This window comes from Prinia subflava (genome assembly GCF_021018805.1).
Source record: "Prinia subflava isolate CZ2003 ecotype Zambia chromosome W unlocalized genomic scaffold, Cam_Psub_1.2 scaffold_22_NEW, whole genome shotgun sequence".
Lineage (NCBI taxonomy): Eukaryota > Metazoa > Chordata > Aves > Passeriformes > Cisticolidae > Prinia > Prinia subflava.
The window spans coordinates 1,214,252-1,358,430 of NW_026960606.1; the positions used below are offsets into that span (position 1 = coordinate 1,214,252).

The 144,179-nt window shown below is 44.2% G+C and overlaps 1 protein-coding gene across 13 annotated transcripts; it reads right to left on the reverse strand.

Annotated features, from left to right (window-relative positions):
* Nucleotides 1-16,021: 16,021 nt before the first annotated feature.
* Nucleotides 16,022-117,566, reverse strand: LOC134564864 (Golgi phosphoprotein 3-like). Of its 13 annotated transcripts, none has more exons than XR_010083679.1 (7): nucleotides 114,683-117,565; nucleotides 74,483-74,701; nucleotides 68,749-68,880; nucleotides 67,918-68,173; nucleotides 31,831-31,945; nucleotides 21,146-21,219; nucleotides 16,519-16,658 (listed from the first exon to the last, which is right to left on the reverse strand). XR_010083679.1 is itself a non-coding variant. In XM_063424125.1 (7 exons), exons 1-7 carry the CDS (start codon nucleotides 114,893-114,895, stop codon nucleotides 16,655-16,657), a joined length of 804 nt encoding a protein of 267 aa, XP_063280195.1. In that variant the 5' UTR covers nucleotides 114,896-117,549; the 3' UTR covers nucleotides 16,521-16,654. The 13 variants fall into 13 exon arrangements, 10 of the variants coding, with proteins under 10 accessions (XP_063280187.1, XP_063280189.1, XP_063280193.1 ...); XR_010083678.1 differs by lacking the exon at nucleotides 21,146-21,219 and adding an exon at nucleotides 19,997-20,043 and having other exon boundaries at nucleotides 16,521-16,658; XM_063424125.1 differs by lacking the exon at nucleotides 67,918-68,173 and adding an exon at nucleotides 19,997-20,043 and having other exon boundaries at nucleotides 16,521-16,658; nucleotides 114,683-117,549.
* Between the last annotated feature and the right edge of the window lie 26,613 nt (nucleotides 117,567-144,179).

Here is a 144,179-nt window from a genome sequence, read left to right on the forward strand (position 1 = left end):
TCAAAAGAGACTCAAGTTCAGTCTATGGCTAACATTATGCAAGAAAAGTCCAGCTTAAAAGCCACTCTTCTTTCATCTCTGCCCATCTGGAGTTCTTTTCATTTTCTTTAATCATCAGGCTGTTTTCTCTTTCTCTTCTGAACCCACTAGCCATGAGAAGCAATGTCTGGGAAAAAGTTTCTTTCTGCCAAGAAAGGGTTAACAGTTCCTGGCTCCCGGCAGGGTCCCGGACTCGGCACCTCTTTACACAGCCGGGAACTTCTCCTCTCCCCTCCCCCCGCTCTTTCCTCTTTCTTCGCTGCTGGCTGCTGCCAATGTTTGAAACTCTGAAGCAGCAGTCTCTCTCTTTGGGGGGGGGGGGGGGAGGGGGAAGGGGGGCACCTTCACAGTTTTCCACCCCTCCATCCTGGATGGGGCCAGCTCAGCTCCAGTCTCGTTCACTCTCTTCCCCCCCTCCCCGAACTGGGCAGGGGAGGAGATGTTTCCTTGCTGAAACTGGAGCCCAAAAGAGGCAGACCCTCTAGGTGTCCTTGCTTTTAACCCCTTGTGTTCTCAGAGGCGTGTCCAAACCTCCCAGTGGCTACTCCAAGTGCCAGCATAAAACCTGACCACTGATTGGTTTGCCCACAACTTCCTGGAAAATTCACCTCCTTCTCAACCACGACAGTATTCAACATTTTTGTAAATAAAAGGCTCTGTAATAACCTGTGATCTTTGCAGTGTGCATTAGGGAGCTATCCCACACTCTGCCCGCTACCCTGTTAGAGGGTTTTTTGTTCGTCACAGTTGGATATTGATATTAGATCTATATTCATATTTTAATAAATCAATATGTTCACCGCATTTTTTCTGAGAGTCTGAGAGTCTGATAAGTCTGGATTTAAAAAGGAATGACTCTCCACCTGCTAGGTCCACCCAGTTTTTCAGTACTAATCCTAAAGGGCTGTCTCTGGGAATATTACTATTACAATCATAGGAGAATACACACCCCATTGTCTAAACACTTATGAGTAAGATAGTCTGCAGAGATCAAAAGAACTGGAGAGGGAAAGCAAGAAAGCAAACAAGAACAAGTAAAAAATGGGATTAGAACTCACAACCTTTGGAGTTAACCCACTGCACTACCCCTGGCCGCAGGCCAACACTTACCACTGCAATGCTAAAGCCCTCTTTTTCAGAGACCATCCCCTCCTACTCTAGCGGACCAGACAGAGAGCAAAAGCAGCTTTGCCTGGACCCCCTAGGGTCCTTCCACACTAAACAAAACTACAGGAGATCTATTAACACCTAACTCAGATGCTAAAACAAAATACCACCTTTATTTAGTTTCTCATGTGCCTCTGTGCTAGATCCAAGGATTCTTTGGCTCTGGTACCTTCTGGACCACAGCTGCGGCCCCCCTCAGAGTGCTGGCAGGAGTGGGAGGGCAGGAGTTGGATGTTCCTCTGATCCAGGGGGTTTTCCAGATACCTTGCTGTCCCATATATGGTGCCAGAACTGATGCCTATAGAGGCTAGATAGAGTTAAAGAAATAAAGTGTGTATTTATTGAAAGGCCATCAAAGGATACACCTTGCCCTGTTGTGGCTACATCCAAGATGGATCCAAGATGGATCCAAGATGGACACAAGATGGACAACTGGTCATGAGTTTTCACACTTTTATAAATTTTGATCCATTTACACATTGAGGTAAATTGTCCAATTACAGCTTCAGGTTATGAAGTCCCATCCTCTCAGATTGCTTTCCTCAATTCGCCATTGTTTATACTTTTTAGGCCCTGAAGCTGCAACGGTGTCTGTTATGAATGAATTCCCAGTGGGTATGAGTGCTCTAAAAGCTGCCCGTGTTCGCTGCTGTGGCCCTGAGATGTGGCAGGGCTGTGTCTCTAGAACACCAGCCACCGGGCAGCCACAGCCACACCATGCGGCCCTGACAGGCGCAGCCACTGCTGATGAGAACCACGGCCGGGCTCTGAAAAGAGTAAATGGGGAGCACTGGAACCCCCCAGCGTTTCCCAGGGATGGGAAAACCCCAGTTGGGAGGGGTTGTGCCATCCCTGTCCTGGGACTCATAGCAAGACAGCCGCTCCATCCCCCCAGAGGAAAATTCGGAGCATCCATTAGCATATTAAAAGAGTTTCTGAGTACTCAAAATGCAACCCCCTCCTCCCATCAATTCGTGCCATTACCCAGCCTTTTAGAAAAATGGGGTTTTTCTTTTTTGCAGAGAACCCCATACCTGGGGTGATGCTGCTGTTCCTAGGGAGCCGCTGACCCCCCTCCCGGCTAGGCGAGATGTAGCCCCGACACCCCAGCAAGTGTGAGGATGAGGGGAAGCTGCCCTGTGGCATTCTCCTACCTCATTAAAATGTGAAAAGGAGAGGCTACTGTCTACATGGCCCTGTCATTGTTTCGCTGTAACTACCTTTTTCAGCAGGGATACCCTCTGCTGCGACCAGGACAAATGCATATGCATTTGTATGATTGTGCTCTGGCCGAGGAAGGAGTGGATGCACCCCCTGGCCTGGTTTGAAGATTCGCCATGATCTATTAAACGTCTGAATGGAATGGGAGCGGACCAGCTCTCTCAGGGTTATTTTTCCCTGAGATTCTCCTTGGGGTTGCTTTTCCCCAAGGTAATAAGGGTTCCCCCAAGGTTGCTGTTCCCTGGGAGTTTTCTCTGGGTTGCTGTTCCCCGAGGTAATAAGGTTTTCAGTCTTCTCTTTGCCGTAAGTGTTTCACACCAGAGGTAGAGACGACAAGCTGAGTCCGCCAGTGCATATTTCCAAGGTTGTTTATTCTTCATTATCTCAGTTCTTTTTCAGCTCTGCCAGGCCTCCCTGGCAGGGTACCTTATCTTAGTTCTTTCTCAGCTCTGCGAGGCATCCCCAGCAGAGCAGGACACGCAGCGGACTGGGGGTGGATCAGAGGGTCCCAGACCTTATGTATAGTACCCCTGACCCAACCACCGTCCACAACGTACTTTTTATTTACAAAATTGTACCAATACCTACTACCTATGCTAACATGTCATTTCTACTCTAAACCAATCTCTAAAATCCAACTCAGCAAAAGATGGGGGACGAGAACAAGAACAAGGAGCACAGGGGCCACTCCCCAATTCCTCCATCTTGTCTCTTCAACCCCATATACTAAAAATCCTAGATTCTACATTTACATTCTATGATAAACTAAATACTACTTATTTTGAATTCTCCCAGCTTGTGATTCTTCATACAATGTGGGCATTCACTCCCATGGCCAGGGATCAGAGGCAGTGTCCTCCTGGGCTCTGTGTGAGGCTGGCTGACCCCCTTAGTACAAATCCCAGACCCCCTGTCCGGTCTCCAAACCCCCCAGGGTGGCCAGAGGGATGTTCTAGACTCTGACATCTCCCCCTCCTCTTTGCAGTAAAAGTGCTTCTCTGACAACTCTGTTCTTGGTCCGCCGTATGCATTGAAGCAAACACGGCACATACATCAGAAGAATCACTAGCTTCAACAGGTAATACACACATGTGGCAGTGTGTTAATTTAATCGGTTAGGCTTTGTATACTTTTGTACTCATTGGGTTCTCTGTACCCCACCCCTCGATTGTTCCTTTGTTTAACTCACATGACTCCTGCACCTGTCATGCGACACACGGTTAGCTGCCTGTCATTTCTCCCACCTTTACAGTGTCCCTCCTATTTTTCCCTGATTGGTCCAAGTGATGTTCTATTACACCCATATCCCCTGGCAACCTACCCCGGTTGGCTGGCAGTGGCTGGCCACCCCCTTTGTCCCCCCTCCGAATCCTTCGGACAAAAACCCCCCGCACCCCTCTCCCCCCGAACAGTTTCGGGCTGAGGAGGTGTTTGCAATAAACCCTCTGTTTGTCTGGAATTGTTTCCTCCTTTCTTTCCACTGCCTGTCGAATCTCCATCGCTCGCATAAGCCTCTGCCAGGCAAAGAACCCACGGGGTCAGTACTGCCTGCGTTGCTCGCAGACTGACCCCCCTACAACACCTGTCGCTGTGTCTGGGCCAGCGGCGACAGAGCCCGTTGGCTCTCTGTGAGCACACCGACACACACATATTCTCAAAAGTTCCCTCTACCACAATAAAAGGTTAAACACATTGAACACTCCATTCATTCAAGGCTCAGTTCTCATAAGTTGGTTCACAGCCTTTTTCCAATTGTCTTATGTTCTCATGATATCTCTTCAAACTTATCTACTCGTGTCTCAGCATCAGCAATGAATAATCAATTGCTGTTCTGTCTTTGTCTCACACTGTCAATATCAGTTAACAAATCATTCAGTGCAAGAGAAGTGGCATGGGCATACTTGTTCTGACAACAGCCCCTTTGATCCAATAGTATTAAAATCATCCCTGATACTGTCTGCATTGCCATCACAACTTGGATCATATTGTTCAAGAGATCTTTCCTCTCTTGCTTTTTTATCAATGTCATGCTGGGTGTTAACAAAGAACATCTCTTGTTTCTGCATGGACCATCCTTGACATCTCCAGGGATCACAGACTGAATCCTGTCTTCACAAATGAAAAAGATTCCTTTTGGGAATTACATTGAAACCTGGCTTGATAGTTTATCTAACATCTCAGTGTAGTTACACCAAGATGATGCACTTTTACAAATCATATGATTTGGAGTGACATCTATGATATTATCTTTTTTGTGTCACTCCAGAAAAGACCAAATTTTTTGCAAAAAATTCTTTTTTGCTGAACCAAAAAAATTTTTCATTCCCGAGGTTCTCAAAGAACCACAGAAAAGAATTTCATTTGAACATCCCATTTGTCCACTAGGTTGAAATTGAACTGTGAAATGAATTGCTGGAGGGATGTCCTCTGGGATCGACTACTTACTCAATCACCTGCCTACTAACAAACTCATAAAACATATTGAAAAGAATTTCCCTGATCTTGAGTATGTCAAATGAAAGATGCTCAACTCTAATACATTGGCCAGAGTTTCCCAACCATTCTCCCTTGACTGAATCATGGGCAAAACCACCCCACTGCCTAAGGCAAGTGGTGAGAACACAAGGCACAAGTATAACACTTGACTGAACTGCTTGTTCAAAGGCCTCACTCTCTGTGGGAATCTCTGAAATGCAACACCACTCAAGTCCCAAGAGAAATCTCAAGTCCCAAAATCTTTTGCATTCTGAACGAAGAAATGTCTGCAGTCTTGACAGCCACGACTGTGTGCCTGCTTTTCCATTTCTGGACCAACGCCTGATGCCGTTGACTTTGGCAGAGGTTCTCGTGCCTTGCTGATGCTCATTTTCAGCTCCTGTGAAGACACAAGCACAATCCCTGCCCCAAACCTTCAATTTAAATGATTTTCCAATCCATCCTGTCTCTGGGTTTCTGCTCAAGACTAAAGGATTCTCTTCACATTTCTCTTCCAGTTCCACTTGATGCTCGGTGAAGTGGACTCTACAAAAGAACTTGTCAAAATTTTAAAACGTACTAATTTTTCCTCAACATTCAGGATTCTGCTTAAATTTGCACTCAACATTCCTCCCCTCTCCTTTTGCATCACGAAGGTTATTTCAATTTTTTGGAGATATAAAACATAACATGAGTACTATAAAGCATGACAAAAGACTTCTATAAAAAAAATGCTCAACACAAAGGAAAAATTCGGCATACCAATGAAAATGAAAAGTGATTATCAAATCATTTTTGCCATCACCTCAGAGACTGCAAACTGCTGAAACACTTTCCTTTAGTGAAGATCCTGATACCCTTTCCTGGGCAAGGACATCAGGTTTCACCTCAAAGTTGATTCAGCTCTTATATTAATAGGTTCAAATTGCCAAGTCAAAATGACTTGCATATTATTTTTTGGAGCAGAAACCTCTGGGCTTTGCTAGCAAACAGCATCTGTCCAAGTTAAAATCAGAGTCTGGCCAGAACTCAAACTTCAAGTTGGAGTGATGCTCTTTAGTATATTCTTTAAATAAATCCTCTAATAACAATAAACATAAAATGCCCAAAATACAACAAACTGTCATAACATTTTTACACAAAAGAAATACTTAAAACTTAAGATGAAAAATTGATCAGATCACTCAGGAACTCATTTTTTCTGGAACTTTTCTTGAAAACAGTTGAGTACCAATTGGAACAATCACAGGATCAACAGCCGATGGAAAAATCATCAGTGATGCTTCAGGTATCTCTCTCCAAGACCTTCTGAAAAACACTTAAAGATTTAACAAACTGAAGTGCAGTGTCTCTACTCACACAAGAGGTACTAAAACAAGCCCAAAATCTCATTTCAAGCGAAATGCCTAACACAGTTAAAAAATCAAATGAAACTTCAAAAGGACATGCTAAAACATTGCATAAAACATACAAGATTGACTACAAAAGAAACAAACTATATACTTAAAATGAAACTTAAGAAAAAATTCTGACTTGCACTTAACAATACAACTACATTTTTCAACAACAGCATTTACGAAATACTTAAATGGCTGTAAAACAAATAGAAAATTTCAAAATTACAAATGCCTTTTGAAAAACCCTATAAATAAATGACAAAGCATAAAAACTTAACTGTAATATCAACTTACAAGTACTATGAATTTTTATATATATTTTCATACTATATAATCAATATATCAATACTTAAGATGCTAAATTGTATTTCAAAACTCTCATACACTTGTTAATTTAAAATGAAACACAAAAGACTGAAACAATTCACAACCAACAATAAAGTCAGGGATCTAACAAATTGTATCTTCTCCTCAAATCTTATTTATCAGTGTTCCATCATCATCATTTAAATTGAAACTGTTTTATTTCTGGAGAGAAGTAACTAAACTTTGCAAATTAAACAAACATACCTTTTATAAATTGTAAATCACTTTTTAAAACAACCAACACTTAAATTCAACATAAATAAATCTTGATAAAAAATCTACAACTTGCAGTAACCTTATAAAATCCATATATAATAAATCAATAAAATATAAATTAATTACTAATTAAACTTCATGAAACTTAAACTTAACTTAAACTCATCAGGGCCCAAACTTGAAATAAACTTTAGAATTATATATTTAACAATATGTAACTCAAACTCAAACCAAACCACACAAAAATCAATCTCAACAACAGTAAAATGTGGAAACATAACTCAAATTTACACACAATGAATAACTCTGGCTAAAAGCTCATTTCCATTTCATTTTCTATTTTACCTTCTTTATGATAGGATGTCCCTTTCTCACATTGTGTTTCCCACACAATGATGGATTGCTCCACAACAAAGGACAAATGATTGTATTTTCTTCTTCTGGTCTTTTCTTACAATGTTCACATGCTGTTCTGTTGAATCACTTGTTGAAGTGCTGTGAGAATTCCTTCATCCCGGGCTTGGAGGATCCTTTCAAGCTGGTTTCTTCAGATGCCTGCCTGCACTGATGTGCCGTGCTGAAGTGTGTCCACTTCGCTGCATGCCTCTGCCATCTCTGCCTTCACCATCTGTGCCTTCACTATCTGTGCCTTCACCATCTTTGCCTTCACCATCTCTGCCAGAGACGGTTGACCAGGCATTGCACTGATGATGCATCTGCATTCTGCGTTGGCATTCCCAAATGCCAGGAATTGAAGCAGGTGTAGCTTTGCTATTTCACTGTTCACTTGCCTGTTCATTGCACTTTTGGGACAACCAGGGAATGACATGAAAGACTCTGAAGGTCCTTGCTGGATTATTATATATGTATATATATATATTATATATGTTAAAATGTTTTCAGGTGTTTCAATCAATGGAATTGGCAAAATTGTTTTTTGTGCTGTATTTCTGATGTCTGCCTGCACCTGTTGTGGCAAGTCCCTGGCTTGAATTTTGGCTCTGTCATGTGGTATGTCCCCTGCCACCTGCAACATGGTGAGGGTTGCATTCACTCCTTGCTATCTGTTCCTCAGTTCATCAAGGGCTTTCCTCCATTTAGCATTCCTTCAAAAACTGTTTGAAGTACAGAGATTTCAAACCATTTTCTCGCATCACTTTCTTCCAGTCTCTGAACACATCGTGATCCAATTGCCCCTATCTTGGGTTTGCATCCTGTAGATCATGAGTCATTGGTAACACAATACTTTCCATGCTTCACTATATCAAAGCTCTTTTCCTTCAATGTTTTCTTTTTGATTTCTTTGCAGTCTGTTATAATTCTTTCATCCTGTGAATTTGCAGGAATGTGATTCAGTTGCTGTTACCATGATGCTCTTTCTTCCATTTTGGAGCTTGCTGACATTTCTGGTTTTTCTCCCTCTCCTGGATGAGGAGTGGATATTGTAAATCATTTTCCCCCTCCTGTATGAGGACTGGGGAATTACTTTCTCTGTGCTGCACATAATACCTATGTGGCACGGTGAAGGGAAATCACGGCTGAAATTGCCGTTGACCCAGCAGGTAGCCTTGATATAAATGTGTAGGAATTATTTGCAGAGGATTCAGAAAGGGTGTGGCTACCTTATGCTGGAAGGGGTAATTGAGGGAAATGCATTGCTAAATTCGGATAAAATTCCAGAGCACAGTCTTTCAACTGAAGAAATAATTGCTTTTTTTTTTTTAAAAAAAATCTTTTGAAAATAAAGATGATTGTGATTGAGTGGCAAAAGAAGTTTGGGCTGCAGTCCAAAAATCATGTGGAGTTTGAACTGACTTGCTGTTACCAAGGGTGAATATTTGTTGCTGTTTCTGAGCTAGCATATTTTGAACTTTGTTGTCTTCAGGAGCTGATGAAAGCATTTTTCGTTGTTTTTGTTGTTGAAGCTGTGCAGTCTGCCTGGAAATCCATTGCAATGCTGCTGTTCCGCCATGCGTGGCGGTGATGCTGAACCGGCTGGGTTCAGTTTTAGCTTGTCCGGCTGGCCAGGCCGTTCTGACTGAGCTGAGGGATTTGGGGTTGATAAAAAACATTAAGGGGTCCCTGGCACGGCCAACTCCGTGCCAATGTTGTGATACAACGGGCATGTTTTTGAAAACTTCTTTGCCCTGATTACTGCAGCTTTTGGGTGTTGCTGCGTGTTTCTTATAAATCTTAAATGCCATGCGTTGCCATCATGCAACATCATCTTCCCCCTCTCCTTTCTGAGGATGGGGGATTACAATCCTTGTGATGCATGCTTTAAAAAGCTGCACTTTCACAATTTTGTCACTCGCTTAGTGCCGGCTGGGTGCTGTGAGCATATTTGCTGTTTAGCTTTAATTATTTCAATGCCTTGGCATTGCTGCATAATTGCTTTTAATTTCGGTTGTGCACCGAGGTTGCTGCGGGAGCTTCCCGCTGCCTGAGCACTGCTGAGATGAGAGGGAATGGGCGGAACGCTGCTTGCGTTTGCTGGGAGGAGGTGGGGAGGGGGGCGGTGCCCAGAGGGAAATCCCACCCTGGCCCCGCCTCACCCCTGTTTGCACTGCCATGGGGGCTTGGAACGAAACGCCTCCGGCGTGGCCATGCCCCTCCTCCGCCTTCTCTGACGTGGCAAAGCCCGAAAAGACGCACTCTCTCTGCTCTCTCCCGGGGTCCGCCTCGACCTGATCTGCGCTGGTGCTCCTTACAAATCCCGCCGGCGCCTGTGTTTTCTGCATCCCCGCCGCTTGTGCTGGACTGGTGCCCCCGGTCCCTGCCTCGCTTTCCACGGTCCACGACATCAGCGTGTGCCCTGCCCACGCCACAAACAAGTGCGGTGTCTGCAGGCAGGGCATCTCCCAAGTGCCGTGCATGGCTTGGATTGGCACGGGTGATCTGCTCCGCGTTCCCGCGCTTCCACATTCCAGCACTCCCGCACTCGGTGACAGCTACCTGTGATCCCTCCACTCTTTTCCCCTTAGTCTCTCCCTGTGCCGCTGTGGGGGGGAGGTGGGGGGGGCGCAGTGCTTTGTCCCTCCGTGTTCGATGTTTGGAGGGAGGGAGCTGTGGGGACATGGAGGCAGGGTCTGTGTTGGACTCCCCGCCCCTCCTTCCCAGGGAACGCGTATCATGGCGGGGGGGGGGACAAGCCTCCTTTTGCTCGCGCGGTGCCATGGCCCGTTTCCGTCCCTCCACGCGCGCTGCCGCGGCACTGCCCCGTCAGCTATTCAAATCCAAGGGTGTCTCCGACCAGGCAGGAAAGAGTTCTTTCTCTCAGTTCATATGTTAATGTACAGTTTCTATAAATCCTTATGGCTGATGAATGGTCGAGATATGGATGATGATCGGAGAGGGTGTAGTCTGGAACCGTTTATGGTTCTGCTGCCTTATCTTGATGGGTCTCCTCCCGGTGCTCGAGGAGGCTGCCGGTTTCCCGTAAACCTTTTGTCTATTTCTGAATGTGAGTTTCTGGGGTGGTGCCTGCCTTGTCATAACTTTGGTTTAACAAAATGTTACAAGGTGTCCTGAAACTTACATTTTCATACAACACACACATATATACAGTTTTATAGTTTTCAATAATATTTCATTAACTATAAGAGCATGAATTAATCATTTCACATTTTTCACATATAATATAATGTGAAATAATTCGGGTTTGTGATTGATGGTGTAAAATCATTCGCGTTTTAGAGGGAATACTGTAACAGTCACTCAGGCTTGGAAATAAAGAAAAATGTCCAGGAATTGTAAACGCCCTTGCCCTAAACTCAGGCAAGGGCCACAATTTGCAACAGAAAGAAGAGTGACTTAGAGAAGAGATAAGCCACTCTGGAGATTAACTTGACAACGAGGCTATGGATCAAGCCTCCATCATTCAGGGTGTGCATCCCAATACGAGATTCCCAGAAATTGAATCAAGTATTCATCTCTACTTGGAAATGGGCAGTGAGGAAAGGACTACATGAATATGGAAAATAAACTGGAAAGACAAAGGAAGTATGGGGCAATGCCCTGTCTAGCCAAAGAAACTGTACATAAACTGGCCCCGCAGAGACTGAAATTGTGAACAGGGGAGCTCCAGTGCGATAGAGGCCAAAGCTACTGTTCACCAAATGCCAACCCCAGTCTCGACACTGATTTTTGTTCGTGGCTTTTTCTAAATTCTATTTTGTAGTTTATTAATAAAATTATTTATTAATTTAATTGGCTATGCATTTGTAACAAAACTATATGAATACAGCATAACTTCCCAACATAACACATGGGATATTCATTTTAATATCTGTGAAAAGCCAATCACATAATATGTATTTATAAAACCTGTCTTATGAACCTATACAAAAGTGTTTCTTTTTGTTTATCCTGTGTAGTGAGAAGCCTGTTAAAGTCTTATGTCTATTTTCTTGTGTCTATTCAATACATAATTCATGTTGTAATAGGCCTGATCGGTCATTATTAAGATCTTGTGAGTGAGAGTGGGTTTTGGGGTGCTGGTCACCTCAATAAAGCTGCTGCCTACTGCCAGAAAACCGGGCAAAGGCAGGGAATTGTTTAAATTCCCCCTTCTCCATTCATAACATGGCTGAAATACCCTTTGGCAACTTGTAAATATGGAAAAGGGAGTGTCCCCAACTCAGGGGAAATCAGACAGGAAACCAAAACTTAACTCTTAAAACTGTTATAAATGCCAATCCACTTTGCCAATTAAATATAATTTGGTTTATTAAAAAATAAAATTACGGAATTTTGATAAAACCAACAAGCGGAATTACGGTGATGATAACCCGGGATCGTCAGAGGGTGAACAGAAAGCAGCCTCTATTGCACTGCAATCCCCCGGAGCTCACAAATTGGCACCGTCTGGGTTCATCTTTCCCCAAAGAGCCTATTCAGAAGACAGGGCGAGAGAATAAGACAAAGAACTTTGGGTGCCGCAGGCGAAATAAAGTGTATTTAAGGGGGACCCCAGGAGGAGTTCCCCTTTTGTGAACAAGGGAGGGACTCAGTGCGCTAGAGGCTGTGTCCATAAGGTTCACCCAGTGCCGATCCCGGGTTATCGGCACTGCACTTTTGATTGCTGGTTTGACCAAAATTTTTGATCTGTAATTCTTTAATTAATAAAAATTATTTTATTAATTAAAATTGGCTCATATTTATTGTTATGAACAAATTTCCCAGTCGGGAGGGGCTGGGCTATCCCTGTCCTAGCCCCATAGCTAGACAGTCGCTCCATCCCCCCAGAGGAAAACACAGAGCACCCATTAGCATATTAAAAGAGCTCTGAGCTGTCAGAATGCAACCCCACCCTCCTCCCAATTTGTGCCGTCACCCAGCCTTTTAGAAATTTTTTTTTTTTCCTTTTTGCAGAGAACCCCATAGCTGGGGTGAGGCTGCTGTCCCTCTAAAGCTGCTGACCCCCTCCCGGTTAGAGGTAACCCCCACACCCTAGCAAGAGGAGGGAAGCTGCCCTGAAGGAAAGCCACCCGGGGGAAGGAAAACCGCCCAGGCGGCATTCTCCTACCTCATTAAAATGTGAAAAGAAGCAGCTCCTGTCTTGATTGCCCTGTCATTGTTCTCTGTAACTACCTTTTTTTCAGCAGGGATACCCTCTGCCGCCACCAGGACAAATGCATATGCATTTGTATATGCAAATAAAACAGACCCTGTGATACCTGGGAGGGTTTTTTAGAGAAACTGCACCCCAAGACGAGAAGCTAGATGCATCAGAGGAGAATTAGATAGTGCCCTGGCCGAGCAAGATGTGGACGCACCCCCTGGCCTGGTTTGAAGATTCACCATAACCTGTGAGGAGTCTGAATGGAATGGGAACCAGCTAGCTGAAGTGACTGAGTTAGACAACGGGAAACTCTCAAGGTTTTTCCCTGAATGTAAAGAGCTGACTCTGCACTCCAGTGACAGACCCCTCACCACTCTGCCTTCTGATGGTTGACCAGAGAGAATTCCTAGCTGTTCCTATGGGAAAAAGGACTCATTATCTACTGTTTGCAGTGGAGTGATGAACTGGGACAGCACCTGCTCCTTCGGATGGCTGCAGCAGAGTGGAAAACTCCGATCGGACTCTGCAATCCTGCCGACGACTTTAATAATGAGCTGATCACTTTAATAAAGAGCTGAATATTAATAAAGGCATATGCCCTGTTCTTTTCATTTATAACAGTTTACTACCCCAGGTGTGCCAGCCTCTGCCATTCCAGCTGCTGCTCTGAGGTTCCTGCTACAGCCTGTTTTGCCACCTGAAGGGGCACTGGGATTGGCTGCCCCTGTGAAATTGTGAAGGAAGCCCTTTTTATTCCTCCCGCCTGGTGTGCCTGCCATTACCCTCATGAAGAAGTGTCTGAGCTCACACCACAGCCCCCCCTGCAGCCGGGGGGAATCATCGCACCTGCCTTGCCCACCTGGGAGCCACCAGCATCCCTGTCTGGTGTGACCGTAACTACACTAAAGGGGAAGATGCTTGACAGCTAAGAAAAGGCTGTTACTGGGTGTCTTGGTTTGAAAGACAAGTGTCTGCTAAGGAAGGTGAGAACCTTCCTTGGAATGGAGAATATGACCCCCTTTCCTCCAAATTATAATAATGTTGAAATTAGGGGCTTTCAGGCAAAGATTTGGGAAAAGGAATAACAGTTCTTTACTGATGTGCTGCAGTGTGTCCCAGCAGGCAGGGACTATGGGGTTACAGTGTAGTGAAAAAAACAGCTGTGGCAAAGAAGCGGCTGGGCTGGGCAGGGGCAGCTGGACTCCTGAACTGGGAGAGGCCCCCTCAGAGGGGGAGTGCTGGAGGTCCTGGGCTTTCCCCTGAGGCACCCAAGTAGATGGTGAGAGTCCTTTCCAGTGAGGTAGGGTGTTAAGGCAACATGAACCCAGCAGGAACATGATAGAATGAACATGAGGACAGAAAAGGGACTATGAAAGATACTTTTAGTCTGAATAATGTTTCAAGTAGCTTAGATTTTCAAAGCCATTTTAGAAGTTTTGTGCACTCAACTTGCTCCCAAACACTTCATTATTTTCCCCAAATTTTCTGCCTAATTAATTTTCTCTTCTTTTAAACAGTAACAGAAAATGAGAAAACAGACCACAGGAGAGAGAGACAATGAAAGCAAAGAAGCAAAGAGTTAACATATACTATCAGTCACAGAAAGTATTCTGTAAGTTTTCAAATATAAGAGTAACACAGCAACTTTCATTTTCCTCCACTTAAAGCAATCACATTTTGAAAATGTTTAAAAGAAAATGTCCAAAGTTCATGCCCAAGCTCCTCAAAGTTTTAAACACAGCATCTTACACCTAGGAGAACACTGTTTATCTTTTTATTTGTAAACCAAAGTTTGAAACACCTTACATTATACTTTAATTTTTTATAAAGAAACATAATTCAAGAATTGAAAGAGCAGTGTGCCACTAAATCTTAAGGACTATATTTTTAAATCTTTGTTTTTAAAAAGATTTTATAGGTATGAAGAATTTAAGTCGTATTTTCAAGTCACCTACTTAAGCATTTAAATTATTTAAAATTAAGTGCAAAATTGGAAGTCTAGTCACAGATGAGGCTGTAGTGTTCTGCTCAAGATAAAAGAGGCCTACCTATGGCAGACACAACTGAACACTCACGAGTTAACTCAGTCTGACCCAGCCATGAATCCTGCAGATCTGCGTGTCACTGCTGATTAGGTCAGTTTGATCTACTTAATATAAACTCTCTCTTTCTAAGAAGAATATTAACTAAAGCTTTCAGTTAAGCAATAGAACCTTTTTAATTAGCAACAACAACAAAAAAATTACATGTTTGCTCTATTTCAGGCACTTTTAAGATCATAATTTATTTGCTGTAGGTAAAAAGCTAGTATACAGACTGTGATCTCTTAAATTTCAACTCTAAAGTTATATACCATCTAGTATTCTTACTCTGAATATTAACCAAAAAAAGTTTCTTGACACCTGTAAGCCCCTCCAGAAATCTTCATTGTTATGAGGAAAAAAATGCATAGATTGATGTTTTATTTGTTCAATGTATATTTGCACTGTGAAACAAATGGGAGATAAGCAGTGGCAAAAAGGCAATAGTTTTTTAAAAGACAGTAATTTTTTTTACAATACTGTGCTAATCAGCATAATTTTATATAAAAAATTGAAATATAGCACAGCATCCCATTACAGAAATTTTAATAATCTGAACTGAAGTCATTACTTGCTAACCATTTAAATGCAACACCTACTAGAACTGACTTTTTGTTTCTGAAGTATAAAATAGATTGAGAAGTTTGAGACAAATATTAATTTGTGTACCAACAAACATAAAAACTGCAGTCAAGAACTGTACTAGTTACAAGTCTCTTCCATAGAGGAGGGGAAAAGAAGGAAAAAAAAAAAGTACAAATGATGATATGATGATAAAAAGTGGTCTCTTTCTAGACAGTAATTCTCAAAGACAATGTATAGACTTAGAATACCTGGATAGCAAACTCCATAGACACAGGAAACAATCAGCTTTCACATACATGCTCTTCATAGGAGGCCCTTTTTTCCATCAAATGGCTGATGGCAAATTAGGGGCACCAGGAATAAAACTTGCAAAATACTAAGATGGGGCAGTTGTTAATTTACAATTTGAACTATATATACAATATAATGGAATGCATGCCATCCCAAAATGGATTTATGGAAAAACTGGACCTTTCAACTCTAGCCTTATGACTCAGATATCATTGTAATGTAAACATAAGTATGCAAGAGACTTTCATGAAAAGTAAAATTTATGGGGCATTTTACAGGAACTATTGAAAAAGCTGCTTTATGGCATTTTTGCTGTTAATTTTGTTAGATATAATTGAAACCACATCTGTATATAAAATGTCCTGACAGATACTTCAACATGAAGCTTTGGTGATTTTAAAAGGCCCTTCTTCAGTCTGTTAGGAGTTGTACTGCAGAAGCATTGATGCATGCATACATCTGTGTCAGCTGAGACTAGTGATCCAACTGCATGCACATTTCCTTCTTGAGGTATTTTCCATGTTAAACCACTTCAATAACAGTAAGATGAAAAATAGACTAAAGAAAGTATTTCAGATAATTCAAAACTGAATAGGAATTAGAATGCCAATATGGCAGTAAAAACCTTTTCTGTTGTTTTTAAAAGGGAAGGTATCTTGTACCAGCAGAATCCTGTATACAGATAGAGGAGAGAATTCGCCACATAATTTCTATTAAGCAAGAGTTGATTCATCATGTGAGAAGGTACAAATAACAGAAAACACGAATAGTCAGTAAAAGAGAAACAACTGGTTTACATGAAAGAAGAGAGAACACTTTGGTCTGAATGCAGTTATTTTGTGAAAGCTGCTACAACAGCCCATAGAACCTCATTCATGTTGGCTTTCATACATTCAACCTCAGGGTCTAAATCCAGAAGCTGCCGCACTCTCTTTGTGGCTAAATCATACTGTTCATCCAGAAGGGGGGCAAAAGCATTCTCCAAAACATCTGAGGCATGGGCTAAATAAACAAGTGCCAGCAAGCGCTTCTCCATGCGGTGAGGGTCGTTCACCCATTTGTCAAGAACTGCTTCTTGAACCTTCTTAATGAGGCGCTGTTTGACATTGTTGTTGGTGAGAGGGTGTGTAGTCATGTCAAAAAGAAGGAAGTTTTGTTTTTCTGTGGTCAGTACACCTTTTTCCACTAGATTTTTTGCTAACCGTTCACGGACATTTCTCAATTGGTAATGCAACTTCAATGGGTTCCATGTTTCACCTAAAATAAAAAAAGAAAAAAGCCAAGACTCAGGCAAAGTTTAAGTTGTATTATGACAAATAACCACTCTTGTACTGAAGGGAAATAAAAAAATCCCATAAACCCCAAAAACAAACCACCAAACAAAACACCACACACAGCTATGAAGAAAGAGTTACAAACAAAAGTAAGCATCTTCTCCAATCTTGTCCATTTGTCTACTTCCTGGCTTTTACCAATTCAGAAGCTGGAAGAAGCATCATTGCCATTCTTTCTGCCACAGAGATAAGCAATGCCTATGGTATATGTCCTACTCACTTCTCTATTTCTTCATGTTTACATTTTTTTCTCCCTTCTTGCCCCCAACAGATGAAACAGTAACATGCACTGTGTGAGTATAGATGTGTGCATTACACACAGGCACATGTTGGGCATAGGCTTTGATGTTTCAATACGAATTTTCTCTAATGTTTTTTTGTAAAGGCAGGAGAACTGGGCACTTCAATGTGTGTGCTTAGAGGAGGGAATTTTAAAAGCACAAAATCAGCATCAACAACCTACTGAGAAAGTGAAGGTTGCCAGATGAAAAATTGTTTGCACCTGGTGGGTTAATACAATGCTTATTCTTCAAAACCCACAGGCCCATGGAACCGCACAATGTTTATTCTGTAGAAAGAAAAACTGGAAAGCAACCAGCCCAGTTGTGCCAACTTTTACCAGTTCACCAGGTGGTCAGGTATGATTTTGGGGTCACTGAGCACCAGGGACCACCAAAGAGACCCCCAGAACAGAAGAATGCAGGCATAAAGGAGAGGGAACATGTTAATGATTTTAGGGAAATGGTTATCATATGTGTGTTTATTCCAGGAAAATCAATGAATATGTATGTAAAATATAGTATATAAACAGGAGCTTTTTCTGTACTCAGCATGCACAATTTTTAGAGGAGATATCCCCTTGTGCATCCAGCCGAATAAAGAATGCCTGCTTCTTAATGTTACATTGGTGTTAAGGAGGTTTTTTTTACTGATTTTTGGTAACAGTTTTGGCTATCCCAGATAGGACCTACTCCTGAATTTCAACTGATCCGAGGGATTGCAGGACCTCCAGCCGGCACCGAGGGATTCTTGGGGAGAACAAGCAATCCCTGAACCAAAGGAAATCAGGGCAAGACTCCTGGTAAGATAAAGGTATTCTTTACTTTAAAGGTGTTAACCTGCCCATAAGGTGAAGCAAATGCTTCACATGGTTAAGTTTAAAGGTACCTAAGGTGGGAACAGGGAAGGTCCCTTCTAGGATTTGCTAAATAGTAATTGGTTTGGAATACCACATGGTTTAAATGGGGAATGGATTGTCAAGTGAAGAGGGGGCATTATGGAAAAATCCCCCCCTGGGATGCATATTAAACATTGGGGAAAATTGTGAAAGGACCTGTCTTGGTTTGAAAGACAGGTGTCTGCCAAGGAAGGCAGGAGCCTCCCTTGGAATGAAAAATATGACCCCCTTCACTCTAAATTATTATAATTTTGAAATGAAGGGGCTATAAGGCAAAGATATGAGAAAAGAAATAACAGTTCTTTACTAGTATGTATAAGAATGCAAACAAACAACAATGGCAGCAACAACAAACAGAAACCCAGTAAGAACCTTCTCTTGGCTGCCAAGCACTTTCCCCTTTGGTGTAGTTTTGGTCACAGCTGGCAGGGGTGCTGGTGATTCCCCAGCCAGTCGAAGGGATGTGATGATTCTCCCATGGCTGCAAGGGGGGCTGTGGCTTGAGTTCGGCTGTCTGTCTCACCTGGACAATGGTGAGTGTGCTAGCAGAAGGGATGGGAAAGGGGCTTCCTTTACAAACTCACAGGGGAAGCAAATCCTGGTGCCCCCTCTGGATAGCAAAAGGAGCTGTAGCAGGAAACTTAAGAAGTAGCAAGCTGGAACGGCGAGGATGAGCAAAATCCCAGAGTGATAGATGAGATGTATCAGAAACTCTGCATCCGTAGCTGGAACCATGGAGCTTCCAGGCAGGCAGGGGGTAAAAAGCTACAGTGTAGAAAAAAACCTGGAGCAGTGGCAGAGAAATGGCAGGGGCTGGGCAGTGGCAGCCTGGCTCCTGAACATTGCAGGGAGAGGTTCCCCGGCATTTCTCAATGGGGCTGGCTGGTCTCTGGGTCCAGGCTGTGAGGAGGGGGGCAGCCCCCAGCAGGAAATGAGAGTGTTCCAGGGTGCTGGTGCGGCATGCACTGGTTCTGGGCTTCCCAGCAACAGAGCAGCAGAGAAGTAAGCCGGCAAGCCCAGTCACAGTGCGGAAGCAAAAAAACCAAAAAGAAACAGGCAAAACCCACAGAAGCAGCAGTATCCTTGGTCAGAGATACCAGCCGCATGGCCAGTTGAACAGCCTGCCCGGAAGGAATAATAAACCATACCCAAGACAGGACCACTCACTCAGAAACAATTGGTTGAGTATTGTGATAGTTGGTAACTGAAGTATACTTTGACATTTTGTATTGTAATAATTGGTGGCTGAAGTACACTTTGGCAATTTGTAAAGAAGAGGGACACTGGAAAAGGTCAGGGGATATCAGACAGGAAACCAAAACCTTGCTCTTCAAACCATCAAGCTCATGACCTTAAGCAAAGATGAAGAATTTCCCTGAAGGGGACCAAGGGAATCATCCTCAGCGGAGCTTCTAGTTACATTATTGCTGGGGAATGAAAATGTAAATTTTTTAATTGATACAGGAGCAGCTTATTTGGTACTGAATATGTGCAGATGAAAATTTAGCTTGGAACTGGTAAGTGTTGTGGGTGTGACATAGAGGAAAAAGAACAGGCCTTTTAAGCAACCATTGCTATTTAAATTAAGAAAATGGTGGGGGACACCAATTCTTGTATAAGTTTGAATGTTTAATCCCCTTGTTGGGGAGAGATTTATTGGGAAAATTGAATCCTCAAATAACTTTCCAGGATGGGAAAATACCAATTCAAATACCCAAATGAAAAGCCTTTTAGGCAAAGATTTTTATGTTACAGGAATTAAATGAGGAGGAAGAAATCCCAGAGGTGGTAGAGAATGCTGTAACCCCACCGGCATGGGCAACTGGGTTGCCTGGATGATCAAATATGGCCAAACCAGTGAGGCTTACTCTCAAACCTGAAGCCAGACTGGTAACACAAAAACAATATCCTATTAAGTGGGAGGCAAGGAAAAAGTTAGAGATTATAGAAAAATTTTTAGAATATGGGTTATGGAAAGAGTGTGAATCAGAATATAATACATCAATATTACAAGTTAAAAAGCAAAAAAGTAAAATGGGGAATATTGATTTGGTACAAGATGTAAGGGCCATTAAAAATAGTACCTGATATTCATCCAGTAGCAGCTAATCTGTACACACTCTTGACAGCACTGAAAGGAAAATACAAATAGTTCACAGTGCTCAATTTTAAGGATGCCTTTTTCTATACCTCTTGACCCAGATAGCTAGAAATTGTTTGCTTTTGAGTGGGAGAATCAAACACTGGATGGAAGATGGAACTAACATGGACTGTGGTACTTCAGGGCTTCAAAAGACCCCCATTATATTTGGCAATCAGTTGGCAAAAGAAATTGGATGTCGTTATGGTTTTCGGACGGCATGAAATAACGACATTGACTCTCATTATGTTGCAGAAATGAGAGCAACCTTTATTCTTTTACATTTTCTTTTTATATAGTACTTCGGTACAATTCATATGATTGGTCCTTAGAGCCTACACCCTTCTGTAAACACCTTTTCCAGTAAACATGTTGGAAAAATACCACCTGCTGATGGTTTTCACTTCCCAAGGATTGTTTTGGTCTTCTTTGAGATTTTCCCAGGCCAGAATGAGAAAGCTGCTCACCTGTCTTTTACACAGACCCTAGCAGTGCCTGAAGCCTAAATTCAGACCATTGTCATCACTAATAGCCGGAAAAATCTGGACAGAACTTTACTACAGTGTGTAGATGATATTCTGACAGCAATCAAGACTGAAAGGAAGTGCCTTGATGCTACTATAAGCCTGTTAAATTTCTTGGGATAATCTGGATACAGGGTGTCAAAACAAATGGCAAAAATAGGCAAAGAAGCAGTAATATATTTTGATTTTGAAATCTTGCAGGGAAAAAGAAGCTTGGGAAGCGGATGAAATGAAGCCATTTGCCACACTCTGGAGCCAAGGACTACAAGTCTTCTTAGGTATGGCCAGATGGTGTTGGTTATGGATTTTCAGTTATGGGGTACTGGTGAAACCCTTGTATGATCCTCCACTGAAAAATACTTGGTATGGACTCCTGATAGTCAGAGGGCCTTTAAAGCCCTAAAAAAAGCCTTAGTGGCAACCCCTGCACTGGGACTCCCAGACTGAACCAAACCATTTGAGTTATTTGTGCATGAAAGGATGCACCTGGCACTAGGGGTACTGGCACAGCATTTGAGGTCATGGAAGCAGCCTGGAAAATGTGAGTAAAGGATGTCCTGGATACTTACTTGAGAGTAGTGGTAGCTGCAGAGCTTTGAATCCAGGAAGCACAAAAGCTGAAATGAGCCCCACATGGTAACAGCTGATTTGGAACAAAAAGGAAGACATTGGCTATCACCAGCAGGATGCTGAAATACCAAGTTGCCCTACTGGAGCAATACAATGTTGAGCTTAAGGTAACCGCTACTTTGAACCCAGCCATGTTTCTTCAGGCTTCAGAAGCAGCCCAGAGACCTTTGTACCATGACTACTTGGTAACCATTGAACAAGTGTGTTCTGGCAGACCACATCTCAAGAGCGATCCCATCCATGACCTGAACTGGACCTGTACACTGCTGGGAGCATCATGGTCCAAAATAGAGCCAGCCTTGGAAAATATTCCTCTTGCCTGAATGGCATAACATTCTGTCTTGGGGTGGTTTCCTGTTCCCTGACCATCTGCTCTATGCTCCAAAATGGTTGCTGTAGCTTTAAGGTGGATCCAGGCCAAGAGGGAGCCTTGGGGCTCTTAGGCTCTGACACCACATAGAGTAAATGGATTACCCTCATCACACAGTATGCCCATATTAGAAACCTGAACTGCCCTGGGATTTTGGAAATGATTACAAATTGGCCTGAAAGTGAAAACTTTGGTCTCATGGATGAAGAGGAGCAGGAACAGGTGACAAGTGCTGTGGAAGCATCACTATACAACCAACTGCCACAAGAAGAAACACACTGCGCTCTTTTCACTGATGGTTCCTGTAGCATCATAGGGATGAACCAAAAGGGGAAAGCAGCTGTATGGAGCCCCACATTGTTGTAGTTTAAATTTTGGGGGGCTCCCGGGGAGGGTCCCCCGGGAGACCCCCGGGGTCCTTGGGTCGTGGGTGTTCCCATCCTGGCAGGCAAAAAGACTTCAGACGCTGGTGGGGTGCTGATGAGGTGAGGGTTTATTCAGAGTCCCACTCCAGGCAGGGAGCATGGTCCTGCGGGAGTGGGGGAAGGGAAGGGGAGAGGGAGAAGGGAGGGGAAGGGGAAGGGGAGCGTCCGGAGGCCTCCAGGGGAAGAGGGGCAAAGAGGGCAAACCCCCTTACGTTAGCATTCTTATCACAGAGGTTCAAAAGGGGCGCGGTAACATTCTCCAGCCAATGAGGTTACAGATAACTTGATACTGCAGGGAGTGTACAGACTTGGGATAAACCATACATTTTCCAGGGGTGAGCTAGAACAAACCATTTCCATAAAATGCAATCCCACACCACATGACAGGTTGCAGAAGCTACTGAAGGAAAAGGTGGATTGAGCCAACTTGCTGAACTCAAAGCAGTCCAGTTGGCCCTGGGCATTGCTGAAAGAGAGAAGTGGCCAAAGCATTACCTCTACACTGATTCATGGGTGGTAGCCAATGCTCTGTGGGGGTGACTGGAAAGGTGAAAAAAGGCCAATTGGCAGCAGAGGGGAAAACCAATCTGGGCTGCTGAAGAGTGGAAAGACATCACTGCCTGGGTAGATAGGCTACCTGTGAAGGTCCATCATATGGATGCCCATGTCCCCAAGAGTCAGGCTAATGAGGAGCACCGAAACAATGAACAGGTAGATCAGGCTGAAAAAACAGAGGTGTCAGATAGATTTGGATTGGCAACACAAGGAAGAGTTGTTATGATGTCTCAGGCCATCAGGGCGCAGATGCCACCTATAAGTGGGCATGAGACCGAGGGATTGATTTGACCATGGACAGTATTTCTCAGGTTATCCATGACTGCGAGATGTGCACTGCAATCAAGCAGGCCAAATGGGTGAAACCCCTATGGTATAGTGGGCTGTGGTCCAAATATAAGTATGAGGAGGCCCGGCAGATTGGATACATCATACTGCCTCAAACCCACCAATGCAAGTGTTACATGCTCACAATGGTAGAAACCACCACTGGATGGTTGGAGACCTACCCTGTGCTTCAGGCTACTGCCCAGAACATTATCTTGGGCCTTGAAGAGCAAGTCCTTTGGAGGTATGGTACCCATGAGAGAATTAAGTCAGACAAGGGGACTCATTTCAAGAGTAGCCTTATCAACACCTGGGCTAGGGAACATGGCATTGAGTAGGTGCACCATATTCCTTATCATGCACCATCTGCTGGGAAAGTTGAGTGGTGCAATGGACTGCTAAAAACCACCTTGAAGGCACTGGGCAGGGGGACTTGCAGAAACTGGGAGATACGTTTAGCAAAGGTCACCTGGTTGGTTAACACTGGAGGTTCCACTAACTGAGCAGGCCCTTCCCAATCCAAACCCCTGCATACAGTAGATGGAGACAAGGTTCCAGTGGTACATGTCAGAGGTTTGTTAGGGAAGAATGTTTGGATTACTTTTGCCTCGAGTAAAGACAAACCCATACATTGGGTTGTCTTTTCTCAGGGACCTGGTTGCACTTCGTGGGTAATGCATAGGAATGGGGAAATGTGTCCCTCAGGGGGATTTGATTTTGGATGAGATCAGCTTGTAATGTTGGAATACCTATGTATCACTGCTTGCTGAATGTCACTGCCACTATCTGTATATAGTTATATGGATATATGTATAGATGTGTGTGTTTAGAGTTGAAGTGTATTAATTTGGGCATTTAGGAGATGATATGGAATAAGGGGTGGAATGTCTTGGGGTGGTCTGCTCTATGCCCAGAAATGGTTGCTATAGCTTTAAGGTGGGTCCAAGGGAGGGGGAAGAACCCTTGGGGGTCTTAGGTGGGCTTTTTTCAAAGCCTTACTCTCAGGCATCTGTGGTGCCATGTGGACTCCTTCCTCCTTTTCTTTTTGCTTAGTTAGCTTGATTTTTGTTAGCTTAGGCAAGAAGGTTTTTCCTTTTCCCTGGCCTTGGAGACTGTGACAATCCTTTGGCTTTTTTTTTTTTTTCCTTGAACTATACGGTTTGGTTTAGTCCGAGATCAGAGAGAACAGTCAACAGGAGATGAATCAGCCGGGGCCTGGTGGGACAGCGAGGGGCTGCACTGGCCAGCCCCCAGAGCTCAGAACAGCCAAACCAACAAGAGAAAGGACACCAAATCCACCAGCTTCATCTGCTGTGAAGAGGGGACCCACATCAGAGATTCACCAAGTTCTCATCTGTTTTGCCCAAGCTGCTGTGTGAACCCTTTGGGGTTTTTTTCCTTCCCTGAGACTGAAGCCTGAGCCATTTTTTTTCGCCTCACCATGTGGCCAGCCATTGTGGGTTTTTTTTCTTTCCTTGGCATTTTGGGTTTTTTTGTTTTGGTGTATGGGGGTGTAAGTTGTGACAATTCAATATCTAGCATTTATTAATTTTTTTTTTTCCTGTGCCATGTGGGCACTCTGTCAATAAATGCTTGGTGTCGGAGTCTAGAACATCCCTCTGGCCACCCTGGAGGGTTTCGAGGGCTGACAGGGGCATCTGGGATCTGTACTAAGGGGGTCAGCCAGCCTCACACAGAGCCCAGGAGGACACTGCCTCTGATCCCTGTCCATGGGAGTGAATGCCCACATTGTATGAAGAATCACAAGCTGAGAGAAATCAAAATAAGTGGTAGCTCGTTTATCACAGAGTGTAAATGTAGAATCTAGGATTTTTAGTATATGGGTTTGAAGAGGCAAGATGGAGGAATTGGGGAGTGGTCCTGTCCTCCTTGTTCTTGTTCTTTTCCCCCATTTTCTGCTGAGTTGTATTACAAGGATTGGTTTAGAGTAGAAATGACATGTTAGCATAGGTAGTAAGTATTGGCAAAATTCTGTAAATGAAAAGTACATTGCGGATGGTGGTTGGATCAGGGGAATGGTACAAAGGGTCCAGGACCCTCTGATCCGCCCCAGTCCGCCACGTGTCCTGCTCTGCTGGAGATGCCTTGCAGAGCTGAGAAAGAACTGAGAGATAATGAAGAATAAACAACCTTGGAAACATGCACTGGTGGACTCAGCTTGTCGTCTCTGGCTCCGGCGTGGAACCCTTAGGGCTAGAGAAGACGAAAAACCTTATTACCTCGGGGAACAGCAACCCCGAGGAGAATCTCAGGGAACAGCAACCCTGAGAGCTTGATTTTTTCACTTTCATCCACTAATATTCTTTTTTTTTTTAATTGGTACAAAGGAATTGTTGGAATCCTGTTCTTTAGAGGAAACACTTATTTTCAGTGTTTTTTTCCTAAATTTGTCTTTAAACCAAGACACATTCCTGTTCTCACACTTTCAAAGAATGTTCCAACTCAAACTATGGCCAGGATAAAACACTGTTATGACTAAAGCCCACCATCTTGCAACCCTAGAAACAGCAGTCCAAAAGAGACCCTCTGACCTCACTTGGAATGCAGCAGGCTCCAACCAGCAACCTTCCTCTGAGTGGGACACCTCTCAGAGCCAGCAAACCCTCAGGTTTGCTATACTCAGAGGATCACCTAAACACAATGTACCCTGGGCCAATATCCTCACTTTTCGACGTCAGATCCGTCATCCATTGGGAGATGCAAAAAGATCCGAAGTGAGTATTTCACTGACCTCTGAGGGGAATTTTTCACAGATACCTTCCTTGCACTGACTGTTTCTGCCTGGGTGCATGCCCCTGCGCATATGCTATAGCAAATCTGAGAGAAATACTGCTTTCTTAGATGTTTAAGTATCTCAGATATCCAAGTAAGTTAGGCCTGTCAGAAAGGTTAAGTTATAGTTATAAACTTACTTAAATGCTGCCAAGTGTTCTTTTGCTAAGTTGTTAAACATAACTTATAAGCTAAGTGTTGTGAAGTGTTCTTCTGCTGAGTTGCTAAGTATAACATTGAAGTTATAAGTTAGGTTAACTGCTGTTAAGCATTATTCCTCTGTTAGATTGTTACGGTTGTTGGGGGTTAGATTTGCTTCTTTTTCACTTACAGAATTTTTTCCCATAAGTGGCTGGGAAACCTTAACAACAGTGCTTCAGCAAAACAAAGGTAGTGGTCAAAGGAGATGGCAGCACAAGGCTACACCTATTGTTTTGGGTCTCCGGGAGCTTCCTTCAGAGAGGGGAGATAACGCGAGCTTTGGGAAAGGCAAAAGACAGAGCTGGGGGGGCAGGGACTCACTTGCTCTCAGCATCGAGGAGGACTGTCAAGCTGCCACTCGCTGCAAGAAGAGTTCACGGCCGTCACTGTCTCGTCCTGGGAAATCTACCGTCATCTGCTCCTGTATCCAGGAATCCTGAGCTCACTTTCTCCAGCCCTGCCCCCACCGCTGCTGCTTCTTTGGAGCTTTGAGGCTTTCCTGCTACTCTGTAGCCCTGCACTGCCCTGCTCTGCCAGGACACCCCAGCAGCTCCAGCTACCAGCGCAGAGCATCTGATCTCATCCACCAGCCCGGGACTTTCCACCCTTCCAGCTCGGCCTCTTGGAGTCCCGCAGGGGCACCAAGATCAAACTGCCCCAGGCTTTTGTGAAAGAAAGCCCTCGAGGTTCCTGGTTCTGTTTATTATTAATGCTGTAGTTGTTGTTTGTTTGTTGTTTTGTCATATATACTAGTAAAGAACTGTTATTCCTATCCCCATACCTCTGCCTGAAAGCCCCTTTAATTTTCTAAATTAGAATAATTTAGAGGAAGGGGATTTGAATTCTCCATCTCTAGGGAGGTCCTTCCCCCTTCCTAGCAGATACCTGTCTTTCAAACCAAGACAACGGTTAAGCTCTAAATCAAGTTATAAGTTAAGTTCGGTATAAGTTAAGTGTTTTTCCTATGTTAAATTGTTAGGCTTAAGGTATAAGTTAAGTTAAAGTACTGCTAAGTTTGAGTGTTGTTAAACTTTTAGGCTGTGTTCCTTTTTATCCTTGCCCGCATTGTCTTTTGACACACACTCCCCCCCACGTTAGCGTAGGAAAACATATAACCACACAAAGGCGATCATATGCGGTTCTTTATTCAAGCCCACGAGGGCATACACTGTCCAAATCTTGTGCCCCAGAATACAGAGTCGATTTGTGATTTTTATAGTTTCAAATTATACATATGTTAACTAACCTCCACCCCTAGATACTGGTTATCCTATTCCTTAGTTACTATCTTAGATCATACCTATGCTCTACCCTGTGTTATACTTGATTTGGTTAAAACAATGCTTCTCAATTATCTCCTGGGCTGGAGTCATACTTAAACAATGGTATGCAGCTAGTTGCAGAAGCTGACGTTTGTTCCAAGCTATCTGTAAAGTTCAGATTGTGCGTCTTCTACCTTCCCCCAACTACCCGCAGTTAGCTTAAACAGAAATTATTATTTTAACTCTCCACCATCACACACACACACACATCCATACACAGCCCCCTAGATTTTTCTCAGTTCATTTCTGGTTTGATTGCCTGGATTTTGTTTGGTTTTGTTGTTGCTTGTTTTCACTTGTTGTGCCTTAGCTGTCCTGTAAGTAATAGAGTGAATCTTGCCAACAAACTTGTCATGCTTTGTTGCTTAATATTAAATCTGACTTGCTCATACTCTTGCCAGTGATTTTTTAAGCGATCACAAACTCTTGTCCATAACACCTACACTGCACTCTGGGTAGAAGGAATCAAGCACTGGGTTCATCACACATGGATATAGGGATCACATATCATTCTGAACTGGTGGATAATCCTTTATGCATGAAAATATGAAGGAAACAAGATTAACACTGGGAAGTTTTCTATTTTATTTCTCATGGGGGGAATTGGTATTACTTGTTTTTTGATTAGAGTTTCATAACAGCTTGATTACCAATACCAACCTCTGCAGAAAATACAGTTCCATGGGGTGTCTTATTCAGCAATCTTACAAAAATATGGGAACACATGTGGGAAGGAAATAGCACCCATGCCAATTGGACAGGGATAGAAAGAGAATATTCCTTAAAATGGACACATAAGAACAATATTTTTGAGAATTGTAATATCTCAAATCCAGATCTGAAAATAATTTCAGGAACTATTTATTGGCTGACACACTGCACTAATACACCTTTGGGGATGTCAAATACCAGAAGTATGAAATAGACCTCAAACAGGACAGTGGGAATATATACAGTCAGTTCAGTGGTGTCTAGACTGGGAAGGGAGTCCAGGACTCCCAGAGGACCCCTTGCAGAGAGGTATAAAATATCCTGATTTAATAAGGTCAAGGCAAAAGGATCCAAGGACAAAGGAAAAGTGGAATTGCATTTAAATATACACTTGTACTAGTAGGAATCCTGGGGTACAGCAGCTCATGACTGTGGCCCAGGCTCTATGGTTGTGTTTGTAGAAATTATTCTACCTTTCTTAATGAAACCTGGTCTCACCTAACAAACAGTGAGACTTGGAGAGATATAGACTGTCAGCAGGACACAGTAAAATAATTAGGATCCACAGTATAGGTAGGAAGCAATGGAATGTAGACCACACATTTGCCCTTGAGAGAATCAAGAGTTCAATGGACACTGGGAGTATTAACGTTATGTCCCTTGTGGGAGGAGTCACCCTTGGGAACCTGACTATAAAGGAAAGTTAAACGTGATGAAACTTGGAAACATCCCAGTGTGGGAACTATAGTGGGATGGATTTTAGGATCCATCTTTAGTCCTCAAATATCTGCCTTTAAGAACAGATGAGCCATACAAATTTTGACTCTATAAATGGAAACTTAAGTGAATGCAACTGATTTGGGGTTGTAGCAGGACCTTCCCTTACCTCAGGAGGGCTTATCTGTTCTGCCTATCAGCTGGTGGGATAGCTCAGGGCATCTTCCCCCTCACATAAATTTCCTAATTGGTGAGATAATGCAAGACGGACATCTGTCTGCTAGTGAGTTATTTCTGGTGCCATGGAGGTGGCATTCTCAGTTGACAATAAACATCTTGCCTTGAGAGCGAGATTGAAGGAAGATAAGCTTGAATTTCTGACTGACAGACACGTCACTTTACAAACTATAAAAGCTACACAAAACTTTGACAAAGCAGATGTCTTCTGCACATTCCCTGGAAAAGTGTGGGGCTTTTCCCGGAAGTTGGAACATCTATGTTGAGGCTACTTTTCCGGAGGTTGAGTGAAAGGACTCTGTGTACCTCATCATTAATTGGTGGTAAGTTACATTGACTCCTAATCTTTACTATTTCTTTGCTAGCTATAATATAGGTACCCTTATGTTGTGCACTGTTTTATGTAATCTATTAGTAGTTCTTTGTTTTTAACCTGTATAGTAAGTAACTCTGTTTAAGGCCTTTTGTCTGTTAAACTCCTGTCTATTCAATAAATAACTCATTTTTAATACACCTGATCAGCCATTCTTGAGAACTTGTAAGCCAGAGTGATTTAGGTGCAGGGCACCTGAGTAAAGCTGCTGCCAAAAATCTGAACCAAAGGCAGGGCTGGTCTAAAGGCTCTCGCTCAATCTATAACAGCAGTTTACTGAAATAAAGGAACAATTGCAAGATTGGCTTTAGACCTATTGCTGTTACATGAACATGGAATATGTGGTTATGCAAATTTAAACAATATTTCTTGCGTGTACATTCTAAATGTGACTGCTAAATTGGATGATCAGATAGAGAGGATAAAATTGGTTGCTGCATCTTGCAGAGAATTGAGGGCAGGATTAGAAAGTAAATGATTGAATAAAATATTTAAAGACTCAGATTTTCTCTGACTGGTTGGTTGACCTCATTCTTGCAAAGTATAATTGTGATCACAGTAATAATTGTGATTAGGATACTTGCTTTAAGCTGCATAAAAACCATGATTGCTGATGCAACTCGAGGAACTTATGTGTTGGAGTCCAGGGAATCCCTCTGGTCGCCCTGGAGGGTCAGGGACCCGGTCGAGGGGGTCTGAGACCTGGACAGGGGGGTTTGGAATGTGTACAGGGGGGTCTGGGATCTGTACAGGGGGGTTTTAAGCCTGGCAGAGAGCCCAGGGAGATGCAGGCTTTGACTTCAGTCCATGGGAGAAACTACCTACCCTGCAGGAGGAGTTACAAGTCACCGAAGTGTGAAATAGATAGTAATCAGTTTATCACTGGGGGTGCATGTATTTTGGGTGTGTGGACTTGAGAGGACAAGATGGAGGATTCAGTGTGTGGTCCTGTCCTTCTTATTCTTCTGGTCTGACATTTCTGCTGTGAAGGTGGCACGTTTGGATAGGGTCAAAGTAGATATGACCTGTCTAGCATAGGTGTTGGGTATTGGTGATTAATTGCAAATAATAGAAACGTAATATGTAGTATAAGAGGTCAAGACCCTCCCAGAGGAGGGGAGAGCGTCGTTGCCCCTGCTGCTGCACGGAGCTCAGCAGGGCACGAGAAGAGCTTGTGAGATAAGAATAAACAGAGAGCGAGACCTTGAACACGAGAAATCTGAAGACTCCATGTGTTTCTTTGCACCCGGCTCAGGACTCATCAAAGGGCAGAGACAATTTATCACTCTAATCTTGGGGGGTTAAACCTGAGAATATACTAATTGCCTGATCTTATAAAATTGTACAAATCTAATTCCAGGTGCGTTTTTTTGCCATATTGTGTACCTGAAGGCTTTCAAGTAAAGGTTTGCTTTTATCTTATCGTTTCAACATTGTTTGGGAAGGTTTTGTTCTATTTCCAGGCAACACCGCAAGGCACCATTTTAGGCCCAGTTGTCTTTGACATCTTCATAAACGACTTAAATGTAGGACTTGAAGCTATATTGAGTAAGTTTGCTGATGACACTAAATTGGCAGGAGCTGTTGACTCCTTCAAAAGCAGAGAGACCCTGCAGAGAGACCTTGACAAATTAGAGGTCTGGGCAATCACCAACTTTATGAAGTTTAACAAGGGCAAGTGTCAGATTATGCAACTGTAATGGGGCAACTCTGGATATATGGACAGACTGGGGAACGAGAGGCTAGAGAGCAGCTCTGAGGAAAGGGACCTGGGGGTCCTGGTTGATGGCAAGTTGAATATGAGAACAGTGGGCCCTGGAGCCATAAGGATCAACCATATCCTGGGGTGCATGAGGCAAAGCATTGAGAGCTGCTTGAGGGAGGTGATTTTCCCACTCTACTCTGCACTGGTGCAGCCTCACCTCAAGTCCTGTGTGCAGTTTTGAGCATGAGCACCACAATATAAGAAGGACTAGTGATAGGCCCTGAGGAAACAGCTGGAGCAGTGTCAGGGGAGGTTTAGATTGGATATTAGGAAAAGGTTCTTTACCCAGAGGGCCATTGGGCACTGGAACAGGCTTCTCAAGGAAGTGGTCATGGCCCCAACCCTGACAGAGTTCAAGAAGTGCTTGCACAATATTCTCAGGCACGTAGTGTGACTCTTGGGGATGTCCTGTACATGGTTAGGAGTTGGACTCAATGATCCTTGTAGGTCACTTCTAACTCAGGCTATTCTATGATTCTGTGATACTCCAAACTTCCACTATCCTTCATTTCCAATTACAGAGAAAGGTCATTATATCTCCAGGGTGCAGTGCTGATTTACTTCAGTCAGCAGAAGACACCTCTTCCACAGAGTAGAGATGTCCTCTGACACCTCGATCTAGATCCTTTCTGTACCAAGTTAAGTCAAAAGCAAGTAACTTATATTTGATTAAAGGCTAAAATTAGCAAGAGACTACTCTAGAGGAAAGAGTGATTAACTTTTTTGCATGTTATCTCCATGAAAATCTAACAGTATAATCTCTAGTGATGCCAGATAATTAGCTTTATTCAGGAGGGATAAAGCAAATACATTATGTTCAAGGCTTACCACTAAGCAGTTCAATCCAATTTTGTACTGTTTCAGGAGGTTGGGTCTCTTTTATGTGTTTCAGAGCTTCATCAAGCAGAACATCCCCTGTAGGAGCATCTGACTTGCAAATTACCTAGGACAGAATAAAATGCAGTCAGTATTTTTACTTAATTCATATACCATATAAACATCCAACAATAAAAATTTGAAAAATCTACCTGTTTTCAGAACCAAGGAAAATTTTAAGGAATGAGGAATGTCCTCATATAATATGCAAGTTAAAAAAACATCTAGTTGTTAGAAAAAACTATTTAGGATTTTAATTACAAAGCTCTGTTATGTCTTAAGTTATCTATAACCTCTATTAACCTTAACTGACCAGAACTATAGTATTAATAACCTGTTCAATACCTAATTTTTTAAGGAAGATAATCAACTAACCTGGTCAGGTCCTTCACTTTCTCCCCAAAACAAAGTATACTACTGTGCTAAATTGCTCTCTGATAACAGTCCATTTTACTGCTTCAAGTCAATTTATTCAGAATAGTGCAGATAGACAATTAGGCCATGTGAAATTGAGAAATTGATTAGAAAGTGAAAAGGCAGGAAAAATGCATTTCTTCTTCCATATGTTGATGGATAAAATAGGTTCAAGACAACATCTATCAGTTTTACAACTCTGAGAAACATTTTAACCAGCAACACTAAGTTCCATTCACTATCAGTTAAAATACACATAGTAGGCAAAATATGTGTGTACCAATAAATCCCTTAATATGCAGCCATAAATGAAACATCACTTAGGTTTGTTATTAAATAACTTCTAAAATTATTTCCCCCCCAAGAGAGCACAGTAGAGAGAAAAAAAAATCACTTACAGTAGCATAATAAAATGTAAGAATGTGAGTAACTGCTTGTTTACCAGTATAAGCAGTTGTATAAACCATGTACAAATACCTGTGGTGGTTTTGACCAGAAAGTGAGTTTTCAAGTTTTCAGGAAGTTTCAGAAAAGAACCAATTAAGAACAGATATGTCTCTGTGTGTTATGAACGAATTCCCAGTGGGTATGAGTGCTCTAAAAGCTGCCTGTGTTAGCTGCTGTGGCCCTGGGATGTGGCAGGGCTGTGTCTCTAGAACACCAGCCGCCAGGCAGCCACAGCCACGCCGTGCGGCCCTGACAGGCACAGCCACTGCTGACGAGAACCACGGCCGGGCTCTGAACAGAGTAAATGGAGGGGGGAGCACTGGAACCCCCCAGCGTTTCCCAGGGACGGGAAAACCCCAGTCGGGAGGGGTTGTGCCATCCCTGTCCTGGGCCCCATAGCGAGACAGCCGAGACAGCCGCTCCATCCCCCCAGAGGAAAATTCGGAGCATCCATTAGCATATTAAAAGAGTTTCTGAGTACTCAAAATGCAACCCCCTCATCCCATCAATTCGTGCCATTACCCAGCCTTTTAGAAAAATGGGGTTTTTCTTTTTTGCAGAGAACCCCATACCTGGGGTGATGCTGCTGTTCCTAGGGAGCCGCTGACCCCCCTCCCGGCTAGGCTAGAGGTACCTCCACACCCCAGCAAGTTTGAGGATGAGGGGAAGCTGCCCTGTGGCATTCTCCTACCTCATTAAAATGTGAAAAGGAGCAGCTCCTGTCTTGATAGCCCTGTCATTGTTTCGCTGTAACTACCTTTTTCAGCAGGGATGTCCTCTGCTGGGACCAGGACAAATGCATATGCATTTGTATATGCAAATAAAACCGACCCTGTGAATCCTGGGAGGATTTTTTGAGAGGAACTGCACCCCAAGACAAGAAGCTAGATGCATCAGAGGAGAATTAGATAGTGCCCTGGCCGAGCAAGACGTGGACGCACCCCCTGGCCTGGTTTGAAGATTCACCATAACCTATGAGGAGTCTGAATAGAATGGGAGCCGGCCAATTCAAGTGACCGAGACAGAGAACAGGAAACTCTCAAGATTTTTTCCCTGAGGGTAAAGAGCTGAGCCTGCACTCCAGTGGCAGACCCCTCACCGCTCTGCCTTCTGATGGTTGACCAGAGAGAGCTTCTAGCTGTTCCTATGGGAACAAGGTCTCAGCATCTACTGTTTGCAGTGGAGTGATGAACTGGGACAGTACCTGCTCCTTTGGATGGCTGCAGCAGAGTGAAAAACTCCTGCAGGACCCTACTATCCAGATGATGACTTTAATAAATAGCTGATCACTTTAATAAAGAGCTGAATATTAATAAAAGCATATGCCCTGTTCTTTTCATGTGGACCTACAGAGTTAAATATCGGGAGATCCTGAGAACCTCCCTTTTTTTCTTGCTGCCAGTTGAACAGGTAACATCGAGCCTGGCTGTTCGAATGGCCCAGGCCGCCCGGCCCTGCCACTCCCTCCCCCCTGGGGATGTTGCCTATCCCCTGGAGCTAGCCGAGCCGGGAGCCACTGCCAGTGCCAGCAAGGGAGCCCGGCCAGCTGGCCCCTTTCCCTCAGGAGCTGCCCCAAGCCCAGGCTGCGCCCACCCCATGAGACCGAGGGGTGGGCAGGAGGCATTTATAAGTATTTATGATTCCTGACTGCCCAGCCGCTCGGGGCTCTGCTCGGCCTTGAAATCTGACACCATAAGGCGCAGCCGAGGGAGAGAGGACCTGAGCAAGATGAAGCTTTCAGAACTCCAACCCTTTCCCTGAGAGAGAGAGGAAGGACAGAGTGATTTAACACGTTGAGACAGCATGATACAGAGTCAGCAAAAGAACTGATAAAGATTATTGGAAGAAGGGAATGAGGAAGTGGACATTTCTGACTAGACTTCTCTGGATGTAAACCATGAAAACTGGACTAACATATCCCTTCAAATCATGGGAAGATATGCATTTAGGGACATGTTCAAATTTGTGTGTGGATTTTGAACAATTTTTTTGTGTGATGGACTAAGTGATACTGATCTTATGAGATGTTTGAACAGAGATAGAGATAAGTCCTTTGTGCTAGTGAAGAAATGAGAAGATATCTCTGTTCTCTGAAATGAAGAATCCTTTGTTCCTTTGAGTTGTGCATCTTTAAAAGGTGACACCCTAATATGCAAAAGTCTAGACCCATGACCCATAGCAGCTTGGGAAACTGCTAATGGGAGGGGTCATGGAAGCAGTGTTTTTTACTGGGCGGCTGTTTTTGTGGCAGTTAAAACCCACAAGAAAACTATTTTAAGTTGTCAGTGGGATCCATGGGACATCAAGAGAGACTCCTCGAGTGATGAAAGATTATGTTTAAATGGTGAAACTGACTGAAAATCATAGTTTTGTCTCTCTATGTTGGTTGTGGGAAAGTGAACAGTTTGTGGGGAAGGGAGAAGGGTTTTGAAGGATTCCATTTTCTTTTTTTTTTTTTAATTTATTTTTTTCCTTCCTTCATTCTTTAGTGTATGTATATAAACTACCTTTGTAACTTTTAAAATTTAGGCTTGTGCTTTTTATTTTCTCCTAGTCATATCCCACAAAAGAACAAACACTGAAACCATCACATAATTGGTGCGTTGGCTGGGAAAACAGGTAAAAATTGGCGAACGTGAAACTGCTACAATACCCTTTTTTCTAGTTAGAAAAACAAGAATGCCAAACTAAAACATACAGATTTAACTAGCAACCCAAGTCACAGAATCACAGAATGGGTAAGGTTGGAAAGGACCACAGTGGGTTCATCTCATTCAACATCCCTGCTCAAGCAGGGTCATCCCAGAGCATATGGCACAGGACTGTGTCCAGATGATTCCTGAACATCTCCAGTGATGGAGACTCCATACCCTCTCTGGTCTCTGTTCCAGTCCTCAGTCACCCACACAGGAAAGAAGTTCCTCCTCATATTCAGGTCAATCAGTTTCTGCCCACTGCCTCTTGTCCTATTGGTTGCCACCACTGAGAAGAGCCTGGCTGCATCATCTGACACCCGCCCTTCAGATAATGATAGACATTGATAAGGTCACGTCTCAGTTGTCTCTTCTTGAGGGTGAACAGGCCCAATTGTCTAAGTCCTTCCTCTTAAGAGAGATGTTTCAGTCCCTGTCAGAGTCTAGAACATCCCTCTGGCCACTCTGGAGGGTTTGGAGGGCTGACAGGGGGGTCTGGGATGTGTACTAAGGGGGTCAGCCAGTGTCACACAGAGCCCAGGAGGACACTGCCTCTGATCCCTGTCCATGGGAGTGAATGCCCCCATTGTATGAAGAATCACAAGCCAAGAGAATTCAAAATAAGTAGTAGCTAGTTTATCATAGAATGTAAATGTAGAATCTAGGATTTTTAGTATATGGGTTTGAAGAGGCAAGATGGAGGAAATGGGGAGTGGTCCTGTCCTCCTTGTTCTTGTTCTTTTCCCCCATTTTCTGCTGAGTTGTATTACAAGGATTGGTTTAGAGTAGAAACGACATGTTAGCATAGGTAGTAGGTATTGGCAAAATTTTGTAAATAAAAAGTACGTTTTGGATGGTGGTTGGGTCAAGGAGACCGTACATAAGGTGCAGGGCTCTCTGATCCACCCCCAGTCCGCTGCGTGTCCTGCTCTGCTGGGGACGCCTTGCAGAGCTGAGAAAGAACTAAGATAAGGTACCCATCCAGGGAGGCCTGGCAGAGCTGAGAAAGAACTGAGAGATAATGAAAGAATAAACAACCTTGGAAACATGCACTAGCAAACTCAGCTTGTCTTCTTTGGCTCCGGCGTGAGACCTTTTGGGCAAGAGAAGCTTGAAAGCCTCGTTACCTTGGGGAACAGCAACCCCGAGGAGAATCTCAGGGAACAGCAACCCTGAGAAGTCCCCTCATAATCTTTCTCACCGTCTGCTGAACCTGCTCCAGGAAGTCCATCTCTTTGTTGCACTGAGGAGCCCAGAACTGGACACAGCACTCCAGATGTCTTTCACAAGGGCTAAGTAGAGGGGCAGGATCACCTCTCTCAGCCTGCTGACAATGCTCTTCCTAATGCACTCCAGGATACTATTGTCCTTCTTGGCCACAAGGGCACATTCCTGGCTCATGGACAGCTTGTTGTCCACCAGGACTCCCAGGTCCTTCTCTTCAGCTCTGCTTTCCAGCAGGTCACCTCCAGCCTGTACTGGTGCATGGAGTTATTCTTCTCCAGGTGCAGGACCCTGGACTTGCCTTTGCTGAATTTCAGATGGTTCCTCTCTGCCCATCTCTCCAACCTGTCAAGGTCCTTCTGAAGGGCAGAACAGCTCCCTGGAGTATTGGCCACTCCTCACAGCTTTGTGTCATCAGCAAACTTGCTGAGGAGGCATCTGCCCCTTTGTCCAAGTCATTGGTGGAAAAATTAAACAATACTGGGTCCAGTATAGAACCTTGGGGGACACCACTAGTGACAGGCCTCCAACTAGACCCTGTGCCACTGATCACAACCCTCTGGAATCTGTTATTCAGACACTTCTCAATCCACCTCACTGTCCACTCATCCAGTCCACACTTCCTGAGTTTGCCTATGAGTATGTTGTGAGAGACAGTGGTGAAAGCTTTGCTGAAGTCCAGGTAGACAATATGCACTGCTCTCCCATCATCTATCCAGGTAATTGTTTCATCATAGAAGGCAATCAGGCTGTTGAAGTATGATTTATCTTTAGTGAATCCATGCTGACTACTCCTGATTACTTTCTTGTTGTCCATGTGTGTTGTTATGGTTTTCAGATGGCACAGGAATAACAACATGACTCTCCATGATGGTAAAGATGAGACCAAACTTTATTCTTCTAAATTCTACTTTTATAGAGTAGTTTGGTACAAAGAACATGATTGGTTATTCAGCATCTACACACTTTAGTAAACATTTCTTTCCAGTAAACATGTTGGAAAAACACCACCTGTGGATGGTTTCTCACTTCCCAAGGTTTGTTTGAATTCCTCCTTTAGATTTCTCAGGCTAACATGAGAAAGTTGCTGGCTTGCCTTTCACACAGACACTGGCAAAGCCTGAAGCCTAAATTCAGACCAAATGTCAGGCCCACACATGTGGATATGTGGATAGCGATGGCCTCTGAATGGAGGTGCTCCATCAGCTTTCTAGAGATTGAGGTGAGGCTGACTGGCCAGCAGTTCTCTGGGTCCTCCTTCTTGACCTTTTTGAAGGCCGAGGTGACATTTGCTTTCTTCCAGTCTTCAGGCACCTTTCCTGATCTCCACAGCATTTCAAAGATGATTGAGAGTGGCTTAGCAATGATGTCTGATACCTCTCTCAGTACTCATGGGTGCATCCTGTCAGGGCCCATGGACTTGTGGATGTCAGGTTTGCCTAGGTATTCTCTAACCCAATCCTCCTTGACCAAGGGAAAGTCTTTCCAACATTCTTTAACCATGGTCTTCTGGGTCAGAGATCCCTGAGAGTTGATCTTGTCAGTGAAGACCAATGTAAAGAAGGCATTCAGTAACTCTGCCTTCTCTGAGTCCTCTGTTACTAGGGTCTCCCTCCATTTAGGAATGGCCTCACATTATCCTTCATTTTCCTTTTGTTATTGAAAAAGCCCTTCTGGTTGTCCTTGACATCCTTGGTAAGATTTAATTCCAGATGGGCCTTGGCCTTTCTTGTCTCATTTGTACCTTCTCTGACAACCTTTCCATATGCATTCCAAACGGCCTGACCCTGTTTCCACCTCCTGTGTACTTCCTGCTTATGCTTGAGTTCTTTATTCCTCCATGAAAGTCTCTTGCCCCCTTTGCCCAATTCCTTGCTCATTGGGATGTACTGTTCTTGAGCCTGGAGGAAGTGATTCTTGAATATCAACCAATTCTCTTGGACCCCTCTTCCCTGCAGGGCCTGTTCCCATGGGATTCTTCCAAGAAGATCCCTGAAGAGGCTCAAGGTAGCTCTCAAGAAGTCCAGGGTTGTAATCTTAATTACTGCTCTGCTTCCTCTTCTCCTGATACTGAACTCCACAATCTCATGGTCACTAGAGCCAAGGCTGCCCCCAACCTTCACATCTCCAATAAGGCCTTCCCTGTTTGTTAGTTTAAGGTCAAGCAGCACACCATTCCTTGTGGGATCCTCTACTACCTGTGACAGGAAGTTGTCATCAATGCTTTCCAGGAACCTCCTGGACTGTTTGTGCTTTGCTGTGTTGCTTCTCCAGCAGATGTCAGGGTAGTTCAAGTCCCCCACAAGAACCAGGGCCTGAAACTGTGAGGCTGCTTCTAGTTGCCTGTAGAAGGCCTCATCCACTTCCTCCTCCTGCTCAGGCAGCCTGTAGCACACACCCACAACAGTGTCACCCTTACTAGTCTGCCCTTTTATCCTAACCCATAAGCTCTCGACCTGCTTGTCATCCACCCCAAGACAGACCTCCATACATTCCAAGCGTAGCTTCACAAAGAGGGCAACTTCACCACCGCACCTTCCTGATGTGTCTCTCCTGAACAGCATGTAGCCCTTCATGACAACATTCCAGTTGTGAGCTATCCCACCATGTCTCTGTAATCGCAATGAGTTCAAAGCCCTGTGACTGCACACAGATCTCTAGTTCCTCCTGCTTGTTCCTCATCCTGTGTGCATTGGTGTACAGGCACCTTATAGAGGTATTTGAGTGTGTTAATATCCCAGTGGGGGTGCAAAGGGATGCTCCATAGTCCAGTCTTGTGGTTATGTCTTTGGCTGCTTGTGCTTGAATGTGGTATTCCCTCCTAAACCTCCTTTTTCTACTTGGGTGGTCGCTAAAGTTCTCCTCTTCCCACACCTTATCTCTATTGAGCCTGCCCCTGTCCCCAGCCCCTTAAAATCTAGTTTAAAGCTCTCTGAGGGAGCCCTTCTAACTCCTGAGCTAAGATCCTTTTTCCCCTTTGAGACAGGTGGACCCTGTTTGTTGCCAGCAGGCCTGGTCCTCAATAAACTGACCCACGATCAAAACCCCCAAAATTCTGCAGGTAACAGCAGTCCTGAAGCCAGGTATTCATCTGCAAGATCTTCCTGCTTCTTGCCCCATCATTTCGTGCAACTGGCAGGACAGAAGAGAACACAATTTGTGCTCCAGATCCCTTGACCAGTTGTCAAAAGGTCCTGAGGTCCCTCTTGATTCTCCACAGCCTTCTTGTTGAGACTTCATTGGTACTCACCTGGAAAACCAGGAACAGGTATTAGTCAGTGGGCCTTACCAGGCTGGGAAGTTTCTTGGTGACATCCTGTATTGGTTTGGCATGGCCTGGTTTTTGGCAGCCACAAAGATGGCTCCTGTGGGAAGCTGCTGGAAGCTTCCCACCATGTCCAGCAGACCCAATGGATGATAACTCTGAAGATGGACGTGCTGCTAGCCAAAACTGGGCCAATGAGAGAGGTTGGTAACGCCTCTGTGATAACATATTTAAGAAAATCAAAACAAAGTCAAAGCGTTTTTGCTCCTAGTCAGAGAAGAAGAGAAGGTGAGAACATGTGAGGGAAAACAACATGGCAACACCAAGGTCAGTGGAGAAGGAGGGGGAGGAGGTGCTCCAGGTGCCAGAGCCAAGATCCCTCTGCAGGCTGTGGTGAAGACCACGGTGATGCAGGCTGTCCCCCGGCAGCTCATGGGTCCACAGGGGAGGCAGAGATCCACCCGCAGCCTGTGGGGGAGGTGCCCATGTCGGAGCGAGTGGATGCCTGGAGGAGGCTGTGATCCAGTGGGAGACCTGGTGGAGAGAGGGGGCCCCTGCTTCCAGGCTGGAGCAGCCTGTTCTTGGAGGACTGCACCCAGTGGAAAGAGCGATCCATGCTGTGGCAGTTTTGGGAGGACTGTCTGCCCGTGGAGGAAGTTCAAGTTGCAGCAGCTGAGGTATGGCTGCTGCTCATGAGATTGGAACCATGCTGGAGAAGTTCATGGAGATCTGTCTTCCATGGGAGGAACCCCACGGAGTAGCAGGGGAAGGACTCCTTTCCCTTAGAAGTGGAAGAAAATCTCAGTGATGCACTGACCAAGCCCCCATGCCTTGTCTCCCTGTGCTGTTGATGGGAAAGAGGGAGGGGCTGGGGGAAAAAGGTGTTTTAAGGGCTTATTTTACTTCTAATTATGCTCCTCTGATTCTGTTAGTAAGAAAATTCACTTTACAATTTAGGTTGAGACTGCTTTGGCCTTGAAATATTTCTCCCAGTCCTTATCTCACTCATGAAGTGTTCATTAGTTTTTTTTCCCTCCTCTGCCCAGCTGTGGCAGGGAAGGGTGAACAAGCAACTCTCCTGGGTGCCTGGTGTTGGACCATTGTCAAACCATGACACATTCCTTACCAGGCCCCAGGGAGGCAGCGTACTTCCCTATGGGTTGGATGTGGTTGGCATATCAGGCCCTTCCTTCCAGCCCTGCTTTATGTAACCCCTCCAACTCTGATGAACCTTCATCCACTTCCTCATATCTCTGGTCCGCAGATTCCAGGGCCTCATACCTATTGTATAAGGGCACCTGGGAAGGTGAGGTAGATTGGATTTGCCTGCCACCCTGAGCAGAAACCTGTTTCCATTCCCCTCCCTCTTTAAGGTATCCTCCTTCTGCCTGGTGGTGAGAAGGTAGGGGATGCATTGCTTCTTGAAAAGAGGATGGTGGGTCCATTTGTGTAAGGTATTGTGGATGCTGAAAACGAGAGATCAGGCAGCAACAGCAGAGTCTGTGAGAAATCAAATCACAACTTTCTCACACTGGCCTGAGAAATTGTGAGGAGGAATCATAAGTCCTTGAAGGTGAAAAACAGTCTCCACAGGTGTTGTTTATGGTCCTTGCAGGTGTTGTTTGCCCAAGTTGCTGTTTACTCACAAGTGTGTTTGAGGGGTGTTTTTCTGAGCATCCAATCATGTTTCATTTGCTCGGAACTGTCTATAAAAAGGACAATTTAAAATTAAGATCGCTCTCTTTTGTCTTTGAGACTGGAGACTCTGTGTCGTTGTTTTCAGCCATCCCGAATCATACAACAACAAGGTATGGTAGAGTGCAGCTCCATCAGTCAATCTCCTCCTCAGAGTCCCTAATACTTCCTAGCTTTTCTACTTCATCTCTCAGTTCTACCACTAGGCTGAGCAGATCATTGTCGTGACATAATCTAGTCTGGACCAAGTCAATATGTTTGAATAAAAATAAAACAACAACAACAAAATTCTATCTTTCTTTAGGAAAAGAAGAATTACTACTGTTTCAAAACGATTTATGAAAATAATGATTTTATCTGACAATTTAAAGTTTTACAAGGTGTCATGGTTGTAGCTGGCATGCAGCTGCCAGATAAATATGCCCATATTCAGACCCCCAAAACTCGACCAGCCTAGAAGTAAAACAAGGCCCCGGATAAGGCGAGGATAGGTTGGATTCAAACCCAAGCAGGGACCTCAGCCAACCCCATTCGATCCTAAGTGCAAATATATCACTGGTCAAGGATCTGGGCAGTGTTAAGACCCAGACCAATCAGCTGTCTAAACCCGGGAAATTCAAAGCCCCTATAAAAGGAAGTTCTGAACAACAAAACAGGCTGTTTGTCTCATGATTGTTGGTGAGTTCATGTCGTTTGTCTGTCTCTGACCAAGGACCTCAGGTAACAAAAAGGTCGCACTTTATAAGTATCTGGTAAAAAGATAACAGGCAATTGACAGAAAAATTAACATATCAAAACTGTTCCACATATACAAGGGAAGCTGCAAGTGAAAGATCTTAGTTTTGGTAAAGCTTCACAATAGTCAGAAAGGTGTCCTGGAAAAGCATTAAGTGTCCTATTGAAATGCATCTCCTGTTCTGTTCTGTAGTTCTAATAATCCTTACTACGAAAAATAGAGGAGTACAATACATTTTCAGGATGACACTGAAATGAGTTGCAATGTCAAGACAGCTTAAATACTGACAATTCCAAACTGGAGATGTCATGGTTTGACACTGGCAAAACATCAGGCACCCACTAAAGCCACTCTCTCACCCTCCCCTACCACAGCTGGGCAGAGGAAAGAAAAAATTAATGAATGCTTCATGAGTGAGATAAGGACCAGGAGAAAACACTCCAAGGGCAAAACAGGCTCGGCTTAGAGGTACAAAGCGAATTTATTACTAAGACAATAAGAGGAGGATAATGAGAAGCAAAATAAGCCCTCAAAAACATCTCCTCTTCCCCCAACCCCTCCCTCCTTCCCACCGACAGCTCAGAGAGACAAGGCATGGGAGTTTTGGTCAGTTCGTCACCTGAGATCTTTTTCCACTTCTAAGTGAAAGGAGTCCTTCCCCTGCTACTCAGTGGGGTCTCTCCCACGGAAGACAGATCTCCATGAACTTCTCCAGCATGGTTCCAATCTCAAGAGCAGCAGTCCTCCCAAAACTGCTGCAACATGAGTTCCTCCCATGAGCAAACAGTTGTACCAAAACTACCGTGGCGTGGGTCACTCTTCCACTGGGTGCAGTCCTCCAAGAACAGGCTGCTCCAGCCTGGAAGCAGGGGCCCCCTCTCTCCACCAGGTCTCCCACTGGATCACAGCCTCCTCCAGACATCTACCTGATGTGATGTGGGCACCTCCCCCACAAACTGTGAGTGGATCTCTGCATTCCCCATGGACCTCCATGAACTGCAGGGGGACAGTTGCTTCACCATGGTCATCACCACTGCCTGCAGAGGAATCTTGTCTCCAGTGCCTGGAGCACCTCCTCCCCCTCCTTCTTCACTGACCTTGGTGTTGCCATGTTGTTTTCCCTCATATGTTCTCACCTGCTCCTCTTCTCTGACTCTAAGCAAAAACCGTGTGACTTTCTTTTGATTTCATTCTTAAATAAGTCATTACAGAGGTGTTACCATCATCTCTAATTGGCCCAGGCTTGGCCAGCAGCATGTCCATCTTTCGAGCCATCTGGGATTGGCTATACCAGACATGGTGGAAGCTTCCAGCAGCTTTTCACAGAAGCCACCTCCATGGTCCCCCCGCTACCACAAACCAGGCTGTGCAAAACCAACATAGATGTGTACAAAGTCAATTAAATGAAATGAGAAAGAAACACAAATAGTATAGTCAGTATGAGAAAACAGATGACAAATATAAAAGATGTAATAAATGACTATATAGTTCAGAATGATAAAAAAAAAATCTAGTAATTCTAGCAGTAGGCTACAATTCCAATGAATCAACAATAGCCAAGTCTTTCAACAAAATAAGAATTTCATTCAAAGCTGTATTAACCGGAAATTGCTGGAGAGATCTTTGTGAATACCTAACATGTCACAGCTGGAATACTATGTTCAATTTAGATGGTGTCTATAAAGCACAGAAACTAAGATTTAAATAAAAATCAGCAAGAATGAACCAGTCCTCAATGCCAGGCTAAAAATAACAATGTTTAGATCTAAAAAGAAGCATGTAAGATTGTCATGGTTTCATCCCAGCTGGCAACCAAGCCCCTCGCAGCTACTCACTCACTCCCCCACCAGCAGGATTGGGAAGAGAACTGGAAGGATGAAAATCAGAAAACTCGTGGGTTGCGATAAAGACAGTTTATTAGGTGAAGCAAAAGCCATGCACACAAACAAAGCAAAACAAGGAATCCATTCACTGCTTCCCATAGGCAGGCAGGTGTTAAGCCATCTCCAGGAGAGCAAGGCCCCATCACGCATAACGGTTACTCAGGAAGACAAATGCCATCATTCCAAATGTCTCTCCCTTACTCCTTCTCTCTTTATATACTGATCACAATGTCATATGGTCTGGAATATCCCTTTGGTCAGTTTGGGTCACCTGTCTCAACTGTCTCTTCTCCCAATCTCCCATGCACCCCCAACTTCCTTGCCAGCATGGCAGTACAAAAAGCATAAAAGGTCTTGACTCTGTGTAAGCCCTGCTCAGCAATAACTAAAATATCTCTATATTATCAACCCTGTGTTCAGCACAAATCAAAAACACAGCCCCATACCAGCTACTGGGAAGAAAATGAACTCTACCCCAACCAAAATCAACACAAAGATATTTTTACAAAGAGGGTATGAAACAGTAGTTGAGTTTGTCTACATTGGGAAAAATAAAATATACCAGTTTTTTCTGGATATACAGAAGATGCAGAATGTATTGTCAAAATCTTCAGCAGGCAAATTAAACATTCAGGGAGGTTGTTGAATTGCATTCAGCGGAGAATTTTAAGACTAAACATCTGCCAGGGAGGAACCAGAGAAACATGATTTTCTGTTACTGCATCAAGATTAAATGGTTCCTTGAGATACTGGTCTGATCTCCACTTTTTGAAGCTGGACATCACTCTAGTCATAAATATCAGATATTTATTTTCAAGAACATAGCAATGTTTTAATTCAGGCAGTTCCTTTTTAAAACTAAACACACAACAATGCATATTTATCTTTCTGAATAACAAGCTTGCACCAACCTTTATTAACCTTATATAATGATATTACATATCTTCCAGGTTTGTATCAAGACTGAATTTTTTGAAGTTTGTCTAATTATACAAGAGCATACTTTGAGCTTTTAAGCTACTAGACCATGGTTATTAATAGCCACCCTTCAATAAATAGCCTAAAACCACCCAACATATTTATCTTTACTTCTTTTTAAAAATTACTTTCCATCAGTATTTTTATTTCTTTGATGTGATTCCTATGATTTGTTACACTGGATCACTCCAGTTTACTGCAGTTGGTAACCTACTACTCACCATCTCACTTTAATAGGTAAGACGTGAAGTAATTTTTTTGACCTACTTTATAAAAACAAGCAAACAAACACACAAACATAAGCCTCACTGAAGAGATGGATCCCAAATGTAAAAGCATTTTTTAAAGTAAATTAAAAAAAACCCCACACCTTTAGGAAACAGCTTTTCTTGCTTATTTGGGGTTAACATATGTTTTTCTACCACTGTGAAGATTAGGAAGCTCCTTTGAATATAATCCACCATGACCGTATGAGCCTAAACATACAAGCATTTAGAGGAAAGACCTGTAAGGAGTATAGATTCTCCCATTCAACTCAGGGGTCTATAAGCTCTTGGGAAGCCACAATACAGTGATTTTGTTTCTAAATTTACTGTTCTCTGCAGCCAGGCATACAGCACTATTTCTTCTCACATCTCTGCTACATTGCATATTCACTGCACAGATTCTTCTAATTACCCTTATGTCCTAGGTACAGGGATAACGGGCAGAGTTTTAGCCCAGTTTATTCCATACCACCCACTTCATTGGATGAGTAGCAGTTTTTGGCAAGGAACCAGAACTTTTTTCTTGCCCCAGTTGTGGAAGGTAGTGGTTTTGCCCCCTTTAAAAAAAATGGGCAGATGTGGAGGGGTCCTCTTTCTTTTATCAGGCTCACTCAGGAGATGGAGTTGCCCTGCAAGACCCTAGCTGCCACCTGACATTGAAGCCACCAGGGAGAACCCTGCTGGGTGATGTGGAGTGAGCAGCTCAGCAGCATAACTCCTTTTGGACGAAATAGCTTTCCAGGTTTTGCTTTGCCCTGTTGGAACCCTGGGCACCGAGAATTTTAGACTTTCTGTGCTGACAGACACTGACCCCCAAGGAAACACTACATTTGACCTGAGGCCTTGGAAAAGGCTTCCAAATTTGACTGATAGCACTGGGATTATGGGTGTGTAGTTTGAATAGAAGTGTGTAATTTCACATGGTGGAAAACTTAGAGTTTAAGGGTTTAGAATATAGTTATATATATAAAGCAAGATGGAGGTTTTAGGGTGTAGACTGGTCCCTCTTTTTCTCCTTCTTCGTGGGTCTGGGTGGTATTATGTAATTGGATAGAAAAATCCGCATTGTGGACCGCGGGTGTTTGGTTATTGGGTTAAAAGTAAAAAAAATTTAGGTGTCATTTCATAATTGGACAATTTGTTGTTAAAAGGCCTTGTAGAGAGATAGAGGGCCATTTTTCACTTTTTTAGCTAGAGTTCACAGCTTGTGAGACTGTACTATAGATAAGAATTAATAAACATCTGAGTCCCAGTATAAAACACTGTCTCTTGAGAATTTAATCCCAACTCTAACAGAAAAGAAGATTAAAAAGCAACATTGCCCCTGTTTGCCATTATTTCTGGATAGGGGAGGGCATTAAATCGTGGAAACTCATTTGCCACATTGTTTCCTTTGTTCTCTTGAGCTGCTGGTTCAGTGCAGGAGCCCCCCACCATCTTGCCATTGTTCCCAGGGGGCCACGTGGTGCAGAGTGTCCATCTTGTCTTTTTCTGGGGAAACTACATCGAGCCAGCAGCTTGGGAACAGCCACCATCTTGGTTTTGTCCTAGTGGGCCAGGTAACATCTTTCAGTGGTGAATACCCTTTTTTGTGGGTAAACCAATCTTTTGTACAACTGGTGTGTTCATTACAATTTCTTCAGTAAATTGTGACTCCAATTTATAATCTCTCCTAGCTTTTTTCCTCCACTATTGAAAGGGGGTGGTTTGAGTGGGCTTAATTTTCCCACTGAGTTTTAAAAACAGCACACCCTACTCTCAAACAAAAGTATTTTGGTTCACACGTTCACTGTTTCCCTTCCCCTTCTTTTCTCAACACATGCTGATAGACAACAGAGGAAACACATTCACCTCTCTCCTGTGCTCAAGAATCTGCTCTTTCTTGAAGGAAGATGTACTGACAGATGCTTCTTGCTTAACTCAAGAGTCTTAACAGCACAAGAACTGTTAGCAGAGCTGCCACCTTGGAATTCCAGAGGCCAGACTTCAGCCTGTTTAGGACACTGGTTGACAGAGTCCCTTGAGAGATGGTCATAAAGAGCAAAGGAGTCCAGGAAGGCTGAACATTCTTCAAGAAGAAAATCTCAAAGGCACGGGAACAGGCTGTCCCCATGTGCCAAAAAGATGAGCTGGCAGGGAAGAGGAATGGCCTGTCTGAACAGACAGATTTGGGTGGAACTCAGAAAAAATGAGAGTTTATGACCTTTGGAAGAAGGGGCAGGCAGCTCAGGAGGACTACAGGGATGTCATGAGGTTGTGCAGGGAAAAAATTAGAAGTGCCAAAGCCCAACTAGAACTTAATCTGGCTACTGCCATAAAAGACAATAGAAATGTTTCTGTAAATACACTGTCAACAAAAGAAGGGCTAAGGAAAATTTCCTTTATTGGATGAGGGAGAAACATAGCAAAAAAGGATAAGGCTGAGGTACTTAATGTCTTTTTTGTCTCAGTCTTCAATAGTAAGACCAGTTGGTCTGCAGGTACCCAGCCCCCTAAGGTGGAAGACAGGGATGTAAAGCAGAATGAAAACCCCATAATCCAAGGGGAAATGATTACAGACTGAGAGTTGGGGCCCGAGGGTCCCTGGTTTTGCCTCACGACCTTCGCCAAGGCCCCCTGTCAAGGAAGGGACTGTGTGCAAGGGGCTCGGGCCTAAGCCACAGTGTGTGTGCACCAAGCATTGAACTGCAGGTGTGTCCACCTGACTGGAGCTGGTTCCCATGGGAACTTGTACGGAGACAATGGACGGCTGGACAGCCTGTGCTTACCAGCGACCAGGCCCAGACCTGCTTGTCCCAAACCTGCTTGTCCCAGACCTGCCTGACCTGAATGGCTGCACCTGATTCCCAGAGCAACGGGGCTCCTCACAATGACTCTTGGGTGCTCCCCCCATGTTGGCCGGGTGCCCCCCGCTTCTGAAATTACTATAAAAGCTTCCCCCTGCGACTCACACTTTGAGATCTCCCCACGGACAGAAGACGGATCCATTGGCCAGATGCCACACCACGAGGACGCCTCTGCCGTTGGTAGCTATATCCCCCTGCCCCCCTTTCCTCGCTCTGTATCCTATTTTTCCTTTCTCATTCCCTCTATCGCAAGTGTAATTGGCACTCAATAAGGGTGCGTTTGTTGTGTGATTAAACTATTGTCCCCTCGAGTACTTTTTGCACTCTGAGATCACACGAACCTATCACGATTCCTGCTTGGATTGTGACACAGACCTGCTACGGCACTTGGACGCACACAAGTCTATGGGGTCAGATGGATCCACTCAAGGGTACTCAGGGAGCTGACAGTGGTTCACCAAGACACTTTCAATCATTACCACCAGTCCTGGCCAACCAGGAGGTCTCAGTTGACTGAAAGTTAGCAAATGTGATAACCATCTAGAAGAAAGGCTGGAAGAAGGATCTGGGGAACTACAGGCCTGACAGCCTGAACTCAGTGCCAGCAAAGGTTGCAGAGCAGATCATCTTGAGTGCCATCATGCAGCACATATAGGACAATCAAGGGATCAGGCCCAGCCATCATGGGGTTAGGAAAAGCAGGTCGTGCTTCAATAACTTGATGTCCTTCCATGACAAGGTGACTGTTAGAAGGAATGGAGCTTAATGCTGCCTGTATCCCCTCTTGTGGACCCTTGCCCACATGTTCCTTTGAGGATCCTCTGGTTAGTAAGGTAACAAAAAATAAATTTACTCTTTGTGTTTCAGTCATGAGTTTGTGGTTATTCTGTCTGTTTTGACTCAAACATTTGGCATAGTCAGCAGGATCCAGGAACCATGTCATGGTGAGAAAAAAAGTTGGAGACTGGGGAGGCTGTGATGGTGATTCCCCACATTCCAGGATGTTCCAGCACTGAATGCTTGGACCCTCTGGCTGCTTTCCTAGCTACAATGGCTCTGCCCAAAAGCATGGCCTGAAATAGATGATAGTTCCCCCCCCAGACAATTGAGACAGCTGTACCACTTATTTGCAACACCCCTGACAATACAGTATGGTCCTATACTCTGACTTCTCCCCTTATTTAACATCCTCTTTTAATCATATTCTTGTCTTCTTCTATTTCAGGTATGTTTGATGATTTCCTGTGCCTTATGTAGAGGGATAGCATTGGAACTGTTATTGGTATTACAAACCTGTGGGCCTGACATTGGTCTGAATTTAGGCTTCAGGCTCTGCTACTGTCTGTGTGAAAGGCAGGCGAGCAACTTTCTCATGTTAGCCTGAGAAATCTAAAGGAGGAATTCAAACAAACCTTGGGAAGTGAGAAACCATCCGCAGGTGGTGTTTTTCCAACGTGTTTACTGGAAAGAAATGTTTACTAAAGGGTGTAGACGCTGAATAACCAATCATGTTCTTTGTACCGAACTACTCTATAAAAGTAGAATGTAGAAGAATAAAGTTTGCTCTCATCTTTACCATCATGGAGAGTCATGTTGTTATTTCTGTGCCGTCCGAAAACCATAGCAACATCTGGTGACCTGACGTTTCGAAGAAGTTCAGCACAGCCAGGACTGATTCATGCAGCAAAGCTTGAAAATTCTACCTGCCTCCTCAGAGAGGTAAGCGAAATATCTCCACGTTTTTTCTAAAGAAGCTGGTCCTGCTGACCATGGAAAAAGATCAATCCTGCCAAAAGACAGCAGGTCGGACGGCACCCAGCACAGCTGGACTTTAATTTCTAGAAAAGACAGCCGGGCAGAGGTTCCAGAAAACCTGGGGAACCCCTCTCCTGAGAGAGGACAGCTTGTGCCTTTCCTGACAAGAGCAGCTGGAATTCTTCGCTGCCGACAGCTTGCCCAGCACTCCCCCGACCTCTTTCGGTTCTGTCTGGCCGAGAACAAAGCGAGCGTCTGTAAGCCTCTCCCGGCCGGCAGAGACGGCGCTTCCTTGGCTTTTCCTTCTCCTTTCTTCATACCACGGATGGCTGGCAGTGGTTCCTGCGCTATCATCCACTGCGACTAGTCTGTACCGTGACTTTAAAAGATGCTAGCCCGTCCAAGATACAGCTGGTCAGATTCCGACCCAGAGTGTGACACAACGATCCTTTCCTCGTCGGCGTGGCCCAGCATCTGGCCTGCGGACGGGACCGGGATCGAAAACCTTTGATCCCTCTGTATCCTTCTGTGTGTTCAGGGCGAAAAGTTCACTTTATGAGTGTTTTATGCTTTTAACGTTACCTGTGCTTGTTTTTATGATTGCCTGTGTGAGTTTAGGGCTTGTCTTTCTTTGTGTCTCTGTGTTTTAACTTTGTTCCTTTCCTTCCGTGGGGGTGGGGGTGCGGTGAGACAGAGGCATGGCAGCACGGATGCGATCTCCCTGCCTTCTCTCTCTCTCGCTCGGTTTTTCTCCCGCCCTGCTCCAGGGCGCTGCAGCGGCTGCAAAATCTCTCTCTCGTTTTTCCGTACTCGGTTCCCCCCCCCCCCCCTTCCCCCCAGGGCGGTGAGGGGGGCCACCGGCTCTCCGCTTGAGACAGGCGGCGGCAGGGCGGCGGCGGGCTGAGCTCCGCCGAGCACCGCTCCGTTGTCCCCTCTCCGTTTCCCCTCCATTTCCTTCCCGCGTGAATTTGCACAGCAAGTCGTCATAGGAACCGAGGAGCGGTCTCCTCGCTCCTTTTCCCCCTTCCCCCCGCCATGAGCGGCGGGGTTCGCTCCCCCACTCCTTCCCTGCGGGCCAAGCGGCTGGCTGCGAATAGGGCACGAGGAACTTGCCGTTCCTCTAGACAGCGGATAATGCTGTGGGAGTTGCTTCGCTTGAATTTTTTTTTTTTACATAGAAATGGGGGCCACGTTTGTTTGGATTTCCCCCAGCTCTGCGGAGCGGCCCTGGGGCCATTGAGCCCCTAAAGCCCCACTCAGGGCAGGGCCAAATAGCTTTGTCGCCTTTGAGGTGAGCAGAAGCTTTTTCCTTTACAGAAAAATGGGGGCCACGTTTGTTTGGATTTCCCCCAGCTCCGCGGGGCGGCCCTGGGGCCCTTGAGCCCCCAAAGCCCCACTGAGGGAGGGCCAAATAGCTTCGTCGCCTTTGAGGTGAGCAGAAGCTTTTCCTTTTAGAGGGACAGTTGAATTTTGTTTGGGTTTTTCCCTCCCCCCCTCCCTCAAAACATTTCTTCTCAAGGCGTCTCTGTGAACAGATGCCTGTTCATAATAGAAGAAAAATGACAAGAAATACAAAAAACAAATAAGCAACCTTTGTTGCCTTTCGCAGATAACACAAGAATTATTAATAATTCTACAGTATAACCATCAGTTATGTTTTAAGTGTTATCTCAGTTTTTAAGATATTTGATGTGAATTCACTGATATGATAAAGTTATTACAGTTCTACAGCCGGCTGCTGCTACTGCTGCTGCTTCTGCTTCTTCTTCTCATGTACTTTGCTATTTGTCTATAATTGCCTAAGACACGTGTCACCCAAGAATTTTTCCTTGTTTTCTAGCTGTCTATGCTAGCTTTGCATTCATGATTTTCTAAATATTTTCAGATTTCCAGACAAGGTTATCTGAGTTTGTAAGAATGCCTCCTCTGTCCTGACGGTTTGGGATGCAGTTCCAATCCTGGTCACAGACCATCTCAAGAGCCTGCTGAGCTCAGAGCATCTCTACCCTGACAAATTTAGGAGGTGTCAATTATTATATTAGTTTCTTATTATAAGATTTTTAAGAAGTTTGTTTTTAAAATTGGTGTAAGGGATTCCTCTGCAGTTAGAGCTGGGCACTGGCCATGCCTTGGCTCTCTCTGGATGGGAATTGCCTATTTGCCCAGATGTTTTAGCAAAAATTACATGAGTTATTTGACTCAACAATTTGACCTTTAAATATAATAGCTGAATTGATCTTTGAGGTGAACCTGGAATTCCTGCCCGGGAAGGATGAACAGGATCTCACTGGTAAAGAAGCACTTCAGCTTTTGCAGTTCCTGGGCTGATCAAAATTATTATTAAAAAGATAACTTGCAACAATATAACATTTATGTTATGGACCTGAAGAAAAAGTAATTATGAAACCTGGATGTTGAATTTAGACAATGGAGCCTGACAAATTTGTTAATTTAAGGGGAAGATGTGCCTGTGTTTTATCATTAGCAGGTTCAGCAGTCGTTTTACCCATCACCTCTGAGGAGTGAAAAGGGACATTGCATAGCCTTAGTGGCTGTCACATAGACTGCAAAGATGACCATGTGGTTGGAAGTTATGGAGACAACAGAAGTCCTGTGTCAGCAGCATGGTCCTGTTTTCATCGATCATCCTCGAGTCACTCCCTGCTCCAGGCTTCAAGAAGACATCCAGTGATGCTAAGGATCAACATCTTGTCTCAATGGACTTTTTCTTTTCATGTGTTTTAATTTTATAGTAGATGTTGTTTCATTTAAGTTTCCTACATAGATGTAGTTGTATTTTAGGTAATATTTCACGTGCCTTCGGTGTATGTTTTGTAGTTATTAAGGGCTGTTATTTCACTTTGTGGTTTTTGCCTTTCTGGTCTTTGGGATCATGTAGATTTTTTTTGGAGTCAGATATCTTTTTATTGATATTTTTATTAATTTTATTATTCTTATTCTTTCTTTCTAGGTGACATCCTACAGGTATCATGGGCCAATTGAGTGACCAGTGGTCCAGTCCTGCACATCTTGCAATGGGTCTTTGCCCTTTCAAACATCACATGCATTTTACCATCAAAAAAAAAAAAAAAAAAAAAAAAAAAAAAAAAAAAAAAAAGAAAAAAAAGGGTCAACTCAGGTTGTCCAAATAATTGGAAAATTAAATCAGTTTGCTGTTGCAGGTATGATGCAAGGACCACTGTCCTTTGCTAAAAGGCAGAAAAAGCCCTTGTTATCTGAAAGGATGATTCCTAGAGTGATAGATCTTGACAAATTAGACTGCCATTTTTGAGCAGGCTAATGATGTTTTGTTTTTTTCTGTATTAGAATTAGTAAATAGCTAAGCTTGACGCTGGTGCATGGACATGGTTATGAAGGGTCAACACCAAATGCCACAGAACTTCCCTGACCATTTAAGTTGGTGCCCAATGAAAGTTCTATTTAGTAATTGGTTGATTACTAAAGGGACTTCTGGTGTCATGTTTGTCTTTTTTCTCTTGCAAGGGCCCTGCAGGAGAGGACACAGACACAGACGCCGCCCTCAGCAAAAACTAAAAGGGGGAGATGTGGGCCTGACATTGGTCTGAATTTAGGCTTCAGGCTCTGCTACTGTCTGTGTGAAAGGCAGGCGAGCAACTTTCTCATGTTAGCCTGAGAAATCTAAAGGAGGAATTCAAACAAACCTTGGGAAGTGAGAAACCATCCGCAGGTGGTGTTTTTCCAACGTGTTTACTGGAAAGAAATGTTTACTAAAGGGTGTAGACGCTGAATAACCAATCATGTTCTTTGTACCGAACTACTCTATAAAAGTAGAATGTAGAAGAATAAAGTTTGCTCTCATCTTTACCATCATGGAGAGTCATGTTGTTATTTCTGTGCCGTCCGAAAACCATAGCAACACAAACCCAATACCAAATAGCAGTTTGATCTGAAAAAGTGGAAGCCACAGTTCTTCAATCTGTGGACAATTACCCCATGTCAAGTCACCAAGCCTGGAGAAATACTGGCTGAAGAAGCTGGAGCAACATTATATGTACTACTGTGAGGAGATGACACTCCTGTTTTCCTTCCTTTTCACAGGTTGGCTTTGTAGGCTTGTACTACGAGCACATACCTTGGATACATTTCTACAAGATCAATATGTAAATGCTCATATGTGCTTGGTTTTTACTGTAACTAACTTATTACTCTTTTCAAGAAGCAAATATAGAGCACCTGGTGTGTGCCCTTGTACAAGGTTTTAATTGGACATCCAAGGCACTTGTTGCCTTAAATTTGGAAGTAAGTGCTGTACACTGAGGAATCTTAGAATACCTTACTCATAAACTACCTCTGTCTTCAACATCATAAATACTGTTCCAAGTTTGAAGGCATGTGTCCAGGTTTGAGGGGGGGGAAGTGAGTTTTCCAGGAAGTTATGGTCAAACCAATCAGTGGTCAGGTTTGAATGTTGGCACCTGGAGTAGCCACTGAGGGGTTGGACACTCCTCTGAGAACACAAGGGGTTAAAAGCAAGGACTCCCAAAGGGATTTCCTCTTTTGGGTTCTGGTTTCAGGAGAGAAGCATCTTCTCCTCCTCCCCTGCCCAGCTTACAAAGCTGGGTGGGGGAAGGGGAGGGAAACCATGCAGCCGGGTTGAGATAGGCTGGTGCCCCGGGGGGAGAAGAGAGTGAACGGGACTGGAGCTGAGCCAGCCCCATCCAGGATGGAGGGGTGGAGAACTGTGGAGGTGCCTTCCGTCCCGGTCCTCCCCCTCCGTCCTGTTCTCCCCCCCCCCACCCCCACCCCGGGAGAAGGTGCCTAGTGGTGTGTAGGAGTGCCGAGCCTGCGAGTGCCAGAGCCTGCGGCTCTGCTGGGAGCCAGAAGCTTTTAACTCTTTCTGAGGCAGAAGAAAACTTTTTCCAGACATTGATTCTCGTGGCTGGTGGTTTCAGAAGAGAGAGAGACAGCCTGGGACCGAGATGATAAAGGAAGATGAAAAGAATCCCAGATGGGCAGAGATGAAGAGGAGTGGCTTTTTGGGCTGGACTTTTCTTGCATAATGTTAGCCATAGACGGACCCTGAATCCTCCTGAACATAAATAAGACTGTATTTGGGTGGATGCAGTTGGCTCAAAACCAAAGACTTTGTGGAAGTGATTTGCCACTGTAGGAGTGGAGAACAGAGAAGAGAGGAAGAGGGTGTGGTGGCGCCCTCTGTCTTGAGGGATGAAGATCTCTGTTCTTGGAACCCTCGGCCCCAGGGGTAAATGTGGGGGGGACTGCTGTCCCAGTATGAGAAGATGGCTGGGTTTTGGTACTTGGCCAAGCATCCTTAAAAGAGCCTTTTATGCGGTTTTGGTCCATGGACGGTGGTGAGAGCACTGGACATGGAAAGGAGGGTGTCACCCTGGCAGACTTCTCCGGGTGGTGCCATGGGTGACATGGGACCACGGGAGGGTGGACCTGTGTTTCCTGGGGGGGGTCTGTGGTGCAAGAGAGACTCCTCTCTCCCTGGATGAATTGAAGATTGGTTCTTTCTGAGTGATGATGACTTTGATTGGGAACCCAGGGTTTTGGTTTAAGCAAGTAAGATGGAGGGTAACGTGTAAGTGTTAAAAGTTAGAGTGTGGAATGGGTGGAAATTAGGGGAGAAGAAATGTTCTGGGAGGTTTTAATTTCTGGTTTTTGTGTGTTTAGGTGGTTTTTTTCTTTTCTATTTTCTGTTCTTATGTAGTTTAATAAAGTTTTCTTTCTATTCCAAGTTTTGGGCCTGCTCTGCTCTGTTCTTGACCACATCTCACACTAGTTTGTTAGGAAAAACATACACTCATGGGTGCACTGGCATCTGGCCAGCGCCAACCCATGACAGCATGTGCTACTTTAACATAACTGCTGAATCAGCTAGTATGGATGACAACATTCAATATCTTCTGGACTTAATACATAGAAGAACACAACCTATCAGGGGTGCCTGGCTAGTTGAGTGGTTTAGGAGGAGCAGGACACTTAACTCTGAGCATTATATGTTTATTCCTTTTTCTATATGCTTTATAAAATGCCTATGTAAATTCCCTATCCCACATTTCCAGCTTCAGCAGCAGTAAGTAAAGATCCGGTTCATGACCACCTAAGGAACCTGATTCAACATAGGTTGATGAGACCTGATGTGATGAATCAGAGTCCTGAGGGAATTAGCTGATGTAGTTATCAAGCTACATGATATTCTAAAAATCATGGTAGTCAAGTGAAGTCCTAGGTGACAGGAAAAAAGGAAACATTGTGCCCATCTTTAAAAAGGGTAGAAAGGAAGACCCCAGAAACTACTAGCCCGTCAGCCTCACCTCTGTGCCTGAGAAGATCATGGCACAGATTCTCCTAGAAGCTATGCTAAGGCACATGGAGGACAAGGAGATGATTCAGGACAATCAGCATGGCTTCACCAAGGGCAAGTCCTGTCTGACCAACCCAGTGGCCTTCTACAATGGAGTAACTGTGGCGGTGCATTATTTTTAGTTTATTATGATTTCATATTTGTTGTAATAACTCAGTTTTGCATACCCCATTTTCCTTCTTTATGTGCCCTTAATTTAGTTCTATGTACCCCTACCCTCCTCATTAGTATTCCTTTGTCTCCTTCAGTTGCTTTAAGTTATGCGTGCACCTGTTATGTTATGTGACTTTCAGTTATCTGTCTATTATCTTTCCCGCCTTGTGTAAACCCATCCTACACATCCTGGATTGGTTTCTGTTAGTTTTACCCGCGGATGCAACACCCTAGATACAGACCCTAATTGGTTGCTTTAAATTTACCGCTCCCTTTACCCCTCCCCTAAGCTTGTTGTATAAAACCCACTGCCCGAGCCCTGCTCGGGGCTTCTTGGGGTGTTGTCTTTTAGTTGCTCATCTCCTTAATAAACCTCTTCAGTTCACCCCAAGACCCGTCTCGCCTCCACTCCATCTCTGCTTCCGAAATAGACACTGCCGAGAACATCGGAGTCCCTAGGTGGGGAGGTGAGAGCTCCCCAGGGGGGAAGGTGTCGCACCCCTGGCCGCTGTGTGCCCTGGGACTGGAGAGAGTCACACACCGCGACAAGTAACTACATCAGTGGAAAAGGAAAGGGCTACAGATGTCCTTTATCTGGACTTCTGTAAAGTTTTTGAAATGGTCCCCCACATCCTTCTCTCTAAATTGGAGAAGGATTCGATGGGTGGACTGTTCAGTGGATAAGGAATTGGTTCTGATGCCTTAAGTTTTAACTTCAATGTTTTTCAGATGCTGTGCTGCCTAGAGGTGTAATTCCAAGCCTCATATCAAGTGCTAGTAAGCTCTCTTCACAGAGTAGGTAGACAAAACAATTCCTTTCCCTGCTGAAGACCAAGGACAAGGAGTCCAAGTTTCAGGCCCAAAAGCATCAACAATAGTGGACTGAAGAAAGAAAACAAGAAGAATGAACCTTCGCAATCCAAAGTTGTAATTGGACAATTAAACCCCAATATGTAAATGGACCAAAACTTATAAAAGTGTAAGACCTCGTGACCAGTCATCCATTTTGTGACCATTTTAAGTCCACCTTGAGTGTAGCCCTGGTCAGGCTCTTGTCCTGTCCAAGGTGTACCCTTAAAGGCCCTTTAATAAGTATCTACTTTATTCACTAGCTCTGTTCAGTCTCTGTTCCAGGTCAGCCTTCCCAAGGCATCAGTTTCTGGTGACCATGAAGGGATGGTGAAACATGTGAAAAATCCCCCTGGACCAGAGGAACACCCAGCTCCTGCACCCCACTCCTGTCAGCACTCTGAGGGGGGAGGCCCCAGCTGTGACTCAGAAGGTATCAGAGCCCAAGAATCCAAAAATCCCTGGACCTGACAGAGGCACGTGAGTAATTGAATAAAGGGGTATTTTGTTTAGCACCTGAATTAGGTGTTAGTGTGAGAGGGCCCTAGGGTCAGGCAGAGTCCTCTCCATCTCCCCTGCTGGTAGTAAGGAGGACACTCTCTGAAGAGCAGGGTTAGATTACAGTGAGTCCCTGCACTGAGGCTCTGAAGGGTAGGTGTTCTAATCCCGGGTCCCTTGCTTGCTTTCTCTCTCTCTCTCCCTGGTTACTTTTTTACTCATAACTGTTGAAATATGGGGTGTATATTTTCTTGTGAATACTGTAATAATAATATCCTGAGAGATAGTCCCCTAGGATTTGATTGATTTGGTATTGAAAAACTGGGCTGATTTAACTGGGGAAGATTCCTTATTTTTTAAATCCAAACGTATTAGACTCTCAGAAAAGATCTGGCCGATTTATGAACTAGAAAATGATGAAACATGGCCTGAATTCAGGAGTCTTGATAAGAAGTTAATATCAAGTTTAATTCCCGCATACACAAAGACTGATATTTCAATGAGCTAGAATATGCTAGGCTCTTAATGGTGTTGGCTTGTCACCAAGGGCCAGAGAAAAAGGAGCATATATTGGTCCTAAAGAAAAAACAGGGGTAAAGTAAAAAAGATCAGTCAATATGGGGTAGCAAATGTAAAAGCAAGGAGGAAGCAGTGTTAGACCTCATTGTCCCTGGTTTGAATGCAGGCCTAAGCCCGGGTCTGGGTAGGGCCCCTCCATCCCTGGTCCCACCAGTGTCACCCCCAGTGGTGCCACTGGTCCCTCCACCCCCAGTCCAACCCCCGCCGGCACTGTCACTGCCAACATCACAGCAAGCAGAGGAGGAAGGACTTTGGCAACCACTGCTGCTGCCCCCAATCAGGCTGGTCCCCCTGCTCCCACCAAAGCTCCTGGTCGGAGCAGCTGGGCTGCTGCTACTGCAGTCCCCAGTTGGTCCGGTCACCCTGCTCCCGCTGCCATCCCCAGCCAGGCCAGTGCCACCGCCATCTAAGCAAGGGAGGGCGGGGGAGACATGCCCCTGGGGGACTCCCAGCCGGTGAAGGAGGAGGGGGGAGAGGACAGCCAGCATGTGCAGCCCACGGCACCGCCCCTAGGGGAGGAGCTGGGAGGCAGAGCTTTCTACAAAGAGGGCGGAGAGGAAACCTCCCATGGGGGAAGTGATTCTTCGTCTGCTCTCAGGCCTGTGAGTTTCTATGGCAACCCTAAACACCAAGAAGCTGCCTCAGATGACGTCATCCATGCGCTCAGGTACACAGCCCAGGACCAGCAACGTACTAAGTCCTGGATAGACCTTCCTATGGTCGGGACTAGGTGAAGCAAATTATATGCTACAACAGAGACAACTGGATCACACAGGCACTGTCACTCAGATATTCCCCCTTGAAAACACAGGATGGGATCCAAATATATCAGAACATATGGCAAGGTTAAAACAATGTCAAAGCCTGGTGGTATATGGGTTAAAACATGGTGTCCCTAAAGCTATAAATTGGTCAAAGATTTACAAAGTAAAGCAAAATTATGATTAATCACTCACTGATTTTTTTAAACAGACTAAGAGAGACTGCCATCAAATATACAGATTTAGATCCAGAATCAACTGATGGCAAAGCACATCTACTACTTTTGCTTATGGACCAAGCTTCAAAGAAGAAAGCTGCAAAAGATAGAGGGAGTTTGAGACATAGATAAACTGCTAGAGGTTGCCTGGAAAGTGTTTCAAGACAGGGGCCCAACTGAAAAAGTTAAATCCCAACCTAGGAAGAAAGCAGCTCAAGAAAAGTCATCCAAGAAAACTTCCCCTACTGAGAAGGACTAGTGTGCATACTGTAAGAAGAGGGGACATTTGAAGAATGACTGTCCAGCATTGAAAGAAAAATCCTCAGTTCCCCAACTCCCAGTAGTGCAAACTTCAAGCAGCTCAAGTTCCAAGTGACAGGGACCGAAGGTTTCTACCCTGGCAGAACATTTGGTTGTAGTTAAGCTGGGGAAAGAGGACGTTAAATTTCTGGTAGATACTGGAGCTGGTTATTCTGTGTTAAATTCCTTAGAAGGGAAACTGAGTCACGATACTGTACATGCTGTTGGGGCTACCGGGGTAAGCCAAACATGGCCTTTCCTCCAACCTTTAAAATTTAAGCTGAGGAAGCGCTGGTTAACCCATCAATTCCTCTATGTGCCTAACTGCCCTAAACCATTGCTGGGGAGGGACTTGCTTGAGAAATTGGAAGTAGAAATTGAATTTAAAAAGGGGAAGGGTGTACAAATTATAATTCCTGAATCTAAATTTGTCCAAGTTGCTGCACTTTTTATACAGGAGAAATTTGATGAAATCCCTGCTGAAGTTGGAAATGTGGTAAATCCGATAGTATAGGCCTTACTGAGAATCTGCATACAACCAAGGCAGAGGGATGACACCATTCCCTATGAAGTATTGTATGGCAGACCATATCAGATCCCACATATTCCAGGTGAAATTCATATGAAGGGGAAACTTGATTTACAGAGATATCTAATGGCTTTAGGTTCCACTTTGCAGAAGCTCCAGACTTACATTGTGCTATCCAGACTCATAGGATGGGACACTCCTGCACATCCCTTCCAACCTGGAGACTGGGTATATGTTAAGTGGTGGGACAGTGATCCTCTACAAGCCAAGTGGAGAGGACCTGCTGACCACCCTCACGGCAATCGAAATTGCTGGCAAAGGACCCTGTATTCAGTATTCCAGCGTTAAGAAAGCTTCTGCTCCTGAAACAACTGTAGAAACAGACTGATGCAGATGAAAAAATGCTTTAAATGATTCCTCTTCTGTGCCTAAAAAGCTGTTCACAATAATCATTATTCTTCTTTGCGTGATACCCAGTTGTACAAGACATTGCTACTGTTAGATGTTTATTACTGTTTTTTTTATTATTATTGCTATTATTGCTAGATATTTATCTATTATTAGATATTTACTGTTGTTAGATGTTTACTATTGTTAGATACTTCTCTGTTATTGAATACCTTTTATTAGTAGATATTCAGAATAGAGACTAGACAAGGAAAAGGCCTTGTCAAGCCTCTCGGGGAGGGAAATGATGCCTTAAGCTTCAGCTTTCATATTTTCAGATGCTGTGCTGCCTAGAGGTGTAATTCCAAGCCTCATATCAAGTGCTAGTACCTCTCTTCACAGAGTAGGTAGACAAAACAAATCCTTTCCCTGCTGAAGACCAGGGACAATAAGTACAAGTTTCAGGCCTAAAAGCATAAACAATAGTGGACTGAAGAAAGAAAACATGAAGGATGAGCCTTCGCAATCCAAAGTTGTAATTAGACAATTAAACCCCAATATGCAAATGGACCAAAACCTTGAGTGTAGCCCTGGTCAAGCTCTTGTCCTGCCCAAGGTGTACCCTTTAAAGGCCCTTCAATAAATATCTACTTTATTCACTAGCTCTGTTCAGTCTCTGTTCCAGGTCAGCCTTCCCAAGGTATCAGTTAGATGGTTGTATCCAGAGGGTAGTGATCGACAGCTTAGAGTCCTGATGGACACTGAGGATAATTGGCGTCCCTTAAGGGATCTGTATTGGGACCAAATGCTATTCAATATCTTCATTAATGACATAGACAAAGGGATCGCGTGCACCCTGTTGCCTTCCGATAGAAGGCAAGGCGACCTGGGTTCCAGAAAGCAGCACGGCAACCCGGCCTCTTCTGGGTTACTCGGTCCACAGACACACTGGCATCGATACGATGGATGGTCCAAAATGGCGTTTATTCTTTTACCTCATGGTGTTAAATAGTCAAAGGGGGCTTTACTACGTCAGAGGGGGGCGGAGGGTCCTTATCTTTCCGTGACATCCGAGATCTTCCGGGCGCCTGTCCTTATCTATCACACACAGCACCCTCAGCAAGTTTGCACATGACACCAAGATGAGGGTGCAGTTGACATTCCTGAAGGATGGGATGCCATCCTGAGGGATGTGGACAAGCTCAAGAAGTGGGCCCATGGGAATCTCATGAGATTTAACAAGACCAAGTGCAAGATGCTGTACCTGGGTTAGGGCAATCCCCAGTATCAACACAGGGTTGGGGATGAAGGGATCAAGGGCAGCCCTGCCAAGAAAGACTTGGAGATGCTGGTGGATGAGAGGCTGAACATGAGCTGTCAATGTGCTCTGGCAGTCCAGAAAGCCAATCATATCCTGAACTGCATCAAAAGCAATGTGGGCAGGAGGGCAAGGGAGGAGATTCTGCCCATCTACTCCGCTATCGTGAGGCCACACCTGGCTTACTGCATCCAGCTACAGAGTCCCCAGTGCAGGAAGTACATAGACCTGTTGCAGTGAGGTCAGAGGAGGGCTATGAAGATGATTAGAGGGATGGAACACCTCTCCTATGAGGAGAGGCTGAGATAATTTGGTCTGAAGAAGAGGCAGCTCTGGGGAAACCTAGTTGTGGCCTTTCAATACCTGAAGGGGACCTAAAAGAGAGCTGGAGAGGGACTTTTTATAAGGGTACGTAGTGATAGGACAAGGGGGCATGGATTTAACTGAAAGAGGGTAAGTGTAGATTAGATATTAGGAAGAAATTCTTTCCTGTAAGGATGGTGAGGCACTGGAACAGGTTGCCCAGAGGCGTTGTGGGTGACTCATCCTTGGAAGTGTTCAAGGCCAAGTTGGATGAGGTCCTGAGCAACCTGGTCTATTGGAAAGTGTTCCTGCCCATGGCAGGGGGTTGGAACAAGATGATCTTTAAGGTCCCTTCCAACCCAAACCATTCCATGATTCTGTGATGATTCTAGGATTGAGCATCTTCAAGAGGGTATCTTTTCTTTCTTTAATAAACAAGCTAATGTAGAGAAAGAAGATCCTGCTTATTCAGATGATGGTCCTTAGCCCTACTGCAAAGAATATTTCTTTATTCCAGTTTTTCAGTGATTTAGCATGTACTACATTTGCCTTGTATTCAACTGCTGACATTTCAATTATACAGAATATTTAATTTTCATTTTCCACAATACAGCTTTTCAATTAAGCCATGCTAAAGATGAAGCATCTCTTGCATTGATTTTTAAGTAAACATTATTATTTAGTTTCAACACAAAAATCCACTCATGCATTAACATTCAGAATTGTCATCTATAAAATACTGAAGTTAATCTGCCAAGGTTTTATTGTGATTTCTTTTAAGAACTGTAATTACTGGATTTGCTTTCTGAGACTGGAAGGCAGTATAAAGTACCATTTTCTATCTTGAATAATCACTAGTGTTAGAAATTAATTTACACATAAACCTCATTCATTTATTTGTTTCTAGAAGTGGTACCAGTAGATAGAACTACAAAATTATGCAATGATTACATACTCTGAAGCCAAATGTGCAAGGACATTGCAACATAAAATACGTCATACTGATTTTCAAAAGTTTCACTAAGGTTCATCATGTCCTTGTCTGCCAGTTTCTCATTCTCATTTGTCTCTATGGCATTCAAGCATGGATTTAATGCGTCTTGATCAATTCTGAAGTTTTCTTAGAAACTGCAAAAAATCATCAGCAAACATCCACTCAATTCAATGTTTTAAGTGGAAATCTTTGTAGTTAGCAATCTTTTAAGTCAGTTGTGTGACCAAGGCCATAATTAGCTGGTTATAAATCTGTACTACTTCCCAAAGAACTAGTTCTACCCTTTTCTTGTTCTCACTTTATCACTTGTGCCAGCAGTCTCACTTGTGCCCTATCTGATGACAAGATCAAGAAAGTGATTCAAATAAAAACTAAACTGATCAAAGAAGTGAATGAGTTTTTAGTCAGAGTGATTACCTGAAAGCATTGTACCAACACTAGTAACAACCCAAAAGAGACTCCAATAATAAACCTCTTTGCAAAGACAGGACTAGCCTTCTCAGCTACAGGACAGGCTAATGTGGCTGAAATCTAAACTCCCTCCCTTCAGACCATAGTTTGAAGATACAGGGTTTCAAGTAAAAAATCAAAGCTTTACTTTTAATGAAATTTTACCTTTCCACAATGTCCCAGAATGGAGCAGGGATGAGGAGGGAGAAGGGCTAGCCTGAGGGACAGAAGCTGTATAAAAATGCTATTGCCACTAAAACTACCTCACTGAATCACAACCTTGGATGCAACTAAACAGCTCATTCCACTCACTAAGCACAGTATTTAATTCACAGAGATCTGAAGGCAAGGGGAGCAAAGCTTGCAAAGGGAGATGAGGGGGACACTTGGTAGAGTTGAAACAATTAAATCTTGCAAACACATAAATGAGACTTAAAATGTAGTATTAATGCAAGACCTCATATAAGGTATAAAACAACACAAGTCATTAATGAGAAGGAATTCTAGACTAAGAGAGATGGGGCAAGGAGTAAAGGAACATCATATAGATCAGTAATTCTGGATTTTATTTGCATGAAATTCCTTAAGCAGAAATCAATCTTCATTTGAATTTTATATTAAGCCTTTTTCATAGAACCTGCCTGCTTGAAAAAAGAAATCTCTTGATTGCCTTTCAACAGCAGAAAAAACAAAGCATTTAATGTTGGGTACCTTTTAGTTCTCCTTAAACAAAAGAGAAGAAAACAAAAATTGAAACAAACACACCAGCCCATCCCAAAAATCACATGATAAAACAAAAAAAGAAAAGGAAAACAGTAATTTTACTTGTATTCTTTATTGAGGATACACACAAGTTATTTTTCCATTTTCCTAAAAAGACAGTTAAAATTTCAGTTAGACCTGAAAATGTTTGTGCGATATGAAAATAACTTCTAAAGAACATTCCTGAATGCCTAAGGAACCAAAAGATTTGGAGGCAAAAGAAATAATTGTGCAAACTAATCAATGCTGAATATGCTTAAATGAAGCAAAAAAAATTAGGAGCTGTTTGTCTGAACAGAAGTTCAATTCTTCAGAAGAGGAGGAAGCTGGGAGAAGCTTGGGGAATTTAACAAGGGATAATATTGAGAGGGAAATGTCATAAAACATAATTTCTGATGGGTAGACAACATTTGACCATGTTTTCAATAAACATATTTTACAAGTATCTTCTAATGCTGATAAAGTAAAAGTTCTTCAGTGTGACTTTGCACATGTTGTACTAAGAAAAAAGATCCAGTGCCAAAAGTAATAAACTAAGGCACCTCAAATATTCAGAATAAGCCAGTAAAGAACCTCAAAAACTTGCCCATCTTAAAGGTCAGTGAGTACAACAAAGTTAGTGCAATGTTCACATGCTTAAACTAGATACAGTTAGTTTTGTGTTCTCATGGGCCCAAGGAACAAGGATTATTTCCTTTCCATGCTGTCTTGGTTTGAAAGACAGGTGTCTGCTAAGAGAGGCGGGAAGTTCCATTGGAATGGAGAATATGACGCCCCTCCCTCCAAATTATTATTATAACTTTGAAATTAAGGGGCTTTCAGGCAAAGATATGGGAAAAGGAATAACAGATCTTTACTAGTATGTATAACAAGGCAAACAAACAACAGCAACTATGGCAGCAACAACAAACAGAACCACAAACGCAGTAAGAGTCTTCTTGGCTGCAGACACTTTCCTCTTTGGTGTAGTTACAGTTGCAGCCGGCAGGGATGCTGGCAGGCTCCGGGTGGGCAGGGCAGGTATGATGATTCCCCCGCAGCTGCAGGGGGTGCTGCGGCCTGAGTCCAGCAATCTTTTCTCCACGTGGACAATGGCGGACAAAGCCAGCAGAAAGGGATGGAGAAGGGGCTTCTTTTATGAATGCCCAAGGACAGCTGATTCCAGTGGCCCCTCTGGATAGCAAAAGGAGCTGTAGTAGGGACCTTGGAGTAGCAAGCTGGGAAGGCAGGGGTGAGTAAAGTCCCGGATCGGTAGATGAGATGTATCAGAAACTCAGCATCTGTAGCTGGAACTGCAGGGCATCTGGGCGGGCGGGGGTGTGAATTACAGTGTAGCAAAAAAACCTCAGAGCAGTGGCAGAGAAAATGGCGAGGGCTGGGCAGTGGCTGCCCAGCTCCTGAACATGGCTGAGAGAGAGAGGCTCCCTTGGAGGGGGAGGGGACTCGGGGATTCCAGGGTTTTCCCCTGAGGCACCTGAGCAGATGGTGAAAGTCCTTCTTTTTTAGTGATGTTATGAACGAATTCTCAATGAGTGTGGATGCTCCAAAGGCTGCCCCTGTGTGGCTGCTGTAGCCCGAGATATGGCGGGGTTGTGTCCCCAGAACTCCTGAGACTGATGTCGCAGTCCCTCTGCCCGGGGAAGCGGTGGCCCCGCCGGCTGCCTGAGAGCTGTGGCTGATGGCGCAGCCCCTGTCCCCGAGGAGACAGGCGACCCTCATCCCTGGCAGGGCTGAGCAGCCACCCTGCCGGTCCTGCATTCCTACATTAGCATGTTAAAAGCAAAGTGATTGTCCTAGCTGTGCCTGCTGTAATCAGAGCTTACCTAGTTTCCCCCTCCATGCTGCCTACTTGAGGAGGGCATATGCAAATAAGACGAACACACAGCACGCTGGGAGAGAGTTCTTTGGGGATGAAAGGCACCCCAAAATGGAAGACTGGACACGGTGAAAGATCCAGGTGGTGCCCTGGCCGAGGAAGGAGTGGATGCACCCCCCTGGCCTGGTTCGAAGACTTGCCATAATCTATTAAGAGTCTGAATAGAATGGGAGTGAGCCAGCTCAAGTGACTGAGATAGAGAATGGGAAACTCTCAAGGTTTATCCCTGAGGGTAAAGAGCTGACTCTGCACTCCAGTGACAGACCCCTCAGCGCTCTGCCTTCTGATGGTTGACCAGAGAGAGCTTCTAGCTGTTCCTATGGGAACAAGGACTCGGCTTCTACTGTTTGCAGTGGAATGATGAACTGGGACAGCACCTGCTCCTTCGGATGGCTGCAGCAGAGTGGAAAACTCCGATCGGACTCTGCAATCTTGCTGATGACTTTACTAAAGAGCTGAATATTAATAAAGGCATATGCCCTGTTCTTTTCAGTGAGGTAGGGTGTTAATAAGGTCCCAGTTCAGTGGTTGCTCTCACGAGCAAAAGCTCACCCCATCACCCCACGGCAGAAGAAGGACCTGGCTGGGTAGCAAATTCCCTCCCCCCAGGCAGCAGCTCCAACCATCCTCTGAAGCTGAGAGCAAGAGAGAGGTGGGAGCTGCACCCAACCCCTTTTTCCCAGCCCAATTCTCGAAGTATCTCTGCCCCTCCATGAGAAACCTCCCAGATAAGAGGACAGCCAGCTGCACCCTTCCCGGGGAAACTTCTTGTGTGTCTCTTAAGTACTCAGTCATTATTGTCTCTTAGCAACAAAAAATGGGAGAAAATTCTCAAAGAGAAAGAAACAAAAGGAGAACTAAACCCCAACACATGCACTGCAAGCACTAATTGCAGCACTGTGTACACCAGTATTAAACTGGTGACTTGCAGGATACACCTGAGTCTCTCAGCCATCCCTCTCAGCCCCAACCTACATCTCAGAAACATTACAAAATTCAGTTCCTTCAGCATATTACAGCTAGTGCTACTGGCTTCTCAGCAGCAAATGCTGCCACCACACCCTGGCCAGAGCCACTGCCAACTGATTGTGTGCAGCATGAACACATCAAGAGAACAGGAACAGAGAACAAATGCAGAAGATTTTACAAGTTACTTCAGCTCACCATTAAAACTTTTTAGGGAATAACTCTGAACCTATCTTAGGTCACTACTCAGAATCCCTATCCCCACTGTCTTGGTTTGAAAGATAGGTGTCTGCCAAGGAAGGTGGGAACCTCCCTGTAAAATGGAAAATACGACTCCCTTTTTCCAAATTATTATAACTTTGAAATTAAGGAGATTTCAGGCAAAGATATAGGAAAAGGAATAACAGTTCTTTGCTAGTAGGTATATGTATAACAAGGCAAACAAACAACAACAATGGCAGCAACAACAAACAAAAACAGAAACCCAACCATAGCCTTCTCTCAACTGTCAAGCACTTTACCCTTTGGTGTAGTTATGGTCACAGCTGGCAGGGGTGCTATTGGCTCCACGCCGGGAAGGGCAGGTGCGCTAAATCTTCTGTGGCTGCAGAGAGTGCTGTGGTGCGAGCTCAGTCGCTTCTTCATGTGGGTAATGGCAGGTGCAGCCAGTGGAAGATACTGAAAAAGGGCTTCCTTTACAACCTCACAGGGGCAGCAGGTCCTGGTGCCCTTCCACATAGGGAAATGAGCTGTAGCAGGAACCTTGGAAGCAGCAAGCTGGAACAGCAGAGGCGAGCAGACCCAGGAGTGGCAAACAAAATGTAACAGAAACTTTACAGCTGTGGCAGGAGCTGCGGGGTGTCCCAACAGGCATGGGCTGAGGAGTTACAGTGTAGCAAAAAACCCAGAGCAGTGGCAGAGAAATGGCGGGGCTGGGCAGTGGCAGCCTGGAGAATTCTTCCCATAGCAACTGCAGCCTGTCTCCCCTTCAGTCCCGAGAGGGAGAGAGTGAGAGAACGAGAGAGAAGCTGAGCCCAGCCCCTCACCCCCCAGCCAAAATGTCATGGTATCTCTGCCCTTCCCAAGAGAAAGCCCCCCAGCTAAGATAGTGCCTCCATCTGCACTCCTCCCCCTCCCCCTTGGCTACATCTTTTGTCTCTAAGTACCAGTCATTATTGTCTCTTAGCAACAAATGGGACAAAATTCCATGACAGAAAGAAAAGGAAAAAATCCTAACCTCCAACACCCATATAAAGAAAAAAAAGTATATTTGTTACAATCACCCTTAATTTACAGCTACTATATTGCCTGAAGCAAGACACAAAAGTAAATGTGACTATTCCTCCACTTACCTTTCTTGTCAATAGACTTTTACGCCTCATTCCACAAGTCTCTAATTGAAGACGCCCTCGCAATGCCAATTCAATTAACATACAGCCACGCAATCCTGAGGAGATGCAATCATTCCAAAATGATGTGTAACCCTGTGAAGAATGAAAGGCAGTAAGATATTTCCACCTGAAAGCAAATAGAAAAAAGAGGCTTACTGCATTCTCTAAATAGTACTCTGGGCCTCCCACAATAGCATCACTAGTCAACATCATTTCTGTTCTGAAACATGAAAGAGAAAACAGACTCATCCCCTATTAGTTTTGACACTTGGTCTCTGCTCTTTAAAAAGAAGGGAAACTTCAGGAGAGATGTGAAGCAAACCAGCAAGATATCAAGAGCAGGGACACAGCTGCTTCACCATGGTCTTTATCACAGGCTGCCAGGGAATATGTTCCAGCACCTAAAGCACCTCCTCCCCTTCCTTCACTGACCTTGGTGTCTGCAGAGTTGTTTCTCTCACATATTCTCACTCCTCTCTGGCTGCAATTGCTCTCATGAAGTTTTCTCTTCCCTTCTTAAATGTCATCACAAAAGTGTTACCACCATTTCTAATTGGCCCGGCCTTGGCCAGCAGCGCGTCTGTCCTGGAGCCAGCTGAGATTGGCTCTGCTGGACATGGAGGAAGCTCTCAGCATTTCACTCAAAAGCCATCCCTGTAGCCTCCCCCGCTACCAAAACCTGGCCACACAAACCCAATACAGTTGTTCTAATATGGACTCCCAAACTTCAAGCTACATTTGTTCCATAAACCACACTACCACACTTTTCCAACTATATTTTTACATACAGTTTTTCCATAATGGGCAAAAAGTCCTTCATAACAATGTTTAAGCAATTAACCATAACATTACAGTCTCTCACAAGAGTAGCAACAGTTAAATATTAAAAAACATGCAAGAAAAGTATCTAAGACAAAACAAAATATTTCTGAGAAATTGTTTTTTGAGAAATGACTGTGAAAACACTTATTACAATCCAGAAAGACTTTCCAAAATTCCCATATTGTTGCATCTCTGTGAAAACATCCAATTTGTGCTTCTTCAGAGAAAAAATCAGTTAAAAAAAATCAACTCCCTTTCACAAAATTTATCCTAACTGGTAGCAAAGACTCACTTAAATCAAGGGCAATACAATTATATTCTTTTTGCAAATAAAAGCTGTCGATGTATAGAGATATCAGACGCATATATCAAAAGTCTGCTAAGCACAAAGCAGTCACTATTGCATGCCATTAAAGATAGATTTCTAGGAACATGATAATATAGATTATATAGATGACCAATACTTAGAAAGTTCTAAAAAAGCTCTGTATCTCTAGAAAGTAATTACTGAAATATGTCACAGACTATTTTTAAAGGCCATAAATAGAAGGTTGGAAAGGCATTTAAGAATTTGGATAAGTCAGCTCATAGTTGATTTGAGAGTAGCTGTTGCTCACAAAGAAGTCAGCCATTCTGTAAATTAAGATTTTGGTTCTCACCAGACATTTCTTTGCCAAAAAACATGCAAGATGGTGTGCAATATATACAAAAAGAAAGAGTCCTATGCTCTACTGTTTTCAATTACATAGCCTCTTCACATAAAAATAATTTTTGAAATCAGACTTTACACAAGCAAACCTTCAGCTGTGGCATGATAAATATATACTTCTTTCTATTTCCAGAAACTGTTACATTATTATGCAAACAATTCAAGTGCTAAGAATTTTTTTCCTCTTCTTTAGCAATGAAAACTGAATTTATTTTTAAAATATTTTTCAATTAAGTGACCTTAACTATACCACTCCAAGTGTTGGAAATGTTACAAAGTTTAAAAAATTTTTTTATAACTTTAGTCAGGGGTTTTGTTTGCCTTTGCCCAGAGGGAAAGGAATTGAAGTTTCTTTTCAATGGACTGCTTCACCATCTAGGCCTGATGAGCTTAACATCTCAACAAGACTGGGAGCAGCACAGAAGATACACAAAAAAATAACAACCATTAACAAATATCAACTCCAAACATCACCTCTGGCATGGTTGGAGACACCTAGTCTGGGAAGAGATAAGAGAACACCGAATGCAAACCTAATTAACATCCAAGGCAAAGATATCAATAACCAATAGTAAACCAAATTTTAGGAACTGTGTAACTTGGGACCAATGAACATTGACCAATTAATTTCTCTGGGTTTTGACTGTATGTGAAAAAGGCATATTGTGTGTGTGGCTCTACGCAGATATTTACTATATGTAATATGCTAGGTAGAAAAGTTATGCAATATTAACATTTTAAATAATATAGTAAATGTAGTTTTTAACATTGAATCTAAGTAAGAATTGTGTGTAAGGTATTGTCCTTAGCTCAAGAGCAAAGAGAAGATAACCCAGAGGTTTCTACACAGAGAGAACAATTACAACAAGCCAGACTAAAACCCCCTCTTGGATGTTTCAGAGGGAAAGATGCATATCTCCTTGAAACCACCCTGGCCAATCCAAACCATGCATATCTCCTTGAATCCACAAAGCTACCTGGTTAAGCCAGACTCCAGGACGCCAGGGGTTTTGCAAAAGGCTCGTGGCAAACGGGCTTTTCTTAGATAAAGTATGCATATTCATTAAAGTTGGTCCTCAAAAATAGAGAGGCTTCTCCCTAACGGGGCCCTTCTCCTTCACAGCCTTTGCCTGGGAGGGAGGGGGGACGTAGTCCCGGGCTACCTTTCTTTGCTCTTATTGCCTCATTATTTGTCCTGTCTCTGAAAACTTTTTAAACTTTTATTATTGTATTAATATTTTTGTAACCAATTTTTATTCTTTATTAAATTTTCATAAATTTCAAAAAGCGAGTTATTGGCATTTATCACACTGTATAAGTATGTAAAAAACCTAGTAGAAATCATGTGTGATAAAATGATTTTCTCTGCACAACCTGGGCAATGTGTGGATGAAATGATTTCTGTTGCACATCCTGGCCAGAACATCCTGGCCAGAATAAAGTAATGCCTCAATTCTCTTAACACTAAAAATGTTGGAGGGTTTTTTGTTTTTCCTGCAGTTTTGGTGACAAGATCATGTAATGTTTTTCAGAATACTTTGTTTTACCCATAAGAGTTACTAAAAATCTCTTCCCACTACAGAAATATACATTTTCTCTCTAATTTTACGTTAACTCCTAATAGGGGAGCAGCAGCTCTACTATATCAGGCACAGGCCAGAAAAGGCTGAGGAAGAATGAAAAATCCTTGAAAATCTCTGTAATATATGATGTAATTCATGCTCATGCAATATAAATCCGTGTTCATGTAATATGATGTATCAATGGTATAAGTTTGGCCACGTTTTAGGAGGAATACGGTGGCAGTCACCCAGGCTTGGAAATGAAGTAAAAAAGATTAAGAATTGAAAAGTGCCCTTGCTGGAAACTTGGGCAAGGACCATGATTTACAACAGAAAGAAGGGTGGCTATGGGAAGAGATAAGCGCACTCCGGAGATGGACTCGCCAACGACCAACACGACAATTATCGCTCCGTGTGCATCCCAATACAAGATTCCCTAAAATCAAATCAAGTATTCATCTCTCCTCAGAAATCCAATCAACCATCCCACAGTGAGGACAGAATTTCATGAATATGGAGCAAGAGTGGGAAAAGGACAAAGAAGTATGAAGAAAGGCCCTGTCCAGCCAAAAACTGTATATAAACTAACCCTGCTGGGACTGAAGCTGCGAACAGGGCAGCTATGGTGCAATAGAGGCCGGAGCTAGATTCACCCAGTGCCGATCCTGGGCTCGACACTGACTTTGTAGCTTTTTCATGTTGCAAATTTTGTTTCCAAAATTTATTTTTGTAAATTATTAATAAAATTCATTTTTACTAATTAGATTGGCTACGCATTTATAACAATCTCCAATTCAAAAGAAAGGAAAAAGAAGCACTAGCAGAGTTCCAACCCTGAGGCTTCAAGATACACACATGCTAATAAAATAAAAATTTTATACTTAACTTAGTTAGTCAAGGCCACCTATTTACAGAACCTTCTACAGCAGAATGTAGACTAGCTGCCAAGACATTTCCTGATCTAACCCAGCGAGTCTCAAGCTATTATAGTTTGCTTTATAGATCCACAGTCACAGAAAATAGTAATCAGCTTTTGAGTCTTTAAAAAAGCCTCATAAAGACATGTAATAGTCTGTGAAAATAATGGAATGTTACAGTAGCCTGTATGCATTTGTTTTCACAACGGGCCCCTTGGGCCCATCCTCAGGAGGATCTGCATATTCACTATTAAAGGTCAGTGTTAGGTCAAAGTCTTGGCCCTGACTCAAACTCAATTTACGTTTATGAAGAACAACAACAACTGAGCTTCTCTGGGACAATGCATGTAACACTGCCCAGTCTAAACTTCACTTTCTAACTGCCTTTCATTTTATATTCATACTTAATAGTACTCCTAAAAACCTCACCTAGCACCCTCTACTTGAAAGCAAAACAAAAGTTCTATTGTAACAAAACTGAAATGAACCAAAGGGGAACCTTCTGAAGGAGAAACATCACCAGTTACCCAAAACCTGTTCTCAGGAAATTCTAAATTCTTCTTTTACGAAAGGCACAAACAAAAAGACTTCAAAATTTAGTAATAAATGCAATTTCTGAAACTTCATTTAGAAACAGCAAAAATAAAATGTTTTAACCCTTTTTAGCCATGATAGTCCCATCAGAAAGGGAGATGGCCAATCTGGAAAGAAACAGAAAGCCAAAATAGACAATTACAGCTCCTGAGGAATCTGAAAGTCCTAGCTCTAAGGCAATATATCTGACAGTCTATCAAGAGGACATGAAACTTCAGGGTTTCTCAGCTAGGAGGCAGAAAGCATATTAGATAAAGCTTTCACTTCAGCAAACAGTAAATTCTGAATTTACAGATAGCCTGTTTTCCATTAGAAGAATATTTCAGAGGAAAAAATTCAGCCAGCTCTACTTGGATGCTGAAAGATAGAAAACCTAGAGTTCCTGAACTGTGCTGGAATTTGATTTTACATTTATTAATTCTGCATGGATGGCATTCAAAGATTGTGTCAATGGTAGCAATATAAAAGCCGTGAAAGATAAAACTATTGTTTTGTTTATACATAAACAACTAGCTAGCTTTCTTAAACAATGGTTTCTTCCTTGCCATCTATTCTTTCTGATATGTGGCAGACTATTTTTATGGTATGTTCTTGCATTTGGTTTGCATGGCAAAGTTAGGGTGGTGGGCTACAGGGGTGACTTCTGTGAGAAGCTGCTGGAAGCTTCCCCCATGTCAGAGTCAGTGCCAACCAGATCCAGCAGGGACCCATTGCTGGTCAAGGCCAAGTCAATCAGTGATGGTTGTAGAAACACCTCTGTGATAACATATTTAAGAAGGGGAAATAAGCTATTGTGCAGAGACAATTGCAGCCAGAGAAGAGCAGAGTGAGAATATGAGAGGAACAACTCTGCAGACACCAATGTCTGTGAAGAATGAGGTGGAGGTGTTCCAGGTGCTGGAGCAGATTCCCCAGCAACCCGTGGTAAAGACCATGGAGACAAAGGTTGTCCCCTTGCCTCCCATGGAGATCCACAGGGGAGCAGAGATACACCTGCAGCCCATGCAGGATCCCACACTAGAGCAGGTGGATGCCTGAAGAAGGCTGTGACCCTGTGGGAAGCTCACCCTGGAGTAGGATCATGGCAGTACCTGTGGGAAGAGGAGCCCATGCTGGAGCAGGCTTGCTGGCAGGACTTGTGACCCTGTGGGGGAACCCATGATGGAGCAGCCTGTGCCTGAAGGACTGCACTCCATTAGAGGAACCCGTGCTGGAGCCTGTGGGAAGGACTCATGTTGGAGAAGTTTGTGAAGGACTGTTTCCTGTGGGAGGAACCCCATGTTGGAGCAGAAGAGTGCGAAGTCCTCCCCCTGAGGAGGAAGGAGCAGCAGAAAGAACATGTGATGAACTGATGACAACCTCCATTACTCATTCCCCTATGCCGCTGGGGTGAGGAGGAAGTAGAGAATTCAGGAACTGAGCCTGGGAAGAAGGGAGGGGTGGGGGAAACAGTTTTCAAGATATTTTTATTTCTCATTGTCCTATTCTAATTTGGTTGATATTAAATTAATTTTTATTCCCCAAGTCAAGTCTGTTTTGCCCATGATGGTAATTGGTGAGTGATCCCTCCCTGTACTTATCTTGCCCCATGAGCCTTTTGTTATATTTTCTCTCCCCTGTCCAGGTGAGCAGGGGAGTGATATAGTGGTTTTGGTGGGTGCCTGGCATCCAGTCAGGGTCAACCCACCACAGTTCTCAGAAATTACAGATGACACTGAAAAATACTCTGTGCTTACTGACATCATGGGAAGTTATTGAGAGCAATTATCTCCAGGTCTCATTAATCATCCTCACAAAATTTACATGTCAGCATAATAAAAATACAACTTGAAACCTGTAAAACATACAAGGTTTAGTTCTACTTTTAAAATGAAAATGAGAAGAAATAATTGTCAACAGATGTATAGCCTGAGATGGACATACTAAAGCAAATATGGAACTTGGAGAAACTTTGAAAGTCAGTCTAGGTCATTTGTAGGATTAGGCAAAGCGAACTGAGTAGTCTGCTAGTAAAAATTATATATGCAATGATTTTCATGTTGCATAGCACCATTGGCAAAAAGTATGCTTGCTTCTAAAATTTACACAGCAGTGTCATGAAGTGAGAATACCTGAATGATTGCTCTGAGCAGCTATCTCAATACTGAGAAAAAGACTCATGTTTTGTATATACATAAATTCAGATATCTTTTCTTAGGAATACTTAAAGTGGCAAAGAGAAACAATGGGGGAAGGGGGAACAGGAAAATAAACTGAAGACAAAATGATACCCCAGTGTTTAATTACTTTCAAGGCATAAGCATCTCTTTTGAACCATTACTTTCTGTGCACACTACTTCAACTATTCTTTGAGAGAATAATTTCGGTTTATTGATCTTTCAAATCAATGACACACATCTCATTTTAACCTAGTAAAAAATGTAACTTGAGAAGGTATACTCTCCCTCATGTCTTAATTTTTAGTCACTTGAGGACTAAACCCAACAATGAAGTCCAAGAAAGCATGAACTGCTGCTGAAGACAAAGTATTTATTTTTTACCCCATTGCTGCTATCTCTTTTGATACCTCAGTAGCATTTGTGTAGTCAGCTAGATGAGAACATGACCTGTCTGAAAGTTAATGTTCAGTCTCTTCACCTGATTCAGTGAGAAAATGAGCAAATTGCAGAGGCAGCATGGAAAAGGGAAGGAACACAGTTGGGACAGATAGCAAAAGGCAAGACCATCCCCTTCTATGAAAACCCACAGTTCAATGGACAAGTCTACTTCAAAAACGGAATAGTTTTCACAACCTGAATAGTTACAGCTAGAACTATTAAGTTAGTCTTTGGGATAAAGAGCTCAAAAAATTACTAAACAAACAGCACATTATTTGACTACCTATACCAAAGCCATTCATGAGCATAGTCTGTTCAGAAAACACAAAGGACATAATGCTTAAGATATTCACTGAATTCATCACTACCTTGTGCTTCTCATTTTGGACCTCAGCAATGATTATCTTATTCAATATAAATTTGAAGTTTTATTCTTTAAATCTGACAGGACAACACTAGTAGCACAGACAGAACATATAATACAAAATCGTCATCTGCCACCCTTTTGAAACCTACTGAAAAAGACAGGCAGTGTGATGAATATAGCTGGACTATATCTGCATAGATGATTTGGCTTAACAGATACCAGCTTGACCAGCCTAGCTCTAAGTAAACAAGTCCCTAGACATGACAATGTCAGATTCAAATCCAGACAGAGGACCTCAGCCAAAACCTTTGAAGCACGGATACACCCATATCATTGGCCAGTGAGCTAGGCAGAGTTGAGACCCTTGACCAATCATGTCTGTAAGCTGCCCTTCAATAAATGTGGGCTATTGCTTCATGATCTTCAGTGTGTTAATGAAACGTCCCTGTCTCCATCAACAGCGACATCTGGTGACCTCCTGATGTGACAGCAACAGGCAGCTGCGGTATTGCGGGGAGACAGGGGGCTGCGGGATAGTGCTGCAGAGCAGCAGGATTGCTGTGGACAGCCAGTGAGGCTGTGGTAGGTGGCAGGATATTGCCACAGGCAGCAGGATTGCTGCAAAGTCCCGGTGGAGCAGCGGAATATTGCTGCAGAAGGTGTTGGTGAAAGCCGCATGGGTCTAGACCCCCCTTGTGGAGGACACACGCCCCCAGGAACATGGAAATGAGGGGCTCAACACCAGAAAATCTCATTCTGAAGGTATGGACTTTCTTTCTTTAAAATAGAGGGATAAAACACGACAAGCGGGCTCTCCTAGCACTGCTGACGTGATGTGAGAGCCACAAATTAAATGTGTCTGAAGGGGATGCCCTAGACTTAAAAACTTGGGAGCGGGCTGACCTAGATATACTTGCTGCAGCCTCCACAGGCGATGAGAAAGCTATCAATGATATGAAACCCTGGAGGCTTGTCATGGACTTATTAGAACAGTCGAAGAGAGAGCGGGAGGCTGACATTACCGCTGGCAGCGCCCACAGAAGTGAACGGCGAAAGCACGGCGCCAGGGGAGGCGATGAGAGGCAAGCAGGAGAGGAGGATGGGGAGAGAAGTCACAGTGTGCCTCGGAACCACCTGGGATCATGCTGCCATCTCCCACAGGGACACCACTCCAGCAGTGTCCTCTGGTCACCCGAGACCCTGCCACTGTCCTGGGCAGGGACATGTTGCTGGTGGAACACAGCACAGCCAAACCCTGCCCTGCCGCGCCTGCATAGACCCCAGAAATCGCTACCCACACCTTTGCCACTTGGTGCTCTGCCACCCCGTGTCCTGTTATGTCAGCAGAAACCTCCGTGACCCCTCCTAGCCGCTGTGAGACTATGTGCAGCTGCTACAAGATGCCTGCTTGACGCAGGGCTGTGCCTGCCTCTGGCTGCTGTGAAACAGCTCGTTGTTAGCTCCTGCCAGGTGCCAGGCTACTGCCGATCCCCCGGCCACTGCAAATCCCAGTCTATGACTTAGTCGCGCTCTGTGACCTGCCTGACTGTACTAGCTCTATCACTGCACTGCGGGGATGCCCAGCAGGGCTCCCTACAGCTGTTCCAACTGTGTCTGTACAAGGATTCAATCAGTGCTTGCAGGAGCCATCTACACCCTCTGCTAGCGCACGCACGCCAGGACTGCCTCCTCCTGAGACCGAGTGGGCCAGCTCCAAGACTGTGTCTCTGACCCAGTCTCCGTGGGGAGTGACTCTGCCTCCAATCCAGCCCTCTGAGGGCGTCCCAGAGTACCAGACCCAGCACTCTAAGGGCGTGCCAGTGTCTGATCCAGTCTTCTGGAGGTATGCCAGTGCCTCCGATCAAGCCTCCATGGGGTGTGGCTCCATCTTTACCCAGCCTCCAAGAAGTGGTGCCAGTGCCTCTGACCAAGCCTCCGTGGTCAGGCGACAATGGTCTGAATTTAGGCTTCAGGCACTGCTAGGGTCTGTGTAAAAGACAGGCGAGCAGCTTTCTCATTCTGGCCTGGGAAAATCTCAAAGAAGAACAAAACAATCCTTGGGAAGTGAAAACCATCAGCAGGTGGTGTTTTTCCAACATGTTTACTGGAAAAAGATGTTTATAAAGGGGTGTAGGCTCTAAGGACCAATCATATGAATTGTACTGAAGTACTATGTAAAAAGAAAATGTAGAAGAATAGAGATTGCTCTCATTTCTGCATCACAAAGAGAGATGTCGTTATTTCCATGCGGTCCAAAAATCATAACGACAGTCAGGTCCAGGATATGCATCACGAGGAGTTCCTGGAGACATAATACTCAGAAGTAGCAGCAGACCTGGGGACCCTGGAATCACCACTGCCACTGTCCTGAGTGCACCCCCGTTACTGGAACAGGAGCTATCCCTAGGATATATACTGGCAAGGGACACAAGGGATACCAGCAGAGAAAGCCAGAACCATCATCCTCCTGTGGGAAACTATGATATCGCTGCCATCGCTGCATTGTCGACATCCCTGCCCAATCCTGGGAGCATCTGGCAAAAGTCTTGTGTCCCAAATACAGATCTCAGAGTGAGAGGAGACCAAGGCTTTGGGTCAGCAAGTAGAACCTCAGGTATTTTGGACCCACGTCATAGGTGAGCAGACGCCTAACATGGTGTGTATTGTCACGATGTCTGAGGCAAGACCCTCCCAAATAAAGGTCGGTGATATGATTGACACAGCAGAAGACGTCACCATCATCTCTGCCCAACACTTGGCCTCCATCATGGCCCACCTAGCCTGCAGGATCTGCTGTTGCTGGCCTCGGAGGGACCACACAGAGCTGTTTGAGCAGCAAACCTGTTTTGGTAAAAAATCCTAAGGGACAAACAGCTACCATTCGACCTTCCATCACTGCAGCACCTCTTTACCTGTGGGGGAGGCATGCTTTATCTGTTTGGGGAGTCCAGGTGGGGATGGATTTTTACCAGGGCACAATGTTTTAAGGGGCATGAAATATCCCACACTACCCTTAAAATGGCTTATTATTCAGGCAGTGTGGGTACCAGTGGTCCCTCGAGAAAGAGAAGTTACACACTGTTATGGGTTAACACAGTTTGGTTTTTAGTTGAAGAAGAAAATGGAATATTGCTCTGTCAGGACCTTAGATTTTCTTTGGAAAAAAAAAAGATCTATCAAGGGCCAATTCTTAACTATTGGCATGTGGTTTGACCACTGAGAAAACAGAATGTGACTTTTGGTAATACCCATATAAAACTGAAGCTTTGTTCGAGCCCTCCCTCTTTTCTCCCAGTGAGTCACGAAGTGACATTGTGGGCTGCAGCAGGGCCCAGCTTAGGTCCGCTCTCCCTTAATGGTGGGGCTGAGCCCGGCTGGGTCTCCAGTAGCGGCTGCTGCAAGGAGTGGCCCGGCCAGCTGAGCCCCTTTTCTCCCCGGCTGCCGGGGGGGGAGAGGGGAGGATCTGGCTCGGCAGAGCTGGCTGCGTGCTGGAGGCTACGGCAGAGGAGGCCAGACCATGACTGGGCCCAGTAGCAGCTGGCAGTGAAGAACGGGAGCTTGCAGACTCTGATGGCAACCCCAAGCTGAGCTATCTTAGATCAGATCAAGGGGTGGAAAAGAAGGTATCCAACAGCCTCTTCTACCGGCATGGCTTGGAAATTTTTGCAGCTGCCGCCCCCGGCAGAGACCACATGACTACCACAGGCCTGGGCAAGCTTTAACTCTTTCCTGCCAGCAGATAGAACTCCCAGAGAACTGTCCCTTCCCAGAGTAAGAGCAGACAAAGGGATTAGACTATAAAGAGACATAGCATGAAACTGAAGTCAGGGAAGAGAGAGTGAAAAGATTGAGACAAAGGAGGAAGAGTACCCTAATTTGTATGAACATCTCTAGTAAATGATAGATAATAGGCTATTTTTCCTGTAACATATGAATGCTGTTGGGGGGCATGTAAAGCTCTAGTTAAAAGTGATATGAAGCCCTTTGCTCCTAAGGAAAAGGAGATTTTTAGTTTTTGAGATGAAGATTATTTTGGAGATAGAAGAAGAGAATCTTTGTTTTATACTAGAAGAGGGATCCTTAAACAACACCCCTAATAAGCAGATATGGCTCGTATGCAGTGTTGAGAAAGCTGCTATTGGGAAGTACCTCACAAAGGCAGGTTTTTAGGCAGCTGTCTTTGTGAGAGCCACAAGAAAACTTTTATGTTGTTGTCTTGGGTTGAAAAATGTAACCAAAAATGTGTATTCTATTTTCATCTGCTGAAACCCATTGGGAGATATTGTTCTTCTCTCCTGCTCCACCCATCCTACTCCTGCACCCATCCTCCTCCAAGGGACATCACCTGTGAATGGGCCATTTAAGGCCTCTCGCATGACTGACAACATTACTTCATTCTATTGTGAGATGCTGCACTCAGTGGGAGGAGCCAAAGCCTTTCCACCAGCATAAAACCTGCAATTCAAAACACTAATGCAGCTGGTTTTCCACTGAATCCTTGAAGGAAGACCGGACCCATCTCACCAGCACTGAACCCTTTTCTTTTCTCTACAGAATCATCTCTACTTCACAGAACAACATCTGTTACTCCAGGAAAGACTTATTTGGACTGCTTCCAACCCTGACAACAGGGTGTCAGGTTGTATCTCTGACTCTGTCAGGGTTTTCTAGGACTTTTGTTTGCTTGTTTGTTTTTTGTACTACTGCATTTGTAATTTTTTTATATTCCTAGTAAACAACTGTTATTCCTATTCCCATATTTTTTGCCTGAAAGCTCCTAATTGCAAAATTGTAATAATTTAGAGAGAGGGGGTTTTTACGTTCTCTATTCCAAGGGAAACTCCAGTTTCCCCTGACAGATACCTGTCTTTCCAAACCAAGACAGTTGTCAGTAGAGAAATTCCATGGAAGTTTTTAAGAGAGACTCTTTTCTTAAAAGAACTGATGAAAGATTATTTTTAAATGGTGAAACTGACTGAGAAATACAAGTTTTGTCTCTTTATGTTGTATGCGAGAAAGTGAACCATTAGGGGGGCGGAGGGGCGTGCTTTGAAAGCTTTCATTTTAATTTTTTTCTTCCCTCTTTCTTTTGGTGCGTGTTAATAAATCTATCTGTTTTTATCTTTAAGTTGAACCTGTTTTGACTTTTCTCCTAATCTTATTTTCACAGCAAAAAAAAAAAAAAAAAAAAAAATTTAGACCACTGCATTAAATTTAACAAACAGAATTCAGCGAATGTGAAACCACTACACATGCCCTTAAGTCTTTGGTGCAGGGACAACTGGCTCATAGGCACATAGAGCCATCCATGCGCCCTTCAAACACTCCAGTGTTTGTTATAAAAAAGAAGTCTGGTAAATGGAGGTTGCTCCATTATCTGAGAAAAATAAGTTCAACCATGGAGAGCATGGGTGGCCTCCAGCCTGGTATGCCATCTCCTACAATTATTCCTGCCAAGTGGGATATTCTAATCATGGACCTGAAAGATTGTTTCTTCACTATTCCATTACACCCTGATGATACCCCAAAGTTTGCTTTTACCGTGCCTTCTATTAGTAACACTGCACCAGTGGAGTGTTATCAATGGGAGTACTTCCTCAAGGTATGAAAAACAGCCCTACAAATTGTCAATGGTACATTTCACAGGCACTCTCATCAGTGAGAAAACAATTTCCAGGAGCATAGTTACCACTACATGGATGGCATTTTGATAGCAACCCAAACAAAAGAGGAACTCTCACAGATTTGCCCAAGCCCGTTGCAAGCATTAGAAACATTTGGGCTGCAAGTAGCACCAGAAAAGATACAGCAGCAATGACCTTGGAAGTACCTTGGACTCAAAATTATGGATCAGACCATACAGCCCCAGACAATTCAATTCTCAACAAAATTTCAAAATTTAAATGATGCTCAAAAACTTTTGGGTACCATTAACTGGCTCAGACCCCATTTAGGGTTGACCACAATTAGTACCCTTATTTAACCTTCTAAAGGGTGATCCTGGTCTAACTTCTCCCAGGAAATTAACCCCAGAGGCAAAGGCTGCTCTTGAGATGGTAGAGCAAGCCATCACAAACAGACAGATCCACCAAATATGCCTAGAAGTATGTATTACTGTGTTTATTTTCATTGTTGATTTTCAACCTACTGCTATTATTGGACACTGGGATAGTCAGTGGTCTGATCCTTTGCATGTTTTAGAATGGATGTTCCTACCGCACCAGTCTAGAAAAACAGCCCCTACCATTTTTGATTTAATTGCCCCGTTAATCATGAAATGTCATCAAAGGTGTTTACAACTGACTGCAAGAGATCCTTCAAAAATCATTATACCTGTGATGGAAAAAGAATTTGAGCGATGTTATGCCAACAGTACTGCTTTGCAAAGTGCCCTACAAAACTTCTCAGGGCAAATTTGCTATCATTTACCGAGTCATACATTGCTGCAAATGAGTAAAACCACTGCACTATCCCTAAAACCTCTGAACAGTCACACACCCTTAAAAGGTATTACTGTGTTTACTGATGGTTCTGAGAAAATGGGAAAGGCAATTGTGGCATGGAAAGAAGAGAGTGAATGGCAAACATTGGAAGGTTATGAGAATGGATCACCTCAGTTAGTGGACCTACGTGCTGTAGCTATGGCTTTTCAGCGTTTTCCCCATACCCCTTTAAATATTGTCACTGACTGCCTACGTTGCTGACATAACACAGAGATTAGACCAAACTCCGTTGAAAGAAATTGACAATGCACAATTATTTGGCCTACTAAAAACTTTGTGGCACACCATCCAAACAAGAAACGACCTGTACTACATTCTGCACATTAAAAGCCATACAAATCTCCCAGGTTTTATTACAGAGGGCAATGCATGAGCAGATCACCCAGCTAGCTCTGCCTGGACAGCACCACAGCTAGACATGCTGGCACAAGGAAAGCCTCACATGATTTCTTTCATCAAGGTGTTTGAGCTTTGCAGAGGCAATTTCTGCTGTTGAACACACAGGCTTGTAACACAGTCAATACTTGTGCTGACTGTCAAGGCCACACCACACTACTCTGGGTACTGACAGTGGTCAGATTTTAGGCTTCAGGCACTGCTAGAGTCTGTGTGAAAGACAAGCAAGCAACTCTCTCATTCTGGCCTGGGAAAATCCTAAGGAGGAATCCAAGCAATCCTTGGGAGGTGAAAAACCGTTAGCAGGTGGTGTTTTTCTAACTTGTTTACTGGCAAGGATGTTTACAAAGAGGTGTAGGCTCTAAATGACCAATCATATTCATTGTACTGAAGTACTGTCTAAAAACATTTAGAAGAATAAAGATTGCTCTCATGTGCTGTAAGCTGAGAGTCATCGTTATTTCCATGCCATCCGTTATCTATAATGACACACCACCACAGATGAAAGTTAATCTCCATGGCTTAAAATCTTGACAAATCTGGCGGACTGATGTCACCCATATTCCCAAATTCAGACGATTAAAATATGTGCATGCATCAATTAATACTTTTTCCTCTGCCATATGGGCATCAGTCCACTCAGGAGAAAAAGGCCGGGATGCCATCACACATTGACAATTAGTCTTTGCTGTTTTGGGTATTCCTCATAACATCAAAACAGATAATGAACCTGCATACACATTACAAAAAAACTAAACAATTTCTACAGCTCTGGGGTGTATCACATCAAACCAGTATATCCCATTTAGCAACTGGAAAGGCCATTGTCGAATGTGCACATGACACTTTAAAACACATCTTAGATAAACAAAAAAGAGCAACGTGTAGTGAAACCCCACAGAGCAGAGTAGCGAAAGCTGTTTACACCTTGAATCACTTAACAGTACCAGAACAATCCCAAAGCCCAGTGATCTTAAATCATTTCCTATCACTGCAGTCATCTGGAGATGCCCAGTCACTTAAACCGAAAGTAATGGTAAGACATTATCACAAACAAGTGGGAAGGTCCATGGGACCTCATTACATGGGGATGTGGGTATGCCTGTGTCTCCACAGACACCGGAACACGATGGATACCCACCAGGTGTGTTCATCCTGCTCTGCATCCTGCTTGGGACCAAATACAACATCTTCCTGATGAAGCTCCAGCAGATGTGGTGGAGCAGTGAGATAAATGCTGCAATTGATACAAGATGATCTGGGACATTTTGAGATGACAAGTTTATTCAAGGCAAAAACCTGAACTGGACAAGTTGCTTTCCCTGTTACTTGATTTTCCCATGATTCTAAAGTTGAAATGTTTCTTGTTCATAGAGTTAAGTTGTAAGTTTGCAACTTCCAAGCAATAAGCCTGCGGTGTGCCAATCTGAAAGCTTGTATTGTTGGTAATCCTGCCTGACAGCTCCTGGGAATGGATGTAACATTTTCTATATGTGGGATGCATCACTGGCTAAGAGAGACTAGGCTTGTCGAGTTAGGTAAAATCATGTGTGCCACTATGCTGTCCTGTCATCTTATCTGCAAAGGGCCCTTGCAGGTAAGATAACAGAGAACACTTTGCATTTTATAAAGACTGGAAGGGAGAACTGAGATGGATATAGCTGGACTATATCTGCACAGATGATTTGGCTTAAAAGATACCAGCTCGACCAGCCTAGCTCGAAGTAAACAAGTCCCTAGACACGACAATGATAGCTCAGATTCAAACCCAGACAGAGGACCTCAGCCAACCCCTTTGAAGCACGGATGCACCCATATCATTGGCCAGTGAGCTAGGTGGAATTGAGACCTGTGACCAATCATGTCTGTAAGTGCAGGACATTTGAAAGCCTTTGTCCTAGGGTGACTTTATGATGCTTGTATCCCCAATCATCTGTTCTGTTTATGTTGGATATTATGTTTTGTACCTTTAAGACTGGATCCAAGAGCGAAGGGGGAGAAAGAGAAGCGCCGAGTTTGTTTTCAGAAACTACACTCACTCCTCCACATTCTCCTCCTGGACTGTGTTGTCTGCAGCACAGACAGACAGCAGGACAGAGATCTCCTTTGCTTTTGGTTAGTTTTTAGCTAGCTGAGGCAAAGAAGTTTCCTGGACTGTTTTTTTTCTTCTTTCTTGGAACTCTTTAAACCTGTTTTGGACTGAACACCCAAAAAACACCCGGATCTCACACCTGTGGCCCACCGGGCCTGGGTCTTTGCATTTTCCAGCACCGGAGGGACTGGTAAGAGACTGGGTGATTTGAGCTACACTCCACGGCAAGGACTTTCTGAATTTGCCATCTCTCTTCAGAATGGCGAGAGGTTTTATTGTTTATTATTATTAATTTTTTGTGCTTGTGAACACTGCTTGTTGAATAAACAGGTTTTTCCACTTTTCTCTGAGGAAACTTTTTTCCCGGACCAGTTGGGGGAGGGCTCACTTGGATTTGCTTTCTAGAGGGACTCCATTTGGAGGTTTCCTCCCAAATTTGCCCTAAACCAGGACAGCCCTATAAAAGGAGCTGCCTTTCCATAAACGTGGGCTGTTGCTGCATGATCTTTAGTGCATTAATGGCGCATCCCTGTCTCCATCAACAGCGACAAGGCAGAGACGATTTTTCTCAAAATATGAGCTGTGGTGAGTTGCATTTCATAATGGACTTGATCATTATTGTGACAGAACTCTCACTTTTTTAGTCAAGGTGTTCTGGTTTGATGTAGTAATTTTTGGATCTATAGAAAGACAGCTGGGGAGAGTAGAGGGAAAAGGAATAACAGCATATGCTGTCCATGTACATTGCAACAGGTTAAAAATTAATACGAATTTTCATCTGTGTAGTGGTGTGCTAATGAGTTCTTTATATTTTATAAGTTTTTCTAAGCTCTTTGTAAGATGGTTTGTTCCTTGTACCCCCCATTTTGCCTTCCTGATAGTTGCCCCTGGTAATCTCCCAGTAAATGTTAGGTGTCAATCCTTTCCCCCCTCCTCCCTGGAGCTTGCCTGTCATCTCAGAGCTCTGCCTCAGAGCTAGAGAGTTCTGTGAAGGGCTTTGAGTGATAGGCTAGGTTCAGGGAAAATCCCCTCCCCTCCCTTATGTGTGGTCCTCGTTTGTGTCAGTCACCTTCCTAGCCCCTCCTGTATTGAACCCAACTGGTTGTACCCTCCTCACCATTCTCTGTACTGCCCCCCAAAAAAGGGGGCCTGAAAAAGCCAAAATTGGTTCGGTCTGAGCAGTCCTTGGCAGGTGGGGAGGCTCCACCTGACCCCTCAATAAACCCCCTTGGACTTACTCGACCGGCTCCTCTCTTCATTCTCCACCATCGTCTGCCCCTTGCCACCTGTGCCCTCGAAGTCTTGTCGGCAACAACACCCACTGGATCGGCTTGGCTTGTGCTGCTCGCCAGCCATACCTGCTGCTTGCCGTGATGCCTGAGCTAGCCTAGGCAGGTCGGGACAGCGTTCTGAAAGGCACTGCAACAGATCTGCCACAGTTTTCATGTCAAAGATGGCTGTTTCCTTCCCCTTGTATTTTATCTCCAACATAAGAATGTGCTGCAAGCAGCTTTACAACTTTAATCTCCTTCATAGCTATGAATATTGATGACAAACACTGCTTTTAAGTATTTTGATTTTAATGAAGAGTACTAGCGGACTGAGGAGCATAGGACAATCATATTCCCAAAAGATGAGAACTGTATGAATATACTGTTTTCTTTTTGTAGTCACTCTACAATTACTAAAATTCTTTTATTTTATGAAAGCAGCTGTGCTCACCTGAAGAACTTCTACAAAAAAATCTCCTTAAAATTGTTCCCAAACCCAAAGAGATAAAATACAAGCAGCATCCTATACAAAGGATAATGAAAATACTTGGTTTATTATAAATTATATTTTAGCATAGAATTTCAATCCTTTCTGTTGAACCAAAAGCTTTATTTTGTTAATTCAAAATTCATATATCAGTATTACTTTACAACAGAAACACTACATCCTCTTGGATATTCACATCTAGTCATACAATTAAATGGAAGTTTTATCAGACACAGGTAGGAGAGGACAGAGAAGTGAACATCAGCTTCTGACACCTTTACATGATTCTCTGGCTCCTACCCTTTAACTGAAAGCAAAATTGCTGATTAGAAAAAGGAAAAATTTTAAAATTGCCTGCTATTGTTGCAGCTAAATAAATCTCTTCTTTGTGATAATGTAACTATAAAGCAGTTAGATCAGTCAATAACTTACTGTAATATGTTTATGGATTCTTTAAATAGGAAAAACTTTTAAAAGCTAATATTTTATTTGGAAACATCATCATTCTATAAGGAATAACTAATAAAATTTCTGAATCTCTTGAAAGGGGGTGGAAGCCATCAAGATTGATGCTATATATGCTTAATTTGAGACTATTTTATAAAATCTTTGTCCAGCAAATCTGATACCTGACTTTTCAAGCTAATCCAAAAAACTTTAACCATGTCACTTTTCAGAGCAGGTGGTGTATCCTTTAAAGGCCTTTTAATAAATACCTACTTTATTCTTTTAACTCTGTCCAGGCTGTTTCAGGTAGCCTCTCTAGGCACTACTATAGCTGAATCACATACCATATTACTGGTGGACTGGAAATCTCTTTTTAAAACAGTTTTAATGGGGGGGGGGGGCAATACTCTGTGTGGTGGACGGAATTTGTAGATTTGGCTCAAACCCAGGCATTGAATAATGATAATCAAAATATGCCACTTAAAATCACAACACCCCAGTTCTCAGGGACCGGCAGGTATGCCACTGCCTGTGCCCAGGTGCATTTACAACCCCAGGCCTGGGACTAAAGCACAACTATTGCACTGCATGCTCTAAGGAAAGTACCTGCTACAAAAAACCTAGAGCCAGGATTTGTTGCTATTCATCAAGGTGCCCAGGAATCATATATCACCTTCATCGACCAACTACAATCAGCAGTCAGATGGCAAATTGAAATGCAAGTGGCAGCTGATCCTGGTTTAAATTCCCTCGCTTATGAAAATGCTAATAATGACTGTAAAAAAAGCTTTAGATTTAAAACACCACCATGCCTATGTTGAACTTGCTGATTACATCAAAGCATGTGCTAATATCAGCTTAGAACAATATGAAGCAGAACTAACTGCTACCACAATTGCCCAGCAATTGTAAGCAGCTAAAGCAACTTTTAAGTGCCTTGCATGTGGAGACTAGGGGCATGTTTGGAAACAATGTCCAAAGGGACAAAAAACTAGTAAAAAGCCAAATAAACCCTGTCCTCACTTCAAAAAAGGCCTTCATTGGAGTAACCAATGCCACTCTTAAGTTTGACAAGGATGGAAACTCACTCCAAAAGCAGGGGAACTCAAACAGGAGCGTGCAGGCCAGTGCCCCTCAACCCAATGGGGCCCAATTCAGCCAACCCCCAAAGCAAACTCAGGTCTGACAATGGGCACTCTAAGCTCCACTGGCCTGGATGTGGCCATCAGCTCTACAACAGTCTTAAAAGATGCCTCTGTTCATCTATTACCTACTGCTGGTTTTGGCTGACTACCATTTCAAACTCACGCTTTATTATTGGGTTGTTCTTCTACTGCTCGAACTGGATGCTTTATTTTACTAGGAATTATTGATGCAGATTATACAGGGGACATCAAAATTATGGCTTGGACTCCCAACTCCCCTTGCACTGTGCCTGAAGGGACATGCTTGGCACAACTCATATCGCTGCCAGCAATTGCTTGTCCAGTGCCGATACTGCAGCAGCAACGAAACAATGGGAACTTTGGAAGCACAGGTGTTCCTCAGATCTTTTAGTCCAAAGTAATTGGAACACAACAGCCATTACTCACCTGCCAAATAGATTCTAAGTCTTTTACAGGATTGGGTAATTCCAGAGTCAATGTATCCATCATAGCACAGAAGGAGTGGCCTCCTGACTGGCCCTTGGCATCCTCTATGGTGATTGTCGCTGGAGTCAGCGAACACCAGATACTGTGGCTATCACCCAAAGAACTACACATCGTTGGACCAGAAGGCAAGACAACCACCTTGCAACCATATGTACTCCCGATCCCAGGCACTTTGTGGAGGCGAGATCTACTGACTCAATGGGACTCAATCCTTTCAACACATTTTTGATAGGGGCCACTGATGAAATGCCACTCCTGAAACTTACCTGGCTTAGCAATAAGCCTGTGTGGATTGAGCAGTGGCCCCTAAGACGCAGGTGACTTCACCAAGCCCCAATCCTTGTACAAGAACAACTACAATTGGGTCACATAGTCCCCTCCACCAACCCATGGAATACACCCATTTTCGTTATCCCTAAGAAATTGGGAGAGTGGAGACTTTTACAGGATCTCAGGGCAGACAATGCAGTCATATGACCTATGGGGTCATTACAACCAGGAATACCTAACCCCACGATGATTCCCGAACACTGGGAATTGGCAGTAATTGATTTAAAAGACTGTTTTTCCACAATTCCTTTACATCCTGATGATGCACCTAAATTTGCCTTTTCTTCATCATCTGTCAATCATGAAACTCCCATGGAATGATACCACTGAGTTGTCCTACCCCAGGGTATGAAAAACAGTCCAACTATTTGCCAGTTTTTCGTTCATTCAGCAATACAGCCAATACGGCACAAATATCCCTCTGTTTTGTTGTTTCACTCTATGGACAATGTTTTAATTGCCTCTGACAGCGCGACACTGATTGCCTTGCATCTTTAAAAATAACACTAACCAGCAGAAGTCTGTTCACAGCCACAGACAAAATTCAAACAGAACCCCCTTGGAAATATTTGGGCTTAAAACTGCTTGAAACAACAGTCACTCTGCAGCCAGTAACTTTGAAAACTAGCATACACACATTGAATGACTTGCAAAAGTTACTGGGAACCATTAATTGGATTCGCCCTTTGTTGGGAATTACAACATGTACTGGTTTAGGGCAAATTTGTGAGAAAAGCCTCCAAAGGGGCCCTCTCTCCCCACCCCAGAAAACAAACCCACGTGGCCCCTCCCCCAACCAGTTCGGGAAAGACTTCCTCTGAGAGAAGTGGAAAAAACCCTGTTTATTTGAACAGGCAGAGCACTCCTCCAGCACAAGAAATTGAATAATACCAGATGACAAATTCAGAAAAGGGCTCTCCTGTAGGTGGTCTCTCTGTTCTCAGTCCCTCCGGCGCTAGGAAAAGCTGCTGCGCAGGGTAGGTCCCAGTGAGACCCAGGGACAAGCCCCTGGCACTCCTCCAGGTCCCCAGTCCAGAGCAGGTTCGAACAGTTCCAGGAAAAGCAAAGAAAACAGTCCAGTGAAGCTTTTCTGCCTCAGCTAGCTAAACTAACTAATGAAAAAGGAAAAAAATCTTTCCGTGCCCACCGCCAGTGTACATGTTGCAGACAACAACACTCCAGGCCAGAATGTGGAGGAGGGAGTACAGTCTCTGAAAACAAACTGCGCACTTCTCCCCCTCTCCCCTACTCCGAGACCCAATCTTAAAGGCACAGAATGCAATATCCAGCTCAAACCCAACAGACGATTGGGGATACAAACATCATAATGTCACCCTAGGACACAACAGAAAAATTATCTCCTTTATTTGAATTGTTAAAAGGGGACCCAAATCTCTCTTGCTGTAGGCAGTTGACAGAAACTGCCCAAAAGGCTTTAGAGACTGTAAGTGATAAAAACGAGTCCTTTACCACAGGTCAAAACGCAGACTTGCCTTTGCAGTTGCTCCTGATTTTGCAGTCTTTCCAACCCTATGCTCTTATTGGCCAATGTGATGTGCAAGAACGTCATCTCTGGTTATTAGAATGGATTTTCTTGCCACATACCTTTTCAAAAACTATAACCGTTCAATTTAAATGATTATTCAACTGCTGTCGATGGGATGACTCTGATGTCAGAGTCTAATAGGATATGATCCAGCAATGATACATTTCCCTATTACTGCAGCAGAATTAGAGAATCTTTTCAGGGAATCACTGTCATTTCAAATTGCCCTTGAAGACTACAACAGTTTATTCACACGATGCCTCGACATGCATTGTTGAAGTCCTTCTAAGAACTTCCCTTCCAACCATGACATCTGCAGTCAAAAACACCTATTCCTGATGCAAAAAATGTTTTCACTGATGGATCAAGGAAAACAAACAAAGCTGTGACCCTGTGGAAAAATGATACAGGACAATGGGAACACTCAATAACTTTCCAACCTGGATCTACCCAGCTAGTCAAACTGGCAGCTGTTGTAGAAGCATTTTGGGTTTTTTCACAAGAACCTATTAACATTGTCTCTGACTCTCTTTATGTTACAGGAATTGTCAAGAGAATAGAACATTGATTCCTGAAGGAAGTCTCTAACAAAGATCTTTTTGTGTTATTAACCACTCTGCATAGCCTTTTACTTCACAGGTCTCATTAATACTATATCCTGCACCTTAGCTCACACACCACTCTGCCCGGACCTATAGTGGAAGATAATGCAAGAGTAGATGCTCTTGCCATGGCAGTAACTATACCACAAAAATTAGGGCAAGCAAAACTTTCTCATGATTTCTATCATCAAAATGCCCAAGCACTGGCAAAACAATTTGGCTTAACCTTGTCACAAGCTCGAGATATAGTGAATGCTTGCTCACAATGTCAGCAAACATTTTCCTTACAGCAAATGTTAGGTACAAACTCATGAGGGTTAAAACCTAATGCTATTTGGCAAACAGATGTTACTCACATATTGAGTTTTGGGATTTTTAAATATGTGCATGTTTCCATTGATACTTTTTCAAGTTTCATAGTAGCAACAGCTCACAAAGGTGAAAAACCAAGAGATGCCACCCGACATTGGCTGCATGACTTTGCTACTGTGGGCGTTCCTCAACAGATAAAAACAGATAATGGACCTGCATATACATCTCAAAAAACACAAGATCTTTTCCACACTTGGGGGATCAAACATATTACAGGTATTGCCCATTCTCCAACAGGCAAAGTCATAGTGGAGAGGGCACATTTCACACTGAAAAACATGCTACTGAAACAAAAAAAGGGGAATCCCATAGGCATGCTCCCTCAGCAGTTTGATAAAGCAACCTATGTTTTAAATTTTTTGAATCTTTCCGCTAGGGATGACTTCACAGCACATCAAAGGCACCTGGGTCAGACAACTGATGGAGAAGGAGTTCACCCAAAAATTATATACAAGGATATACATAGTAGTCAGTGGAAAGGTCCAGTTCTACTGTTAGCTTGGGGAAGAGGCTATGGATGTGTTTTTTTGCCCACAGGACCATATTAGCTTCCAGCAAGATACATCAAACTCAGCTGTTGTCGCCTGATTAGGGACAGTGATAGATGACGACACAAAAGTCTGATCTTAGGAGGGCATATAGTGAAAGTTTATTAGAAACACACTCCTTTTATACAACACTTTGGTACAATGAATATGGTTGGTCATTTATAACAACACCCCTTGACTGTTATTTCCAAGTAAATAAGTTAGAAAAACACCAGGTGTCAGAAGTGGGATATCTACAAGGATTGTTTGGATTCCTCCTTATGATTTCCCAGACCAAAGTGAGAAAGCTGTGTACTTGACTTTCCCACAGGCTCAAGCTAGTGCCTGAAGCCTGAAAACCTCTTATTTGACCACTGTCAGTTCCCATACCCAGCCAAGGATGACGAGTCATGTCATCTTTCTTCTGCTATACTGCCATCAAATGGTGGAAGGAACAATCTACTGGGCACACATTTTCGACCCACCACTGTTTTGGCCTCTGACCTGATGGGATCCAGAACCTCCCCTCAGCAACAATGGAATAGAATGGGTAGGAGGAACTTGGCTTCTTCCCCTAGATCAGGATGTTGTAAATACGTATGCTACTAATGCTTATGTTACTAATTTACCGCCTATTTGCTTAATGTGGAATCAAACTAGTACCTTTTCACCCTTACCTTGTGCCAATTTTTCTATGCAATTGCACTTGATATATGAATCCTCAGGAAAAAATTTGACTGCTATTACATTGCCGACCTATCCGTCCAACTCCAACAATCCTGTAGATGCCACTCAACCTATTATCCCAAATGTTGTACATCCATTTCCAATTTACAATGTTTGGAATGGACATCATGTTTAGGACAAAAATAACAACAACAGTTCTTACAGTACGGGAAAATAATTGACTGGGGACCACATAGCATCCTTAGAGAAAAGGGAACAAATAAAACCATCCTTCCCTTCCAAAAGGCAAACCACAGCATTGTTTGGCATGATGGTGGAATGGTCAGACCATTGATTCAATATACTCTAGGTAGTAATCAATCACATGTTCATAAGCATCTGAGGAAAATGCTGTTACCTGCCTTTGGTAATATCATATATCACGTGAACTTGAACAAGAATGCTGCCCTTGCAAATTTGACTGCTAAAGAAACAATCACTAATGACTTGTATTTTGCACCCATGTGTTTTTGCTTTAGCTAATGATTTTTCAATTCATTATAGGAATGGCTTGTATTTTCTGTATAGTAATTCTTTTGTTTTTTAAATCACGTGTAACAAATGAAGACATGAATAACTTTTCTGTCCTTCTTCCATTTAAGAGAAGATCAGAAATTTGGGTACCTGTAAATTTGACTAGGGCTTGGAAAGGACAAGACTGACTCTCACAATTGGCTCGACTATTCCAGGAGGAAATCCAAAAGAGTAAGAAACAAGTTTGCAATTTCTTGGTTAGTTGATCATTGCCATCATATCTGCTGTAATAGTTTTAACCACAGCCTCTGTAGCTGTTGCAGCTTTAACTAATTCCATTCAAACTGCCCACACTGCGAGACAAGCTCTAATCAATATTATGAAAGAGTTACATGTTGCTGCTGAGTCAGAGACAGGGATGCGACATACACACGGTGAGGATCATGTGCCAAAAGCCGCGTTTATTGTCCAGCAGCCCCTTTTACAGGGTTTTCAAATTTCCTGTGCTTACAGATATGATTGGTCAAGGGTCTTAACTCCGCCTGGTTCACTGACCAATGATATGGGTCTATCTGTGCTTCAAAGGGGTTGGCTGAGGTCCTCTGTCTAGGTTTGAATTTGACCTATCCTTGATGTGTCTACTTTGAGCTGGGCTGGTCAAGCTGGTATCTGTTAAGCCAAATCATCTACACAGATGTTACATTCCCCTGGGAAAAATGGTTTCTTCCCCACCCAGGGACCCCTGGAACTCCTGTCCTGTAGTCTGACCCTTCCTTCCCTTTCTGACCCCATTGGCTGTGTGCCAGCTTGCCCCTCCCTCAGAAATCCTGAGAAAAGGCCCTGTCCCCCTGGGGATCTCTCTCTCTCCTCGGACACCACCTAGAAATAAACATTGCTGCAGCAAAAGGGTGAGAGCCTCTTTTGAATCCTTTTCCTGTCTCCTGAGATAATCCTCCTAGGCCTGAGAAGGACTGAGCTAGTTTGGATTCCTTAAAGGGAATAAAGGAGGTTTATTCTACAGTTGGTGCCCAACGTGGGGCGAAATAATTTGTGGAAACCCATGAGGAGCTGGGGACCTTTCCAGGGTCTCAGAAGCTTTTTGGGAAGTTCAATTACCCTAGCCCCTTTGGCCACATTTTGTTGCTATAGGTGGGTAGGGATAAGCTCGTAGCTTGTGATTTTGCCCAGTCACGAGTGAGCTAAAGACAGGACCTTCAGTTGCTCCTGACTCAGCATATGCTACCACGGACCAGGTAAAGACCTCCGTTTGGTTGGTACCACAAACTGGGAGGGAGTAATTTTACCTTTGCAAGTAGCAGCGGGTGACTTTAGGACCCAGCGGCTAGGATTTTTTTCTTTTTTTTTCTTTCGTTTCCGATTGCCGCGGCCCGCCGGCCCCTGGAGCGGCTCCGCACAAGAAGCCCTGGTTTTTGGGGAAACCCCGGCCCGGCCAGGTATCCCATCAGCCAAGAAAGGCGGCGGGACCCCCCCGGTGCCACCGGGGCGGGAGAAACGGCGCGGACACGTGACCGCAGCCCCGGAGCTTTCCCTGCCTGTTATCTCTGGTTATAGGAGACACAGGAGTTACATACAGCTGACTGTAGCAGCTGGAGGCTGGATTGTGAGCAAATAGCTTTCAGTAATATCGAATTATGGGCATACAGCTATCTGCTCCTCAAAAGAGTGTATTAAAACAACTTCAAGAACTTTTAATTAACGTTAAAATTTCCAAAAGGCTGCAGAAAAAATTTGTTCGCCGGTTAGAACAGGAATTTACTGAAGCTGAATTGTTACAGATTGATACTGTTTCTTTTTGGGACCACGTGGGTACTGTGATTACAGACAAAGTACAAGATAATGATCACGCTGCTTCTGTATTTATTCCCATATTTTTACAAGCTCATAAACATCTTCTAGAATTAAGCAAACCTAGCCAGGAGCAAAAACTTCCCCCAAGTCCTCCTCTCTCTGATCCACCTTTATATCCAGGTTTACCTTTGTCCCGGGATCCCTCTAACACAGCCAGTTTGTCTCCGACTGATCTCTGTGGGAGTGCAGCGGCGGCCCGGGGCTTCTGCCAGGCTGCAGAGCCCCTGGGGGTATCCCTCCAGGTGGCTGATAACAATGGCGGCTGCCATGTGCTCCGACCTTCCTCCCACAACCCCTTCTCCCCCCTACCCCCTCCCTCTGCCCCCGCCCCCGCCCCTGTCCCCTACCCCTGTGCCAACCCCTTCTGGCCTCCGGCAGCCTCACCCCACCCCTCCTCCCCCTGCCTCCCTCCCGGCTGCCCCGGCAGCACGGAGGGGGACGGGCCCCCCTCCCCTCACAGCCACGGCGGGGGGTGTGATTGCCTCACAGCGGAGGGAGGGGGACAGCCTGGGCTGCCCAGCCAGCACGGAAAGAGTATGCCTTCTCTTCCCAACCCCCAAGGGACTGCAAATGGTGTAACTCCAGTGTCCCCAGGCACTGAGAGACCAGCAGCAGTTTCCAGACCCTTGGCAAATGCAGATGAACACATTTTCTCTGTTGCTCCTGTTACATATGTTGGTAGAAGGCAAGGTTCCAGGCAATACCAGCCAATCTCCTACCAAGATAAGAAAGAGCTGTGCAAAGTACAGCGTGAGTTTGGGAGGGACTCTCCCATCTTTAAAGGTATGTTTAGAGCCACATTTGATTCTAATGAAATGGTTCCTAGTGATATTAAGGACTTATTCAGATGTCTGTTATCTCCCTCAGAGTATGATCTGTGGGACAATATGTGGAAAAGAGCTTTAAGAACAATTTTACAGGAGATTCAGCAAAACCCTAATATGGCTAAGGACACTGAGAATAATGATATTACATTTGACCACCTGTGTGGTGAAGGTGCCTGGGCTTGCCCCGAAAAACAAACTCGAGTGCTATCCAAACCAATTTTACTTAGGATTAGCAATGTAGCAGAGAAAATGTTTTATCAGCTACCATCATTGGAAGGGAAAGGAAGTTATATCAATGTTAAACAATTTGCAACAGAGAATTTCTTGCAGTTTGTTGATCGTCTGAGGACACAGGTGGAACACCAAGTACCAGATCCCGTGGTGCAGGCAGAGCTGATCAAAGAGATGGCTCAAAGAAATGCCAATGAGACCTGTCGTAGAATTATTCTCAGTCTCCCCTTAGACCCTCCACCTACTCTGTCCCAGATGATAGAAGCTTGTTCCAGACGGGCAGAAATGTTCTGCACATCTGAAAGAAATCCTGGACCAACACACCCACAGTATACAGCCCCTGCGGGACCACACCCCAGCAGGCAACCGATGCCACCAGAGCAGCTGCAGCGCATCACCTGCCTCCGCTGCAGGAAACCAGGACACTTCGCCAGATCCTGCCCTCAGACCCAGAAGCAGAAGAAATCCCAAAAACAAAAAAACTGAATTTACAGCACGTGCCCGCTGTTGATACTACAACGCGCAAAGATATAAATATAGCGGGACTCACATTGGCAAAAGCCTCTCTCTTATAAAAAAAGGGGGAGGGCAGGTCACGGGGTGTGGGGGTGCAGAAAAATGTAAATGTTAAATGCTCAACTAACAAGGTTTGGCAGCCACTAGGCCGTTTTAGACTTGTAACTACCAAAAGTTTTCATTTCAGATCTACTGAGTGGATGGTTATAACAGTTGACCTAACATCTCACAGGACCTGATGGTTTACCACATGGGATTAGACAGTGAGTATTTTGTTATTGGGGACACGGCACACACACCTTTGGAAATTGAGATAGCTCCCATGACCATTAAGGGAAAAATAATAGGCCTCATGTTGTTGGCTCGTTGTATCCAACCACACTTTTATCTGGTAGCGGGGCAAATTCTTGCCCAAGCCATTCCGGTTCCAGCAGAGATCACAGCAGACGATAAATCACCAGAGGTCTACTGGACAGAAGTGGTGGGGGAACCTAAACCCTCTATGATGTGCAACATTATTTGTGGGTCAGAGCGCCTCCTAGTGGCAGGAGTGCTCGACACGGGCGCAGACATTACCGTACTTCCACAAAGCATGTGGCCTTCGAACTGGGAATTACAGCCTGTGGCTGGCAAACTTCAGGGCATAGGAGGAATCACAATGGCAAGAATTTCGAAAAACGTGGTGCAAATTGAGGGACCTGATGGAAGGGTGGCGAATGTCCGTCCTTTCGTAGCAGATTATAAGGCCCCACTGTGGGGGAGGGACACCATGTCTCAGTGGGGAGTCCAATTGGTCATTCCTAAAACACCCCAGGATTTTTGCAAGTAGCCACTGTGGAGTGCCCTACCCAGAAGTTAAAGTGGTTGGAAAACACCCCCAGATGGGTAGCACAGTGGCCTTTGAGCAAAGAAAAGCTCAAGGCGCTGGAAAAACTCGTGGAAGAGCAATTGGCTCAGGGACATATTGTGGAGACAACAAGCCCCTGGAATTTCCCGATCTTCGTGATAAAGAAACCGGGAAAGGACAAGTGGAGGTTGCTCCATGATCTACGAGAAATTAATAAAATAGTAGAAGACATGGGACCCCTCCAACCAGGAATGCCCATTCCAACAATGCTCCCCCGAGATTGGAAATTGGCTGTCTTAGACATCAAGGACTGTTTTTTCCAAATTCCATTGCACCCTGAGGATGCCCCAAGGTTTGCCTTCTCAGTTCCCACTGTCAATAGACAGGCCCCAATGAAGCGCTATCACTGGAGGGTCCTTCCCCAGGGTCTCAAATCGAGTCCTTTCATATGCCAACAATATGTAGCCTCATTACTGTCTCCAATACGCGCACAGAGAAAAGAAGCCATCATCCTTCACTACATGGATGATGTGCTAGTGTGTGGCCCCAATGACTCTATACTCCAACACACGCTTGACCTAGTGGTTAAAGTTTTAACCTCTGCTGGATTTCAATTACAGGAGGACAAGGTTCAAAGGATGCCACCTTGGAAATACCTGGGCTTGCAAATCAGTGCAAGGACTGTTGTTCCACAGAGCTTAGAAATTGGTTGCAATCCAAAAACGTTAGCAGATCTCCACTCCCTGTGTGGGTCTTTGAATTGGGTGAGACCCTGGCTAGGCCTCACAAATCAAGATCTAGAACCCCTCTTCAATTTATTGAAGGGGGAGAAGGAGCTGATGTCTCCCAGGGAGCTGACCCCAGAGGCGAAGGCAGCAATCGAAAAGGTACAAAAAGCCTTGTCAGAGAGACAGGCTCACTGGTGTGAGCCAAAGGTGCCTTTCCATTTCATTGTTCTAGGAAAACTGCCACACCTGCATGGTTTGATCTTTCAATGGATCGAGGAAGAGAGAGATTCACTCTTGATCATAGAGTGGGTCTTCTTCTCCCACCAAAGATCCAAGACCATCACAGAGCCACAGGAGCTGATAGCTCAGCTGATTCGGAAGGCCAGGGTAAGATTGTGTGAATTGGCAGGTTGTGACTTTGCATGTATTCACCTCCCGGTCAGACTTTCTGAGGAGGGAAAGAACTCTCCTGAGAGACTGACCAAAGAGATGTTTGAGCATTTGCTGCAGAGTAATGCCAGTCTCCAATTATCTCTGGACAGCTACAGGGGACAAATATCAGTCCATGCCCCGTCCCACAAGTTGTTCAGTGAGGAATTCCACCTCATTCCTCATGAGAAAAGGAGTCGGAGACCACTCAAAGCTCTCACAGTCTTCACAGACGCATCGGGGGCTTCCAACAAGTCAGTGATGACTTGGAGGAACCCACGGACTCAGCATTGGGAAGCTGATGTTGAGTTTGTGGAGGGATCCCCCCAAGTGGCTGAACTGGCTGCAGTGGTAAGAGCTTTTGAGAAGTTCTCAGAGCCAATCAATTTGGTAACTGACTCTGCTTATGTGGCGGGAGTAGTGTCCAGAGCGGAGCAGGCTGTGCTCAGAGAAATAGAGAATGAACATCTCTTCAGGTTGCTTTCAAAGCTAATCTATTTGGTTTCTCATCGACAGCACCCATTTTACGTGATGCATGTGAGGTCACACACTGATTTGCCAGGTGAGATCGCAGAGGGGAATCGCCAGGCAGACTCCCTTGCAGCACCAGTTGAAAAGGCACATCTCCCTGATGTCTTCCAGCAGGCAAAACTGAGTCACCAACATTACCATCAAAATGTGCCAGCCCTGATCCGACAATTCCAGCTAACACGGAGCCAGGCTCGAGCCATTGTAGGTACCTGTCCGAACTGCCAGCTCCAGGCCATGCCATCAATGGGCATGGGGGTTAACCCCAGGGGCCTGGGCAGCTGTGAGGTATGGCAGACAGACATCACACACATTCCTAGTTTTGGTCGCCTCAAATATGTTCATGTGAGCATTGACACATATTCAGGTGCAGTGTATGCCTCTGCCCACGCAGGAGAAAAATCCATACATGCCAAGCAGCACCTAGAGCAAGCCTCTGCAGTGTTGGGAATTCCAAAAACAATCAAAACTGATAATGGCCCAGCGTATGTGTCCAAGGAGTTCCTAGAATTCATCCAGCAGTGGGGAGTGGAGCATAAAACTGGCATCCCTCACTCCCCCACAGGTCAAGCTGTGATCGAGCGTGCACACCAGACGCTCAAACAGGTTTTGGCTAGGCAGAACTCCGCAGCTTCATGGATGACTCCACAGCAGAAGCTCTGCAAAGCCATGTTCACTATCAATTTTCTGAACTGTTCATTTGAAAACATGAGTCCACCTGTGGTACGTCATTTTAACAGTGGTAATCAGTTTAAATTGTCTCAGCGTCCACCGGTTTTGATTAGGGATCCTGAAACTTGGGAAACCAGAGGTCCCTATGAGCTTGTGACCTGGGGTCGTGGCTATGCATGTGTGGCTACTCCCTCAGGCCCCCGGTGGATTCCCCAGAAGTGGGTGAAACCTTTTGTCCCCAAAAATCCAGCTCCAGCAGAAGGGGATGAGAAGCAAGTGACTGATGCTTCGAAGAGAAGACGCCGCCGGAAGGAAGAGAAAGAACCTCCCTAGGTGTGGATTCCTTCTGGCAGAAACAGGAACCTTTTAACATGTTTTAAAAATGTTTATTTTTCCCTTCTAGAGAAAACCTACCTCCCACTCAACCCTATGATGAACCCCATCCAAGTTGTCATCCTGCTAATGCTGAACAGTCTGGCAGCTGCATGGATCGTCCCTCAGTCGTGTCAGAACGTCTGGGTGACCCTGGCACAGACACTTCAGCAAGAAAACATATGTTTGTCCACTGCAGCAGCTAAGAACCCTATGTCCACCTGTCTGGTAGGAATTCCTTTGCAGGCTGGAGAATTTCCAGCAAGTTTGGACAAGTACAAGTCCAACGAAATTCCAGAGGCACACACCCCACAACCACACAAGGATCATCCAAAGCCCTCCCTAGAGGATTGTTCTTGGTTTGTGGGGATCGAGCATGGGCAGGAATTCCATCCCGGCTTTTAGGAGGGCCATGTACCGTAGGGCGATTGTCCGTATTGACACCCAACCAAACTTTAATTCGTGAATGGACTCACAAAAACAAATCGGCTGACAAAATTCAAAAAAGGAGTGCTGACTATTTGGACCCAAATTGTAATTCAGACATTTTTCATTGGGCAAAGTCAAAAAGAGTTGCTGTATCCCTGTTTCTTCCGTGGGTAGCAGCAGCCAAAGCTCTAGGTGAATTGGGCCACCTAGAGTGCTGGGTGGTCAAGCAAGCTAATTTAACATCCATCGCCATCAGCTCTCTCCTAGAAGACGAGGAGATTACCAGACAGGCCACCATCCAGAACCGTGCCGCTATCGATTATCTTTTGCTATTGCATGGACATGAATGCCAGGAATTTGAAGGACTCTGTTGCATGAATCTGTCCTCAAAGGCTCCAAACATCCATGCTGCCCTCCGAAGCATGAACAACATGATCGGACAAGTGAAGCAAGAATCTGAAGATTGGATCAAGGAACTGTTCAAGGGCTGGGGATTCACTGGGTGGTGGACTTCTGTAGTTAAAACAATTTTGTTACTTTTTGTTATCCTTTTCCTTGTAACCATAGCATTCGGGATCCTACGCTGTTTGATTTTCAAGGCTATTAACGGCCTCATATCTTCTACCTCAGAAGTCAACCATATAGAGTTGGCAAATCTAAAGCGATCTGGTTTCCCTACCAACCATAAGTGGTGGGAAAACCCACACTCCGTGTCAAACAGAATTTGAGGATGTTTCTCTGTATCTTTTTAAACAAAAAAAGGAGGAGATGTTACATTCCCCTGGGAAAAATGGTTTCTTCCCCACCCAGGGACCCCTGGAACTCCTGTCCTGTAGTCTGACCCTTCCTTCCCTTTCTGACCCCATTGGCTGTGTGCCAGCTTGCCCCTCCCTCAGAAATCCTGAGAAAAGGCCCTGTCCCCCTGGGGATCTCTCTCTCTCCTCGGACACCACCTAGAAATAAACATTGCTGCAGCAAAAGGGTGAGAGCCTCTTTTGAATCCTTTTCCTGTCTCCTGAGATAATCCTCCTAGGCCTGAGAAGGACTGAGCTAGTTTGGATTCCTTAAAGGGAATAAAGGAGGTTTATTCTACACACAGATACAGTTCAGCTATATTTGTCATAGTTACAAACACAAGAGCAAATTGACAAGGAAATAATGACCATATTAGATGCCTTAGAAAGTGCTCTTTTGTGGATTGGCGAAAGAGTTGAGGCTCAAAAAGCCCGCATATCATTACATTGCAATTGGGAACACATACATAACTCTTTATGTGTCACTCCTCTTCCATGGAATGAAATGGAACAAAATTGCGAAAGAATGAAAAACCACCTCCAAGGAGCCTTTGATAAAGCCTTAAGACAAGATATCCACTCACTTCACACTCAAATATCAACTCAGAGATTTGCAAACTCTGGAGGAGCAAAAGGTGCTGAGACCTAAAAAATTATCCTACTTGGCTAAATCTGAAAAACTGGTTTTCAGGAATAATTTTTAAAGTTTGAGTTTTTATTGGATTGGGTTGTCTGGCAGTGATATATTTTTTTATTTTCTGTCTTGTCCTTTGCAACATATTCAGAGCCATTAAAGGAACACAGAAAGAAGCTATGGTTGTACTTGCTTTGTCCATGACCCCAAAAAATAGAAAAGGGGGAATTGTTGGAGTAACAGGTGTTGGTGTAAGGAAAGAATCAAAGAGAGTGGTGGCAGCAGCACCACCAGCAGTAGCACATCTCTGGACAGCATGTACCTGAGACAGAACTGGACAAATGAGTTTCTACTTCTACATCAACATAAAGCTGTACACTCTTCATGCTCCTTTACCATGGCTTTGGAGAGAACAATGGAAAATGTCAAGAGGACAGATTTATTGTAGAACTGTGATTACATCTGTATGCTGTAACCAAAAAAAGGCTCTTAGGAGTAAAGATATATATACTGATGCTTCTAAATAATAGCTCAGATTCACTCTCTCTCTGCTGATGGGTCTCGTCCCTTTATGCATCACAGACTGCAAGCATATAAAGCACCTTAAACTCTAATGAGAGCCAATTAAAAGTCTTTTCACCAGAATAACTAAACATAAGAAGCTGGGGAAAAATGCAAACAACAGAAAATAATGATGGAAGAGAAAAAGGAAAAGCTTCACTGCAACATTCATCGATGACAGATTAGAACATCTGGATTGAGTGGCCAGGTTTTGGGAGCGAGGGGGCTACAGGGGTGGCTTCTTTGAGAAGCTGCTGGAATCTTCCTTCGTGTCTGACAGAGCCAATGCCAGCTAGCTCCAAGACAGATCTGCCACCGGCCAAGGCCAAGCCCATCAGAGATGGTAGCAATGCCTCTGTGATAACGTATTTAGGAAGGTGAAAAAATTATTGCACAGAATTAATTGCATCCAGAGAAGAGCAGAGTGAGTATATGAGAAAGGAAAAACTCTGCAGACACCAAGGTCAGTCGAGAAGGAAGGGGAGGAGGTGCTACAGGTGCAAGAGCTGAGATTCGCCTGTGGTGAAGACCATGGTGAAGCAGCTGTGCCCCTGCAGCCCATGGAGGTCCATGGGGATGCAGAGATCCACCTGCAGCCCATGGAGGACACCCATGCTGGAGCAGGTGGATGCCTGAAGGAGACCCTGACCTCATAGAAAGTCCATGCTGGAGCAGGGTGTTGGCAGGACTTGTGACCCTGTGGAGGACCCATGCTGGAACAGGCTGTGCCTGAAGGATGGCACTGTGGAAAGGGATCCATATTGGAGCAGTTCATGAAGAACTGTAGTTTGTGGGAATGACTCATGTTGGAGAAGTTCATGGAGGACTGCTTCCCAAGGGAGGGACCCCATGCTGGAGCAGGGGAAGTACCTTATTACTCTCTACAACTCCCTGAAAGGAGGTTGTAGCCAGGTAAGGGTCAGTATCTTCTCCCCAGGCAACCAGCAACAGGACAGAAGGACACAATCTTAAGCTGTGTCCGGGGAGGTTTAGGTTGGACATTAGGAAGAAGTTCTTCACAGAAAGAGTGATTGGGCATTGGAATGAGCTGCCCAGGGAGGTGATAGAGTCACTGTCCCTAGAAGGTGTTTAAGAAAAGACTGAATGTGGCGCTTAGTGCCATGGTCTAGTGGACAAGGTGGTGTAGGTCATAGGTTGGACTTGGTGATCTCAGAGGTCTTTTCCAGCCTAGTTCATTCTATGATTCTGTGACTCCTCTCCATGGAGAGGAAGTAGTGACAGAAACAACAGGTTATGAACTAACTGTAACCCTCATTTCCTGTCTCCCTGTGCTGCTGGGGTGGGAGGAGGTAGAGAATCAGGAATAAAGTTAAGCCCAGGAAGGAGGGAGAAGTCGGGGCAAGGGGTTTTTAAGATTTGTTTTACTTGTCTGTGGAATCCTCCATTTTCTAAGAGGCTGAAATCTGATCTTACTCTCCTTGTGTTAACCCCTCCTTTGATCCAAACCCTAAAACTCCACCCCTTCAACACCCTATAAAACCCCATGACTCAGCCCTTGTGTCCCTTCCGTTCCCCCTTCCATTTTTCCCCCACACACCTTCCTCCCCCTCCCCGGTCTGGGGGGGAAATAAAAATGGATCCTCGTGCTTAACCAAAAAGAGACTTGTCTGGTCTATTTTCCCTGCCGGTGGCTGTATCTCCTGGACGCAATGGTCACTGTTGCCATGCGATGCAACACTTCTCATTTTCCTGCTCTGATTTTATTGGTAATAAATTCAATTAATATCCCCAAGTCAAGTCCTGGCTCATGCAGTATTGTTGACACTGCACTGTTGTGGAAGCGATCACTTCCTGTCATTCTTCAACCCTCAGCAGTCCAATAGCAGAAGGGTCCTCTGAGAGACCAGGCAAGGTATACAGCTGTCTAATTCCCTTGGTCTCCACAACAGCTATCCCAAAAGCCCAATGGTGCCCTTTTGGGTCCTTGAAATACCCTCTCCTGAGGTCATCTATGACATGGATGCCTGAGGCCTCTGAGCCAGTCGCAATAGTGTTTTTGCCATTTGTTCTGAGTCAGGCTCACTTTGGCTTCCAGTACAGTCAGCTGTTGGTATCCCCCTGTCACCCCAGAAACAGATGGATTCTGCCCCTACATATCTCAATGGCATCAGGGTACACTGTGTGACAGTGTCAACCAAAGCCTTATACTCTTATGGATCTCATGTGCCAGACCATCAGGTCCACACAGTCTAGTAGATCTGCTTGTCCCTTTTCCCCACCTGGATGGAGGCAGGACCCCTCTATTCTTGGTCATAGTACTCATTACTCACTTCCTGTAAATATGACCTGGAGGTCCATTCAAGAGGATCAGAAGTAACATCAGCCCTCCTATTCTGTCTGAGGACTTGCCCACTGGAAACTGAAGCAGCATTTATCCTTAAAGAATTTCCTGCAGTGGTTGTTCTTCCTTTCAACTCACATACCCATGCTCCTAAGGCACAAGTGGGTTTTCCATCCCACTTCCTCATACCCTCTCCATGGTCATGCAGGTAAAAATCACAGGTTACCTTAACATGTGGATCCTCTCTTAAGCAGGGAAGCACTTGCTCCCAATAGCAGAGACATTGGTCTGTACTGGCAGGGCATGGGACATCTCTTTAAATTGCTGGAGGTCCTTGGACAGTCTTTCCATGGATGAGACACAGGCCCGAAGGGGAAAAAAGAGACTTTCTTCATATTGCTGGAGTTCGACAACCAAATTATCCACTGTTTGATCTCCTTCCTTCCATGACATCATCACCAATGAGTTGGCATATGATGATGGTGTGCTCTGCTCCGCAGGAACTTCCACCACATCAGTTGTGTACACTGGACTTCATCTGAATCTATAGGGGACTGCTTGTTACTTGAATCCTTATAGAGTATGTCCAATACCGTTAATTCTCTCAGGTACTGGGTACCTTTTGCCATGGTGTTCCACTTGCCTTGGTGCACTGACAGATTGTCCTGGAAAAGATACTTTCCCCTCACACTTGACAGGAGTTGCCTCCAGAGGCTGAGGATTTCTTTTTCCCAAAACCCTTGTCAATGCCTGCATCTCTGGACAGGGATCCCAGTTGTTTGGCTTTATTACCCTCTAGTTTCCAACTGTGGGCTACACTGTCCCAGCATCAGAGCAGCCAGGTCACCAGGGGCTCATCCAGATGGCAGCTGAAATCTTTTCACATATCTCACAGCTCACCCGGGAATAGGGATTGGGTGATTATCTCTGGCCCTGCCTCTTCCTTCTGTTGTGAGGGCCCTATTTCCTCCTCACGACTCACTATGTAAATTGATTTTGTCTTGGATTTCCTCTCTATAGGGGCGACTGCTACCAGCACGTGTTGTCCCTCTGGTTCAGTTGTAGTTTGTGTGGACACAGTGCCTGTTGATCTGCTTTCCTTTCTCTCCCCCTGAGGATGCCATCTAATGACAAGCAGTGTCTAATAAGTAGTACCCAGGGCCCAGCACACTGCAATAAGTTGCCCATCTCTGGAACTGCCACAGTGATTTTCTTTGAAATATTCTTCCACTTTAGCAGGGTCCTGTATTTTTTCAGGGGTGAACTTCCAAACCATTGGAGTAGAATACTCCTTTGAAAGCTGGCCCATTTCCTCTCACATTCCACGCCACTCATGACTATCCACCCTTGGGGCAAATGTCTGAAAAATCTCCCTAGAAATCTTTCTTGACTCTAAACACAGTGTGGACCACACTGAAGAGACCTGACAGACTTAGCAACAAGAACATGCTTTCCTTAACATCCAGAGGGAATTCAAAATTCTCAAAAGCTACTGTAACAGGTCTGAAGGAGAAGGGGGTAAAAGGCTTGGAAAAATCATCCTCCCCTGTTCCCCCCACAGGCTGAGTATGATTATTAATGGATGTCCAGAGGTATAACAGTCAAGGCCAGGGCAGAAGTACAACACTGAATACATATCACAAATGACCCCCACTGCCCTTGATATTATCATGTCATAAACTGATATCCCACAGTTCAGCAACAAAGTAGTCCTGTTTCCTCTCCCTGCTCTGAAAAAGAGCACCATGAGGAGCACATACAGGAATATATATAGGGTTAGGTACCACACCCACATGAAGAGATCAAGCAACATTGTGACCTAATACAATAAATGCTTAGATCAAATTTGTTTCCAACCCACTCTGGCTCACTTGCTCACTCCCCACTCTCCCCCCCCCCCCCCCCCCCGAGGAGAATTAGAGACATAAAAAGGCAAAGATCACAGGTTGAGATAAGAACAATTTACCAGAAACAGCAATGAGATAAGAAAACCAACAGTAACAGCAACAATACTAATAGCAGAGTGTACAAGATAGGCAAACGATTCACACATGATTGCTCACCGGGGAACCTGGACTGCACGCACCACATACTCTGGCCAAATCAGAAGGGTACTCACCCCACTCCTTCCCCCCTGCGCATGGCATGAGGTGGTATTAAATAACCTGAAGGTCCTGGCTGTGTCCATCCTGGCTGCTGTAAAAATTAACTGCATTTTGGTCAGAACCAGGACAGTAACTTACAAGTGCTTAAAAGAATATTCAGCAACAGAAAGATATGCAAAAAGCTCGATGGTCTAATTTCCTATTGTGATGAATAAATCCTGTAACACCCACAAATAGTAAAAGACCTATGAGTGTTTTAACAGCTCTCCAACTACAAAGATCTAGCTTACAAGATATACTATTTTATTATCTTAATGATCCATCACAAACAGAAAACAAAAGAATTTTTTAATGTCTGATATGTGTATGTGAAAACATTCTGCAGTAACATTTTATGAATATTTCTGAAAGGAAAGAAAATAAATTACTGAAATTGATCCAAGACCTGTTTGCAAACTGGAAAAAAACACAGTTAAAAGTGGCCCATAATGAACTGACTAATATTTTTTTCTTTCTTTACTAAAAGTTATGAGAAAACAGATTGAGAATGGTGTCTATGCAGAGGAAACTGAGCCACACATTTACTCCAGACTAGCTTTCTCTTCCCATACTTTTAGTGGATGAAAAACTGAACATGAGATGGCAGTATGTGCTGGCAGCCCAGAAAGCCAACCTTATCTTGGGCTGCATCAAAAGCAATGTGGCCAGCAGGTTGAGGGAGATGATTCTCCCCCTCTACTCTGTTTTCATGAGACACCATGTGGAGTCCTCAGCACAGGAAAGACATGGGCCTGTTGGAGCAGATCTAGAGGAGGGCCATGATGATGATCAGAGGGCTGGAGCACCTCTCCTGTGAAGACAGGCTGAGAGAGTTGGGGTTGTTCAGCCTGGAGAAAACTCCAGGAAGACCTCAATGTGACCTTTCAGTACTTGAAGGGGGCTTATAAAAAAGATGGGGATAAACTTTTTAGTAGGGCCTGTTGCAATAGGACAAGGGGTAATGGTTTTAAACTAAAGCATGGTAGATATAAGAAAGACTATAAGGAAGAAATAAGAAACTACATATAAGATTTTTTTTTATGATGAAGGTAGTGAAACACTGGCATAGGTCGCCCAGAGAGATGATAGATGTCCCATCCCTGGAAACATTCAAGGTCAGGCTGGACAGGGCTCTGAGCAACCTGATCTTGTAGATGTCCCTGCTCATTGCAGGGGGGTTGGATGAAATGACTTTTGGATGTCCCTTTCAACTAAAACCATTCTATGATTTCCCCAGTAATGCAAAGCAGAAATGATTATGTGCTCTAGTATTTATTTGCTCTGTGAGTAGCAAAGTTGTTCTTGAATATACTATCTGTAACACTTAGCCTGGTCAATTTAACATTGCAAAGGTGGCCTGTTACTGTGAAGTTTAAGTAACTGAGATAAATGCTGCAGTACACTTCAACTACTTTAGGATCAAAGAACACCTAAAATAATATCACTTTTTCTTTAACATAAAATGATGTTAACTTTTAGTTCCACTTCTAGCAAATAACAGCAATACTTTCTCAGCTATACTTCATGCAAAATGTTTTATAAAAACAGCTTGCTACAGGAGAGGAAAAGGTTACAGCTTTGCTTTTTAAGAATACTTAAAAATACTGCGGACTATCACTAAAAAGGCTTTAACATTGTTTTTGCCTTTTTTCTTACACTAGACAGCTTGACATGAAAGAAGGGACTACACTATACTCAGTTATCCATGAACAGATAATATAGGTTACAGATTAGCTATGCTAGATAACCCCATTAGCTGTATACAGAACCATGAAATATAAATATCATTTCAACACAAAGTCAACTTGTATCCAAAGTGCTGTTTCCAAATCAGCATGTTCTTCAAAGAGCACAAAAGCAGGATTTAATCAGCAGCACAGTAAAGAGGCACTTCACTGCATCTTGTAGCATATACCTCCTACCTTCTGCTAGCCTGTAATTTAGGTATAGACATGAAATTTTAAAAAGGACCAAAAAGGCCTATAATATAAAGGAAAAAAAATTAATCACAGATATTTCATACTTTGTTGTTATTAGGCCCTGAGCATTTTGCCATGGGAAGTGGTCAAATCACCATCCCTGGAGGTATTTAAAAGACATGTAGATGTGGGACTTCGGGACATGCTTTAGTGGTGGACTTGGCAGTGTTAGTTTTGTTAGTTTAACGGTTGGACTCTATGATCTTAGAAGGCTTTTCCAACCTAAATGATTTTACGATTTGAGATAAAGCATGCCTTTGTCAAAGTTTTAACACATTCATACATCATTCTTCAACTGAAATGCAAATTCCCAGTAGATGCCTCTTCATGTTTCACTCATTTATCTCAGAAATCAAAAAAAAAAACAACTTGGGAGATTTTGAGTTGACATTCAGGCTGTTGCTGAAACTTTTTTAAGGGGAGAGAGGGAAGAGAGAAGGAAGAGAAAAAAAAAAAAGATACAAAGATGCCTTCTGAAAACTTGTTTGCTACACAGGCAAAAAAAAATCAGACTTCTGAATCCTAATATGAATTTCACAAAGGCAAATCCTAAAATCAGGGAAAATACCACTCGTATTTTGAATGTTTTCAAAATTCCTATTTCACCTTTCAAAAAATCTCTTTAGGATTAAAATATAAAATTAAGTAAGAAATCCAGCTACTCTGATTTTGTAAGAATAAAGAAACTACATTTTAGCATTAATCTTATCAACACAAAACAGCACATCTGAAGCAGGCAAACTAGCTCCCTAATAACATATTTCAATACAATGACAAGTATCATAAACTAGAAACCTTCACATGACAAAAAGTGAAGCTGCAACACTAAATCTTCAGCAATAAATGAAGTTTCTAAAAGCCAAACATGAGTAGCTAAGGTCCAAGAGAATTTCTGTACTGAAGTGAATTAACATTACTTCACTCTCACAAAGGACATTTTAATTTTTACCAATGAAAGTGTAAATAAAACTAGAAATATTTACTGTTGCAGTAGATTGCAGTACATGACAATTATTTCAGTGTACATTATGAGTTGTCTTTCAGCAAAAAAGGAATTAGTTACAGATCAAATAAGTATTTTATCTTACTAAATATAATTGCCTGAACTACAGAAGATGTCTCTATAGCTGCTTCAATTTCCTTAGTTGTGGCACATTATTTAGAGGACAAGATCAGCTGTTTGCATTACTGTATTTTAATAGATTTCCCAACTTGTACTGAATGAGAACTAAAAAAAAACAACAAAAAAACCAAAACAAAAACACACAAAAAAACCAAACAACAATTCAACCATAAAACCCCCTATATGCATAAAAAACTTAAATGGAGTAACAGCTACAGAGAATCTAGTAATCTCCCAGTTTTCTGTGGTACTAAGTTAAAAGATGTCTGGAAGAACAGTAATGAAAAAAGGGGCCTGTATTCATCTCAGCTGTCATTTGTAAATCAGCTAACAATATTTACCACTTCATTCTTTTGGGAGAGGTGACCTCAGAAGCTTCAGTAGTTCTACAGAATAGCTTCCCTTTTGCTATGGCTTTGACCGATCCTACTGCAATATTATTTTTAACCTAACACAGCAAAGTATTTTGTTTCAGTATTTTTTATTCCTACAGCAACAGGCTATTACTCTATTCTAAATAGAGGAACATGATTCCCTTTCCCAGTCATGTTTCTGAAGGGTTTCCAAATAAATTATAGATGCTCCTTTTGTTCTAGTGCTTCTGTTCCTCTAAGGACACCAGATCTGTCATAAACATATTGTAGCACATACCCCTTAAAACCTATCTTGATCTTGAAATATAGAAATAGTTCTATATACACAGAAGATACAAATGGAAGAACCATTGGTAAAAAAAAAAAAAAAAAAAAAAAAGAGCAACTAGCCCATATACATAAACTACCCTTTAATTAGGCCAAATGAAAAAAAAATTAATTTTGTTCAAGCATTGAGAATGGGATTGAGGTGTGCTGTGTTTGTTTTGGGGCAGCTGGACATTCCCATGACTGCATGACTGCACCCATACTGCAGCAACAATACAAAACTTGTCTGTAGTTGTTACAACCATTCCACTATCCTGAAAGCAGGATTCACATAAATATACAGCAGTGTCCTAGAAACACTAAAGTAATCAATCCATCACTGTCTAAATCTGCCTGAAATTCTCCTATGAGTAAAGGTTCTGCAATCTACACTTAAAAATTATTAATGGCAGGTCCTTACATGCAAGGCTTCTTTAATAGAATTTATGTAGTGTTAAGCCATATTCACCAGTGTTTAATATTAGAAGTGAAATTACCAAAAAATACCCCTCAGAACTAAGTTATCAATGCAGTTCTCAGTGATTTTTCTGAGAAAAAAGCTATTTTTAGGGAAACATATTCTTAGGCTAATTTAGACTATTGTACTTATTTATTTTAAACTCAACAATAATTATTTTATCCCATTGCAATAAAAAGGAAGGACATTATCAGCTTTAAATTTACTGGCTTTCCTTTGCCTTTCCCTTACACTTCATGTAGTTTCATAATTACACTTTACAGAGCCTATATTGCTTTTCTCTGCTTGTTGTCATGACAAAATCTCACACAAATTTCATGGGAAATAAATGTTATCACAAGTAAAAATTTTATTGAAAGCATTTCCAGATGCATAAAGTACCTAAGTCTGGTAATACACAAGACAGAGAGTCAAACAGCCTTGATTAGCATAGCTGGTTTGATAACCAAGATGCCAAGGCAGGAACAAACAGAACTGTGAAAATTACAGGAGATGGGATTAAACCTGCTTGCGGGAAGAGAGAAGATTCAATCAACTTCTGCAAGCAAAGAATTGTTGTAAAATGCATGAGTTTTCTGTGTGATTTTTAACCTGATTATTGCAGTAGAAATTATTAACCTGTCTGAAATAGTATATAAGCTTTTGGGAAACCTGAGTAAAATCGAATTCTGATCACCGAATCAGTCTTCCCATCTCTCATCAATCGCCAATACCTAAGTTTTGCTAACTTATCATTAGAAGAACAGCAAACAAAATAAATCTTTGAAAATTAATCTATAGTTTTATTTTTAAATTTAAATCATGGAAATTTTAACTCATTGAGACAAAGCCATTTACATAGTGTTAGGAAAAAAGAGTACAATCACACAAAACCAAAATACAAACCCCAATGAATCATGTCTAACAGAGCACAGAAATGGTGCATGCTGAGGTTTGTGCACATAAGATCCCTACCCTAGAGACATTACCATCCCTTTTGTCTGACATCTCAACTGCAAAATCTCAAGGGAGTCACAAATATATGTGCCACTGTAATCACTTAGTTACTTTTTGCATGCAAATAAATATTAGATTATCTACAGTGTTTGCCACTGTTGCACTTAGCAATGTTGGATGATTTACAATTTTGATGCACACCAATGCAAAGCTCTTTTTTAAGGCTCAATGTTTGATATACTAGGTATACTTGCACCATATATTCTTTCTAGGCAGACAGAGTGTTTCTTGCCTTGAAATCTTTACAGCCTAATGCCTGCAAAATTCAGATTTAGCACACACTCGTGGGGGGAGAAAAAAAGGGCTGAATGATCATCCAAGTCTATCCCACCTTCCTCACGGCAAGACCTCCTAGGTAATCCTGACAGATATCTGTCTTGTCATGCTTAACTTACTTTCATGCAGCTGTTCAGGTATGCAGAAAGAGAAATGTGCATACACATAAGCCTTCAGATTCAACAGATGGAAGAACACAACACTGAATATCTACTGACTTTATTAGGATGCCATGGCAAAGTCCAACTGGAAAAAAAAAGTGATTACAGGAATATGGCCCAAAATACACAATCTAAAGGAGAAATAAAATATGTTACTGTGGCAAGTATATTACAGATATACAAACACGCATTATAAAACAAATGTTTAGGAAAATCACTCTTTAACCAGTTCTTTATCAACCATCAAATGTATTTTAGATGCAGTGCAGAGTCAAAGAACACAACTAGGCAGCTTTCCCCCCCGTTATTCTGCACTCACAAACAGTTTTAGGAGACTTCCACCCAAACCCATGAACTGCTTCATTAGTTTACTTCTCACAAAAAAAAAGAGCAGGTTGCTTAACAAAACTCATAATACATAAATAAAGGTATATTATGCCTCACCATACATTGCATTAAACAACTGACAGGATTTTCTGTAGTGTGCATGCTTTTTATACTGATTACTTCTTTCAAATTAAACAAAAAATCAAGCACACTGGTAAAAATATACCTTCCTCAATTACTGTTATTAACAGCTTCATGTCACCTAATTAAGCTATAAATTCAGTAAAAATGCAGAATTACATAATAATGCCATTTCTTCATTTTTATAAACTTCTCATTATTTAAGGCCCATTTTTGTCAAATGTCTCTCCCCAAAGTTAAAGACATTTTTAACACAACAGCAGTCTGGAAAGTCTTATTCAAAAGGGCCACTAAACATACTAAAGTACCTGAGAACCCCATTAGCAACATAAAGTTGTGTCTGACAAAATACATAGGAGTACATAAGCCTTCCACATTAGAGTTACAGGTAAGTACAAGAGTACAAAAATATTAGAGGTCTAACCAGAGCCTTTAAAGTCAACTACCAACGCTATGAGAGGCTCCAGGTCCTCTTCCTCCTCCAAGCCCTACTCTGCCTTCCTTCAGATGCTACAAATATTAGAGCCCCTCTGCAAACCCTGCATTCAAAGGGCAATCAAAAATCTCCTACAGGTTTCCTTCCGTTCAACATCCAGTCACCTTCCCCACCTCGTCCTAAATCCCGAGCCTGTTCCAGCACGCGGCCCTACCCCTAAGCTACATAACAGTCCACCGTCTCCCACAACGCCTCTGCCCCAAACCTACAGCAACGCTCACCCAGCAGCATCCTTGCTCCCGTGCCACCCGCGCCCTAGCGCCACTTACGTTCCCCTTCCCCATCCCCATAAACAACCTCCATAAGCCCCCGAATACGCGGTATCCCGTCAGCCACCCCCTACTCAGCGCGCCCGGCCGCACCTCACGGTCCTTAAGGCCCAGGAGCAGCACCTCTTCCATGAGGGTGAGGCGTGTTTCCTTGGAGTCGCCCTTATCATGGTCATCGGGCTCGTCCCGGCGGCCTTCATCCTCAGGGCCGCCTCCCGCCTCCCTCTCCTTGGCGGCGGCGGCGTTGCGGGAGGCCTCTGTCCGGCGCTGCACCAGCCCGGAGCTACGCTGGGTCAAGGAAGTCATGGCTGGAAGTGGTGGAAGGTCAAAGGCCCGCCACGGGGAGAGGAGCTTGGCGACAGATCTGGAGGGGGAAAGAAGAAGAGACGGAAGCCGCTCCTGCCTCCGCCCTATCCGCACCGGGGCAGCGGCCGGCAGGGGGGAATCATGGGGAGCGGGATTCCGCCGAGGCAGGAGAGACGGCGTTCCCCGCCTGCTGCGGCCGAGCTGGCGGAGGTGACTTCTCCTTCAATATGGCGGCGCAGGCTGATGTCACCAGAGGATATAGTAGTGGCAGGCGGGGGGTACGACCGGAAAGTGCCGCGGACAGGACGAGCCCCTCACGGGGCTGGAGCTGTGGAGGGAAACCCCCAGGGATGCGGGCCCCTCAGCCTCAGGGAGTGCAGGTGGTGCCAGCTGTTGTTGACTGTTACTAATCGTTACCCGGGTCTGTGGGGGATGATTAATCCAACGCTCAGGGCGGAGGGGAAAGGGGTCTGGACAGCTGGTGCCCGCCGCGGCATAACCCGGGGACTGGGTAGTACATTCTCATAAATTAAATTTTTGTTAAGTGCTTTATTTACAATCTTAAGTCTGCTGGATTTCACTTTTAGCCCCAAGTCCGATTGCTGGTGCAGCCCTCCAGGAATAAATGCGTCTGCATATATATATAAACTCAGTGTTATAAATGCCAATTTAATCCAAATTAATAAAATATAATGTTATTAATTAAAGAATTACAAGACAGAAATTTAGGCAAAACCAACAATCGGAAACAGTGCCGATGCCTGGGATCGACACTGGGTGAACCAGTTACAGCCCCTAGTGTGCTGTAACCCCCTCGTTCACGAATTGGGCTTTTTTGGGGTCCTGGTTTTATACAGTTTATTTGGCCCGCGATGGGAGACGAAGTTCTAAATGGAAAGGCATCCCCCTGATTGTATCTCGGTGATGGCTGGCGTTTCACAGTTCTGCTGCCCCTGGAGGACTGATTTCGATCTTGATTTGTCTTTTATTCTGGTGTCAATAGCGGGCTCCTGATTCCCGGCAAGGCATTGTCGTTTTCTGATTATCAGCCCCTGGGTGCTCCTTGTCCTGGTCCTGAGATTAGCTGGTTTTGTGCCCGACCTGCTTTACAGAACATATTTACATTCTACATATACCAAAAAACACGAATTAATATACCATATTTTTTACACTCAGCAACTAAACTCAGGTGAGCACACAGAGCTCTCAACTTGACTTTAAACAGAGTAAATTGAGTCCCTCATCTCTGCTGTCAATGAGGCATCTTTCGAAACGTTAAGCCCTTTTGAGTGTGGCATGCCAAAAGCTCAAAACTACTTATCAAGGCTGAATCCTATATATGTTTCTAGGTTGCATATTTTATTAATGATTAAAAGTGCTTAAGATGGAAGGATTTCCTGTACTTTTTAGTTCACAATTAGGATATTGTGTTTGGCCATATTGAGATTGCATATAGATTTTTAAAAATAATATGTATAATATGTATCTAAAAGATAAACAAAATATTTATATAAGTATAAATATGTATTTAGGTGCACCTTGTTTACCAAAAGCTCCAAGTCACTTTGCAAGTCACTCCATTATTTCTCACACCCTCAATTCTTGCATAATCTGCTAATGTGACATGGTGATAATTCAGTATAGCATCTTCAAGACCACTGACAAAAAAAGAATAGCAGACAGACAAAACTGATCCTGAGAGGATCTCAATCACACAAATGTTTGCTGATCATTCCTCTTCTGTTTGGAGACCTGCAAATTATTCACAGTTCACTTAGTGTGTGGCATTCTGATTTTTTTGTCTTTCTAATTTTTTAATTAAAATGTTGTCGTAGTTTGATGCTGTACAAATGCCAGACACCCACAAAAGTCACTTGCTCACCCTCCCCTGCCACAGCTGGGCATAGGAGAGAAAAAAGAAAATTAAACAAAGGGTTCATTAGTTGAGATAAGGACTGGGAGAAAACACTCCAAGGGCAAAACAGGCTCGGCTTAGAGGTACAAAGCGAATTTATTACTGTGGGAAATATGGTTATTTAATTCATGTTCTATAAATAATTATAGATTCGGAACTGTAATATATATTGTATAAAGGTATGTGTGTCTGCTCAACCCGCACGTTTCACGAACTTCTGTAAAGCACCTCTCCTGATCTTCCGGGTTCCAAAAATAGAAGGTGTGAACACGAGGTGCTGATGACTTACCCCTGCCTACGTGCAGCTGAACTCATCGGGACTTGCAACGGTCGAATGCTACGTGCCAGCAAAGACTTGCAACGATCAAATGTTACATGCCAGCAGAGACTTGCAACGATCATCACACACCTCTACGACAGTTACTCAAAGCAAGGACTTACTCTGGACATTAGCATTTGAATGTGCCCGGGGACCCTTTCGGGATTTAGTGTAAACAAAGTTAATGGCCGATGATTAGAGAAACAATGGGAGGAAGGTTGCCGAGGGGGAAGTTAAGGGTATTTAAGTTGGGCCTTTAGATGAGCAAAGCGTGAACCCAGCTAGAGACACCGGCTGCCAGGTCCTGTGTCTCTGGGGTCACCCTTGGCTCAACTTTTCCCGGGAGAACTTCTGTCAAGTAAGTTTCGCTGTTTGTGGGGTTCGTATTGTTTTGTTTTTATTGTTTGAAATTGTTATAATTTGAATCTAAATTTTGTAATGTGGATGTTAATAAACCAAACTATTGAATTTGGCAATAAATTTGTCCTGGCGTTTATAACATTACTAAGACAATAAGAGGAGGATAATGAGAAGCAAAATAAGCCCTCAAAAACATCTTCTCTTCCCCCAACCCCTCCCTCCTTCCCACCAACAGCTCAGAGAGACAGGGCATGGGGATTTTGGCCAGTTCATCACCCAAGGTTTTCTTCCACTGCTCAGAGAGAGAAGTCCTTCCCCTGCTGTCCCATGGGGTCCCTCCCATGGGAGCCAGTACACCAGAACTTCTCTGACATGTCTCCAATCTCATGAGCAGAGTCTTCCCAAAACTGCTGCAACATAAGTCCCTCCCATGGGCAAACAGTCCTCCCAAAACTGCTGTGGCCTGGGTCTCTCTTCCACGGGTGCAGTCCTTCAAGGACAGGCTGCTCCATCCTGGAAGCAGGAGTCGCCTCTCTCTACCAGGTCTCCCACTGGATCACAGCCTCCTCCAGACATGCACCAGCTCCGGCATAAGCACCTACCCCACAGGCTGCAGGTGAATCTCCACATCTCCCATGAACCTCCATGAGCTGCAGGGGGACAACCTGCTTCACCATGATCATCACCACAGCCTGCAGAGGAATCTCATCTCTGGTGCCTGGAGCACCTTCTCCCCCTCCTTCTCCACTGATCTTGGTGTCTCCATGCTGTTTCCCTCACATGTTCTCACCTCCTCCTCCTCTTCTCTGGGTAGAAGAAAAAACTGTGCCCCACTTTGTTTTGATTTTCTTAAATATGTTATCACAGAGGTGTTACCAATGTCTCTAATTGGCCCAGCTTTGGCCAGCAGCATGTCCGTCTTCAGAGCCATCAGGGATTGTCTCTGCTGGACATGGTGGAAGCTTCTAGCAGCTTCTCACAGAAGCCATCTCTGTGGCCCACCTGCTACCAAAAAACAGGCCATGCCAAACCAACACAAATGTTTTACTGTACCAGGTCAAATGCCAAAACAAAGTTTAAGGATATAATCATCACTGTTATTTTTATCAAATAAGCATTTGCTCAAAGAAGAGATACTGTTGGGAAAATTTTTAGTTGTAACAAATAGTGTTTAGTTTTGCTGATGCTGACATCTCAAGAGTCAAAAATAGTTAACAATTTGTTCAGAGAGTTACAGGGAATGAGAAGGGGGTTGTAAAACCAGGCCCTGCCTAATTGTTACAAAAGGTGGAATATGTAAAAATGTCTTTTAAGAAAGGATGTTCTTTGATGTTTGATCTTTGTAACTTTCTAGCCTAATCAACAAGAAGGAAGATATAATCCATGAAACAGAGAACAGCTGACAAGCTCTGAGTGATGTCCAGGTGTTGGACAAATTAAAGTTGTTGAAACAAATTAAAGTTTGTTGTAACACATTAAAATTTAGGGCTTGACATGCTTCGGTGATCTCAGACTGGGGAAGGGGGAGAGGGGAGGTTAACATTGTAGAAGAAGGATTTACCACTGATAATGGACACAAGGAATGCAGAATTTATGGGCCACAAGAACATTTGGCCAAACTCCCAAGATAAGGAAGAAATTCAGCAACTGCTGAAATCAGCTCTGACTGGGTAAAATGTAATTCCAGCAGAGGGAGTTCTGCAACTACTGACCCACAGGCCACCAACACAAGAAACCCACTGTCCCAAAAGAAAAGAGAAACTGAGCATGAAGGCTAAGTAGCATGAGAAGCAAGAGAACCATTAACCCATAGAAGATAGAATGCTAATTAATAAGAGAACTATGTAACTTGTACCCAATGAACACTAATTCCTTTGTTTGCTGAAATATATAATTAGTTAAAAGTTTTGATAATTGGTGTGCATGTGTTAGGAAGATAAATTCCCCTACACACCCAGTGCCAAAATAAAGCAATGCCTGCTTTCTAATACTGAAATTACAGTGTTTAGAGAGTTTTATTTTCCTGACATTTTCAGTGCCAATTTCTGGCCACCCAGACGGGACCCTGCATCTGATGCTTGATGGATTCACAGGATCAAGAGGACTCCAGCATACATCAAAGGTTTTTTGGGGAGATCCTCTGGTCCCCTGATCCAGAGAGTTCAGGGCACAGCCCCTGGGATTTATTAAGGCATTACTGGAGGTGGGAAGGTATAACGAGGCTGGAAAATCTCCCTGGATTAAAGTCAAGGGAACTTGAAAACTAGGTTTTGGTCTAGTTTGGCATTACAGTGGGGACAGCCAAAGCCCCAGCCATTTGAAGGTCAAAAAGTATGAGCAGGTGTTGCACACCACTCAGGGTAAAAAAGTGGGAGTAGGTGCTGCATACCTGTAGTGGTTTCACATTCACCAAATTCTGTTTGCCAAATTTAGTGTAGTGGTTTAAGTGTCTTTTGTGCTGTGGTGCCATTTTTAAAGATAACTCTAAAAGCAAAGGATTCTTCATCTGAGGGAACAGATGTCTTTCTCACTTCTTCACTGGTGCAGAGGGCTTCTCATCTCTCTGTTCAAACATCTCATGGGATCACCAGATCACAGATTCTAATTCAGTATTCACTTGGTCAGTCACAGATACCTTTGCTCAAATTCACAAATCTGAATAACGAACTCAGGGTTTCTATTAATTATATGGAAGCTGGAACAGAGCAATGCACGGTACAACCAATATGGTCAGAACATATGTTCTCCCCTTTATTCCCGAAATGGCTGGTTTTATACAGTGTCAGATAGTTTTCAGGTGCAGGTGTTTTCCCATTGGCATTCAGAATGAGAAAGAATGCAAACAATCTTAGCTTAAGGCAGCTACCATGATTCTACTCTAACTGTCCTATCTAAAGCATGCACACACCTTAACTTAAATTCTAACTGCGCCACAGGCTTATCTACTTTCACACAGGCCTAAGACTGAGGTCCAGCAGGCCCAAATCTGAGGCCCAGTTTGGGATAGCTCAAACTTCATTCCATAACACGTCATGCTCTTGTTACAGAATAATCATCTGTTATCAGGGGGCCTGGAGGATATCTCCCCCAGCTCGGCCGGCTTGGGGTAGGCTTTAAAAGTTTGCTAGATGTTAAGCTGCAGCTTCCCTCTCCCCCGCTGGCAGCCGATTGGGGGCCCAGAGGGACAGCCAGGCCCGGGCCAGCTGTCCCCCATCGGGGGGAGCAGCGAGCCTAGCCAGGCCACCAGACCCCGGGGAGCCAGACGTCAGACCGAGACCGGCCCTGTTACCTGTTCCAAGGCAGGAAGGAAAAGGGCAGTTTCCCAGGATTCCCCGATATTTAACCCTGTATGTTCACAGAGAGGTATCCCTTTCTAATTGGTTTGTCAAGCTATAACTTCCCGAAAAATCACTTCCTGGCCAAACTACCACAATATTCCTCTCAAAGGAAAATTTAATTGTTTTATTGTATTCTGTGATGAGTTCCAGTCAATCATCAAAAGGGGAGGGTTGGAGAAATCATCCCTGGAATGTATTTTGAAACATTGGAGGGAGATTGGAGGTGCAATGGGAGGCTATCTCTCCAGAAAACATTTAATTGAATACTGTAACAATTGGTGACCTTTGTACTCTTTGGATGATGGCGAAAAATGGCCAAAGGATGGAACTTTAGGTTATAATACAATGTTATAATTGATTTTTTTGTCATAGGTAAGGGAGATTGAATGAAGTGTCATATGTAGATTTGTTTTTCACATTGTGAATTCATCCAGAAAGGAAAAGAAAAAAAGTGTAACATTACCAAATGATCCTATGATTTTAGCTTTAGAGAAAGGTCAAGGAAAAAGCCTAAGCAATGCTGCTCAGTTTGTAGTATTGGGAAGTGTTGTATTAAGTATGCTTCTGCAGAGGAAGAGGAGGTTGATTTGCTGGTAGCCCATCAGTATGTCACATCCCTTCCCTGACGACCTGAGGCTTCATGGGCCCACCGAGCCAGAAATAACTCTCCCTTATGTTGCCAGTCCAGATCTACCTGTGACGCTTTGATATTGGCAGCCCAATACACCTGTTTCTTGTTACGCTGCTCCTCATTAGCCTGACTTAAGCACATTCACATCCACACTACTGACATTCACTGTCAGCTTCTCAACATGGAAAGCAATGTCTTGCTGTGTGGAATTGCATTTTATGGAAATGGTATGCTCTGGCTCACCCCTGGAAAGTGTATGGTTTATCTCAAGTCTGTAACCTCCCTGCAGTATCATGTATCTGTAACTCTATTGGCTAAAGAATCTTACCGCGCCCACTTTGAACCTCTGTGTTAAGGGTGCAAACGGACAAGGCTCGCTCTTTTTTGCCCTGGCAGTGTCCAGAGACTGCTCTCTCCCCTTCCCTCTCTCTCCTTCCCTTCCCCCTCTCCCTCAGTGACCATGCTGCCTTCCCGGGGTAAGACTCCGAATAAACCCTCATCTCATCAGCACCCCACTATCACCACGGGGCCTGACCAGAATTGAGACTCGGGACACAGTTCTGGGTTCAGCAGAGCAGGGCAGGAAGACCAACTTTATTCACAAAAACCCTCTCTTATACCTTTCCTATGAGGCCTGTGGATTGGAGGATGGATGGTCAATCACCTTTCTCCTCCCACCTAGAAATATGTAAACAATGAAAGACAGCAAAACATGGTCCTGTGTTTACATTCACGAGCGTGAGAAACTGCACGTCTCTCCTTCAACATGAATGCTCGGCAAACCAGGAAAAAACCTCATGGCAACATCTCACCCTTTTAAGTATATTAAAAAAGAAAACAGAAAAAGAAAAATGAACAATTATGTTACAGGAAAAAAGAAAGAAGAAAAAAACCTGTATAAAGTTCACCGACCTTCATTTTGGTGACGGTGTGAGGGCTACACGTTGGTCTGATTCTGCCTTTGCTACCCAGGGTTTCACCCTGAATCCCTTGCAATAACTTGCTCAAAATATCTCGAGCATGGTCTAACATAATTTAACCAACAACCCCCAATTTTTCAAATTTTTATAAGATGCAACGGGAATATGATGCAAAGGCAGGAGCATTCCAAGAAAAATTAATCGCTCAATTCAAAATTCTGAACCTCAAAAATTCTGTCCCAAAACCACAATCCCAAACCATGTGCACATTCCCCACAAAGGTCACAATGGCTACAGTACATAAAACTGAACCATCACAAACAGTTCCTCTGATTCCATGATTAACAGTCCGCTGGCTCTCACAGCATCACACTGCTCCACCCAATCCTGCAACAGGCAGCTCCACAGGATCCAAAGCCACTATGGAGGCCATACAGGAAAGGAGAGGATGCCAGTCCGTGTCCATGTTAATCAGATCTTGAAGAGGCTTCTCTGATGGGTGGCACAGGGTGGCACAGAGTGCACAAGGTTTCAGGATCAGACAGGATCAGTCCAGTGCACCTGAGGCAGCTCAGCAGACTTGCAGCGATCGCCTTCATGGCAAAGGTCCTGGAACCTGAGGACAGAAAACTTAGAAAACACAAATTGAGCAATTGAATTTCTCTCAAAGAATGCATGCAACATAGGATGTGGACGTAGGAACCACTGCAAAGGTCCAAAGAAAATTCGACCATCGCTATGTGGCAACATCAACACTTCCTACACTTCAGATGCTGGCTGCAGGCCAGCCAGAGAATTTTTCTCTTTTTCCAGAGCTTGGGAATCTGTTTCATTCCCCAGATGTCTTCGGCATTTTCTTCGCCTCCGACTTGTCAGGCTTGGCAAGGGCTCAGCCTCAACATGACCCACTGCTTTGCATATTTCTGCAGTATGGTCTGGGCAGCCACATTGCGCACAGAAAAACAAGGGAGTCACTTTCTGTGCCTCCTTTTCCTGTTTTCCACTGGCCTGAATATTTGCATGTGTCTTATGTTCATTATTCAGCCCCTTATCAGACGGCTGTGGAGCAGCCGCTGGTGCAGACACCATAGAATCAGAGGTGTCTAGAACTGCACAGGCCTGGATCATTTCCAGGACATTAGAAGTCTCAGGAATGGATCCCAGGAGCCTCTGGCAAGCAGAATTAGCGTGGCTCCTTGCTAATTGCTTTAGCAATATAATTCTCAAAGTGTTATCCTTGACTCACATCTCTAAAGAATGTGTCAGATGCACTAGAAAAATGACCAAAAGCTTCGCCTGGCTTCTTTACTATATCTGACAAGTCTTGCTTTGGGGAGAAGGATAACATGGTTTTTATCAATGCAGACATCCCTATGTATCTGCACAGATCCAGGACAGTGCGAGGAAGGCCAATCTGCACATCAGGATAAGCATATTCGCTCCTCCCGGTAAACAGATCAACTCCGACCCCAAACAAGGGATCGTCTCCAGGCAAGTGGCTATTTTTGAAAGCCATTTCTGCAGCTAGGCGTTCCCAAGTGTCCTCAAAGGTAGAAACCTGATTAGGTTCAAGCAACGCCACTGCTAAGCCTCTAATTTCATAAGGAAATATCAAATTCTCGAATTCTGCACTGATCCATTGAGTTACTTCAGTGAAACTTATATTATTTTTTGCCACGTCCCTTAAGAAGGGAAACGGGACTGCCCATGATGGGGCATCATGGCTGTGAGGCTGTGAAACCATGCCCACAGCTCTCTGGACCGGCTCAGGCACAGCTGCATCTTCAGGCAGCGTCTCTGTTAGCTCAGCATCCAGATTCGCCTGGGATGCAGGACCAGAGCCCGCATCCCAATTCATGGCAGGGCGAGCGTGTATCTCTAATAACACTTTCGCCTCTTTTTCACCCTCCACAGCCAGCTCGACCTGGCCAGGGCGGGGGGGAGAGAGACTCACCCAGCCTCCGCTCTGAGCGGGGGGGTGTTGGGCAGGGGCCAGAGCTCTCGGCTCCTGCTCGGTCAGGAGGGAATGGTGGCAGCATGGGTGCCACCGACAGCCCCTCCCGCTCGGCGCGGACCAGCGACAGCTCTTCCGCTTCGGCACTCAGTTCGCCCTCCCCCGTCCGGGGGGAGGGCGCAGCGGCGGCGAGCGGCGGTGCAGCTGCGGTGGGGGCCGCCTGGGCCGGCGGCGGCAGTGGCATCAGAGCAATCCTCGTCAGAAGCAACGGAGCTCGCAGGGGAAGTTCTGCTCTGTGTCGAAAACCCAGAATCAACTTCAAATTCTTCTCCAGCCTCTTTTAAAAGCAAAAAAACTTTCGCCCATGCCCCTAAAAGAGCGCTAGCTCTCATATTTCTGTTCAGAACAGATGAAAAAAGGCTTTTCCCCAGGGTTTTCCATGGGTCGATTGAGAGTGCTTTTTCAGCACTATAAAAAATTCCAAGTTTCTTTCCCCAGGTATACAGTTCTCTCACGTGTTTCCTGGTCAGGTCAGCATCACGGGACATCAGAAGGGACTGGAACAGTTCCAACAGAAGTTTCTCCTCTGAGAACATGGTGGGTTTCTTCTTTTTTGCAGCTGTGGAAGACAGTTTTTTTTCTTTCTTCTTTTTTCCTTGTCTCACAGCTTGCCATCTACCCACGATTGAGCGCCAGATGCCGCAGCTGATCCTGACGATAAGATATGGGCCCCAGGAGACTTTTTCTGGGTTGTGAGCAGATCCCGGCAGGAGGCAGGAACTCCTCGTTTATTTACAAAAAGAAACTTATATACACCTCCTATGATGTCCATTGATTGGAGGACCAAAGTCCCACCTTTCAATTCCACTGGCCAAACTAACTGTCTGTTACCTTTATTCCTCCCATCTAGAAATATGTAAACAGAGACAGTTAGCTAAACACAGCCAGTGTTTATCTTAACAGGCGTGAGAAAGGCTGCCTATTCTCCTTCAATATGAACACTTGGCATACAGGAAAAGCTCATGGCAACAACCATCCCCACCAGCTCAGGCTGGTTTCACTACCAGGGGTCGCAGAGACCACTAGCTCTTCAGGAGCTCCGTCCCTCTCAAGAGGAGGCAGAGGGAGACTCTGGTTCCTCAGTCTTGGCTGTAACGAACATCAGGGGTCACCATATATCATTATTTCAGCCGTCCTGAATACATGATGATACATGTTCAGCCAACTGTTGGCCAGTACCCGCAGGTTCCTTTCTGCCTGGGCGCTGTCCAGCCACACCGTCCCCTGCCTATAACATTGCAGGGGGTTATTGTGGCCAAAATGCAGTTTATGAAATCCAAAAGTTTTTGTGCATAATTCAAGGTTTGAATTTTGGTTGAAAATGGAATTGTTTGTGACTGTATTGTTTGGTCTAATATTTTAACTCCCAGGTATTTCCATGGGGGCTGCTGCTGCACCTTAACTGATGCAACTTGCAGCCCAAACTCTTGTAGTGCTTGCACCAATTTCAACTGAAACTGCAGAAGGCCTTCTTTGGTTGGGATTGCCTTTGGTATGTCATCCATATAATGGTAACAGTATGCCCCTGGGAATTGCTCCCTCGCTATGGAGAGTGCCTGTGCAACATACCATTGGCAGATGGTTGGGCTATTTTCATGCCCTGTGGCAATACTTTCCATTGGTATTGCTCGACCAGTGCTGCATTATTGATGAAAGGCACTGTGAATGCAAACATTGGGTTATCATCAGACTGCAAAGGAATAGTTAAAAACCAGTCTTAAATCAACAATCAAAATGTCCCAGTTAGCAGGTATCATGGTAGGAGATGGCATTCCAGGCTTTAAAGCACCCATACTTTCCATATGTTCATTAATTTTCCTTAGGTCATGAAGTAATCTCCATTTACCTGAGTTCTTTTTAATTACAAACACAGGAGTATTCCAGGCACTTGTTGATGGCTCAATATGTCCTTGATCTAATTGTTCCTGGACTAGGATTTTAAAGGCATTCAATTTTTCTTTTTCAAGGGGCCATTGAGGAACCCACACAGGTTGCTCAGTAAGCCACTTCAATGCTAATGTAGGGTGCTTTATGCCCTTCAGCACAGTGGCTCCTGTTAAAAATCCGTTCCTACCCGAACTCCCCACCATGACAAAATATCCCTTCTCCCATAGTTGAGTGGTACAGCAGTGACATAGGGACAGATTGTTTCTGTCTGTCCTTCTAGATTCTTGACTAACACCGGTTTACTACTCAAGTGGATCTGTGTGGTGCCCCCAAGGCCAGAAACAGCAGACCCCACAGCTATGATAGGCCAGGATTGGGGCCATGTGTTAGCAGTTATGATGGTTACATGTGCCCCAGTGTCAAGCATCCTACTAACTTTAATGTGGGACGGAGTTGCCCTAGGCACTGTAAGTGTACAAACCATGTTAGGTCTCCGACTGGAAATGACATGAGTCTAGTACACTTGAGGTTCTCCCTTTGATCTACAGTTTCTGTCTCCTAGCAGCTTCTAATCTGTTTTTAGGGACACAAGATTTAGAAGGAATGAGTTGGGCAATGTGAGTTTTAGCTGGGATAGTCACAGGAGGAGTAGGAGTTGATACCATGGCACAAATCTGTCCCTTGTACTCAGCATCTATAACACCTGGATGAACAAAAATGCCTTCTAATTTTGCACTTGACCTTCAAAATAATAGTGCCCTCAGTCCTTCCCCTATAGGCTCATGAGCCGAGAGGGGGACTTTATGCACCTTTAATGAGTCTATAGTTATTGCATTGCCTGTAGAAATATCCATTCCAGCTGAACCTCTTGTTCTCCCTGTGCACTGGTCACATAGGCTGGGGCTAGGGGACAGGAAGGTGCTTGTGTCATCCTGCGCTTCCCTTGCATGCTCAGATTCCAGTTTCCCTGGTTGCTGAGAGATTGCCTAATAATCTGGAATTTGGATCTACAGTCCTTGGCCAAATGATCAGGTCTTCCACATTTGTGACAGTTTGCTACTATAGGCTCAGTCCCTTGTTTTTGGCATGACCTCAAAAACTTGGACTTGCAGGAATAACTTACTTTTGTATGGCCTTGTTGCCCCTTTGCGTAGGGTCGGTGTGTCACCTTTACAGCAGCTGCAAGAGAATTGGCTAACAAGTCCATGCTGTATGATTCAGTTCCAACTTTAGCACATGCATTAATCATTTCCTCTAAGGATGGATTTTCTGTGGATAATGAATCTATAGTTTTTCTGCAGTCCTAGTTTGCATTATCTCGTGCTAATTGTAGTATTAATTGATTCCTTGCATGGCTGTTTGCTATTTGCTTTCCTGTAGCATCCTGCAAACATTCTATGAATTGCATATATAATTCCTTGGGACCCTGTTTTACGCTTGAGTATCTTTGGGTTGGAACAGACATGCTTGCAATTTTCATCAGAGTTTGCATTCATAAGTCTCTTGCCTGTGCTAGTATTGAGGGGTTTAGATGTGCTTGCATTTGTGGGCTTTCAATGGGGGACAGTTCCATGAGCTGAGAAATCTCTGCCCAAAAGCATGGATCCTGCTGAGAGACCTCTGAGTTTCACAGTCCCTGCTCCTCTGTATAACGTCTCCAGGTGGATTCAAACATCATATATTGCACTGGAGTACAGAGTAATTTAGCAATTTGCTTCATGTCAAAAGGAGTTTATTCACTGGCAGTTAAAAACCGAAGCATATTTGCAATTGCAGGAGACCCTAGTCCATGTTTAGTAGCCAATTGGCATAGCTTGGAGATGATTTGCCAATTAAAAGGTACATGTCTATCAGGTGCGCTCCCATTACCTGGCAGGACCAGGAATGCTGCAATTATCCCACTCCTCTGCTGCCAGCCCTCCTATGATAGCAAAGGCATGGGCACAGAAATTCGTTCGGCTCCCTCTATATCCCCACTTTCAACCGCCATTCGTTTTACCTCCTTCCAGAAGCTAACTGGATCATGTGTGGGGGCGGTATCCAACAGGAGCAGGGGTGGAGCAGAGGCTTCCTCTTGGGAGTCGACAGGAGGGTGGTAGTTCAGGTTCCCTCTGTGGGGGTCTCGCCTATCCATCAGCAATATGGGTCCCTCAGGCTGTTCAGGCCTTGACTGCAGGCATGGTAGGGTGCGGTGCAGTGTGGCAGCAGGCTCCAAGAGCACTTCCAGGTTTGTAAGCAGCCCGACTTCCGGGTTCCGGGGCACTTCTGGGTTCCCGCACTGTTCCTGGTTCCAGTGCTGCTCTGGGGGGAGCGACACTGCTGTGAGTGGGTGTGTCAAGGGAAGGCTGGGCTCCAGGACTGAACCAATCAGGTAGAGGTGTAGGCTGGCAGAGTTCTTCCATGACAACACGGGGCATGGAAGAAATGTTGAATGGGTCCTGTAGGCACAGCAGAGATGAGCCCTGATGCCACTCAGCCGGCTCGCGCCACTGTGAGGGTACTGAAGGGGCTTCTTGCACTTGCGAGGGGGTGGCCTCCCCACAGGCTGTGCAGACACCTCCTGCTCCTGCAGTGTGGAGGGGCTGTGACCCCAGTATCATGGGGTGCCATCGCTGTGGGGCTGGGGAGTCCAGGCAATGGCCCCTCTCTCTCCAGCCATTCTTCTCGTGCGACTGGCAGGGCACCTCCTTCCCCACGGGCTGCCCCCCTTGTCCTGCCATCCCAGGATGTCTCAGCGGGCTGCACCTGTGGCATGCGGGTTCCTCCATCTTGGGGGACCAGCGTCCAGAGCACATGGAGACCGCCATTCTAGATGAGTAACTCTCGTGCCATGTGGTGTCTGCCATCTTGGGCAAGTGATTCCCACTCCATGCGGAGACCACGGTCTTGGGGTTTTTCAGGAGCCTGCACCACATACTCTGCCATTTTGAGCTCCTGGCACTGGCATCTTAGCAGCAGCTCTTGCATTTTTCTTGGCTTTTATCAATTTCAAAGTATCCATTATTGTTCACCAGGTTGTTAAAACACTTATACCAATTTCGTCACCTCTAGAGGCAGAGTAAAAAACCAATTGACCGAGTTGTTACCAGGTTTTAACACTAAAAGCAGCATCTATGGTGATTTCTATACCTTGGCTCTTGGAAAACTGTACTAAAGTTTCTAGAGCCTCTTCAGTGAGCTCACTCCTCTTTTATTTAAGATCTGAGTCCAAATATTCACTATAGCTTGGTTCTCTGCAGAAATTGTAGCACCCTTTGTACCCAGCAGTAGCTCAACCTTTTATGTCCTCTTCTAGACAATCACAACTCCTCAGCTGTTGGTAGCTCTTTTGGCTATTTCCTTCACACAGCACTCTAGGCTGTTTATTCCTTACACAGCTCTGGCCATTTTCTGTGTAGCTCTGGCTGTCAGCTCTCGGTCCGGTCCTCTCTGATGCTTTGTCTCCTTTGTTTTCTCGTGACTTAGTTATCGTCTTCATGTCAGGGTGACCATATGTTGCAATCAGGGGGGATGGAGAGACAACACACACACAGAGTTTCGTGCAGCAGAGAGCTCTTTTTAATGGCTTACACAGCTCTTATACACCCTATTCAAAAGACTCTGTATTCAAACCTGATTGACTATGAATAGTTACCACCCAGCTCACTTACCAATAGCTGCCTGCTTGCGTTCTCGTCAGGGACTGACTGACTGTAGCCAAACACCTCCTCCTTTTATGATGCATGCAGTCCCGATGTATGCTGTCATAATCCACAACACTGGGGGGGGGGGGGGGGGTTGGAGTGGTTTCAGCAGGACAAAGGGGGTGGGGAGCCAGAAGTGGAAGAGGTAGCCATTGCTCTGGACTGCACTGCTGTCACCACATGTTTCCTATTTGTCATTTTTCCATCTGTGGCTCTGTGGTGGTGCTGAAAAGGCAGCTCCTATGTGAGTTTGCCGCAGGGAACAGAGTGGGGGAAATAATCCCTGGTCCAGTTGAGCCTTGTGGAGCCCAAGCTTCAGCGGGGCCCAGCTGAGCCGCATGGAGCCAAGCCACAGCAGCAGCAGGATTGGTGGCCATCTTTCCTTTTTTTGGAGATCATGTCAGGTACTGTCTTTGGGAAGTGTTTTTCTTTATTCCTGGTGGTAAATGACTTTTTGTGATAGGGCACCATCTTTTTGCATACTTTTCACTATTAATGTCACTGTTGTTATTTGTGATTTTAGTAAATTGTTATTTTAATTTATGATGTCTCTGTATTGTCCTTTCCTTTTCAGAGGGGGCAGGGGAAAGAGGAGTGGCTTATTTGGAGTTTAGTTTCCCCATTGCTTGTCAAAACTAGTACACTTGTTCTCCAGTTAGGCTATCAGTCTAGCTGTCATAATCCTTGTATGGACTAACCATGCCAACAACTGTACTTGAACAAATTGCTTAAGCATTTTCCAAAACTCAAGAATTGAGAAAGTTGAAATTAACATCTGTGATAAGTCATAAGGAAAATACTTTGAACTAAGTAAGCAGATGCTGCAATTCTAATGGCACAAAAGTAGCAGTGGACCCAATAAAATTAATCCCAAGAAAATGAGTTGCTAGCCACAAGATGCCTGGCTGCAAATACTGGCAGGTGTACTTCTCATAACAACAGTTTCAGTAATCTGACCTTTAAATTACTCAGTTTAATTATGTGTCATTATTTATCTGAATTATAAGAAAAGAAGTGCTTCTGTCCTCAGTGCAGCTCAAAAAAGGACTGATCTATCCCCTAACATGTTAATTTCTTGACACCACAAGTCCCTTTGCAGGTACATCTGGTTTGATAGGGGTTAGACTAGATGACCTGTAAATGTCCCTTCCAACCCAAACAGTTCTATGATTCTATGATAATAAAACATAAATTTGCTTTTGCTCATATTTTCTCAAAAATATGTCATCTCCCGAACAGTTTTCTAAGATACAGAAATCTACTTCCTGCTAACCTTGATGTTCAACTAGAAATTTTGAGATGGTATCAGAGCTGTAAGGTTATCTTTTCAATCAACCCAAATTTGACATGTTAAACATCTACTTATGCTGCTAACTGATCTCTCCTATTGTCTTAGTTTGAGGGAAAGTTAGTTTTTTCAAGAGGCTGTGGTCAAGCTAATCAGTAGTTAAGTTTGAATGTTAGCACTTTTAGTGGCTACTGAGGGGTTAAGCAAGCTTCTAAAGACACAAGGAGTTAAAAGCGAAGCCTTTTAGAGAGACTTCCTCTTTTTTGGCTCTGCTTTCAGGAGAGGAGCACTTTTTCTCTCTTCCTTTACGTAGGCTGGGTGGGGGAGGGGGGCCATGTGGCCGGGCTGAGGTAGGCCCAGGGCCCCGGGGGGGGAAAGAGAGAGAACGAGACTGGAGCTGGGCCAGCCTCATCTAAGACAGATGGGTGGAGAACTTTAGAAGTGCCTTCCGTCCTCCCCCCAGTCCCCCCCCTGCCCCGTCCCCGTCTCCCAAGGAGAAAGACTGCTGCTTCAGAGTTTCAAACACTAGCAGCAGCCAGCAGTGAGGAAAGAGCGGAGAGAGGAGAGAGAAGTTCCCGGCTGTGTAAAAAAGTGCTGAGTCCGGGACCCTGCCGGGAGCCAAAAATTGTTAACCCTTTCTTGGCAGAAGAAAACTTTTTTCTAGACATTGATTCTCATAGCTAGTAGTTTCAGAAAAGAAAGAGAAAACAGCCTAAGAACAAGATGATAAAGCACAATTAAAAAAAACCCTAGATGGGCAGAGATTGAAGAGGAGTAGCTTTTAAGCTAGACTTTTCTTGCATAATGTTAGCCATAGACTAAACGCGAGTCTCTTTTGAACATAAACTGCATTTGGGTGGATACAGCTGCCTCTGCTTTTGCTACAGTAACTGGCACTTTAAGAGTGGAGCAAACAGAAAAAGAGGGGGAGGGTGTAGTAGCACCCCCTGCCCTCAGAGAAGACATGCTCTTAGAACCCAGGGGAAAGATAGAAAAAGCTCAGCATGCAAGTATCCTTAAAAGAGCCCTATATAAAGCTTTAGCCCATAGACAGTGGTGAGAGCACTAAACATAGAAAAGAAAGTTTCACCCTAGCAGACTTCTCCAGGCAGTGCCACGGGTAACATAAAAACACATAAGGGGTGGACCTGTGTTTTCTAAAGAGCAGTCTGTAGTACGAGAGAGGCTCCTCTCTCCCTTGCTGAATTAAAGATTAGTTTCTTTTTGAGTAGTAATTGTTTAATTTAAAACCCAAAGTTTTAGTCTATAGAAAGTAACATGTAGAGAGTAGAAATTAGAAACAAAAAGAAATGTTCTGAGAAAGTTTCATTTCTGTTTTTGTGTGTGTTTAGAGTTTTCCTTTCTATTTCTGTTCTTATGTAATGTAATAGTTTTGTTCTCTGTTTTCAAGTTTTAAGCCTACTCTGCTCTGTTCTTGACCACATCTCACAGTAGCTCATTAAGAAAAACATACACTCATAAGTGCATTAACATCTAGCCAGTGCTAACCCATGACACCTATACAAATACAGTCCCAATAGAAAAGAAATATCATCTCTTGAAAAATCAGATTTCATGGCTTATTTCTTATGTACAAGGTAAGAAAAGAAGGAGATAAAACCTTCTCCTGGCTCTAATCTGCACTGGAGAGCTGCTTATTTGTCACACTGGTGTAGACAAATCCTGTAAACCTGTTGTGACTGCAGCAAAACTTGTAATTTTAATCTAAAGAATAAATCAGATAAAGCTGTCAGTGAGGAACACAGTGCCATCTCTGACAGCAATGGCAGCTATGGTAAGTTCGGGTGGCTGAGCACTAGAACAAGCTGGTGTAAGAGTCGGTCTGAAAATCCCTCATCTGCCTCACGACTGTCAGAGGCTGAGACCCCCATGGACCCTGGGCCACAGCACAGGAGTTCTGGCCTGATTGAGATGGGATCCAAGCTTCTCCCTGCAGCTGCTGTCACTGAACCAAGACGCCCTCCTCAGGGACATGTGCATGAAACAATGGGGGACGGTTACGGTTTCTGGCCATGTTTGCGAAGGGATGTTTCTGTACCGACCGTACTTGGTGAGGTCCGAGCTGCACCGCTCCCTCTATTGTGAGAGAACACCTGCGATGCCCATGAGACCTCCCCCCCTTCCTGGCATCTTGCCCTTAGCTTCGAAAAGAACTATAACAACCCCACCAAAAGAGCAGGCTTCTGAGGCCCTCCCCGGCAGACACGACAGATCTGTTGGCCTGCGCCACGAAGACTGCGAATGTGGTCTTGGGCTCCAGCATCACAAGGACTCACATCTGCTGTCAGTAGCTATTGCCCCCCCTTTTCCCCTTCTCTCTCTCTCTTCTTTTCCCTTCTCTACTATCTCATAATTGTGTGTATCAATAAAGATACAATTGATTTCACTTGAACTAAGTTCTCATTGCCTCTTTTTGCACTCTGAAATCAAAACGAACCATCGCAACCATCCTTTGGCTCGTGACAGCGAGTCAGAGGGTTCCTGGAATCAGGGAAACCCAAGCAAGAGCCAAGAGACCCACCAGGAACCAGCAGCTCTCGTGAGTGAGACTGACATGTCAAGGGTGTTACTAGGGGCAACTGAAGCAGCTTTCAATGGCCCCAGGGAACAGGCAAACAGGGTGTGGTGCAGCTGTTCACAAGGAAGGACAAGCAGGGTGGGCCACTTAATCCTAATCAAGGGAGAAACCAGAAGCAACCTTCTGTAACAAAAATGGTGTCTACCCATTGGAACTGCTAGGCTGACATTGAAACCCAGAGAGACCACAGCCTCCCCAGGTTTATGCCTACACCCAAACAGACCTCCTAAGGACTGAAAGAGATACCCAGACCCTCAGCTGCAGGGAACTCCAGAATCTGAAAGTCCCCCTGGGGCCTGAAGGTGATGGTGGGCATCATGGGTGCAAATATGCCCAGCTAGATAAGCTTTTTGAGCAGGTTGCCATGTTGCATGAGAAGCTTAGCAGGCAACATTCTATCCATGAATCTGAGCAGGAGATTGATGCATGGCATTATGCACTGACACGGGCACAGTGACAATCTTGCCTTAAGTCCTTGGAAGTGGAAGGGTAGTCGTAGTAGGTGACTCCCTTCTGAGGGGAACAGAGGGCCTCATATGTCGACTGGACCCATCCCACAGGGAGGTCTGTTGCCTCCCTGGGGCCCAGGTATGGGATATTACAAAGAGACTCCCTGGGCTGATTCGACCCTTTGATTATTACCCATTGCAGATACTCCAGGCTGGGAGTGATAAGAGTGAAAAGAGGAGTGTCAGGGCAATTAAAAGGGACTTTAGGGCACTGGGTATAGTGGTTGATAGGGCAGGAGCACAAGTAATGTTCTGCTCAGTCCCTTTGGTGGCAGAGACAAATGATGAAAGGAATAGGAGAGCCCACATTATCAATAAGTGGTTCAAGGGTTGGTGTCATCAGCAGAATTTTGGATTCTTTGATCATGGGGTGACTTTTACTGCATCTGACCTGCTGGAACTGGATGCGCTCCATCTCTCTGTTAAGGGCAGAAGGATTTTAGCTCATGAACTGGCAGAACTCATTGAGAGGGCTTTAAACTAGGTTTGAAGGGGGAAGGGGATGAGTCTGGGCTCTCTGGAATTGGGCCCAAGTGTGGTAAGCCTGAGTTAGGGGTGAAATCAGTAGCCCAGCCAAGGTGCACGTACACCAATGCACACAGCATGGGTAACAAACAAGAAGAGCTGGAAGCCATGGTGCAGCAGCAAAGCTATGATGTAGTTGCCATCATGGAAACGTGGTGGGATGACTCACATAGTTGGAGCGCTGGGCTGGATGGCTACAAGCTCTTCAGAAGAGATAGGAAAGGGAGGAGAGGTGGAGGGATGGCCCTTTATATTAGGGAGGATTGTGATGCCATAGGTATTGAAACTAATGATGATGGAGTTGAATGCCTATGGGTAGAGAATTCAGGGGAAGGCCAAGAAGGCTGACATTCTGCTGGGAGTCTGTTATCATCCACCCAACCAGGAAGAAGACGTGGACAACTTATTCTATAAGAAGCTGGAGAATGTTTCAGGATCACCAGCCCTTGTTCTTGTAGGCGACTTCAACCTACCAGACATCTTCTGGGAACTTAATACAGCAGAAAAAAGGAAGTCCAGGAAGTTTTTAGAGTGTGTGGAGGACAACTTTTTGTTGCAGCTGGTGAGTGAGCCCACCAAGGGAGGGACTATGTTAGACCTATTGTTTGCAAACAGAGATGGGCTGGTGGGAGATGTGGTGGTTGAAGGCTGCTTGGGGCATAGTGATCATGATGCCTTGACAGGCTGAAACAGAGTCTAGACAGAGTGAAAGGAACAAAGCGAGTATTTATTCAACACTATGCCCTGGCGTCTCCAGAGCCACAGAAGTGGCCTAGCCCAGATGTTTCCAAGATGGAGACAAAAGGGGCTTGTCCTGAGATCTTACCCCTTTTACAAGATTCCATTCATTTGCATATAACAACCCACTGTCCATTCAACAACCCCAAATCACAGAACACCATCCTCCCTGCTTGCCCTTCCCTTCCATGTTGTTTATGCTGGGGCCTGGAGTTTGGAGACAGTGTCCTTGAATTCCCTGCCAGGACAAGACTGCCCTACCCCCATCACCCCGTGAAGAGATCCCAGCACCACTCAATGCTATCAAACAAAACAGAAAACCCAGCCCTAAGGCATCAATCATGAAATTATACAGTTCTCAATATTTGGTGGAATGAGAGGGAACATCAGTAGGATTTTTATGTTGGACTTGGGGAAGGAAGACTTTGGCTTATTTAGGAGACTTATCCGAAGAGTTCCTTAGGAAGCAGTCCTTAAAAATAAAGGAGTCCAGGAAAGGTGAGCGTGCTTCAAAACAGAGATCTCAAGGGCACAGGAACAGACTGTCCCTGTCTGCCAAAAGATGAGTCAATGAGGCAAACGTCCAGCCTGGATGGACAATGAGGTTTTGAAGGAACTTTGGAATAAAAAGAGGATGTATCATCTTTGGAAGGAGGGTCACGTCTCACAGGAAGTATTTAAGGGGGTTGCTAGGGCGTGTAGGAAAAAAATTAGAGAGGCCAAAGCTCAGTTTGAACCTAATTTGGCAACTTTTGTAAAGGATAATAAAAAATGTTTTTACAAATAGATCAACAGAAAAAGTAAGGGAAAGATCAACCTTTGTTCTCTACTGGATGTGGGAGGGAACTTAGTAACTGCAGATGGTGAGAAGGTGGAGGTATTTAACACCTTCTTTGCCTCGGTCTTTAGTCGAAAGACAGCTTGTCCTCAGGAAAACTGTCCTCCTGGGTTGGTAGATAGTGTCAGGGAGCAGAATGGTCCCCCTGTTATCCAGGAGGAGGCAGTCAGATGTCCCGGTCTGCTCCAGTGGTGAAGGTGCCACAACCTTCCTTGCTAGAAGCATCTTTAAAAAGACACCTAGATCAACAGAAGCACAGGCACTCTCAGGTGCAGAGTGATTAGCTCTTTGTGTGGCTGCCTGAGCAGCAGAGCAGCGTTTACCACCCTGGGCGACAGGAGTAAAAGCAGCAAGATGGGGGTCTTTCTGATCTCCCGGAGAAGTTCTTTATTCCACGAGGTCCAAAGGAGAAAGAGCCCTCTGGTCCCAGGGGAGAGGGACTATATAGGGTAGCCAGGGGAGGGGTTTCACAACTTGGCCAATGGGGAAAGGAATTGGGAAAAGGACCGATCAGGGGAAGGATCCAAAACTGACCAACCAGGGAAGGGGAAAACCAGGAACAAGGTCAATAACCAATAGGGTACAAAACATTAACATAGAACTGTAAAGGCTCATGGGTTGAAGTACTTTTGCTCACCTTGAGCTACAAGGAAATCTCTCAAAGGGACTTCCCAGAGGAGAGTCACTACTACCTGAGGCAGCCTAGGAGCTGCGCACTCTCCAAGGGAGTGAGTCGTCCTCTGTGGATGGTCCACAGACCACCACAGTCAGAGAATTGTTGAGCTGCTTGGATGTTTGTAAATCTAAGGGACCAAATGGGAATTGTCACCATGAGATTTTCCTAGCTTGCTGAGCGATTCATACTAAATAGAAGGTTTGTACCTTCTCACACTCGTTAATGTAAACAGAAGATCATGTTTTGTAAATATTGCCATTGTTATGAATTCCTTCTCCAAGAGAAGGGGAGGTTGAATGACAGCCTCCTTGACCAATGTGGGTAAGAGGTGGGAATGCCACTCTCCAATCCATGGTCACCTTGCTAGAGGTATAAAATAGGAAGGAATAAACAAGGCAGTGATCTTCTGCCCTGCTGCTCTGATCACCCGAACTCCAGCTCCGAGTGTGTCTTTCTGGCTAGGCTCGCAGGGATAGGGAATCATCCCAGGGTGATGAGGGAGCTGGCAGATGAGCTTGCAAAGCCTCTCTCCATCATCTACCAACAGTCGTGGCTCACTGGTGAGGTTCCAGATGACTGGAAGCTGGCCAATGTCATGCCCATTCACAAGAAGGGTTGGAAGGAGGATCCTGGTAATTATAGGCCAGTTAGTCTGACCTCAGTACCCGGTAAGGTAATGGAACACTTTATAGTGAGTGTCATGATGCAGCACTTGCAGGATAGCTGGGGTATCAGACCCAGCCAGTTTGGGTTTTGGAGGGGGAGGTCGTGTTTGACCAATCTGGTCTCCTTTTATGAACAGGTAACCCACCTGGTGGATGTGGGAAAGACTGTGGCTGTTGTGTATTTGGACGTGAGCAAGGCCTTTGACACTATCTCTCACAGCATACTCCTGGAAAAGCTGGCAGTCCAAGGTTTTGACAGGAGCACTCTTTGCTGGATTAGGAACTGGCTGGATGGCTGAGCCCAGAGAGTGGTGGTGAACTGTGCTGCATCCAGCTGGTGGCCAGCCACCAGTGGTGTCCCTCAGGGGTCTGCTCTGGGGCCAGTTCTGTTCAATATTTTTATTAATGACATGGATGAGGATATTGAGTCTTTCATTAGTAAATTTGCAGATGACACTAAGCTGGGAGGATGTGACGATCTGTTGGAAGGTAGGAGGGCTCTACAGAGAGACCTGGAAGAGTTGGATGCATGTGCATAGTCCAGTAAGATAAAGTTTAACAAGTCCAACTGCTGAGTCCCGCATTTTGGCCACAATAACCCCCTGCAATATTATAGGCTGGGGACAGAGTGGTTGGACAGTGCCCAGGTGGAAAGGGACCTGGGGGTACTGGTTGACAGCCGACTAAACATGAGCCAGCAGTGTGCCCTGGTGGCCAAGAAAGCCAACGGCATCCTGGCCTGTATCAGGAATAGTGCGGCCAGCAAGACACGGGAGGTCATTCTTCCCCTGTAGTTGGCACTGGTGAGGCTGCACCTTGAGTACTGTGTCCAGTTCTGGGCCCCTCAGTTTAGGAAGGACGTTCCTAAAACCACGACAGACTCCTGAGCACGTCCAGAGGAGGGCAACAATGCTGGTGAGGGGCTTGGAACACAAGCCCTATGAGGAACGACTGAGGGAGCTGGGGTTGTTTAGCCTGGAGAAAAGGAGACTTAGAGGTGACCTTATCACTCTCTACAACTTCCTGAAGGGTGGTTGTAGTCAGGTGGAGGTTGGTCTCTTTCTACAGGCAGCAACTGACAGAATGAGAGGACACAGTCTTAAACTGCTCCAAGGGAAATACAGGTTGGATATTAGAAAGAAGTTTTTTATGCAAAGAGTGATAAAGTACTGGAATGGCCTGCCCGAGGAGGTGGTGGAGTCACCATCCCTGGATGTGTTTAAAAAAAGACTGGATGTGGTGCCATTGTTTAGTTGAGGTGTTAGAATGTTGAATTATGAATCTCCCTGAGTGTCCTAGTTTAGGACAAAATTCCACAACTCCCTCCCCCACCACCGGGTTCGGGAGGAATTTCCTCAGAGGAGAAGGTGGAAAAAACTTGTTTATTGAGAAACAATGAAAAAAAAACACTCCCCAACACAAGGAAAACAGTCCGAGATGACAAGAAATGTTTTCACCCGTCCAAGAGAGGGTGAGCAGTCTCTGCTGGGGAGGGTGCCAAAGCTTCTTTCACGTGCAGACTCCGGGGGGTGTTCCCTTGATGTTCCCGAATCAGGGCCTGAAGCAGGTCCGATGTCTTCAGGGAAGGGAGGAAGGAAAGAAGGGGAAAAACAAAAGCAGAAAAAGATGGCAAAAAAGCAAGCAAAAAGCAGAAAGCAAAGAGCAAAGCCAGCAAAAGCAGCCTAAAACTAGCAGCAAGCCAGAAGCAAGCAGCCGGGGGAGGGGCTCAGCCACAGACAAAACAAACTGAGAGCACGGGAACAGGGAAAAAAAAAACCAACCACGATTTGGGATACAAAGCATGAAAATGTCCTGTCACCCCAGGACACTGAGCCAAATCCACACAGGCCCAGGAGTGCCCAGAAATGTGAGGATTGAATTAGAACCATCAGAAAAACTTAAATACATAAATCCACACAGACATGTGATAGAAATGCAAGTTTAACTTTAAACAGAGGATTTTTAAGTGCCTTAAACAAATAAGAGCCTGTGTTAGTTAGTAAGAGAAGCCCTCAAGCCTAATTTAAAGTTCAAGTGGCATTGCTTTTGGCAAAGTTAGTTAAATTCTAGTCATAAAAAAAATAATGTAGCCTTACTGAAATTTCCTAGATACAACAGATAGAGCTATATATGTGTAGAATTTGTGTAAGAATTTATAAATATTTTTGTACATCAATCTTAACTTAGGATTGGTCCAGCAAGACTGTAGAAAATTCATGTAGGTACCTGATTGGCCAAAAATAGAATAAAATGCACTACTTTGAGAATTTTAGAGGCTCACGAAAACACCAATGCCACTGTTGTTGCTACTGCTGTGACTGCTGCTGATAAGACGCTCACGGGATACAGACTACAGGTGCTGTCGCTGCTGCTGTGGCTACTGCTTCTGCTTGGGATTTAGAGACTATGTTAGAGGCTTTCTGCATATTGGCTTGGACTGTAACAACTCTGCCTTCATGAGGCTGATTTAGCCATGCAATAAAGGACTTTACTTTTACAACTACCCATGGCCATAATCTTCAATGAAGATGCCCCAAAATCTCAACATTAGAGCATGGGTTGGACTCGATGATCTTGAAGGTCTCTTCCAACCTAGTGATTCTGTGATATCCTGTGATATTAGCATCCAACCCTGAGCTGACAGGCTTGGCTGATTCGTAAGACAAATGAGTCTGGACTCTCATTTCTACTTGGAGCAGATTGAAGAGTCTTCCTTTGCTACTGATGTGCCCCTATGTAACAGTTATGACATTCTGAGGTGGGAAGACTCCACAATAAGGAGGCAAGACCAAGAAATAGACAGTGGTACAATCAAGCACCATATTAGAACAAGTGCCACCAAAAAAGCACAAAGGGTGTTAGTTATTGAAGACTCCTCATTGCAAGGCACAGAAGCATCCATTTTCCAACTGTACAACCTCTCCAGAGAGATTTGTTGCCTACTGGGGTGTTGCTGTTGACCTTGTTTCCAAGAGACGAGATACACTGTTTTATGGTGCAAAAAAAGTTAAACTTTATTGTATACATCTCTTTATATAGAGTTTTATAAACCCTCCCGTGTCTATCCCCTATTGGTCAATAACAAGCTGTTAACCCATGGTAATTGGTCCGTCTTGGACAAGGTGTGTCTGTGCAAGAAAGGGTTGTTTGTGAGATATTGTTTTCATCCTTTGCTGAGATGGTTGGGATTGTTGAAACAGGTGCAAAAAAGCAGTCCTAATCTGTAGAATTATTTTGCTGGGAAACAAGTTTGTTGTTATGGTTTTCGGACGGCACAGAAATAACAACATGACTGTCCATGATGGTAAAGATGAGATCAAACTTTATTCATCTAAATTCTACTTTTATAGAGTAGTTCGGTACAAAGAACATGATTGGTTATTCAGCATCTACACCCTTTAGTAAACATTTCTTTCCAGTAAACATGCTGGAAAAACACCACCTGCTGATGGTTTCTCACTTCCCAAGGTTTGTTTGAATTCCTCCTTTAAGATTTCTCAGGCTAACATGAGAAAGTTGCTCATCTGCCTTTCACACAGACACTGGCATAGCCTGAAGCCTAAGTTCAGACCAATGTCAGGCCCACACAAGTTGTTTTTTGCTGTGGAGGTGGATAAACCTTCCAGACCTCTGCCCTGGAGGAATGTTCCTTGAATGGAATGTGATAAGCTCATCTCAACTCCTCCCTGCAAGAGAGGACCTAGATGAGGCACTTCTCTCTCAGGTCAGAACAAGGCTTCCATAATACTTTGGTATACCTTTCCAAACCATTGGTCTTTCCCCTTTGGTACCACCCCTGCATCCCACTGTAAATACCCCCAGTAGTTCCCCTGCTAGGTAGGGAGCTGCTGCCCCTGGCTACCCTTTGCAGGGCTGGACACTAAAGGCTACCCTGTGGAATCTGCCACGCGGCACTTCTGTCTCTCTGTTCCTGAGTCAGCCTGGGAGAACCTTGCAAGGCAGAGCTGCAATCACTGCTAAGAGCTGAAACCACTGCTAAGAGCTGAATCACTTGCAACCACTGGCTGAGACTTGCTTAGGCTGCCCAGTGGCCAGAGAATGCCTGAGACCCCTGGAAGGCTGTCTCTAGCAAGACCTCTCTCTGGGAAGATTGCAGCTATCTGGACCAGACTACAGACCCCCCGGCCGCTCACATTTTGCCATTGCAGGCTTCTGTTTTCATGAAGAGCTGTTAGCTTTCTCACAGCTATGTTGGGCTAAATCAGGATTCGGACTGTAAGGCCTATACAGGCCTACTGTCAGCCACCACACTGGGGACCTGCATTCATGATGTCACAAAGAGACTACCAAGCCTGGTAAAACCTATCATGCACTCCTGCTCTTTCATGTAGGGTTGAATGAGGCTGCAAAGAGGAGATGGCAAAATATCTAGAGAGACTTAATGTCCCTCAGAAAGATATTGAAGGGATTGGGAGCACAGGTAGCATTCTCCTCTAGCCTCCCAGCTGGAGACTGGGACCCAAGAAGACGGAGACAAAGGGATCAGGTGAATGCCTGTGTGGTTGGTGCCATGCTCAGGGTTTTGGGTTCCATGATCTGGGATGTTCCTTCAAGAGACTGAGCATGTTGAGACCAGATCAGGTGCACCTGACCACGTGGGGTGCAAGTGTTCTGGCAAGCAAGCTGACTGGACTTATTAGCAGAGCTTTAAACTAGATTCAGCAGGAGAAGGGGATTTTCTTCCTAGTGTCAGAGAGGAACAAGGAAAAAACAACACTCAAGGAAGCAGCAGGGAAATACATGTAAATCATCCCAAAGGAACTAGACAGAGCTCCTCCCATAAGATGAAAAGGCCAATAGTGCAGCTGAAGTGCCTCTACACCAATGCATGCAGCATGGGTAAAAAGCGTGAGGAGTTGGAAACCATAGTGCAATTAGAAAACTATGATCTAATTGCTATCATGGAAACATGGGGCCACGAGTTGCACAACTGGAACACTGCAAAAGGGCTACAAGTTTTTCAGATGAGACAGGCTAGGAAGGAGAGGCTGAGGAGTTGCACTCTAGGTTAAGGAAGGGATAGATTGTGAAGAGTTACCTCTAAGAAACAGGTACAAGAGATTGAGAGCCTGTGGGTAAAAATCAAGGACAGGACCAACAAAAGAGACCTTGTGGTTGGGTTATAATACAGGCTGCCTGATCGGGGGAGCCCGTTGATGGGGCCTTTTTCTCACTGCTGATGTTTTGTCTCTTTTTTTCTTTTATATGTGATAGTGGAGGGTTAAAAAAATTGTATAAGTTAACCGCGGGTAGTTGAGGGGGGGAAGGTAGAAGACGCACAATCTGAACTTGATGTAGCCTGGCTTTGGAACAAACGTCAGCTTCTGCAACTAGCTTCATACTATTGTTTTAAGTGTGACTCCAGCCCAGGAGATAATTGAGAAGCATTGTTTTAACCAAATCAAGTAGAACCCAGGGTAAAGCGTAGGTATGATTCAAGATAGTAACTAAGAAATAGGAGAACCAGTATCTAGGGGTAGAGGTTAGTTAACATATGTATAATTTGAAACTATAAAAATCACAAATCGACTCTGTATTCTTGGGCACAAGATTTGGGCATTCCATGCCCCTGTGTTCCGCGCACTCAAATAAAGAACCACATATGATCGCCTTCGTGTGGTTATATGTTTTCCTACGCTAATGTATGTGTGATGTCAAAGAGTGGACAATCCTTGCTGTCTTCCTTGCAAACTTGCAGCATCTTGTGCCGGTATGAATATTAAGGAAAGAAAGCACAGTTCAGAGATCAACATCCCAGAAAAAAAAAACAAAAACCAAAAAAACCCCAAAAAAGGAATGAAATTGAGAGAACAAATTACAGTACTGCGTGCAAAACTCCTGGCCATTCACCTTTTAATCTTGGCCATTGTCAGACAGCTGAAAGAGTAAGCAGAGCAGCCACAGTGATTTTCTTATGGTCCTGTTTTTTCTTTTATTTTTTTCCCCTTATCATTGTATTTTTAAGACCATCAGCTTTACTGCTCACAAGCACTGGACATCAACATGTCATGTCATGACCCTGAGATTAGCTCAGTTGGTTAAGGCATGATGCTAAAAACACTAAGGTCGTGGTTTCAATCCCGCTATGGGCCATTCACTTAAGAGTTGGACTTGAAGATCCTTGTGGGTCCTTTCAACTCAGAATATTCTGTGATTGTAATGTCAGTCAATAATATGGGCTCTCTGAGTATTGTGGCTTTCACAGAACTGATTGCTTCTATGAATGCAGACTGGCTGATTGGTAAAGTGAAGCCTTTCAGCTTCAAGGAGATGGACAACAGAACAGGGAGGTTGCAGAAGCCTGACCATCTGATGCTGGGCTTATACGGGCACTGCACTAGAGTCTCCCACATGCAGC

Bases quoted from the DNA above. Each gene is read 5' to 3' on its own strand.
- LOC134564864 (XM_063424117.1), bottom strand. From the start codon at position 114,895: ATGACTTCCTTGACCCAGCGTAGCTCCGGGCTGGTGCAGCGCCGGACA. The intron at 31,946-68,748 runs GTAAGTGGAGGA...ATTCTGTCCTAG, and splicing joins AAAGTCTATTGACAAGAAAG to GTAATTTGCAAGTCAGATGC. The intron at 16,659-31,830 runs GTAAGCCTTGAA...TTTTTATTTTAG, and splicing joins TTGGATTGAACTGCTTAGTG to GTGAAACATGGAACCCATTG.